This window comes from Suillus subalutaceus, assembly GCF_016647625.1.
Source record: "Suillus subalutaceus strain FC151 chromosome Unknown DFJ58scaffold_155, whole genome shotgun sequence".
NCBI lineage: Eukaryota > Fungi > Basidiomycota > Agaricomycetes > Boletales > Suillaceae > Suillus > Suillus subalutaceus.
In genome coordinates this window covers 1-122,986 of record NW_024540404.1, presented here as the reverse complement: position 1 = coordinate 122,986, position 122,986 = coordinate 1, and the positions used below count along the sequence as shown (strand labels likewise).

The following is a 122,986-nucleotide window of genomic DNA, read 5'->3' as shown; positions in this document are numbered from 1 at the left end:
GCCCATCTGGACACATGAATAACAAAATTTCAAATTTCAACTGAGTCATGTCACATGGTCTGGGAGATCCCGGATCACACAGATTCTTTCACACAGGGCACCTTGCTTCCCTGCCATAACCGCCATGTCATCTAATGTATCAAGCCACAGTGATGGATCTAATCGCTCCCTTCGTTCTCGTGGTACTGTTGATCCATAGAATTGAAGAAGAACCAAAGCAAAAGCCTGCTGCCTCCTGGACGCTAGAAGGAAACTGTTTTCGTTGACTTCCTGTTATCTCAGTTCTCTGCAAGTGGCGATGGAAATCCCAAGGGTACAACACTCACCAGCGCTGCAAATCTACTGAAGGAGAGATTCCCAAACGCATCTGGTGCTGAGAAGACAGCTGGTGTTTGTAAGAACAAGTGGCAATCTGTATGTTATCAGTCCGATGATCGTGTTGCCGGTGATCAGGGAAAACTCAAATGTATGTCTTGCAGCTCAAAACATCATATGGTGCTGTCGCAGATATCAAGAACACATCGGGATTTACATGGAGTGATGAGTATGGAGCTGGAATAGTGATGAAGAATGATGATGTCTGGGATCGGTACGTCAAGGTATGTATTGTTGCCACTGCTGCAGCCGCACTACTAATAACGCAATCACTCTCAGCGACGCCCTGCAGCGAAGGCCTTCAAAATAAGGGCTTCAAACATACCTCTGCTATGGAGCAGATGACGCCAAAGATTGCAAAAGGATCGCATGTCTATCGACCACCTCCAGTGCCCACCGGCAATGACATCCCTCAGGCTACTCCTCCCTCCTTTAATCTCAGCCAGCTTACCTCTGCAACCGAAGAAGTCATGCAAGTGGGTGGCAGTGGGCTTCTCCCACTCCTGGGCCATCGGCCACTTTCAGTGATCCCTCATCAACATCGCCCTCTACTCCATCTTGTTTCCTTACCTCTTCCGGTGGTGGCTCAGCCCCCTCGTCTGTGTTGACAAGTGTTAGCCGCAGTGCAAAGCGCAGAATCAGTTCCACACCCTCAATTATTGAATCAGAAGCAAGCGCTCGAAAACGTACACGCCGGCCACTATCTGTAACTGCCCAGGCACAAAAGGATGGGTCTGAGACGATGAAGGAGCTCGCTACTTACATCAAAGACTACCTCCAAACTCCCCCCCAGGTTACTTCATCTGACCCCCTCGCTCGTGCTGTTGTCTTGTTATCAGAACATAAGACTCTTACAGCTGATGATCAGCTCGAGATCGCAGACTACTTCGCTAGGGACAAGACACAGGCTGTAATTTTTTCTAATTTTCCAGAGACAACTCGAGCTGCCTGGTTGGAGAAAACTCTCCGCAAACTCAAGTCCAACCAAGACGACGATGTAGTAATGGTATAGAGCTTGAAGCGGCGGTTCCGCGGAGTGTAGTACGACAATACAAACTACTACTTATTTGTATTCAAGCTGTACCTGGCAATGGAAGTCCTCGTTCCCTATGCTCATTGAGATAGTCAGCCCACATTTCCTCTGCAATTCTCTCCCGCCGCTGATCCGCTCTGCTCCGTTCCGCTGTGTCAGCTGGTCCATCGCCGAGTTCACCCAACGCAACATCAAGGTTCATTCCGTCAGATTCGACGTCAAAGTCGTCAGGATGATACCTTTGATTGAAGTTGTGCAGTGCGCACAGCGCTACAGGGATCCGAGCCTGAATATCCATGTTATATTCAGGGACATGTCGCAAGATGCCCCATTGACGCTTCATAACACCAAAAATGCGTTCAATCACATTGCGAAGTCCAGCATGACGAAGGTTGAATAGTTCCTTGGCATTCTGTGGCCTGTGTAGAATCCCAGTCAGACGCTAACTTAAAATAATAAAGGATTAGTACTACTTGATATTGGCCTGTCGCCACTCTTTCAAATGATAACGGACACTCCGGTATGGAACAAGGAGGACATCGAGGTACCAAAACCAGCATCCGCAAGAAAGTATCGACCTTCAGGGATGCGTAGGTCGTTTGAATGGGCGTCCGTCCACAGAGCAGCATCAGACATAGATCCGTCCCACCCACAGAGTGAATACAAGAAATGGAGGTCAAAATCGCAGATGAACAGACAATTTTGCGATAAAAAACCTTTGCGGTTACGCATGTGAAAGTGTTCCTCTGGCGGTACAAAAGCCTGGATATGCGTGCCGTCTACGGCACCGATACACTGATCAAAGAACCGATATCGAGGATCATCGAGAATTTTATGGGAAATTGGGGTTGTGTGAGTCGGAAATGTGATCTGGGAGCTGTAAAATGGATTCGACGAGAAGAAGAAAAGCATGCGTTTGAAATATCTTGGAAAATAGATTAAGTCGCTTGAAAAATAATATCGAGACCACTATACCTTGTGACCGTGTCAGGGGAGCGCTGGAATCTCTCCCCAACAAGGCGGGATGATAATCCAGTGACACATGTATATAAAAAATGCCAAGCTGCTCCTCCACTGATACGCCATTGCGGGATAGGACAAATCTATTGTGGTGAAGAACCTGCAGCAGTGCATTGAAAACATTGCCATCAATACCAAAGTTGTGCCGGATCCTGTCAGGATGTCCATAAATGAGCTCGTACACCCATGCTTCACCAGTGAGGATGGATGTATGATATGGGATGCGGACAGTTGAGGATAAGAACAGAAGCTGGTAGGTATTCATAATTTGCACTACCATAGCTATGAGAATCACGGTCCAGCGACGTCGACGTTGGTCGAATTGTTGTTGCGCTTCAAGGTCAATATCATAGTCCATGTATGCGAAGCGTTATCATTGTTAATACGAAGTCTAACCGAGGTGTGTGATCCGGGATCTCCAGACCATGTGACATGACTCAGTTGAAATTTGAAATTTTGTTATTCGTTGTCCAGATGGGCTCTAAGTAATGTGTACACTACAATATCTCTAGCACTGTCCTGATATCTACTGGTTGCATATCATGCTCCTTAATAGACATTGCACAATCCCTAAAGGCTTGTTTAACGGCAGACACAAGTTGATATTGGGCAGACCAGGTATTCTAAAGACTTATTCCAAGGTTCACAGTGTCACTCATACTATTCACTGTATGGAATCGTTCGACTTTTCTATGCGCGCCGTTTTCAGCAGTTTGTATTGTCTTTATTTCCACTACTTTAGGAAACACGCTCGATTCTACGTTTTGCTTTCGAAGTGTGCTAAATGAGTGATGCGACTCCATGATACAAGTCTAGGCGCAGCAACTATCACCAGACGCTCTGAGACTCGCATACCCCCTTCAACCTGTGCGGGCCACTTTTGCTGAAAACTGATCAATGTCATTGTCTATTCTTTAGCACAGATTCTTCCGCTAATCCTAATGATCTCCATTTTCAGCGCTTAGTGCAATCGTACCAGCGTCTATCGTGCCGAACTGGAAATACACGTGTAGCAGAGCCTGAACCCTCAGCCTCTTCTCCTCGGATCCCTGAGCCGAATTTCATATATCCACAGTCCCTACCCCGTCGTTTCCTCTCACTCATTCCGCTCACCATTCAGTCCATCCTCGATCCTCGTTATTTTACTTCATCACACCATCATGCCTGGTAGCTTGGAAAGCCGATATGTCAGACTTGAAGGCGGGTCGCTCCATATCACCTTGTATCCGTTTCGTGATCCTCACACTCTTTTATAGTCATCAGCGGAAAAAATCTTCAAGTCCCCTCCGAGCGCATTCCCGCAGGGATCTACATATCCGTCAATGTCGATTCCCAGAGACGCTGGAAATCGGCCATCAGTGTCTTATCATCCGACAGATCTGTAGTGTGGAGCGACACTGTGACTCTGTAAAGTCCACGGAGACTTTCTGACGCGATCCGAGAACTGATCTTCAGTTTCTAGATCATCCCATGCCTCACCTGCGTTATCAGTGGAAATATGGGCATCTTATGAGGCCGGTCGAATGCTAGGCAGCGGAGAGGTCATTGGGAAACTTCAAACGTCGTGGGATGACCTACTCGATCACGGAGATGAACCTTTCGGTGAGAGTGAATTTCTCCTCGTTCATGCACATATACCAACATCTCGTAGTTTTGTCCTTCCCACCCATTCGTGGTGTCCACTCTTCCCTCACGCTGAAGGCCGCCATTGTACATACTTGCGACGATCAGGAGGGCGTGCTGTCTGATGTAAGTAACGCTGGTCTCTATTGTTAGCTTTTGCTGACGGAACACCAATCGCAGTCCCTCGTAGACTGCGAAATCGCTCGAGACACAGATGCGGGCCATGCACAATTTGCTGCATACGTGACGAGCAAAGCGGTCTCTCACCTGAACGATGCAGTGCAGCATTTTCAGTTGTTCTAGACCAGTGTCCAGTCAGCCATCCTGACCACGCAACTGCCTCTCCCAACCTTGCGTACGCGCGCCTTCAGGCATATATTCGCGACGATCTTGAAGGACATTGAGACCACCACTTCCCTGTTCCGCGAAGCCTTGCATTGCGTCCGCAGCGCCATCCCGATCATCACTATCTCTATATTGTCTCACCGAGCGCTGAACTGGTGCCACAACGAGAGAAGTACTGTTGCCGACATCCGCGAAGCCGCCAAACTTTGTCATGAGATATTGCCCTCTCTGTCCAGAGGGCACCTACCTTCGTAGCATCACGCGACAGGGGAAAATGGGGTCGATTATGTGATCTGTGGATGCAACAATCTTCCGATAGACACATCGATGAAGGCATCCACCTTCGACAAGTCATCCTCGAGCTTTGTCCTCTGGGCCATCAACGCCGTCCAAGAGCACTCTACGCGCTTTTACAATCACTCACTCGCGCTTTACACAATGTGGCAGCATCGATGATCTAGATGAGAGGCATAAGGACTCGGTCGTGAAGCCGTTTCCTCTGCTTTCTGAGGGAAATCCTGGACCGTGATAGCTGCTTGAAATGACTTGGCCCCTCTCACTCGTAGATCGCTTCAATCACCAATGCAAAACCTGATGACCTCGATGAGCCATCCCTTGTACCAAGAAGCGCTGCGCCTGTGCTCTGTTGGGCGTGATACCTTATTAGACAACCTAGGGGGCGCCCTCATCGCCGTTTCCAACAAACGCAGCGACATTGATGACATCAACCCGAACTATCAGCCTCTTTCGTGAGGCACTGACATTGCGCCCACCTGGGCATCCATGTCGTGACACCACGCTCAACAACCTTGCCCTCGCGCTCGACACCAGATACAACGAATTATATGTCATCGAGGATCTTAATGAGGCCATTGATCTGTACCGCGAATGCCTTCGGTCACTGCGACATGACCATTCAGAGCGCCATGCATATCTTCAAAATCTGGGCTTCGCGCTGTGCTTGCGTTTTATGCAAACTCAGGAGAATGACGATGTCGAAGAGGCCATTCAGCTCTGCCAAGAATCTTTGGCCGCTCTGTCTTTACTGCACCCGAGCAGGTATTCTGGCTATGTGTGCCTGCGGGAGGCTTATTTGTCTCGTTACCGGATTCTACACGACTCTGCTGATTTATCGCTCGCAGTGGAGAACTTCAGGCTCGCATCGGGGCACCCTACTAAGGGCTTCCAGGTCGCATTGTGACATCATGCAACTGGGTCATCGTAGCAGAGCAACACGGTCATATATCTTACTGGATGCCTACAACCATTTTCGACCTTCTTGACCTCATTTGGCAACGCGATCATCAACAATTTCACGGCGTGAAGCTGCAGCTGCCTTCAGTAGTGCCAGATCGCTGCCTGTAGATGCAGCATGCACATCCGCCACGACAATCTACGACACGCAGTGGAACTCGTGGAGCAGGGCCGTGGCCAGCAATGGTCGCTCCGCGCTCGACTCAAGACTCCAGTTGAAGACCTCGAGTCAGCAAATCCAAAATTGGCGCACGATTATTTGACCTGAGCACGCGCGTTTCCGATGCCGCCCAGAGTTCTGCAACCATCACCGACAGAGCTGCTGCTGATCGGCAGCAACCGAGTATAGGGGACTACAAGGCAATGGAAGCTGCAGTAACTGAGATACGCAAACTCCAAGGTTTCCAGCGGTTCCTTCTCTCCCCTCGCCGTCATATGCAGACTTGCAAGCGGCACACGCCAAGGCCCCGTTATCGTCCTTATTGCCAGCGAATACTCGTGCAGCGCCATCATTATCCCAACGTCAGGAGAACCCCATCATGTTCCCTTCCTGTCTCTGTCTGACAGATCTAAACAATCTCAAGGATCGCTTCGCCAGGGCGATACGACACGCATCTACCATGGGCCAAAGGTGCCTCGATGATCTGATAGTCCTCTTGCGGGCAGTTTGGGACGAGATCATGCTACCCATCATCAACGTCCTCGAGCATGTCCTTAAGCTACAGCACGGCTCTCGAATTTGGCTGTGTCCAACCGCAGCTTTCACGTCCATTCCTCTCCATGCAGCTCACCCCTTTCAAACAAGGGCAGATCGCTCTAAAGAGCCATGCCTAGAAGATCTCTACATCTGCTCTTACACCCCACACTTTCGGCTCTGGTCAGATCTAGACAGATGATGAAGAAGCGTGTCACTCCGTCCTTCGTGACATCGACAGGGTCAACCGGGTACAGGGAAAGGCAAGGCGCTCTTGGCTGTCGACAGCGAGCTCGAACTTGTCCATAAGCTCGTCCCTGCAACGGTCAACCGTAACACTATTTCTGGTGACGCAGCCACACAGCAGGTGCACTCAAAGCTTTGGAAAAGGACACCTGGGTGCACCTCGCTTGTCATGGCAAGCAGACCCTACACAGCCTTACAATTCCCACTTCGTCATGAGAGATGAACACCTGACGCTGCTTGATATCATGGAGAAACATATTCCGCATGCTGAGTTCGCATTCTTGTCCGCTTGTCATACCGCCGTTGGCGACAAGGAGACGCCCGACGAGGTTATTCACCTCGCAGCTGGTCTCCAGTTTTCGGGATTCAAGAGCGTCATTGGCACGCTGTGGGAGGTCGACGATGCTGTCGCAAAACACGTTGTTAAAGCGTTCTACGAGAATTTGTTCGCCGATTTGGAGGATGGTGGTGTCATGGACTGCACAAAGGCGGCCTGGGCACTCAACCGTGCTACGCACTTCCGTGAAGACGAAGTGCCGCTCGAGCAGAGGATGTTTTCAATTCTATTGTGTGTAGTTCTATGTCGTATGCTGTCGTCTAGTACATATTCACAAGTTTTTGATCTGCGATCCTCTTTCATCCTGTTGTTTGTAGAAATGACCCTCGTCTCTTACGCTCCAGCTGTCTCGTTTTTGTACTATACTATCGTGGGTTTTGTCGACTAGAATGTTCACCAAAGATTTTGCGTACTCGAACTCGTCTGGCTTAGATAGTACGCCAGGCGGCCCAGGCCAGTCCCGACCGACTTGCGCCTTCCAGTCATACCATTCTTCAAGCTTCAAGTATTCAAGTCCTTCTGCACCGTGGAACTTCGACTAACCGTCGCTGATGTAATAATTTACGTTAAGTTCAGTGCTAGGCACCAACAGAAGCCATGGACGAGCCACAACTAACCCCAACAATCAAATCCCTGTGTCTCTCGCATCTGTCGATGTATCGCACATCATGCCTCCCATTGTCAAACGACGAAAGCTTTCAGACCTAACTGTAGGAGATACAACCGAATTGCTTTATAAGCTCGAGGAATTTCGTTCCAACCTTGATGAAGGAGACGAGGATTTGCCTGCTAGTTTGATCGATACACTCCAAGAACTGCATGACAAATTGGAAGACGTTAAGGTGATGAAGGCTGAATGATGCTGAATTGTCCACAGCACTTATCAGCCTCTCCTTAGCACACTTCCTTCTCTAAGGTGGATCCAATGACGCTCCTTTCATTGAAGATATCGTCTGGTCCACTTTTCCTGATCAGCGACAAGAGGCGAGAAGTCGAAAACCTTGGATTGGCCGAAACACCAGGGTGTCTTCCGATTGACACTACGCGATTTCTGATAAGTTTAGTGCGCGGCCACGTCGCAACGGTGGGTATGTTACGGTGGCTGATTTCCGTGATCGATTGTATATTCATTTAAACTCCAAAGACGGAAGCTGGATGTCGCATCTTGATCAACATGCTCTTGTTGAGAGTTGTATCAGTCATGTGTCCGGGTGACACGACGGTGAATATAATTCCAGAATTTCCTCTCCCTAGAACGACCTTCAACCGAGACTCTGGCAAATGTTCGTTTATTGGCGTCGTCGACTTCCTGGTGACTAAACTCCCCGCTCGGTATACCGGCTAGTTATTTTCCGTCGCGTGCTAGAGTGGCTTTGAACCGTTCTTTAGAATACCTCCTGGGTGATCCGACTACTGCACTGGCGAATCCTGGATACATCGAGGGACCAATGACGTCCAACATATTCGAAGCCAAGCGCGATAATGTTCGGGCCACTCTGCCTCGGGCTGCAATTGCTGCGGCTTCGTATTGCCAATTGCAGGGGTCAGCTCTCTATCGTTCTATGTTCCGTGAGGTAGTCTAACTTGACGATAGCTTATCTGCCGTCAGGGGTGTTGTCACCAGCGGAGAACAGTGGGTATTCTTCGTGTACGAAGGGCACACAGATAGTACTGGGCTAGTCCGATCTTCTCCCGAATACACTCTGGGACGGAATCTCGAAGGTCTAGCCTTGGTTCTTGGCCTCTTGCGGGATTCGGTGCGATTGAATTCTCGCATCTCATTTTTGCATCCTCACCGTTTCGAATAGATTGATAACGCAAATAACTCCGACTATACATTCTTCACTACTACGTGACGAATACGTACAGCACGTTCTGGTCTCAGGATAGCGTCCTATTAGGGCTGCTATTCTTCTTCTCCGATAATTTTTCTCGATGTCGCTTGCATGACTTGGTAGATGCTGCGGACGACCGGCCGAGGATGTACGCGGGGAGGAGGAGGAACATGGGCAGGTGGCTCCTGATGTATGCGGGGTCCAAGCGACTTTCATTTAAGAGTCACAATCAACGATCCAGTGTTTTAAGCGGTTGCAATTCCTCGTATTCAAAGAGTTCAGATTGTTTGGGGGTTACTACTGGACAAAAATAAATTGCAACTTGAGTTGTCCTAATTGTGCCTAAGATATGACGGCTCATGATGAATCATGGTGAATAATGATGTATGATGACCTAGGCATGGCACCTGTGACTCCCAATTAACGACGGTCTTTATAGGGTGATAACCCATGAGTACCGCATCAGACATCTATAAGGCGAGGGCATTACAGAGTGCTAGGACCTCCTTCGATATTATTTGAATAAAGAGGGACAGGTGCATTGTATAATTGTGGGTGCATACACGTAACACAAGGCCAGGTATCCTTCATCCACAATGTGTACACTACAATATCTCTAGTGTCCTGACATCTATAATATCGCGAATAGATGCAATGTCTTTGACCTGTGCAACGATAACATGATCTGACCCAATTCTCTTGTATTCTCCGCCGCGTTGCAGTGCTAGCAAAAATGCGCTAAACGGCTGTCCAAGGCGAACAATCAATCGCAATGCTTGTGACTGAGACTCCGAATCAACCGTCCATTTTTCTCCGGAAGACACATCGTCTAACAAAGACCCAGGTAAGGTCCAATATTCTTCCATGCTTTCCGAGGCTTCGGGAGAAGGAGGAGGCTCTGCGTGACCGGGCAGCTCCAGGAGATCACGATTCCATGGACGAACAAGATAGAATGCTTGCGGAGCGGGTTTCCCCGGCCAAACCTGGATCAGCCTGTCTTCCGTGGTGATCAATAAATCATGAAGCCCTCTGGCCTTGACTTGATACGTGAAATTGGCCCCCTGGTTTTGACCAGGCTTTCCGCTGACTTCGGTGACGAGGAATGCGATGCAAGGCAGATGCAGCCGGTGGTGCGCGAAACGAGCAGCCCTCAGGGAGTCAAGCTCACGGTACAATCCTGAAGCCATCTCTACAACCGCAGCATCTTGCAGCGATGAAACCGATGTCTGAGTATCATCTTCGGAAAGAGATGGCAACCATGGCGAGGCTTGATACGAAGTGATGTCCGCCGGCAAACAGCTATTGAATTCGGATGATTTCCCAACCCAGTCAAGCACACTGACGTCGCCTGAACGAGCAACAATCTCCTGCAAGAGCCGTCCGAGCGCGTTTCGTTTGTTCTCGCCATACATTACGGGTAGGTGAACGCCGAAGATGCCAAATAATGAGTACGCAATGTCTTCCTGCAACGTGGTGATACGTGTCGATGCCCATTGGAGTTTCTCTCGCGGGTGTCTCATCCCTGGACGGAAGGTGGCGACGGACCGTAAATCTATGCCTGTAGCATCTCCCAACTCCTCCATGATCGCCGTACACTCCTTGTGGTTGGTAGAGTGGTAGTCGAGGTATAGGGTCCAGTCCTGACGATAAAAAAGAATGACTTTAGGAGCCAAGAATTCTTGGACCGTCCATCCTCTCTTATTCCAAGTACTCCTGGCCAGCGTGCAAGACTTGGACGAAGGCAGAACGTCAGACAGATAGACGATTGTGAGCGCTGAGTTGTGATACCAAACAAACATGGAGTTGACCGATTTTTGGAGCTCGACATTGTTTTTCTGGTCAATGCAGCACGTGTCCATCCATGCCCACAGGAACCCCGCATCACGAGTAACTTCGCAGAATGACTGCAACTTCGTGATGCTGTCGACTGATTCTAACTCATACACGACCTTGTCTTGGATGTCGTGCAGCAGTGGCTCTTTTTCTCCCCACCTATGTGATAGCATGACCCAACGGAAGTACTTGGCCACCACGTCTTGGATGCGCTCCAATTGGAGGTCTGCATTATTGATTACAGATGCCAGAAGCTCCTTGTATTCTGCACTCGTCTTGAAAGCATGTGTCTGGGCCTCTCGATCATATATACGCCCATTGGATGTGTTGATTAGACGAAGTGGGGCATTGTCGAGGTGAGCATGAAGGACTTGTCGAATAGTGCTTTCTGCTTGAAATGGACTGATACAGTGCTGGTACAGCTCTGGACAAAGAGTCAATTATTTTGACACGTGTATTATTCGGAGCTTACTTTGTATTTGCGGGTCGGGAGCCTCATCCAGTTTTAACAACATCATTTGGAAAGCCTCGATGGCTTCGTCATAACATTGCGCGCCATGAAGCGCCTCGTGCTTCAGCCGGTATCCAAGATAATCCGAAGGGTTGAGTTCGATGACCTGTGCATATCTGAAATGAGCACGGCCTATTGTGAAACAAATGCCATCGCACCTTTTCCGCATCAAGAAGTGCATCCTCCCATAGCATTTTCAACAACCTCGCCTTACTTCGGCTTGCAAAGATGGTATCGGTTGCAGAGTCCAGCTCGATCGCCGCTGAGTACAGTTCAATAGCCCAGTCGTAGTCCTTCTCAGCCAAGGCAGCGTCTCCGCTCGCAGCAAGCTCGACAACTCCATTGGCAGCATAAAGCGCGCTGCATTTTCGCGTGAAAGCTAAGTTATATGCGCGTGAGGATTGTAGCCCGGACGACAATAATGAAGACTTGCCAGTAGACCATTCAAGGCAGCTCGCTTTCATAGTTTCGTCGCTCAAATTCATCATGTATCGGTGAGATTCGACTGCTTCTCCAAGCCTACCTGCACGAAGGAGTGCATCGCACTTTTTCTGGTTTGCATTTTTCCACAAGGACTCGAGGTCCCACCCGAAGATCTAGACAAAGCACACTGTTAGGCATGAACAGAAACTCGCGGTTGCATCGCGTTCACATACCACCACAAAGACTTGGTATTTAGAATGAATGGCCAACTGCGATGTGACAGCGCTGTCCTTGACAGCTGCAGCGAAGTGGTCAGCAGCTTCGCTGTGACGTCCGCCGTCTAAGGCAGTGGTGCCCAGCTGGAAGCATAGATATGCCTGGTGTGCAGAGTTAAGAAAAATTGGTGTCACGCACGAACCTGGGTTCGGCGGAAGTCACAGAACACATAAAACTCACTTCCACGACACGACACGCAAGAGTGTCGACGTCAGGACAAACAGCAGCCAACTCTTGCACCCGCAGCATTGCATCCTCATGCTGATTTGCATTGAACAGCGCAACGGCCTGAGGACTGTGTTGAAGCAAGGAATACGCGAGAAGAAATTGGCATCCTTGCCTTAATCAAGAGAAGAAGAGTGGTCTCTGAATCACTTTTCGTGAACAGGGATGCGACGTCAAATGCCCTTATCGCATCCTGGAGATGATTTTTTCCGCAGAGGGCAATGCCCTTGGAGATATAACCTGTCAACGAAGGGTAAAAACTGACAGACTGCGTCATTACGAAAGTTAGCAGAGGGTTCGTGATAGATCAACAAATCGCACCTTAAGTGCGTCTTGAAGCGCGTGGTCCCAGTCATGTTTCCGCGCCATAACAAATGACCGATTTGTGTGGGAATGGTGGTCGTTGACACCGCTGCTTTGAATCTCTTGCGTTAACAGCTCTTCAGCGGTTGACAAGTCCCCAGTCATGCACGCGTTACGGGGTTCCGTGTTAATAGCGAGGATATGCGGCAAGTCTCCAGTTACGGATGAACCACGGAATGCCACGTCCATAGCGAGAATCTCGCCAGAAGTGCTCGCTCGTATTTCAGACAGCAAGGGGCCCGCTCCTGCTTGCTGAAAAGCTTCACGGATATGGGTTTGCGAATTACTCGTGAGCAGGATGTGGATTACGGGTAAATGAGGTTCGCGAAGCACCTGGACAAGCAGGCTGATGAGCTCAGCAAGCTCAGCTTTGGATATACATTCATGAAGGGCATCGACAACGAACACCAAAGGCGGATATCTGACAAGTCTCTGAAGAGGCAAGATAAAGAGCTTCTCCATCTGGTCGCGAAGAGACTTATCGGGGTCAAGAAGGGCTGGATTGTCCAGGACGGATTCTGTCGCAACCTCCTTGAAATCAGGAAACAGGCTTCCTACCTGGTAGGCGAGTGTCGCAAAAAAATATCCAGTCGTAGAGCGTTTCGCGTGTTTGCGCGAGAAAACGAAAGATCCTCCGAGCCGCTTGAAGTTGTCCATTTCCGTAGCAAATTTTACCTTTATCCTTTCAGCTATATTGAACGCAACAGCAGACTTTCCGACACCCGCCGCTCCATGAAGCCAAATCAGTTGGCTCTTCTCTCGGCGGCGCAATAATGTGTGAACGCAGTTGGTAAGATCTGCCCAGGACCCTTCCAACTGTCTCGGATGAGGCTGGCATTCACGAGAGTCATACTCAGCGCCCTTTACAAATACGTGGGACAGCTTCTCCCAACTTGATCTTAGAGCCTGAGCGTCCCGGACCGGCATGGCTTGTTGATGACTGATTGACAACGATTGACGATAAATTGCGACACCAATTGTAAGATGCAATAGAACAACGTACTACTTTGGATGTCGATGATCTCGACGGGTGAGGTACGTGGATATTAATCCAGTCGGATTCAAGTGTTCAAGTCGTGAAACGATATATTAACGCCAGACGGCAGTGTGATCAGTCGTCGGTAGGTTGTTGTTCGAGTCCTGCACGTGGATTTTTGCGAGGATATAGCCTGAGTGCATTAATGTAGTCGGAGGACAAGCGGTGGGTCTTTATGGGTGCTCGCTTGGTTGCAGGAAGACACCAAGTTACAGCAAATTCCCCACGAGATTGTTGAACATTTGCCTCAACGTGATGGTTGCGTGATGTGCTATCAAGACTGGCGGCCGGCAGTGATCTCATCCCCACGCGCGCCAGCGGCCCTTGATGGATCCTAGACTATGATGTTATCATGATTGGCGCAGGTATGGACCGGGTGTCAGGATTGTATATCCTTTACGCCCCCTCCAACAGAAAACCTCCACGTGACTCTTTGCGCAACTCTTCGCACGCGATCTTACCCCCTGTGCTCAGACAGCCAGATTCCACGATCCCCTTGCCTTGACACCTTCACCATATGCTCCTCATGCTCACTCTGGCCTAGTCAACTGTTCGAAAACGTATATATACAGACCATGTACACTCATACCTAGCAGCAGAACCGCATACAGTGATTTCCCCGCTCCAAAGCATGGCCCAACGCCACAACGAAAGTCTCTAAACGCTCTTCCTCGCTCGTCTTCGCGATTATCTTTACAACGCGTCTTGTAACAACGTCGATCTGTTCCCTTTTCCCTTCGAACTCACTAACAGCCTCACAATGGCATGTGCGCAGTATTCAGCTCGCGACATGCACATCTGGGGAGAGCTCAAACGACGAGTTCGTATCGCACCCAATATGCCAGTCTTCATCTTTTCCTACAAATTCCTCACTCGCTAGTTACTCGGCGCCTTTGCTAGTGATTTATAAGGTAGGAGTACCTCGGGGATGAGAAATTGCAACGAACTCGATCACGGTATACTCTATCTATTGCATGTCTTATAATCTATGGTATATGTTACCAAAGAAACAGTAACCTGGCCTCCTTCTATTTCACAGGGATGAGAGAGTCACCAACGCTTCTTGTATCTTCGCCTCATCCTGCGCCCATGATGGACGGGCGATCCTGTATGCATCTCCAACGCGGGCATATGAGATATCGCCCAAACGCGCGACAGGCTTGAACTTTGTGAGGTCGATGACACCTTTCTCTGTGAGCACGTCTTTGCGCACGTGAATGTACTTGACGTGCGCGAGGATCAGCGTACTGTTGTGCTCGCCTGTGACTGGGTGGGTGATATCTATGGATTTGTAGAGCTGTTGGGAGGCGGCGTGGTTAGTGAGCGAGCGGACTCGGCATGGAATGAAATTACCTCGCACTCCATGCTAAAAGCGCTTTCCTTGACGCGAGAGGCTTTTATTTGCACCTGAACATCTGGCTATTAGCGCATATATCGCACCACAAAGGTGCACGCATACGCATTTTGCCTTTGTCAGACCGCTGAGACTCCACTCGTCGAAACTGGAAGGAGCGTCTATGGCAGTTGCATTTGCATTCTCGACGAATGGCTCGCTAATGATGTTCACGGTAAATCCTTGGCTGTTCTTCAAATTCGTGGTCGTGTCTTTGAGGCGGCCCGGAGCGCCGTGGTTGCATGCGAATGAGATGATAGGCGGGTAGTTCGTGACCTATCGGAAGAAGTTATCGAATCGATGAAGAGACATGTTTTTGTACATTGCTCACTGTGTTAAACCAACTAGTAGATGCAAGCCAGGTAAGCGTGCAGAGCGCGTTAGGTAACGGGAGTGTATCTTACCTGAACGGTGCCAGGTTCTCTATGCCATCTTCACTAATCGTTGACACGAATGCGATGGGACGTGGTACGATACCCGAGATCAAGAGCTTGTAGATATCGCTGTCGATCGCGGTCACAATTGCGGCTGAACAACAGATCGAGGAGTACGTACCCCTTGTCTGTTTCCGCTGTGTTATAGACTTTCCACCCTGCGGATTCGCCTGCGACCCAATCTTTTCCGGCAGGAGTGGTGTCGACCCTCTGACCATACGTCCATGATGGATTTGGTGGTTGGGTGTAGGTGGAGTAGGTGGCGGAATCGAATGGAGGGATGGACATGGTGGACTGGCTGGATGAAGATCTGAGCGAGACTGGCCCTGTATTTATAGATAGTTACATGGCAGACTAGTTTTCACAGATACAAGGCTGATAACGGAACCCAAATGGTGATGTTGAAACGATTGCTTACTACTTGGCTTACTATGCAATTCGATAAGCACGCAAGTTGCCATGAGCATGGTGGCAGATTACTAATTATTTAAGTTATCCCTTGAATTCTCGATAACCTTGATATCTACTATGACAAGCCCTCTTAGAATGATTCAGTCGTTGTATATCACGAAAGAAAGCGCTTCTTTCCTTGAAGAAGTGTCTTTCAAGATGGCAGGCGTTGCCACGGGCAGTGCACGGTTCCTTCGTCAGACCACTAACAATCTATCTTTCGACGTCGGGAAAATATCCCTCAAACGTGACTGCGGCGTCAAGAAGGGAGATGCAACTTTAACGTTAGCGTCGTGAGTGAAAGGACATGTTTTACACCATTGACACCAATCTTCACACTGACCAGACCATTCCCATCCTGACTACTGCCGCAGAGACTCCAAAACAGCTTTGTCGAAGGGTTTAAGTAGCTGAGATATATTTTTTGTCGTAAGTTACAGCGCCACTGTAACCAGCTACTGATCGATGTTAATTACAACAGGCCACTGCAGTGCATTGGACAGTGGGCAGTGGACAACGGATCGCAGAAATGGTTCCTGGTCCCATGAGGATCTTTCTCCTAACAGCCCGTGTTAATGTTCTTACCCACAAATAATTTGATGTCCATCGTAGGCGACCGTGCAACGCAGTCCTGATCAAGCCCACTTCAGCCTATCATGTCTCGACTCTCTGTTTCGTTTTACTCCCTGTGGTGTACAATCCTAACCGAACTGTACTTGGCCTTGTTGTGTGTGAGCAGACAACACGGAACAAGAATATATATGTTTGACAGATATTCGGCAATAGAGCGTCGAATGCTGTCTGAGACAAGTCACAACGTACAATCAGTCTCCAACCTCACATATTTACTCACCACCGTAAGCAACGTTGTTATGGACGATCTACCAGCATGGTGGCCGATCTTGCAGGCTGTTTAGCTTTTCAATGTCTGGAGCAGTAAGTGCTACTTCTTCTCCTTCAAGGTAGGCTTATCATCCATTAGTTGCCGCCGTGGCCGTCGTGTGGTACAACTATTGTGAGCGTATTGATGTTGGACCATATCCGAGTCGTAGGGCTTGAATGACGCACAATTAAATTCCCGAAACAAAGCACTCTTATTCACGCGCGAGGTAGGATTCCTCTCAACGAAAGTGAATACTATCATAACTTGATATTCCAGGTCAACCACATCTGTGCAGGCTGCATGACCCCAATATAGGAAGCAGCGGGTTTGCTCGCTGCAGATAGAGGACACAATAGCCCGTCATGCCGAGCCTATACGTAGTGGTATGTAAGTTCGACGCTCGCACTGTCGCCACTTGACAAGTTCTCTGCACAGGTTCGCTACCTGGGCACGATACTTGCGATGTGCGCGCAAAATATGTGATCAAAGTATTCTGTTCAGCGTGTTTTTCATCCAGTTGTTTGTTAGTCTTCCCACCCTATCGTCTTTGCCAGGTGGCCAATACTCATTCTTTCATGTCCAGTCAATGTGAACATATACATGGCACCTTCAGTGAGACACCAGAAATTCGCTAGAGATTGCACTCATTCGCCATACCACAGGTGTATGTTCTGAAGTACAGTTGTACTAACTTGAAAACGCACGTGAATCACTGACTATCACAGATGTAAGTCCATCTTCACTCAGCTTCTTTATTTTAATACACCCGCTTCAATGGATTCACAGGTGTTGTCATTGACCGGTTTGAAAACTGGGGAAGTTTTGTTTTTCAGATAACGTCTCAAGGCACGAAGACTGCATAGTTAATAATCAACTCGGTGGCTCATGACACAGTCTAGCCATCATGTCGATGCGCATTTATACCATGTACATGCGGTCCAGATTCCAGAATAGCACCCCGTCTCCCACTGTCATACGATATCTTGGAGCTCTGCACCTCTGTCCCGCAATTCGTTCTTGCCGTTGGACGATTCGTTCAGCATGCGCTGGAAATGCGACAAATGCTGCGTTGGTTGCAAGTTAACGAATTCATGAAAATTCTCATGCAAAATAGTATCTCTCCTTCTTACCGTGAGGCATTCCATTGATGATCGTTGATATTATCTTTTAACAGTATCTCCGCATAGAAACACAATCACTACAGTCATATTCATGATCAGTGTATGAGGCAGGCCGCAAGATGTGCGTCCGCTCTGGCATACACCTAAAACAAAAGCTTTGCACGTGTCCCTCGGCTTGTAATGAGTCTTCAGGAACATAATTCACAAGGAGATGATCTGGACACAGCGAGTCGGATGAGCAAAACTTCAGAAGGAACAGGAGACTGTGCGTTTTCACTGTCAGGACATAGTCGGGTCTTGAAGTGAGAAATGAGTTTACGAGCTGTCGTCTTGATACATCTGAAGGGACGGTTGTGATACCCCCTAGCGTTCAAGTTGGTCTGGTGGCTTGACCTTCGTGCCAACCAAGGAAGTCTTGTAATCATGATCACTGGACGAATAGAGATAGCCCAACATCGAGTCAGCATACCGGTGAACAGGAAATCGTCACGGTAGAAATGAAACCTCAGAGATCTCTGTTCTTCAGAAAGGTCCCGCACAACTACAATATCTCTAGCGTCCTGACCTCCATCATACTGTGAACAGAAGCCACGTCTTTAACTAGTGCGATGATCTCGTGTTCTGACGCGATTCTCCTAAATTCTCCGCCGCGTTGCTGCGCTAGCAAAAAACCGCTAAATGGCTCTCCGAGGCGAACAATCAATCGCAACGCTCGCGATTGAGATTCTGAATCAAACAACCCATTTTCTCCAGAAGATGCGGGAGGAAAACCGTACAACGGAGACGCAGGTGAAGCTGACTGATCTCCCATGGCCTGCGAGTCCATAGGAGAACGGGGGTCTGGCAGTTCCGTAAAGTCGGGCAGCTCGAGGAGGTCACGATTCCACGGACGAACAATTAAGAATGTCTGCGGAGTGGGCCTCCCTGGCCAGAACTGGATCAGTCTGTCTTCCGTGGTGATCAACAAATCATGAAGCCCATTTGCCTTTACTTGATATGTGAAGTGTGTCTTCTGACCCTGACCATGCCTCGACCTGACTTCGGTAACGGGGAATGCGAGGCAGGGCAGATGCAATCGGTGGTGCGCAAAGCGGGCAACGCTCAGGGAGTCAAGCCCGTTGTACAATCGAGTGGCCGACTCTATAACCACAGCATCTTGCAGGGATGAGACCGACTTCTGAATGTCATCTTCGGACAGAGATGGCAACATGCATGGTGGGGCTTGGTAAGAGGTGATTTCTGCTGGCAAACAGCTATTGAATTCGGATGATTTCCCAACCCAGTCCAGGGCGCTAACATCACCCGACTGAGCAACAATCTCTTGCACGAGCCGCCCGAGCGCGTTCTGCTTTTTCTCCCCATAAATTGGAGCCAAGTGGACGCTGAAAATGCTGAACAAGGAGTATGCGATATCTTCCTGCAGCGTGGTGGTACGTGCCGAAGCCCATTGGAGTTTCTCTCGCGCATCTCTCGTCCCCGGACGGAAGGCAACTAGGGCCTGTGCATCTATGTCCGTCGCATCTCCCATCTCCTGCATAATTGCAATGGAATCCTTGTGGTTGGGAGAGCGATCGCCGAGATATAGGGTCCAATCTTTTTGATAAAAGAGGACGATTTTCGGGGCAAGGAATTCTTGAACTGTCCATCCTCGCGTGTTCCAAGCGCTCTTTGCCAGTGCCCCGGACTTGGACGAAGGTGGGACATCAGACAGGTAGATGATAGTAAGCGCTGAGTGGCGGTACCAGACAAACATGGAGTTGACCGATTCTTGGAGCTCGACATTGTTATTTTTGTCAATGCAGCATGTATCACTCCATGCCCAGTGATAACCCGCATCACGAGCTGTTTTGCAGAACGACTGCAACTTCATGTTGCCGCCAACTGCATCCAAATCGTACACAATCTTATCTTGAATGTCGTACAGCAGAGGCTCCTTCCCTTCCCACCTGTGCGATAGCATGACATATCGGAAGTACGTCTCAACCATGCCCTGGACGTGCTCCATTTGTATATCTCCACGCATCATTATTGATAACACAAGTTCATTGTACTCTGTGGTCGTCTTGAAGGCGTTTATCTGTGCCGCGCGATCGCACAAGCGCCCAGTGGAGGTGTTCAGCAGACGAGGTGGGGCGTTTTCCATTTGAGCATCAATGACTCTTCGAAAAGCCATTTCTACTTCAAACGGCGAGACATACTGCCTGCGTAGCTCTGAAGACAGATTCAAGCATGTAATGAGTATACGCATGATGAGTATATTGTTTGGGGCTTACTGCGCATTTCGATATTGGGAGCATGGTCCAGCTTCAAGAGCATCATTTTGAAGGCCTCGATGGCTTCATTGTAACGTTGTGCGCCGTGAAGCGCCGCATGCTTCAACTGGTATCCAACGTAAGACGACGGGTCGAGTTCAATGACCTAATGTAATTACGAGTATCAGCGATGACGTCGACACAATAGATGTCATCACACCTTCTGTGCATCTAGCAGTGCATCGTCCCATAGCATTTTTCCGCACCTCACCTTACTGCGGTTTGCAAATGTGGTGCATGTTGCAGAATCCAGGTTGATCGCCGCTGAGTATAGCTCAATTGCCCTGTCATAATCCTTCGCAACGAAGGCAGTATCTCCACTCGCAACGAGACTAGCAACTCCATTAGCAGCGTAGAGCGCGTTGCATTTTTGCACGAAAGCTAAGTGAAATTCGGATGACCATTGTAGCCCAAGTGACAATACTAAATACTGACCAGTGGACCAATCGAGGCAGGTGGCCTTCGCAGCTTCATCACTCATATCCATAATATATCGATATAATTCGTGGGCTTCTCGAAGTCTACCTGCACGAAGGAATGCATCGCACCGTTTCTGGTTTGCAGTTCGCCACAAGAACTCGAGGTCCCATCCGAAGAGCTGGAGAAAGCGCGCAGTTGGGCATGTCAAGTATGTTTGGATACATCACATGAACATACCAGGATGAAATCATCATATTCGGAACAAATAGTGGATTTAGATGCGACAGCGATGGTGTTGAAAACGGCAGTGAAGTTATCAGCAGTTTCGTTGTCATGTGCATCATCCAAGGCATTAATCTGGAGACGAAGATATCCCTGATGTGCGCAGGACAGAAAATCAGTGTGAGCGCACAAACTTGGGAATTGAAAGCATGATACTCACTTCCACGATACTGCAAGCAAGAGTATCAACATTTGGACGAGCGGCAGTTAGCTGCTGGACACGCAGGATTGCCTCGTCACGTCGATTTGCGTTGAACAGTGTAATGGCCTGAAAACCGCCATGAAGCAGAAACAGGGGAGAAATATCGACATGACGTGCCTTAATCAAGTGAAGCAGCTGAACAGTCTTTGGATCTTCGTTTGTGAATTTGGATGCGAAATCTAATGCTCTCATCGCGTCCTGGAACTGCATTTTCCCACAGAAAGCAATGCCCTGGGAGATATATCCTGCCGAGGAAGGTAGAATGTTGACAGACTATGTCGTCATCAGCGTCAGACGGGGTCGCAACGGGCCAACATATCTCACCTCGAGAGCATCGCGGAGGGCATGGCCCCAATCAAGCTTTCGCGCCATGACAAATGAGCGAATGGCATAGGTGTTGCAGTTATTAGGATGAGCGTAAATATCTTTTGCGAGCAGCTCTTCAGCGGTGTCCAAGTCCCCGACCAAGCACGCATTGCGTATTGCCATGTTTATGTTAACAATCTGGGTGAAGCATGCTCGAATTACGTTATAACAGTTGGGGTTGAAAACTTACCTTGAAATTTGGCAAGGCGTCCTCGGGTATCGCCCATTCTGAGATTTTCTTATCTCTACCAGCACTGAGGATTTTCTTGCCATCCACGGAGAAGGTCACAGAGTACGGTGCGTTAGAGTGTTTGAATAAGGCAATGGTTCGTCGATCGGGGAACCGCCAGAGGCGAACATGGTTGTCAGAAGACGTGGATGCGACCAGAGTGCCAGTTGGGTGCATGGCAATGGAGTGGATCTCGTCGGAATGGCCTTTCCATGAAATACCAATCTGCCTCCAAGTTAATGCATCCCACTCTCGTATGGTGGGATCAAAAGTCGAGCCCCCTGAGAGAAGCCGTGTGCCATCGGGTGTCCATGTGAGTGACAAGTTGAGTGCTCCACTGTGAGCCCAGAAGTTTGCGATGAATTGTTTCGTGACTGTATCAAAGATTTGAATATCTTGTTCTGTTGCGATGGCAAGAGTTCTGCCAGATGGCGAATATCGAACACAAAATATTCTTGTACGACAATTGAGCGGATTTTCCTGTAAATGCCATGTTTTGGTGTTCCACAACTTCGTCGTTTTGTCTCGTGAACCTGTCGCTAGGACCGTGCCATCCGGAGACAAGTCCAGCGAGCAGATCTTGTCGGAGTGTGCTTTGATGGGTTGGGCGAGAGAAGCTCCAGTGTCTCCGTCCCAGACGATGAGTTCTCCGATTTTATCACCGCTTGCTATCAAACGTCCATCTTTTGACACTGCTATTGCATACACCTCGCTGCGATGCCCCTCCATTTTCTTCAACACAACACCATCTTCTAAGTCCCATAGATGAAGCATCCTGTCTGCCGAGCCCGTCACCATACGCCGTCTATTATCAGGGAAGACTACAATTGCAAATACGGTGTTTGCATGACCTTTGAATGCTCGACCGGGTGTGATGTTGAGAATTACGGGCTGCGTGGATTCAGCCATTTTACTAGAGGCCGCTGATGGTGTCCAGCACAATCGAAGGGGACTTCCTGCGTGGAATGCTGTGGAAACGAGAGAAAGAATAAAACCAGGAAGGTCTGGGAGCAGGATGGAGCCATCTGAAGACTGCCTAAAAATGAGTGCCTATGCCGCTGGGAAGATGAGTACTCAACAATTGGTTGGTACCCCGAAGTGGGGTACACGGTTAGAATTATGACTTTGTGGCAGTGGCAGTACTTGTATTAAGGGCCAGGTGAAATTGACGCGGTCCTGCCGTGCCTGTTGCGGTCGTGATGCACCTGTGACGCGGCACTGAAGCGGCATATATGTGTGACGTGGCTCCGTCACAAATACTAGGGTACAGATTATGTTCAAACACTATCTTATGTCGCTCGAAATGAATTCCAAACACTTTGTATCCTCGCTAATGATCAACATATGAATGTTCAGCCTAAAAAATAGTCATTAGTTGAGGACTGGCTAGTAGTATATGTGCCTATGATCATGAACCCATACAACTTGATGTGAAAGTCGAATATAGGGCATAGAAATGAGTTGCACTAGCGCGTCAGTAGCCGTGTCAAGACTTGTCAGTGCCGCGTCACTTGCGCGTCACGACCGCGGCAGGCACGGCAGGACCGCGTCAAAATAGCTACGCCCTTGTATTAATAACGCGTGCTCTTGTCTCTCAGGCTGCACCATGCAGTGCTCGCGTCATGCTCCAACAGGCTCAAACCTGCATGCTTTTCTTTTCTCTGCCTTTTGTCTTCTCTTCGAGATTTTCGTGACCCTGGCTCCCAAAATTTTCATTTTCCTGATTTCTATTTTCTAGGCTATCTTCGGCTACTTGGCAGCCTGTTGAGCTCTGAGGGCCTAGATCCTTACACGCACACAATGAGGATAAGCCCGGTTGGGAAGCTGGCCATGGGTAGAGGGCATCCAAAAATGCTTCTGCGCCTCCCTCGTTTACACATGCAGGAGAGTTTGCCGTTGCAAACTCTCAGATAAGGGGAGGGAACTATCTGCTTACTCACCTTGACGTGGAGTAGGCTGCTCAGCATATCGGTTTTTACCTTATCCCTCCCATGGCTCTTGCCCACATTTTGCTCACGCGGAAACCCGCACTTTTGCTCATGTGGATGCCCACACCTTGTTCCACGCGGATACCTGTACTTTTGCTCACGCGAATGCCCGCAATATTGCTCACGCAGATGCCTCCAGGTCGCTACCTTTTCTTTCCAACCCCGCTTTCCTCACCTCAAAGCATCGCCCTGCGGCTCCTACAATTTGGGATCCGAGGTTCACTTCGCTGCGTCGCTCTCACTCCTACTACCTTGAGAATCGCAGCTTACCTCGGCTCTCTCTCACAGAGGTTGGGGCCGCTGTCGGGGCCGGGTCGCCCCTTCGGGGCTCGCACCCGAAAACTATCTGCTTCAACACAGCAAATATTTCCTTTCGTTCTCACTACTGCTACTAAGACCGCTGCAGACCAGCAAACACAAAGTGGAGCTTCCTGGACCTGAACAACCACCATCAAGTAAGGTGGCACCTAATTCTGTGTGACCTGGCGTGAATGTTCACTACAATGTCAAACACGTTATCCTCATACTGAGGACGATATATAGAGATCAAATCCAAGTAAAAAGCTCATCGCCCCCGCCACCGTCGTCGTCGCCGATACATTTATTATATCACCCATGAAATATAAATACCGCAAAGTAATCGATCAGTTCCGCCATCAGCAAGTCGAATAATTACCAGCCTTAATAGATGCAACAGACCAAACCTAGAATGGGTCGTACACCTCTGCCCCTGCGTTAGAAAATGCCTCCCACATAGCCCTCGATGTCAATGTCAACTACGAAATTTCAAGTTCACACCACTTGAATACCACATTGAACAATATCAGTAGCACTTCCGGTACCACAAAGGAAATAGCTCTTGTTCGAATCTCAACGAACTCGGTCGAATGTGCTACTTGCCTCACAAAGGAGAACGAGCGTCTCGAGGACAGTGGGGGGCTCATGGAGTAGTATGTGCTATTGGGACATGTTGCAACTATAAATGAACTACGATGAGCTAAATGCGTGCTATAAGAGAACAATGCGAGTAGAGGACGGTCCGGGTAACTACCGATGACGATTCGTGCATAAATGTAGAAAATACGGTGTAGTTGAAGTTGCTCCACTGGTTTGTAAATGGTTGGCAACTAGCCAGGGATATTTAACCGTTTCTATCGACGGTTAAATTTGCCTCATAGACGGACTGGTCACGAGTCTAGTGGGAGTCAGGCGTCTAATGACAGATGCCAAGTGGGGCTGCGCCAATGGAAGTAAAACGACCAGGGTCCAATGCACATTAAGCCTCTGATATCCATTGCAGCAAGGTATCAAGTCATCCACAATCTCTATCTTGACTCATAACTGCTAAACACCATCACCATCCGACAGCAGAATGGGGGAAGTAACGGAGTCCATCGTCCAAATGACAATACCCGTTCGAGAGTTTGAAGCTCGTACAGATACCGTACGTGCAGTCGCAGCTTTCCCCGATGGACGACGTATAGTCACGGGCTCGGTAGACAAGACACTCCGTCTGTGGGACTTGAAAGAAGGTGTTGTGTTGAAAAAAATGGAGGGGTATCGCAATGCAGTACGAGCAATCGCGGTATCAAGGGACGGGGAGTTCATAGCAAGCGGGGATTATAACGGAGAGCTCGTCGCTTGGGACAGAGACACGCGCAATTCTCTCACCGAAACCATAAAAGCTCACTTCGGGTCGATCTACTCGCTGGATTTTTCTGTAGATGGTGCACTGCTAACAACCGGTTCATTGGACGGCACTGTGAAGTTCTCATAATATATTGGGTGATTGGGTGTAAGTGGAGTAGTTGGTGGGATCGAATGAAGGGATGGACATGGTGGTGGCCGCCACTAGCTGGATGTGACGGTGTTGTAAATACCAGTGTTGTTACTAACTGGTTAAAACAGTTATAACTTAACCCGGTTATAACCGGTTAAGAGGTTAGTTAAATGGATCTGTGATTTTGGGAGGGTTAGTAGGGTTAGTGTACTAGGAGTTAATTGGGTTAATTGGGGGTCACCGAACTTTTAATTGTTATCATCAATCTCGTCCGATTCTCTCTGTGCCAGTTTCCTGGGACTGTATTACCTCTCCAAGCCGCTCCGATGGGTAGGGAGAAGTCCTGGCTGTGGGATCATTTTCATCAGGGGACTGCGAAGGTTGATAAAGTGCACTGGCAAGCACGCTGTAAATATTGTGTCAATGTGAAGGCTAAAGATCTCGCGAATGCTGATCAGCAGGCTGTTGCACACGGAATACTGCAGGCTGTCAGAACTCTCACAATTTTGACGCAAGATTCGGAAGGTGAGTTTTCGCCAATTGATGCCATGTTACATAAATGATTAATGTATACCATATAACGGACTCAAACAGCATGCGATAATGTCCCTCATATTGCCGGAAAGGTCGAAATCATGGCGAACCATCTGTTGTATTGTCAATATGTCCCTGACAATGTCACGACCAATGCTGAAACATTTAAACGTGGAAAAAAGCGGCAGGCTGACGACAACGATGAGGGACCTTCCACCAAACCACAACTTGCATCTGCCATAAGCAATGTTACAGTGACGGAGGAGAGAGCTATTGTTCCGAAAACTCGGAAGCAAAACAATTACTTCGTGCATGTATCTCTGCGGGCTGGTCTTTCAATTCCATCACTGATCCCGCTGATGACGACGACAACGAGGAATACATATCGGGGTTAGGACAAGTAGTTGAGGTTGAGGATGACATCTCAGGCATTTCGGAAAGTAGCAGGCGGCGACAAATTGCGACAAATTCGTTGCTTTTTCGGTCAGAAGAGAATGTTTCGCATCCGCGACATGTTCAATTGGTCTGTTGAGGTTGGATGGGACGAGTTTTGGTTCCAGGGTGTGAAAAACATGGAGTGTGAGGCTTTATTCTACGAGCTAATGTCACGCCTGCCCGAGGATGAAGAAAGTACTAGTAGGAATGTCCCAGGGGAGTCATCAGGCATGGGAAATGGTCCATCGAGCTCAATCGTTATTAATTATTGACGACTCAGAGTAGCTAGCACTTTGAAGTAATTAACTGTTTTTAACCTCATTAACCCCAGTTATTTCGCAGTTAATTCAAATCAGGACGCACCAGTTATAACCTATTCAGTTATAACCCGGGTTAATAACAACACTGGTAAATACTTCAAATTGCCTACTACTGGGCTTACTACACATGATTTGATAAGCATGCAAGTTGCAATCATCATGGCAGATTACTAAGTTATTATTCCTTGTCGATAACCTGGTAGCAACATATAACAACTTGACATGCCTTGAGTATCTGGTATCCAATCATTGTTCTTACCCTGATATATTACGAAAGGAAGCACTTCTTTCCTTGAAGAAGTGTCTTTCAAGATGGCAGGTGCTGCCACAGGCAGTGCTGCAAGTACACGGTTCCTTCCTCAGACCACTAACATTCCATATTTCGACGTCGCGAAAATACCCCTCAAGTGTGACTGCAACGTCAAGAAGGGAGTTTAATGTCAGCGAAAGGACATGTTTCGCATCATTGACACTAATCTTGACACTGGCCAGACCATCCCCATCCTGATTACTACCGCAGAGACTCCACAACAGCTTTGTTGAAGGGTTTTAAATGGTCGAAATATCTTGTTGTCGTAAGTTAAATGCTGCGATTGTGCCCACGGTGATGACTGCGACACAGACGTTTTCTGTTATCGATGGCTTGAGCAATCTGTGTCGTTTCCTCCTCAAGATTATGCACTAGCGATGGTTAATTTTGTCTGCGAGGCTAACAAGATGGACACAGCCTGGGCTTAACATCTACCAATCCTGCTCCCTGTTTCAACATGTACCCACGCAGATTCTCGGCCATCACTAGCCGCGCCTGTGTCTCTACACGCACCTAGTGCATCAGCTACAACAACACTGTCCATGCAGAGCTCATTGTCGAGTCCGCTACAGGTAGTATACCGAAATCTTACCATTCGTCCCCATCTTCATACATGATACATCCTCAATTTTAACATGCCGTCAAGCTCACTCCCCCTCCAGCTCGTAATCTAACCAGGCTCAGCGATGCACACGCCAATCGATTCGAGACTGCAGCTCAGTTCATGCGTCCATCCAGCACACTTGCCGCTCACCCACTCCCAGCAACCCAGTCAGTCGGTAATGGGCAAGAAGTTCTGGCCACCTCTGCCAAGCTCCATGCTCCTCAAAATACAAACACGGTCCCTCTCAGAGTAGCTGCATCGGCTGCTGGTGTCCTGCAACAGCAAAAAAAGCGCCTCTAAGAGGGACATCAACAACAAACCAAGGTAGCTACCCCCACAAGACTTTCAAATTGGTCCTAGTTGACAATCACCTTAGCGCGGGCCAGATTTCAATGACAGCGACAATGTCGAGCAAGACACGTTAGGACCTTGGAAGCGAAGAAAGGAGTCCCTGACCACATCTTGAGATAATGCCCGCGACTGCGCAGTCACTCGTTCAGAAGAAAGAAAAAATTGTATGCGGAGGAATCAGACTACAATGTAATATGAAAGATTGTTTAACGATAAATACAATCGTTGAAACTATACAGAAGACCTGACTTGCAGACCGGGGGTACTTGTGTGAATCTTGATGACACTGCCCATCAGTGACTTTGTGAATGTCGATATAAATACATTTTCAAGATGCCCACATTATTAATGCCAACAACCACACAGCAAGTCGACCTTGACCGTTCTCAATACCACCAACGTCCGCAAGAATGGATGATGCAGCGCAGCCCATCATTCCAAGCACCACACGGGCTGCTCGAGAGTTTAGAGGCCATGAAGATAATATATGCGCCCTCGCACTCTTCCCCGATAAGCGACGCATGGTGACAGGCTCTGAAGACAATACACTTCGTTTGTGGGACTTGGAAAACGGTGATTCGATGAAGAAGTTGGAGGGGCATCGCAACTGGGTGCAGGGAGTGGCTGTATCACGAGACGGGCAATTGATAGCGAGTGGTGATTTAAACGGAGAGATCATCGCCTGGGACGGAGACACAAGCAAACCTCTCATTCAACCCATCAGAGCCCACCACAAATGGATCAACTGGCTGGACTTATCTCCTGATGGCACAGTCCTGGCAAGTGGTTCATGGGATAGAACGACGAAACTATGGAATACACAAACGTGGCAGTTGCAAGGGGATCCGATCGATTGTGGTAGTGAAGTTACCTGCGTTCGGTTTTCGCCGTTTGGCGAACTTCTTGCCATCACGACACACAATGACGTTCAGATATTCAATACACGTACGGGGAAATGTACCGCGAAATTCAAGGCTCATGCTGTGACCGATTCGCACAACATCTCGCTGGCGTGGATGCCCGGTAGCACACGCCTTCTCTCAGGGGGAGATGATATCGATCCAACCATACGGGAGTGGGATACATCGACTTGGGAGCAGGTTGGTGACGCCTGGACAGGCCATACTGATATTGTCCGTGCCATTTCCGTGAACTGCAATGGCAGCCTGGTTGCCTCCGCCTCCAATGACTACCATGTCCGCCTTTGGCGGTTCTCTGATCGACGAACTATCGCCATATTCAAACACTCAGACCAGGTTCACCGTGTCACCTTCTCAATGGATGACAAGCACATCCTCAGTGGAGGTAGAGATAAAAAAATTTCAAAGTGGGCAGTACCCGAAGACATGTGGCCTTATTCTAAGGCATGTTCCCACCTTTGACTGTTGCAAAAACATCAATTTTTCGAGCATGTTTCATGCAGATCGTTATCTTAAACCCAACAATCCACAATGCATGCATATCTGGGCATTTGACTATCGCAGAAAAGCTGCTCACAGAAGAGATCCACGCCTATGACAACAGCTATAATTCTTATGCCAATCGCTCATTTGTTATGGCAAGAAAACGCCAGTGGGATGATGCGCTTCATGATGCAGTCAAGGTGAGATACACTGGTAATCCAAGTTACATGAGCTGACTTTTATGCTCACATAGTCCATCGCCATTAAGCCCTCATTGATAGGCTGTATCTCGAAAGGCATTGCCCTCTGCGGAAAAATGCAAATCCAGGACGCAGCGAAAGCTTTTGATCTTGGTTCCACGTTCACTAACAGAGATTCGGGGACCATATATCCTCTTCTGTTGATCAAGGCACGCCAATTTTTGCTTCGGTGTTCCCTGCTTCATTACGGTTTTAAGGCCATCGCACTATTCAATGCAAATCAACATGGCGAGGTTATTATCCATATCCAAGAGCTTGCTGCCCTTTGTCCCGGTGCCAACACTTTTGCCTGTCAAATTGTGGAAGTGAGTATCATTCAAATCAAAGCCTGGATTTTTGTTGAAACTGTGTTTTGTGAAATTCGCACATCAGGCATATTTGTGTGTTCAATTGGGAATAAATGCCTTGGATGGCGCGCATTACAATGAAGCCGCCGACCACTTCACTGCCGCTGTCAAGGTTGATGCCTGGTCATCGAAATCGGCCATTCGTTCCATTCATTCTGTTTACGAAGACTTTGTGGTGGTGCGTTGATATAATGCATACCAAGAATGCCTTGCATACCTACTGAGCGCTTTGTCCAGCTATTCGGGTGGGACCTCGAGTCCCTGTGGCAAACTGCAAACCAAAAACGGTGCGATACACTCCTTCGCGCGGGCAGGCCTAGAGAAGCCCTCGAATCATATCGATACATGATGGATATGAGTGACGAAGTAACAAAGGCCAACTGCCTCGTTTCGAGTTGGTCCAGAGGCAAGTCTTCACAATGTCACTCTGGCAACAATCTTCACTAACATTTCAAATAGCCTTCAAATATAATTGCAGCGTGCTCTATGCTGCCGCAGGAGTGACTGACCTCGCTACGAGCGGAGATGCTGCCCTCGCTGCGGGCGATTGCGACAGGGCTATTGAGCTTTATTCTGCGGCAATCGACGTTTATTTTGCAACCGATACCATCTTTGCGAACCGCAGTAAGGCGAACTCGGGAAAACTGCTATGGGACGATGCCCTCCAGGACGCGGAAAAGGTGCGATGACCGTTACCGTTTCGTATTCGACGCTCATTTTGGTGATACGCAGGCCATCGAGCTCAACCCCTCGTCTTACTTTGGATATCAATCAAAGCATGCGGCACTCTATGGCGCACACCGATATGATGAAGCCACTGAGACCTTCAAAGTTATGCTCTCCAAGTTGGAAAATGCTCCTGACACGCAAACACAAAGTACGCCCCCAAATAGCATATCCTTCTTCAACATTATTGACTCTTTAGCCAGACTTGCGCCAACAGTATGTTAGTCCATCCGAAGTAGAAGGCGCTATTGAAGAGTGCATTAAGGCTCAACTCGGCGACGCTCCGCATCGTCTAATCAACACCTCCACTGGGCGCTTATGCAATCGCCAGGTACAGATCAATACCTTCAGAATGAGTGCAGAGTACAAAGAACTTCTGTCATCTACAACGAAGCCTGCAGACCTTCAGATGGAGCGCATCCAAGACGTGGTGGCGATGTACTTCCGTTATGTCATGCTATCGCATAGGTGGGAAGGGACGGAGCCATTGCTGCATGACATTCAGGGCAAGGTGGTATACGACTTAGATGTTGTTGGCGGCATCGCGAAGTTGCAGTCATTCTGTAAAACCGCTCGTGATAAGGGGTATCGCTGGGCATGGATTGATACGTGTTGCATTGACCAGACTAACAACGTCGAACTCCAACAATCGGTCAACTCCATGTTTATATGGTATCGCCACTCGGCACTTACCATCATCTACCTGTCGGATGTTCCACCCTCGTCGCAGCCTGGCGCACTCGCAGGTAGCGCTTGGAACACGCGAGGATGGACAGTTCAAGAATTCCTCGCCCCAAAATTTGTCCTATTTTTTCGGAAGGATTGGTCCCTCTATCTCGACTATCGCTCTCCCAACCACAAGGATTCCCTTGAAATCATGCAGGAGATGGGAGATGCGACAGGCATAGACACACGGGCCCTTGTCGCCTTCCGTCCAGGGATGAGAGGCGCGCGGGAGAAAACTCCAATGGGTGTCGGCGCGTGTCACCACGTGGCCGGAAGATATCGCATACTCATTGTTTGGTATCTTTGGCGTCAACCTGGCTGTCATTTATGGCGAGAAGAAGCAAAAGGCGCTCGGGAGGCTCTTGCAGGAGATCATAGCTCAGTCGGGTGATATCAGTGCCCTAGACTGGGTGGGGCAATCATCCGAATTCAATAGCTGTCTGCCGGCTGACATTGCTTCATACAAAGCTCCGTCATACACCCTGCCATCTCTGTCCGAAGATGACATTCAGACGTCAATCTCCTCGCTCCGACATGTCGTGGCTCTAGAGTTGGTTCTGAAACTTTACGCCCTGCTTGACAACATGAACGCTCCTCGTTTCGCGAACTGCAGACTGCATCTGCCTTGCATCGCATTTCGTGTCACAGCAGTCAAACGGAGTCGCGCTCAAGACCAGGAGATATATGAAGTCAAGGCTGACGGGCTTCATGACCTTCTTATCACCACTCAGGACAAGCTAATACAGTTCTCGTCACCACGACCCACTATGCAGACATTCTTGCTTGTTCGTCCGTGGAATCGTTATCTCCTCGAACTTCCTGACTTCGCGGAGCCGTCTGGCTTGGCAGAGCTGTCTGACGTTGCTGACGACACAGAAAGCGAGGAAGGTTATTGGTCTGCGCCCGAGTCTCCATTACACAATTTGCCTGGCGAGTTCCCTCCAGCACAGGAGTTGGTTGATTCGGAATTGAGCGATCGAGCCTTGCGATTGGCTGCTCGTCTTGCGCAGCCTTTTGGCGCATTTTTGCTAGCGCAGCAGCGCGGCGGAGAATACAAGAGAATCGCATCAGATCATGATATTATTGCACAAGTCAAAGACCTTTCTTCTATTCCTGACATGGTCAGGACGCTAGAGATATTGTAGCGGTATGCATTTTTTGGAAGCAGAGATCTCTCATCTGCACCGTGACAGTTGCCACTTTGTCTTCGGAGTATGGTTGGATTACTATTATTCTTGCACACGTGTAGTTCTATATTGGTCAATAGGTGACCACGATTGGGATTCGGGTGATCCATACTTAGATACTTAATCCTTCCATCTGACTCGTTACAGCCGTTCGCAGAACGCTACATATATAATGTATGGACGAGAACCTGTATTCATGTTTGAAGGATATAAATGCTGGAAGGTATAATGTGGTCGTTATGTATACTGCCTTGTCCTAAGGTTCGAACAAAGGACACTGGTTGGTGGTACACAACCATGTGCGTAGTACTACAACTTAAGGCGACGTCTGCTTTGCTGTAAGTAGTACGAGTAGCTACCCGTCCCATACATTTGAATACCCAAGGGGTATGTATATGCGTGTATAAGTAATTTGAAATGTCAATGTACAAGGAAAGGACATCTGAAATTCTTGTTCTTCAAAGCTACACCACCTCTACTATCCTGACGCAGTCCATCATGTTGCGAACAGAAGTCGTGTCTTTGACTTGTGCAGTGATATCATGATCTGACATTACTCTCGTGTATGTTTCGCCGTATGTCTGCGCCAGCAAAAATGCCCTGAATGGCTGTTTGAGGCGAGCAACCAGTCGTAACGCTCGCTCGCTTAATTCCGAATCAAGCCACTCCTGCTCTCCAGGGAACCCGCCATGTGAATCTGACGGGGACGGGGGACGGGATGAATAGCCCATGCTCTCCATATTATCCGAAAAGTCAGGCAGCTCGAAGAGACGACTGTCCCAGGGATGGACGAGCAGGAATTTCCGTGTAGTGTGTTTTGCTCGCGAGAACTGGATAGACTTTTTTTCCGTGGTGAAGAAGTCACAAAGCCCCTTTACCTCCACATCATACGTGAAATACATCTCTTGATCTTGATCGCCCATCCGCTTGCCTTTGGTGACACGGAACGCGATGCAAGGCAGATGTAATCGCCGGTTCGAGAAATCGGGGGGGGTCTGTATCATTAAGCTTGTTGTACAATTCTAGAGCCATCCCATCATCCCCAGCGACTCGCAGCGACGAAATCGATGCCTGAATCTCATCTTCGGACAAGCGTGGCAACGTGGATGACGATCCGTACGACGTGATATCGGCTGGCAGACAGCTATTGAATTCGGATGATTTGCCAACCCAGTCCAGGACACTGATGTCACGCGACTGAGCAACAATCTCCTCCAAGAGCCGCCCAAGCGCCCTCTGTTTGTTCTCGCCATATATTACGGGTAGGTGGACGCCGAAGATGCCAAATAATGAATATGCAATGTCTTCTGGCTTCTCGGTGAAGCGCTGCGATGCCCATTTGAGTTTCTCGCGGGGATCTCTCATCCCAGGACAGAAGGTGACGTGAAACCGTGAATCTATGCCTGTAACATCCTTCAACTCTTGCATGATAAACTCCTTGTGGTTGCCAGATTGATGATCAAGATATGGTGCCCAGTTATTTCGGTAGAAGAGAATGATATTAGGAGCCAGGAATTCTTGGAGTGTCCATCCTCGGGTGATCCAAACGCTGCTAGCGAGTGCGCCGGAAGGCGAAAACATCAGACAGGTAGACAATTGTGAGGGCTGAGTGCTGGTACCAGCGAAACATGGAGGTGATGGATTCTGGGACCTCCACCGTGTCTGTCTTGTTGATGCAGCATGTATCGCTCCACGCCCAGCGGTGGCCAGTATCACGAGCGGTTTCGCAGAACCGCTGCAACTTCCCGACGCTGTCGACTGAATTCAACTCGTACACGCTCTTGCCCTGGATGTCGTCCAGCAGCGGCTCCTTCCCTTCCCACTTATGTGATAGCATGACATAACCAAAGTACTTCACCACCACCTCTCGTATGCGCTCCATTTGAAGGTCTGCGCGCTCCGTTATTGATGACAAAAGTTTCTTGTACTCCGTGCTCGTCTTGAAGGCCTCTATTTGTGCCTTTCGATCGCATAAGCGACCGGTGGAAGTGTCAATTAGACGAGTCGGGGTGTTTTCCATGCGAACCCGAATGGCTGTTTGGATAACCGTTTCTATGTCGGATCGAGAGACATACCGCTGGCGCAGCTCTGAAGAAAGGGTCAAGTATCTCAAGGATGTGTTATTCAGGGCTTACCTTGTTGTTGTGTGTCGGGAGAATCGTCCAACTTGGAGAGCATCACTTGGAATGCTTCGATAGCTTCATCGTAGTGTTGTGCGGCATGAAGTACTGCGTGCTTCACTTCGTATCCGATATAATTGGAAGGGCTAAGTTTGATTACCTATCACCAAAATGGGTGTTGACTACTAGATGATGGATGCCATCGTACCTCTTGTGCATCGAGAAGTGCATCCTCCCATAGCCTTTGTCTCGATTTTGCCTTACTGCGGTTTGTGAGGATGGTGTCGCTGGCCGAATCCAAGTTGATTGCAGCCGAGTATAGCTCGATAGCCTCGTCGTAATCGCTTGCATCGAATGCGGCATCTCCACTTGCAGCAATGTCAGAAGATCCTTTGGCAGCATAATGCTCCCTGCAGGCTTGCTCGAATGCTGAGTGAAAATGCAGGTGAGAACTGGACCCGATAACATTGATGAAGACTTGCTAGTGGACCAAGCAAGGCAGTTAGCCTTCGTAGCTTCATCACTCATGTCCATCATACGTCGGTAGGATTCGAGGGCTTCTCTAATTCCACCTGCCTGCAGGAGGGAATCGCACCGTCTCTGGTTTGCATTTTGCCACACTAACTTGAGGTCGCATCCGAAGAGCTGGATAGATCACAGAGTTGGGCAATGATAGCATTTTCACTTGCATCCTATCCACGCACCACAGTAAAGTCCTCATATTCAGAACAAATGGTGGAACAAATGGCGGATTCAGATGAGCCAGCGATGGTGTCGACAGCGGCAGTGAAATCCCCCGCGCCTCCGTTACGACGCGCGCCACCCAAGTTATCTAGATAAACCTTGTGTAAAGTTCTAATAAGTATCAACCGAGAACTGGACTGGATTGAGACGGTGATACTTACTTCCACGATACTGCAAGCAAGACTATCGGCATTAGGAGAAGCGTCCGGAGGCTGTCGAATGCATGGTATTGCCTCGCAATACCGCCCTGCGTTGAACAGTGCAATGGCCTGAAAACTGTGATGAATCAGGAATATGGGAGAAAGATTTGGCCTGCCTTTATTAAGAGAAGAATGGTCTTCAAATGTCCGTCCGTGAACATGGTCGCGAGGTTAAATTCTTTCATTGCATCGTGTACCTGCCCATTTCCGCAAAGTGCGATGTCGCTGGAAAGATACCCTGTCAAGGAGGGCATCGCAACGGACTAGATTACCATAGTTAGTCTATGTTTAGTAGGTGTCCAATAGTGTATCTCACTTTGAGTGCATCATGAAGCGCACCGTTCCGGTCATCTTTTCGCGCCCTAACAAATGAGCGATTGGCATACGCGTTGTAGTCGTTATTGTCAGCGTCAATCCGTTGTGTTAGCAGCGCTTCAGCAGTATCCAAGTCCCCAGTTATGCATGCAGTGCGGATTGTCGAGTCCATGTCGAGTATCTGCAGGAAATATGGTTTTTACATAGCCAAGAGTGAAGGATAAAACATGCCTTGGAATCAAGCAAGGGTACCGCCCAGAGTGAGATCTTTTTATCAAGACCTCCGCTGAGAATGTGCTTGCCATCGGTGGAGAAGGTGACACAGCACACCGTGTGGGAGTGCTTAAATGAGGCGATGATCTGTCGATCCGACAGCCGCCAGAGGAGGACATGGTGATCATGAGACGTGGAGGCGACAAGGGTGCCAGTGGAGTTCATAGTAAGGGTATTGATGCCCTTAGTATTGCCTCTGCAAGGATGCCCGACCTGTTCCCACGTTGATGTATTCCACTCCCGTATGGTGGGATCTAGATAAGAGCCTGCTGTGAGCAGCCGTCTGCCATCAGGTGCCCATGAAAGTGAATAATTCCATGCTAGATTGAATGCAGCGTGAGCCTTCAAGGTTTTAATCTGTTCCCTGCTGCCTGGATTCCATATTTGGATATCTCCAGATGTCGCGATGGCAAGATGTTCTCCAGACGGCGAATACCGAATGCAGTGAACATAATCGCCACAATCGATTGAATTTCCTTGTTGCTTCCACGATTTTGTGCTCCACAATTTCGTAGCTTTGTCCACTGAACCGGTTGCCAGTACTGCTCCATCTTGAGTAAAGTCCACCGAGTAGATTGCTGCGGAATGGGCTTTAATGATTTGGGGGAGCGATTCACCAGTGTCGACGTTCCAGATGATGAGCTCTCCGTTATGATCACCGCTTGCTATGAATCTCTCGTCTCGTGATACCCCAACTGCCCACACCCAGCTGCGATGACCTTCCATTTTCTTCACACCATCGTCTTTCAAGTCCCACAGACAAAGTGTATTATCTCCCAAGGCCGTCACTACACGTCGTCCATCGGGAAAGACTGCAACTGCATGTATGACGTGTTCGTAAGCTGCAGGCACTCGAACTGGCGTGGTCGTTTGGATGATGGGCTGAGTCACATTTACCATTCAGTTCGAAGTTGACGGTGAGAACGGTTAACCGTCGGTGGACTTGTTGAAGGGACTTTTTGATGCCTTGTGGAGCTTTATGCCGTACAGCTCCCGTTTTTACTACTATTTCACAGCGCTAATTTGTCCTGTGTCTTATCAGACGCCCAAGTCATTAAGAGGCTACGCCTTTGGCACAAACTTGCAACTTTTCAGATTAGGCCAACACACTGCGCTAAACTCCATCATCCTGCTTATAGTATTGGGGTGCATCTGGAGTGCGTTATTCCTCCCTGCTCATCTTGCTCAGGAAACTGACACGCATTCACGATCCTTTGCATATTAGGTTGGCGAAAATGGTGCAACTGCTTGCAAGTGTGATGAGTGTCCTGTTACCCTTCCGAAATACTTCGGTTCCCCAAAGCTCCCAAAAACAAGGTACGTAGGGTACAGCATAATGTAAGGACGTAATGACAAGACCTCGTCAGCTGCAAATTTGGCTCTGACTTACCCGAGTAGTAGGAACAGTGGCGGCAAAAACCTCTTGACCACAAACAGGACAACTATCTGGCGCTCGCCGATGGCGATTCGTCTACACGAAAGGCGCCACCTAAACGTCAATCAACTCAACCTACAACTCGGGTTGTTCATTACCCATCTCTTTGCTTGCCCAAAATACTTACCATTTGTGCTTATCTAGCTTCCAAGTCAATTTTCATCAGTGCATGCGGCGGCGTGCGCCCTCCACTGTACCAAACTCCACTCGTCCGTCACCTTCGCTGCCGTCGTCCTTCTTCTTCGGTAATTGAAGGAGCGCTTTCCCCCTCGTATAGCCACTGTCGTCGTTCTTCGCCAAAGCCTGCCTTCCCTCCGCTAAATTCATCCAACATTATCCCGCCAACAACGCCGGACACGCCATTACCGAGTTGTTCAGCATCGATGTCTCCGGCCTCAACCGCATCTCCCCCAGGTATGGAGGATTGTGCTGCTCGTATCTGATCGGCATCATCATCGCCAGGTATTCCAAACCGCGAGCCTGCGCCGATACCACCCCTATCAGCCATCATCATCCTCCCACTCGCGAACAGCAACGATGACTTAGACATGTTGTCCGTTTCGGGATCCTTCATTGAAGTTGGACGATGTTCAAAAAAAAATTGAAGACATGTCTCCTTATCTTGTGTGTTGTCTTCCTGAGTGAGAAAGATATCAAATTTACTTATATTCCCTAAATCATGCTCCGTCATGCTGCTCTGGTGCGGGAGTCGGAGTCAGCGTGAGGTTTCGAAGCCTGGAGGCGGCAGCGCCAGGCTTCGTGAGGTTGTAGTTGGCCTAGCACGGGACGCGGGATCCAGGGTGCAGGTTGGAGGTTAGGTGTGGTAGACGGTGAGAGACTCAGGTCGGACATGGTGGGCAATAGTAGACGCGCGATGGCAAGGTGCTTAACCTCATACTACACGAGCAGAAAATACGTTACTGAGAGATGCTGGAGGTCTTGACCTCTAGTGCTATGAGGTAACATGCGTATCTTGTTTTCGGGGGAGTCGAAGTGCTTCGGAAGAGTAACAGCTTGAGGTACCTACGACTTTCTTGCAATTTCTCCTTCATACTCCGAGTCATACTGTCGATTTTCGGTGTGTAACACTGATGCAGCCGAAGAACCTCGTTTCCCACGTCAACGCGCAACTTGCTGCTCGTTCATTGCCAATTGTATCGCAGACAGATTGTTCAAACTTCAGTAACACGATTCCGATCTAAATCATTCCCGTTGCACTCATGAACGGGAGGACTGGCCTTTTTTAAAAAAAGGAAATCCATTTAGGGTAGTCTACCATATGCGCAATACGCATATGACAATACTAACTATCTAGTCTAAACTCTAAAGGGCACCCATGCCCTACGTCGCATCACTAATTAATCGCAAATGTCCCAGTGTAGGGCGTACCCCCAATGGTCCGCCGTTGCCGCCGGCCATTTTAGATGGGCATTTTTGTTGATGATGGACGGACATGAATCTGCTATCAGCTGCCAGAAGTTGGACTGTGCACGAATGAACTGCAAGGACTGACCTTGAAGATACAGAACCTAGGGTGTGATTGATTGCAATGTAGGATTTCATTTGGCCTATGTGCACACAGACTTCTGCCATAGTAATGCCGCACGCCGTAGAAAGGTAACCGTGCAAATAAAAATCCCCGTTGTTTTAAAAAACTTTGGGTTCCGAATATGCGTAGTTACGTGCTCTGAATATATTCTGCAGATAATTACAGTGTGTTGCATATCAAACTGCAGTGCGAATTTTTGAAAAATTCGGCCTCGCTGCCTTTACCGGGACTTTTTTGTCTAAATGTGGTCAAGCGTGCGGAAAGTATGACACTACTTTGCCTAATTTGGATGCAAAAGCCCCGGTAAAGGCAGGGAGGCCGAATTTTTCAAAAATTCGCACTGCAGTTTGATATGCAACACACTGTATCGTAAACTCCTCACATGCCCGTACAGTTACAATATCTCCAATGTCCTAACGTCCATCATATGGTGAACGGAACCAATGTCTTTGACTTGTGCAATGATATTGTGATCTGACGCGATTCTCTTGTATTCTCCGCCGCGCTGTTGCGCTAGCAAAAACGCGCTAAAAGGTTGTCCAAGGCGAACGATCAATCGCAACGCTAGATCGATCGATTCCGAATCAACCGACTCCTGTTCTCCAAATGACTCGCCAAATGAATCCTGTGATGGGGACCCGGGTGTGAACCAATCATCCTCGCTCTGCATATCGTCTCCAAAGTCAGGCAGCTCGAGGAGATGACGATCCCAGGGACGGACGAGTAAGAATGACTGTCGAGTGGGCCGTGTGTGCGAGAACTGAAGCAACCTGTCATGCGTCGAAATTAGCAAGTCGTGAAGTCCGTCGGCCTTGACTTGATACATGAAATATGTCTCCTGGTCTTGACTAGACCTCCGTCTAATCTCTGTGGCACGGAATGCGATGCAGGGCAGGTGCAGACGGCGGCGTGCGAAATGGGGGGCGTACAGATTGTCAAATATGCTGTACAATTCCGCAGCCAACTCCAAATCCCCGGAGTCTCGCAGCGCGGAGACTGATATCTGCATCTCGTCCTCGGATATAGATGGCAGCGTACATGGTGGAGCTGCGTATGAAGTGATGTCTGCAGGCAAACAGCTATTGAACTCGGAAGATCTTCCGACCCAGTCGAGGGCGGGTAATGTCCCCTGACTGAGCTATGATCTCTTGCAAGAGCCGCCCGAGCGCATGTTGCTTCGTCTCGCCATATATTACAGGTAGGATGACGCCGAAGATACCAAACAACGAGTATGCGACGTCTTCTTGCACGGTGGTGACGCGCGTCGATGCCCATTGTAATTTCTCTCGGACGGCTCTCATACCGGGGCAGAAGGCGACGAGGGCCTGTGCATCTATCCCCGTCGCCTCCTCCAACTCCTGCATGATCGCGACAGACTGCTTGTGGTTGGGAGAGCGGTCGTCGAGATATAGGGTCCAGTCATTTTGGTAGAAACGGATGACTTTCGGAGCGAGGAATTCCGGTACGGTCCATCCTCGCGTGTTCCATGCGCTCCTTGCCAGCGCGCCCGGCTTAGCCGAAGGCGGAACGTCCGAGAGATAGACAATTGTAAACGCTGAATGGCGATACCAGACAAACATGGAGTTGACTGATTCTTGGATCTCGGTATTGCTACGTTTGTCGATGCAGCATGTATCAATCCACCCCCATCTGTACCCCGCATTACGAGCAGTTGTGCAAAATGACTGTAACTTCACGATGCCGCCAACGGGATCTAAGCCGTATACCGACTTGCCCTGGATGTCATACAGTAACAGCTCCCTCCCTTCCCACCTATGCGATAGCATGACATAACGGAAGTACGTCGCCACCACGTCTTGGATGCGCTTCACCCGAAGATCTCCATGCGTCATTGTGGATGACAGAAGCTTCTTGTACTCCACGCTCGTCTTGAAGATATTGATCTGTGCCACTCGATCGCATAAAAGACCGGTGGTTAGGTCAAGTAGACGAAGTGGGGCACATTCAAGTTCGGGATAAATGGCCTTTCTAATCATATCCTCTATTTCGAGTGGACTGGCATATTGTTGGCGCAGCTCTGGGAAAAGGTTCAACCATCTGGAGGAAAACATGTGTTTTTCGAGGCCTACCTTGTAACTCAGTGTCGGGAGAATTGTCCAACTTGGATAGCATGACTTGGAAAGCCTCGATGGCTCCATCGTATCGTTGTGCGCCATACATCGCCGCATGCTTCAACTTGTATCCGAGATAAGAGGAAGGGTCGAGTTCGATGACCTAGGTATTACCAAAATGAGCATAGGTTATGGAAAAATAGATGACTTCGTACCTTTACCGCATCGAGGAGTGCATCCTCCCATAGCCTTTTTGCCAACATGGCCTTACTGCGCTTTGCAAAGGTAGCCGAGGTTGCAAAATCCAAGTCGATTGCCGCCGAATATAGAAGAATAGCTTTGTCATAATTGCTCGCATCGAATGCAGTATCTCCACTCGCGGCAAGGGCAGCATCTCCGCCGACAGCATAGAGCGCACTGCATTCTTGCTTGAAAGCTATGTCAAATGCGAGTGAGAACTGCAGTCTGGTGATGTGACTGAAGACTTACCAGTGGACCAATCAAGGCAGCTAGCCTTCGTAGCTTCGTCGCTCATATCCATCATATATCGATACGATTCGTGGGCTTCTCGAAGCATACCTGCGTGGAGGAGTGCATCGCACCGTTTTCTGGTTTGCAATTTGCCACAGTTGCTTGAGGTCCCATCCGAAGAGCTGCACAGATCACGGAGTTGGACATAAAAAGTGTTTTCGCTTGCATTATATCAACATACCATGACAAAGTCCTCATATTTAGACTGAATGGCTGACTGAGAGGTGAAAGCGATGGAGTTGACAACGACAGTGAGGTGGTCAGCAGCTTCCTTGTAACAGGCGTCATCAAAGGCGTTTATTCCCAGTTGGACACGTAGGTACGCCTGATGTTCAAGGTTCAGAAAGTTCAGTGTCAAATGACCGTGAGTTGGAGAGTGCACGACACTCACTTCCACGATATGACAGACAGGAGTATCTGCCTCAGGACAAACATCAGCCAACTTTTGGATGCGGCGGATTGCGTGATCGTGTTGATTTGCATTGAAGTAGGCGATGGCCTGAACTTAATGAAGCTAGGTGAGACACAAGGAAATATTGACGTGCCTTAATCAAGAGGAGAAGATGAGTAGTCTTTGAATACTCGTTCGTGAACATGAACGCGAGGTCAAATGCTTCCATCGCGTCCTGGACCCGCATTATTCCGCAGAGGGCAATCCCCTTGGAGATCCAGCCTGTCAAGGAATGCTGAATACTGAGGGACTATATCACCATCAAAGTGAGTTGGCCTTTGTGGGTCACGATGGGTCAGTGTATCTCACCTGGTGTGCATCTTGAAGCGCGCTGTCCCAGTCAGCTTTTCGCGTCCTAACGAATGAGCGATTGGCATAGGCGTTGTGATCGTTTCGGTCAGCGTCAATCTGTCGTGTTAGCAGCGCTTCAGCGGTGTCCAAGTCCCCAGTTATGCATGCATTGCGGGTTGCCGTGTTCATAGCGAGGATCTGCGTGAAGCACGTTCACATTCCGCTATAAGAGCTGATGGCCAAAACGTGCCTTGGAATCGTCCAAAGAGTCCTCCAGCACTGGCCAATCCAAGAACTTCCTATCTTCACCTGCAGTAGGGATGTGTTTGCCATACGTGGAGAAAGTGTCAGAGTACACACCATCAGAGCGCTTAAAAATGGCGATGGTTCGTCGATCCGACAACCGCCGGAGTCGGGGGTGGTCCGTGGATGTGGAGGCTACGAAACTACCAGTGGGTTCCTCGATAATAGCGTTGGCCACAGGATAGCCCTTCCAGGGATCACCGACCTGCTTCCACGTTGCTGTATCCCACTCCTGTATGATTGGATCTGGATTGGAGCCTGAAAGCAATCGTTTACCATCAGGCGTCCACGCAACTGAATAATTCCAAGCAGGATCGAGCACAGCGTGACCCTGGAAGCGTGCGATGCATTCCTTCTTGACTGTAGTCCATATTTGAACATCCTTGGACGTTGCGATGGCGAGATATTCGCCAGACGGTGAATGCCGAACACAATGGACATAACCACTACAATTGATTGTATTCCCTTGCATCTGCCATGAGCTTGTGCTCCAGAGCTTTGTCGTGGTGTCCCACGAACCACTTGCCAGCACTGCGCCAGCTGGAGAAAAGTCCAACGACACAATTCGTGTGGAGTGGATTTTGATGGGTTGAGTGAGAGATTCACCGGTGTTGCCGTCCCACGCAATGAGCTCTCCGGTAGCATCACCGCTTGCTATCAACTGCCCATCTCGTGATACCGCCACTGCCCCCACCCAGGTGCGATGACCCTTCATTTTCTTCAACATAACACCAGTCTTCAAGTCCCACAGGCAAAGCGTATGATCTCCAAAGCCAGTCACCATATGTCGTCTATCGGGGAAGACTGCGACTGCAGATACAGAACATTCACGAGCATTAGGGACTGCGGTTGCGGATACGGCGCATTCACGGGTTTCGGAAACTTCCACAGGCGTGGTGATCAGAACGAAGGGCTGCGCTGCTTCTGCCATTCAGTCAGATGTTGATGGTGTTGAGCGCGGTCGAGGTGTTGTGAGTGTCTTGCTCCACGTCCGTGAACGCGTGAACAACCATTTTCGTGCGTAGTAATTCCCAGCTCATGTCTTATCAGGCGCCCAAGGCAGGCTCATGTACGTCATAATCTAAATACAATGTAATGATGGACTCAACGATTTCTTCCGCTACATTTGCATAACACACACGACTAGTGTCCTGTAAATTTGGTGTATGCTAATTTACGGGTGCTAATCAGCAGTGCTAATTAGCGCTAATTTACTGTGTTAATCTGGGAGGCCCAAAATGCCCTGTTAATTAGGGTTAATCTGCTTGATATGTTGTATCGGCCGATCTGCTTGAAGCGTTCACCTGCCGGAATAAGAATGTTGCAATATTGTTCGATTTTTGAGGCAAGCCAACATCAAACACCAGCCGAGGGCCATCAATGGTTGACTGGGAGATACACAACAAACTTAGCTTACTTGCACTTTACCTCGAAAATTTCCCAGACACGATACCCTTGGTGCATGCTTCGGCTACACAGTATGGCTTTGACTTTTATGCTGCCGATGATGAAGATATCTTGGACATGGGCGAGATTGGCGCTCTGAATCGGGCATTCGAAATTCGACTGGGTCAACGCAATAATGGGCCAATTATCTTCAAGGAGCGAGGTGTTGGTCTCGAAGGTGTTGTTGACGTGCTGAAGTCATACTTCGAGAAGCACGAGCATTCGAACGAGGTCGCATTACTTCACAAATGGCTGGATGATCTCATCGTTACAAACCTGAGGTATGTGTTTCTGGCTAGCACCTCAACCTCAAATCAGTGAATCACACTCGTACTATGCAGAATGCAAATCCCGCCAAAAAATTGCTTGTTCGATGGCGAGACATGGACGAAACTATTTTCCACAAGCGTACAGCTTCAGACATGGATATGTCTGAAGACCTTCCACTCCCTGGACGCCGTCCACCTCAACCAAGACCCTTCAACTCCAATCCACCCAACGACGCTGGTGATCCCAAATTTCCCGATGATGGTGCTGAATGGCTGAACGACGAGCGAGGACTGGCGAGCGAGTTTGAAAAAGTTGACAGCTCATATTTCTTGCTTGCAGGGGCAAATGTACATATCGAGTTGCGCTCTCCCTATCTCCGCGACTTCCTGGACGAAACACCCCGAAACATGAATCCCCATGCCAAGGTGTTAACAACATCGTCCATTGTCGCGTCATCGTCGTCGTCGTTAGAGGCAATTCCTGATGCAAAAGCCTGGGATGTATGGCCGTAGAACCACATTTACCCTAATTAACCGTTAAACTCGTCAAATCTACAAGTAAATTAGCGCTAATTAGCAGACTTGCAAATTTACGCTAATTTACATAGGTTAATTTGACCTCCCAGACAGCCTTTGCTAATTAGCCCTGTTAATCTGGCCTCAGACCAGATTTACAGGACACTAATAATGATCGATCGCTGGCGTCGTTGTCTCAGAAGCAATAACCCTTGACCCAGAAAATCTCGTGACCGTCAGCCTAATAAGGTAATACCTGTTTTCTGGACTTTTGGTTATGGCGGGGCCTTGTGAGTCGGACGTCTAATGACAGATGCTCATTATGAAGCAAAACGACCAGAGTCAAGTTGAGCCTCTGATATCCACTGCAGTAAGGTATCATGTCATCCACAATCTTTATCTCCACAACTGCTAAACACCATCACCATCCGACAGCAGAATGGGGGAAGCACCGGAGTCCATCGCCCAAATAACAATGCCCGTTCGAGAGTTTGGAGCTCATACAGATACCGTACGTGCGGTCGCAGCTTTCCCCGATGGACGACATATAGTCACGGGCTCGGTAGACAAGACACTCCGTCTGTGGGACTTGAAAGAAGGTATCGTGTTGAAGAAAATGGAGGGGCATCGCAACGCAGTACGAGCAATCGCGGTATCAAGGGACGGGGAGTTCATAGCAAGTGGGGATTATAATGGAGAGCTCATCGCTTGGGACAGAGACACGGGCAGTTCTCTCACCCAAATCATAAAAGCTCACTTCGGGTCGATCTACTCGCTGGACTTTTCTGCAGATCGTACACTCCTAGCAACCGGTTCATTGGACGGCACCGTGAAACTCTGGAGCACCGCAAACTGGCACCTGCAAGGAAATCCAATTGACTGCCATGCAGCAGTCTACTGCATTCGGTATGCACCATCTGGAGAACACCTTGCTATCGCGACATTCAAGGATGTCCAAATTTTGATTGCGGACACGAAGGAATGCATCGCAAACTTCACCGCTCACGCCGTGTTCAACTTATCACTCGCATGGATGCCCGATGGTTCACGACTTTTCTCAGCGAGCACCATTCTTGATCCCACCATACGAGTCTGGGATCCATCAACCTGGAAGCAGGTCGGCGATGCCTGGACAGGCCATACTTATCAGGTGAATGCCATTGCAGTGAACTCTACTGGCACACTTGTCGCCTCTGCATCCGATGACAAGCGCGTCCGCCTCTGGCGACTCTCAGATGGACGAACCATTGCCATATTCAAGCACTCTGATAATGTGTATTCTGTCACATTCTCCATGGACGGCAAGCACATCATCAGCGGGTGTGCCAATAAGAAGGTTTCACAATGGGCAGTTCCCGAGGCTGCTTTGCTGGAGGACTCTCCCCAGGAACAGGCTGTAGAAGTACGTTCCTATTCATTCACTGTCCCATCGTTATCTCATCTCTCCTCAAGGACGTGTTGTTGTTGGAGGCTCCAGGCTCACAGTTGACAAACAACGTAAGTCCGTGTTTGCATTTCCCGCCACTTCATCTGCTTCCACATTGACCCTCAATGTTGATGCCAGGCTCACGATGCTGATTCCACGGCATGTTTCCATCTTTGACTTTTATTACGCAATGTTGATCATATTTCATGTAGATCTTCGCTTTATACCCAACGATTCGTGATGTATGCATAAGTGGCGACTTGGCGACTGCTGAAGAGCTGCTAACTCAAGAGATTGAAACCGACGGCAATAACTACAACTCATATGCTAATCGGTCATTTGTCATGGCACGAAAACTCAGCTGGGACAGCGCAATTCAGGATGCACTCAAGGTGGGATATACTGCCCCATCGTGATCCCCCTTAGAATAGCCTAACTTCGATGACATAGTCTATCAGCATTCAGCCCTCCATGACAGGCTATATATCCAAAGGCATTGCCCTCTGTGGCACAATGAATTTCGAGGATGCGATGAAAGCATTCGACCTCGCATCCATATCCATCAGAGGTTCGAAGACAGTTGATCTTCTCTTGATCAAGGTACGTCCATGCTTTTTCGCAGAGTTCCTTCCCTTATTGTCATTGTCAGGCTATCGCACTTTTTAATGCAAATCAGCACGAGGACGCAATGCAACGTGTTCAAGAGCTCGCTGCCGCTTGTCCTAATGCTGATACTCTTGTTTGTCGTACCGTGGAGGTCAGTATCATACAATATATCTAGTCCATATATGTTGACGGTTTTTTATGAATTTCACATATCAGGCATATCTGCATGTTCAAATTGGAGTCGACATCTTGGATGACGCGCGTTACGATGAAGCTGTTGACCACTTCACTACCGCTATCGACATGGGCGCGGCCTTACCTGAATCGGTCATTCATTCCAGATATGGAGACTTTACCGTGGTACGTTGATATGATACAACCAAACGTGCTTCTCATACCCAACGCCTAGCTCTTCGGGTGGGACCTCAGGTCCTTGTGGCAAAATGCAAACAAGAAACGATGTCATGCACTTCTTCATGCAGGTAGACCTGGAGAAGCCCTCAAATCGTATCGATACATGATAGATATGAGCGATGACGCTACGAAAGCAAGCTGCCTTGATTGGTGTACTGGTAAGCCTTTTGGAATGTCTACGGGTTACAATGCTCACCTGTGTTTCACGCCGTGGTGCAGCTTTCAAGCAAGAATGCAGTACGCTCTATGCTGCCAACGGAGTTGCAGACCTTGCTGTGAGCGGAGATGCTGCCCTCGCTGCGGGCGAGTACGACAGGGCTATCGAGATCTACTCGGCAGCGATCGACCTGGATTCTGCAACCTACACCATCTTTGCCAATCGCAGTAAGGCGAGGTCGGAGAAAATGCTATGGGAGGATGCGCTTCGTGATGCACAAAAGGTGCGGTAGCATCTGTTGTTTTGTAACCGATGTTCATTTTGGTGACACGCAGGTCATCGAACTGAACCCTTCATCCTATCTTGGATATGAGGTGAAGCATGCAGCGCTTCATGGTGCACAACTCTACGATGAATCTATCAAAGCTTTCCAAATCATGCTCTCCAAGTTGGACGATGCTCCCGAGACAAGTAAGATTTATCTACTACGCGTGTCAACGTACATGAAGTAATATTACTCGACTCTATCAACAGCGCTGCGCCAGCAGTTTATCAGTCCATCCGAAGCAGATGGTGCTATTCGCAAGGTCACATATACCCACCTCGACGACGCCCCGCCGCGTCTGCTCGACACTCACACAGGGCGCTTATGTGATCGAGAGGCGCAGATAAATGCCTTCAAATCGAGCACAGAGTACAAGGAGCTCTTATCATCAACATTGAAGCGGGCAGAGCTACGAATGGATGACATCCAAGACGTGGTGGTGACATACTTCCGTTGTGTCATGTTATCACATAGGTGGGAGGTTAGGGAACTGCAATTGCACGACATCCAGGACAAGGTCGTGTACGAGTTGAATCCCGCTGGCGGCATCATGAAATTACAGCTATTCTGCAGAACGACTCGTGATACAGGGCACCGCTGGGGGTGGGTGGATACATGTTGCATCGACCAAACTAACAATGTCGAACTCCAAAAATCACTCAATTCCATGTTTGTGTGGTATCGCCACTCAGTCCTCACGATCGTATACCTGTCGGATGTCGCTCCTTCGTCAAAGCCTGGCGCGCTGGCAAAAAGCACTTGGAACACACGAGGATGGACTGTTCCTGAATTTCTGGCTCCCAAGGTCGTTCTATTCTACCAAAATGATTGGACTTTATATCTTGATGACCACTCTCCCAACCACAAGGAGTCTCCCAAGATTATGCAGGAGTTGGAAGATGCAACGGGCATAGATACACAGATTCTCATCGACTTCCGTCCTGGGATGAGACACGCACGGGAAAAAACTGCAATGGGCATCAAGGCGTGTCACCACGTTGCAGGAAGACATCGCATACTCTTTGTTTGGACTCTTCGGTGTCCAGCTACCCATCATGTACGGTGAGAAGAAACAAAACGCGCTCGGGCGGCTTTTGCAGGAGATCATAGCCCAGTCAGGGGACATTACTGCCCTCGACTGGGTCGGAAGTTCTTCCGAGTTTAACAGCTGTTTGCCTGCAGACAATCACTTCATACGAAGCTCCGCCACACACGCTACCATCTATATCTGAAGATGAAATGCAGATATCAGTCTCCGCGCTGCGAGACTCCGTGGATACGAAGTTGGCTGTGAAATTGTACAACATACTTGACTATATGAGCGCTCCCCGTTTCGCAAACCGCCGTCTGCACCTGCCCTGCATCGTATTCCCTATCACGGAGGTCAGACGGAGGTCTTATCAAGACCAGGAGACATATTTTACGTATCAAGTCAAGGTCGACAGACTTCACGACTTGCTAATCTCGACGAAAGACAAGTTGGTTCAGTTCTCGCACGCACGGCCCACTCGACAGTCATTCTTACTCGTCCACCCCTGGGATCGTTATCCCCTCGGGCTGCCTGACTTTGAAGACGATACGCAGAGCGAGGATGATTGGACCCAACCCGGGTCTCCATTACAAGATTCCTTTGGCGAATCCTTTGGAGAACAGGAGTCGATTGATTCGGAATCGATCGATCGAGCGTTGCGATTGATCGTTCGCCTTGGACAACCTTTTAGTGCGTTTTTGCTAGCGCAACAGCGCGGCGGAGAATACAAGAGAATCGCGTCAGATCACAATATCATTGCACAAGTCAAAGATATTGGTTCCGTTTACGACATGATGGACGTTAGGACATTGGAGATATTGTAACTGTATGTGTTTACGCATTTTCTCGAATACCAGACCTAGATTTTATATTGACAGCACATGTACACATGAATACCCATATTTACCCCGCATTGTATGCTTACCTACCTAGGGACTCTCGACATAAATTGCATCTGCGCCATACCTATGGCGCCATTGAATTCCGCTCGTTCGGCGCCTTCGCGTCAGCGCCTAGGTCTCACCATGGATTCCTCTAACGAATTCTTGTACACAAGACTCAAGCTTCAGCTTCAAGTCAAGGCTGACAGCAAATACGCGGTCACGTGATTGCAGAGGTTCGGTATACACATAGGTTTGTTCGGTGCATGAATATAGAATTGAGCTCCTTGGCCAGCTGGGAGCTACAGGAAAACATAAATATAATAAAACGACAACAACAATCATAGAACAACAACAGAATACACCTCTAGAGGTACATACAGTCCAAGAAAATGAATAATACCTCAAGTCCTCCAGACCAACTTTCCCCTCGTCTGTTCTTCCAGTCCATCGGCTCGTCTCTTCTTAAATTCATAGAACCGCGCCGTGGCCGCTGCAGAGCCTACATACGTGACGCATGAATTGATAGGCTGTTAGCCATGTTGCACAGCGAGTAAGAGACCAAAAACACGCACCTTTCTTTGGTGCTCCCCTTCCTATACCCATGAACCAAAGAAGAGCTCGCACAGGCAACCATACGATCATCAACATCCATCCAAAAATCACCCGGAGCGGGCCAAACGCGAGGATGTTGAGTAGCAAGACGACCAAGCGCAATGGCCCGCTGCCAGGTGTTCTGTCAGAGACGTAGAGAATGCACCTCGTGCATTCAATAGTCAAGAAGACCGGAAAGAGGAAAGAAGCGTAGACTAAGTACGTGCGTTGTGAATCGCAGTTGAGCGGAGTAAAGATTAAGAATCACGTACGAACATCGTTCATGCTCATGTTGTCACAAATATTTGGTATGTGGATTTTCCCGTGTCCGGTCGTGCAGGAACTTCGAATTACAGACTATAGACAAGGCGATCTCGACCGGAGATGCCCCAAGATTGAGATGGATGTTGGTGGTACAGTTGTGAGTCACACTTGGTGGATTTCAACAAATCAACAGAAGTTCGAAACCGCCCACAGTTGTCACACTTACATACGGCGCTTCCATCAACCAAGATAGTACGTGAAACTCTTCATATGTTCACGATTCGCGACCTTTCAGCTGCAGATATATCTAGACATCCCAAGCACGTCTATGGACCACTGCTCAACGTAAATTATACCAACTTAGGTTGCTTTCGGGCGTCATAATTTTTCACTGTCAGGCCATTTGCAGAAGTACAGGACTGGTAATATATCTTCAAACCTTATTTCTAAGCTATACATGCATTTACAGGCGCTTTCTCTACAGGCGGTCTATGGACGATGTTCAAGTCAATAACTGATAAATGATCAAGCTCAACTTGACACTCACTAGTGTTGCCGAGGTCACTGCAAGCCTCCTTGACCCGCGCCGTGAGCGTTTTCTCACCCTCACGAACCCAGACACGGGGGTCATAAAACTGCAGTCCAACATGAGTGTCGGAAATCTTATGGAAGATACCTTAGTGACGTACCTTCTTGTTGGGTTTGTCTGCGCCTTCAGGGTTACCAACTTGAGTGAGTAGGTAATCTTTTTTCTTGAAAACGAAGTCCTGGGAGATAGTGGTCAGCCATTGCTCGATCTCGATGACTGGTAGTCAATCGTACCCTGATACCAGCGAGGTAAGCAAACTGGGTGTCTGAGTCACCGTTGCGCGTCAGCGACTGAATTTCCTGCTAAACATGACAGACTCACCAGTATCAACGTTCATTTTGACGACGCCATTCCCGACTGCAGTCCTGATCTCTTCCTTGGTTGACCCAGAACCACCGTGGAACACGAGGTAGAGAGGCTTCTCGGACTTGCCGCCGAGCTTTTGGCTGCTGTAAGCTTGGTGCTTTCCAAGCAATTCAGGCTGGAGTTTGACGTTTCCAGGCTTGTAGACGCCGTGCACGTTACCGAACGCAGCGGCAATGCTGAAGTTGGGGCTAATAGCACTCAAAGCAGCGTGGACATCGTATATGTCCTCGGGTTGGGTGTAGAGGGACGCGTTGTCGACACCAGTGTTGTCAACACCGTCCTCTTCACCACCGGTAATACCAATTTCCATCTCTAACCAGATACCGATAGGTGCCATGCGCTTGAAGTACTTCACGCAAGTTGCAATGTTCTCCTCTTTTGACTCCTCAGACAGGTCAAGCATGTGTGAAGAGAAAAGGGGCTCTTGGTGCTCCTTGAAATAGGCCTCATCGGCAGCAAGCATGCCATCGAACCATGGCAGGAGCTTGTGGGCACAGTGGTCGCTGTGAAGAACGACGGGCCTAATGTCCACAGTGGTTTAAAATAACATGAATCCCGGGTAAAGATCAGACTCACACGCCGTAGGCCTTCGCAACTGTGCGAATATGGTGGGCAGCAGCAACAGCTCCCAGAATAGAAGCTTGCTGGTCGCCATTTGCAAGACCTTTGCCGGCGTAGTAGGCACTTCCACCCTGAGAGACTTGCAGGATGATCGGAGCCTTGATGTCTCTGCAGAGCTAGAGGTGAGCATTTCGTGAATGACCCGGACTCTTTGGCTGACCTTGCGGCTTCCAAGACGGCGTTAGCGGTGGATGAGGAAGTGACATTCTGACGCAGTCAAGTCAAAACTCAAGGAGACCATGATTTATTTCGTCACTCACTATAGCCTGGTGAAGATATCATCGCTTCAGCGGGATCTTTACATCCAATAGGAAAGGCACTCACGGGGATGGCAAACTATTGAAGTTGAATTGCAAGGCGCTTCATTAAGGCAATAAGAGATGAGTTGAGAGCAATGTACCTTGTGTTCCTTTGCATAGTCAAACAATTTGCGAACGTTATCTCCAGTTAGGACACCAGCCTGCTAGGACGTCAGTGGATCAGCTTCCCCGATGATTGATTTGTACTAACGGGAACGATATCGAGGACACCCATGATGAATCGACGAGAGAGTGCGGTAATGGTGGATCTGGAACAAGATGGAGAGAGCGTCAGAACAGCCTTTAAATGGGAGCGAAGAGGTACCTTATAAGCTACCGATAGCTGTGAAGACTAGTGAAACGACTTAGAAATCGATGGTCTTGCTCGTCCGATATCGCCCATTTTTGGCACGTGGCTAAGATCGCATCATATCTGCAGTGCCCATTTACTAAATCTGGTCATGGATTTCATAATCCTTGGAAAAACGTTCGATACAACCAACATACGATACATCCAAGTTTTGGAAGTACGTTCACTTCGGGATCAACAAGTACGTGATTCCCAGAGACCGTGGTCGACGGCTCGGGTTCTGCTGTCTCCCAGGCAGCACCACTGCCTCCCTCGTTCCCTAGGCAGAATCCCAAAGTCCTGCCGACTTCACACCAAACCATCCCAGGCTAGTCCCACACCTGCTCTTAGCCGATCTTGAGCCACTCAGGCTTCAGCACAGGAGACGTCGAGCTCGAGAGGTCTGTCCCTTGACAGAAGTAAGCTACGTAGAAGCTAGGTGTCGAACTCAAATCATAATCAGTCGTATCGTACCAGGCTACGGCCCCGGCGGTATCTATTTCAGAATGTGAACACAGTTACTCTTGATCCGGAGAGTCACTACTCTATCCTCGCCTTCTCATCAGTTGCTTTGATCTGATTGGACCACTGGCAGTTGTCCAGCAGTATGGCACCCACGACACGGTCCACCGCCCAACACGCACTGGTTCCTCCTGTCAAACGTTCCCAGCTGTCACAGGTGAGAACGACTGACAGGAGGAACCGTCTGAATCGCGTAGATTTCGTATGGGTGATCTTCAGCCAGCAATTGACATACAGCACGTGATAAGAAGGAACGACTATCTTTGGACGTCGACCTAGGGGATACTAATACAGCACGCTTCCAGCAGAACGGTTTGCGGTTAGTGGGTGGGCACCAACATGCATTCGGTATAGGTCCGTGTTACGGTGGCTCGCCCATCACAACATCGAGCGTAGTCTGCGAGCAAGCTCGCATAAATTACAGAGCATTTACATGTGATGGCTTGTGATAATATTATTAATGATGCTACTATGTGTATCTATTATGAGAGTCCTGCTAGTGCCATTCCTTCCAACTGTATAATAGTGAACACTATGTGTTAGGAAACAGCAGTGTGGAGATATTCTGTGCTTCCTGATACGAATTTTGCGCTCCAATCTGGGCTGGGGTTAACGAGTTGAATGTTGGGCAAAGTTCGTCCCATGCATCTGTGTACATCATCAGCTGAAGCAAAGCCTAACATGGACATCGAATAGTTACTGGGTATGTAGCCTAGATGCGCCTGAGTGTCCAAAGGACTTTCGGCCATGACTATAGCAAAACCACTGGTAACACATGTCAGATTACGGCAGTGTCGGAGCGCTCGAGACACGTACGCGTCGAGATGCCAATCAATGTGACTAGGTAAATGATGTCATCAGTGCTAGTGCGAGATATATCAATGTCGTGGTGCTCACCAGTGCAGGAACCATGGGCCAGAGTTATCTGTAACCCATCTAATCACCATCTGTTGGCTCAGGATCCCACTGGATACTACATCCCTGCGTACGGGATTGACGTAGTTAAAAGAACTGTTTCCGGCGCTCTGCACGACATCAAAGCTATGCTATCACTACAGTGAGCAATCGAGCGTCAACAGGTGACCAGAAATACTTACACCGTGAATATGAATCGGATGCTAGGGAGATGTCATTAGATGTGTGTAACGTGGTAATGAACGTACGGGAAACTTACAGGACCACCAGCATTAACAGCTGGCATCGTCAATTCGACGACCTTGTTAGCCCCTAGAACATATACACTTCCTGCCGGAAGGAGATCGGTTGCCTGTTGTGCGCCACTGAGGATCTGAAGTAGTACGGGCACCGTGGGAGGCTTGTATGGTACGCCGTTGACCGAATATATCCCACCCGAGTTGTTGACCACCAACTTCAAGTTGATGTCTGCCTTTCCGTACTCTGGAATCCCAGGTGCACCAGGATTGATTAAAGCATGCAAATTGTTCTCAACGAGCGGCATGGTACTTTCGGTCTGGTTTGTAGTAGGTTCTGCAATGGGTGCACCGTTGTATCGCAAGATGGCAGAGTTCTGGTTGTTGATAAAGTTGTTCAAGCCTAGAGTGTTTGGGAGTGCCCGTATCCAGTAGTTGTCGACCGGTTGGTTCGCAACGAGCACAACAGAGTATCGTTGTCCAGCAAGTATCTGGAGCGAGTCCACGAGGAGGGGCTGCGTCAGTTCACCGTCCGCTTCGATTACCGTCATGTTATGGTTGTCAATGGAGAACACGAAGTTGGGATCGCAAGACATTGCTATAAGGCGCAGGCGGTATCTTTTCCCGTACTCGACACTGACCACCGCAAGTTCACTCTGGGGTCCCTGTTGATATCTACCGAGACCGTTAATGAGTGTTGAGTTGGCATTGGTGCCAATTATATGGCTTAAAACGGGGGCGACTATATGGTACCTATGATCAATTGGTGAACTGAATGCAAGTCACACATAGTTCTGAGATGTACCAGTCAGCAAGAGTGATGACGGTGGTCTCTGTGAATGTCTTAAGTGAGCGAATTCATCATTATGATAGTAGTCACTGTACCGTCGTCAACGTCGTATAAATAGGATAGAGGGTCTTCAGGGTCATAGATAATCAGAGCCCCGCGGAGTCCATCACTGAACGGTTTCAGATCATTGATTGCGGAGTTAAACATTTCATATCAACACACCACTGTTGGACCGAGTAGTGGCTATGATACCAGAAGGTTCCGGCCTGATTCCGAGCCTCGAAGGAGTGCAGAAAGGAGTGATTTTGCGCAATGGGACATTGAGTAACGAACGAGACTCCATCTACATAGTTACTCCCATTCTGCCTGATTCCATGCCAGTGCTAAACAGAGTCGGGTAAGCCTGATGTATGAGTACTGAACAGATGTATACCCACCACACTGGTGCTCTTGAGCATTTCATCGTCAGTAAGTCTGTTCACGACATTTATCGCAAAGTGCTCTCCCTTCAACTGTAGTCAGTGTCTGAAGGTTCGATCGAATTGGGAGAAAATGCACCTTTCTGGCTGCAATGATTGGACCCGGAAACGTTCCTCCAGCGAGCGTTGCACTGTACCAATGATTAACATGTAAAGAATGCAGCAAAGGCAAACTCACGAGCGCACAAAACCGTCTGGAGATATGACTTTATTGGAAATGATCAAATTGGTTTTAGGGCCTAGCGTGTTCAAACGAGAGTTGAGTGGATATGAATTGGATCGTGAGATGATGGATGCTGCATGTGCTAGATGAAGCCATAGCATGAAAATGACATTAAGGAAGGGCATTATATTGAGTACAGAGGAAAGGAATATGTGCTACAAAGCACTCGATGAGAAGAACTCACTTCAACGCGGTTTGATCTTATAGAAATCTGGTAACTTCTCTTGATCCCAACTTCCCCAACAAGTGATAGACCTGACCGTAAGAAGGTTGAAGTCAACGTCAAATGCCAAGCCCCGACTAGTTACTTGTAGCTTATGCCAACGCACAAGCCCACAGCCTGCCACGTCAAGCTTGACTACAACACCCATAGGGGAATAACGAAAGCCGGGATAGCAAGTTCGGACCAAGTAACGCCAAGTCCATGTTCAAGTTGGAAGGTTCTGGAAGTACGGAATTCACTCATGGTCGTCATTCAACAGCTTGAGTGATGGCCCTGGATTAGGCAGTTTCGATGTCCGTAGGGATTCTATGATATACATCAATTCAAACCAGCGGTAGAATTATGGGAATCAGGCTCAATTGTTCGACCTGACTGCTCGAAGCTAACCGTGCGCACCGCGTGTCCGACGGACTCTGAAAAGCATTTCCCCTGACAAGTGTCCCCGGATCCGTTCCTGGCCTTGCGCTAGTGTGAAACGCACCGGAATTTGGAAATTCGTCTTGTTTGGTCAAGCCCAGATGATTTGAGGCGTAATTTGATTGATCTTGCTCGTTTAATCAACCAACCAACCAACCAGCAACGCGGGGTAAACACAATGACGCGTTGAGCAGGTTCTATCCGATTTCAAAAATACGAGGCCGCACAATTCCAAAGAGCGCTTCTTTTTTTTTATTGTCATGGCCCACTGACTCGGATGCATGAGGATCAAATTATTATCATTAAGCACTAGTAGTGGCGAGCACCTGTGAGCAACAACTGTCAAATTCGGACACCAGGAACTGTAATGTAGTGGGTGGGGCTGTACCGTGACTGGGCCTGGTAGCAGTATTTCCACTAACTGCTTGCCAAGGCAATTTTAGTTGGTTGTTGCATTCTGCATGTATAGGTGCGCATGGGTTTAGGTTTGAGGTTTGCCGCACCTGTGCATGGTAGTATGGAAGTCAAGACCACCGTGACCGCGCTCCGTTAACTTGAAGCTTTTACTTAAGACCGACTACTTACAACTCCTGGGAACCTGTGATGCTGACTAACCAGCGCGGTCCCAAACCAGATTACTAATAGAGGAAATCGGAATGAGCCGCCGGTGGCAGTGCTGTCGGAGAGTCTGGACTGGCTGCCGCCAGATCGAAACAGTGTCTCAAAAAGCCTTAGGTCGGTGCACCGGTGAGTACTGGCATGCTCGAACGTATCGACGTCGAAGGCACACTAGAGAGCAATATGGAGAGTTTAAACTTATGGCGTTATATCAGCACTTTTATTATTTGCGCGTTGCGCACCCCTGCGCGCTGTCCCCCGCACTGCGCATCTTGTCCAGAGCCTCCGCGTTTGAATTTAACACTGTCGCATGACCAGGAAAACGTGCACATGACGAGCATTCTGAGTCTTGCGTCTGATTTGCTATACTTATGTTCTCAAGCTCGCCACATGTTTGAAGTAAAGTCAAGGTACTAAATATGACTGAAACTATGGCTCAAAAACCAACTTTTCAACCAGAAGGTGACAAGCTTCAGAAATAAAATGTTCAGCATGATGAAAGGCGGCTCCCTGATCCAGGAGCTTGAACATCAGCTCCTTGCAACCCTCACTAACCCGTCCAAACTTCAGTTCCTTGAAGCGCTTGACAGCGTCACTATATGGCTGTGGATTCCTGGCATCGAGGAGGAACCGGCCCATTCCATTCCACCAAATAGCATGCCAATCCTCGTTGCAACCTGTTGGGTCTTGACAGTCGCTTGAATGCATCAAGATTTTCGGCTCCTCTGCAGCTACCATCCGACGATGATGATCGAGTGCCGCTTGAACATAAACAATGTTCAAAAATACCTCATGTCCCATTAGCTCCCGGTGTGCGTGTGTGATTTCAGAGATCGGTGTTTCTGCCAGTTGTTGGAAAGCAAAAGGAAAGATGGTCCGGACATGGTATTTGATGGCGAGGTTGATCAACTGAGCCGGGTGAAAGCGGAAACGTGCAGTGAATATACGGTGCACAACAAATTCTTGTGTATGGCGGCATTGATACATGTCGCAAAAGTGAAGGAATCTTGAGAGCTCGTCAGTAGTATAAGAGCCAGTGCGAACTCTGCAAATAGTTCAACAGGTTAACAGTAAGAAGAATAGATGATGTATAGTTGACATACCTTCCAAAGGTATGTTCAAGAAACAGTTTGAACGTCTCCCGGGACAATCCGTCAAGGCGAATGGGCCGATCGTCACTCATTCCATCTAGTTCGATTTGTCCACTCTGTGTGGCAGTAAACATATCGCGAAAAACATTTGAAGATGTCGACAAAATTGATTTGCAGAGTTTGTACAGCATATTCTCAACCTTGGGCCAGCATAACATTCAAATTTCAAACAAGGAACAATTTGATAAATAGAAGAACCCCACCTGGAAAATATGACTTGAAGCATGGAAATAATATATTGGGTGTCGGGTTGGTGCATTAGACATGGTAAAATTGGCGAGAGTCAGACGTTTAGAGAGTTCAAGCTAATCGTATGTCATGAGGGAATTGGGTAGTCATTGGTATGACTAGGCGGAGTTTAGAACCCTTAGTCAGTCAGCGGAGTGTCGGTTGGACATGAAGTATGGTGCAGTGAGGTATAGTGCAATGAGGTATAGTGCATGGGGGTAGTATGATATATGAAAACAGGTGAACGCAATGACACATCTACTAGAAGTCCTCTTCCAACAAGCTGGATGAAACATTGTTAAACACAAAGTCTACCAGAAAGATAGTATACTCACAAAGTTTTGCTCGATACCTGGTCGGTCTTGGCATTCGTGTGGTTGACGTTCGCCTTTGAGTAGTCTGACACGCGCTTCTCGAAGAAGTTGGTCTTCCCCTATAGTGAGACATGTCCATGAAGTCAAATGGGTTGGTGGCGTTGTACACTTTGTCGTTGCCCAGCGACACCAACAAGTGGTCTGTGACGAACTCAATGTACTGGCACATGAGCTTGGCGTTCATGCCAATGAGGCCAACAGGGAGAGCATACAGAGAGACAGTCAGCGTGAGATGAGCAAAAAGAAGGTAATGACGAACCAGTGAGAAATTCCTGCTCGATGACAACAGCCTGAATAATGATACACTTAACAATATCAGGGTGCGGGCGACGCTTGAGGTGGTTAAAGAGCAAGCAAGCAAAATCGATGTGCATACCTTCATCACGGCTGATGAGCTCGTTGGAGAACATAAGTCCAGGCATCAGACCACGCTTCTTCAGCCAGAAGATGGACGCAAAAGAACCAGAGAAGAAGATGCCTTCGATGGCAGCGAAGGCGACCAAGTGCTCACTGAAGGTGGAACGCTGATCAGATATCCACTTGAGGGCCCAGTCAGCTTTGCGCTTGACGCAAAAATAGTTTCCGTGGCGTCAAAGAGGTATTCGCGCTGGGCGGAATCCTTGATGTAAGTGTCGATGAGAAGTAAGTAGGTCCCGGAGTGAATGTTCTCCATCATAATTTGGAAGCCGTAGAAGCACTGGGCTTCAGCAGCCTGGACCTCATTGGAGAAACGTTCAAGGAGGTTTTCATTGACAATGCCATCGGATGCAGTGAAGAAGGCGAGGACGTGTGAAACAAAATGACGTTCGTTGTCATTAAGACGGTTCGTCCAGTCAGGTGAGCAGCCTCTTCTTCACGTAGTTTCTTCTCTTCATCAGTCTCCTCGAGCTCAAGACCCTCTTTCGAGACACAAACAAGTTTCTTGCCCTCGAACTCTTTCAGCTGCGTGACGGCATACTCATAAATGGGGTCAACGAGAAGGAGGACTTCAAAGCCCTTCTTCTTGAGCGCTTCAAGGAAGAGTGAGTCGCAAACAGCGCCAAGAGATTCACCGGTGAGGTGATAGATCGATTTCTGGACCTCGGGCATACGCGTGATGTAATCTGAAAACATTGTGAGGGAGCTGTCCTGACGGAACACACAAGATACACTTACCCTTGAGCGAAGTCTGTTCCTCAAGCGCCTTGGTGGAGAAGAAGCGGAGGAACTCAGCGAGCTTGCTGCGGTTCTGGGCATCCTCGTGGATACCGAGCTTCAAGTTCTTGCCGAAAGCTTCGTAGAACTTGTTGAAGTTGTCCGGATGTCTTTTGAGAGATCCATCTCCTCAGCAGTCCAGAATGATGCTTCGGCTTTCTCGTACATTTGCCATATATGATGATTTGTTAGAACGAAGTCAACAGGAGGACAGACAGTAACAAACCTCATGGTATTGAATGGGGAAAAGAATGAAACAGCGCTTGGATTCTTTGAGCAAAGGCTCTTCGCCTGAAATGAAAAGCTAAGTTGAAGATTAATTCATACATGAAACTAAGCCACTGACTTTCAGTAGGTCGATTTCACCGACCAAACGGAGCAGCAGGAGGGGGTCAGTGAGGATAGCAGACGCGTGCACGTCAGACACGCCCATCGAAGCTGCCTAAGCAAGGACGATTGTTACGGGTGGATGGAGGAGGGAGTGCAGCTATAATTTACATACCAATATCATTTCGATCTATCGTCCCAGGACGACAAATGACGAAATAATCATGTGACCGTGTTGTCCTAACATTGAACTCATCGACAACGAATGTCATTGCCATCATGCCTATAGTACTACCAGATGTTTTTCCTCAATTCCCATTTCGTGCAGCGACTCAGGTTCCGTTGTCAGCAAACTTCCTCACTGCACACGATATACTTTCAGATATCTACCGGCATGCCTTACAGATTCTTAATCAAGAAGACGCTGATCCAATTCAGCTTATGTTTCATATAGAAACACTATCTGGAGATGCCATACCTCTCCTGGCAGCGCTTGCACAGAATCCCCAAGGAAATGAGATGTGTGATTGGCTTTCTCGTGCGGCAGGCGTGCTAGGGGAGCTCTCAGCGCAGTTATCATTGTTTCAATGCAATATTCAAAACCGGTGATTCGCACTCTTGACTTGCTTTATTTCAGTAGTCATTGATTAAGCAATGCAGTATGGACAAGGACATAGTGTTCCTTGAACCAGTAACCTTACTGCGCACAAATCGTGCAGGTCGCCCGAAAAAAATCATCGATACTGAATTCCTCGCTGAAGCGCTTTCAAATTCACGACTTATTAACCTGACGGAATTGGCCAAGACACTAGGACTCCACAGAAATACTCTGCGACTTTATATGAAAGCCCATGGAATCATACAAAGGTACTCTGAACTCACCAATGCCGACCTCGATATCCTTGTTGGCGAGTTCAAAAAAAAGCGACCGGACTCCGGCATCAGATATATAATTGGTTTTCTTCGCAGATATGGACTCCGAGTACAACATCGACGAGTTGTAGAATCCCTTCGGAGAGTGGATGGCTTGGGTCAAGTGTTACGAGACCGTCGAGTCAAACGCAGGCGAAAATACTATGTAAAGCGGCCAAATGCTCTATGGCATGTGGATGGGCACCATAAACTGATTCGATGGGGAATCGTGATTCATGGATTTATCGACGGGTTTTGCAGAACGGTCCGAGTCTAATGTGTCTCATCTGTATTTGATTCTGACGTCTAGCCTTGCCAGATAACTGGACTCAAAGCAAGTAACAACAACCGCTCTACTACTGTCTTAGATCTTTTCAAACATTCAATACAAGAATACGGCACACCCTCTCGTGTACGAGGAGATCGCGGTGGAGAGAATATTGATGTTGCGACTTATATGATAATGAAACATGGACCACGCCGAGCATCATTCATGTGGGGATCGTAAGTTATTCTACTTATTTACTGTATTATATGCTAATTACAAGTACCAGTTCTACCCGGAATTCACGGATCGAACGTTTGTGGGTTGAGGTGGGCACGCAGTTTGCTCGGAGATGGAGGGCGTTTTTTACTCGCCTTGAGAATTACCACGGACTTCGCCCCGACATCCCTAGTCACATTTGGCTACTTCAAACACTCTTTCTTAGCGAAATCAATCGGGACTGCTACGACTTTCAAGCGGAATGGAATTGTCATCCAATAAGCGGTCCGGATACAAATGATAAGAGTCCAAAGGTAAGTTCACAGATGCATTATTGACACAACTATGATATTGACACATTATAAAAAAGGATTTACGTTTTTTGGGACAGGTACAATTCGGAGTATATCAAGATGACTGTGAAGGGATACATCCCGACGTAATTGAAGAGTATTACGGCGTCTATGGCCGTGTTGCAACTCGACGCCAACACCAGACCGGAGCAGGTCATCCCATGGATGAAGAAGACAGTGATGATGGTGAGGAACCTCAAGATATAGCACAAGTGGTCAATAATCAGCAAAGGGATCATGTCCACCATGAAGCCATTGGTGTTCCGTCGCAAAGGAACCCTTTCGTCAATGAAGGAACATACCAGCAATTTTCTGCCACTCTCACCGAAGTTGTAGCCGAAGACATAACACCACGCCATTGCAGGCTGGCCGCAGATGAGTGGGAAGGTAATGGATACCCTGTTTTTGAGACCATTTCCGTTGGTCGCCGGGGATCCAAAGAGCTTCATGTGTCGCTTGGAGAATTGATATGGTTTAGTCGAGCAAAGCTGTGGTGTCAAGCATTAGTAGTGTTGTCATATTTTTTAGCTGCTGGTAGAGAGTGACGAGACTTACTGGTTTAATACGTGAATGAGAGCATTGCATAGCCCAACTGGTAGTGATCTCGTATTAGCTTAAATAGACACAATAACCAGACTCGATAACTCACTTCAGGTCATTTTCGCTTCCTCTTGAAGTCACGTTCACTCTGCACCCTTCCACTTGCGGTGACGCTGTAATTGCATGGATTCCATCAGCGAGAGCAACAACAAAGTCATCTTCTGTAGAGGCGTCAAGGCTGACAGTGAACCATGTGACTGCGAGGAGTTTTTTGCTCAGTCACAGGACAAGGGTCATTGTGTGGAGTGTGGCCACGGCCGTAGCAAGCACCCTCGTAAAGTCTTGGACTACAGACCAGAAGATACTATTCAAGACGAACCTCAACCAAGTTCATCGGCCACCATCAAGGAGATATTTGATCGAGTCGCTGGTGGCAGGAGCATCAATGACAAGCCATCTGCCACAAGGCGAGGGAGCCTCTCACTCACTGCTGCCCGGGATGAAGCCATCTCAACATTGTCTTCTACTCGACTCGCTGGCTACAATAAATTGGCCAAGGGTCCGGTGCCATCAGCTGGCTTGCGGAAGGTATGAGCCTGATATACATGGACAGCTAGTACAAAATTTCATTGATAACTTCTAGGATCGCAAAGAAACCAACCCATACCCACCAAGTCAAGTGCGCCGGAACACTGCCTCTAATAGTGCCACAGCAGCGACTGCCACTGTGTTTCGAGTTGCGTCAATCGCCATGCTAATTTGCGGCACCGATGTCAGTCAAGTAGTACCCTCAATGAATCAAGCTAATACCGTATCGTTTCACAGAAGAGTGGTCTCATCAGAGAAGCCAAAGCCCCAGGCAAGGGTGGCCAGAATGAAATACAAGCCATGAGGAACCGCGGGTGCTACCTCGACCAGCAGTTTAGAATCGACAGCGGATGGTCATATGCAAAGATCACCAATAACCTACGTACCTGGTTCCCAAAGGTCTTCAGATACCTGGATACGCAAGTTGAGAAGCGAACGTCCCAACCACGGTCCAGCCATGAGGAAAAACCTGTTTGGCGCCTCCTAAACAAGTCTGGACAGGTGTTGACAGTTGTCGATGTTGCATTTCCAACTGGAAGTGACCTCTCAAAACACAAGGGACGAGACAAAGCCAGCGCCAGCGAATGCCATCTCTGGTTTGGTAGGTTCATGTTTATTTGCTTTGACCTTTATGTGCTAACAAATCCAATTCAATTTTCAGTAACGAGGAACCGGATCCCGGACGATATTTACGAATCTTGGAACACGCAGCCTGTTATTGCAGGTTCAGATTCCGAACGTGATGAGAGTGACCAACTTTTCTCTGATACGGACGGTTCAGTTGCCGATAAGTCTGACAACGAGCTCGCAAGTTCCTTGATGGAATTGGATCTGACTGATGTCAAAGTCAAGGACTCAAACCCCAAAGGTAAAATGAAGGCAAGAACACCAAAACGTACCAATCACAGTGAGTGTTATGGAACTTCTACTAATTGTTCACGTCTTACTTGTCTGTTTTGCAGTGAAACGAGTCCTTTCTCCTGACGAGTCATCATCCGATACGAAGCGCCGAGTGGTTCAAAAGAAACATAAGAAAGGTTCGTCATCCTGCTTGTTTTCTCAGATACTACTTAATGATATGTATTTGATGTTCAGAATCAGCGAGTGACGTTCCGCTATTCTTTTCAGACTCAGGAAGTTCAAGTTGTCAAGCCCCTCCACCAACCCAGCCTCAATTCAGTAGCCTCCGTCACGGTGACCTGCGACTCAAAGTGTCATCTCCACCCGAATTTGTGTCCGTCAGTGAGGACGATGTCCTCTGGCGCAACAGAACGGACGGCGATGACCCCTTCGCTCCGGAACGCATCAATCCTTGGGACTCTCGTTATATCATGATGCAGAATGCTGCTAACTTTCTTATTTGAATCGCTGATCACCCTTTGAGCTACAGATAGTACTAATTTCATTTCATGTTCTTCCTCGTGCTTTGCGGTACATACTGTCAACCTCATCCCGCCTCATCACATCACCCATCCTATACTTCCTACCTTGCATCCTCGCGGTGCACTAGCTAATGATATATCACGGTCACATACATATCTCATTCATTACTTCACACTCTTTTCCAAATAGACAAAGATTTCGATGTGTGAAGTGTGTAGTGCGGGGAAGGTTAAATTCAAACGCGGAGGCTCTGGACAAGATGCGCAAGTGCGGGGGACAGCGCGCAGGGGTGCGCAACGCGCAAATAATAAAAGTGCTGATATAACGCCATATAAACTTGGTGTCTATCTTCCTGTCCTCACGCATTGTTTTTCACTTCAGAGAGAAAAATATATGAATTTTCACCGGCCTCCGAAGTTTGCTCCATAGAACGAGCAGTCCCTTGTATCAGGTACCCGTAGTCATGCATTCATGACGTACTAAAGTATATTTAAGGCTGGAGCCAGTAAGCTCTAGTCTGCTCTACTAAGGCTAGTACATAGTAAGGTATAAATAGTACCGGGAAGTTATTTATAGCGGTACCTATAATAGGGAAAAACCTGCAAGAGATTGGCCCGCATTACATCAATTTGTCTTGCCCCCGAGATTAGGACGTTTACTACTGTATCTAATTATAAGGGAGTCGTTCTGGCGGGAAAAGGATTGTGGTAATATTAGCTGCTTCTTCATAGGACTTGCGACCTCCACCCCCCAACTGTGAGGGTGATAGAGAGTCAAAGATCGGACATAACTCATGCCATTCTTCTGTAAAGCGGTTCAGCCATGGAAGTACAGATTTTTCACATATGACCTACGTGGCACGGTGTTCAAGTGTGCGGCGGTATCTGAGGGACTTTCCGCCATTACCACGGCAAAACCGCTAGATTTGAGGATTAGCTATGTCTTTGATGAAGACGTACAAAAACTTACGCATCGAGGTGCCAGTCAATGTGACTTTTAGTTTTGAGTTAGTACTACTTTGACAACTCAATAAAATGATGCATACCAATGCAAGTACCAGGGACCAGAATTGTCGGTCGTCCATCGGATCACCATTTGTTCCCCTCTGCTGCCAGCGCTCACCACATCGCGGCGAACGGGATTCACATAATTGAAGTCTTTGCTGCCTGCGCTCTGTACGACATCGAAGGCATGCTAATGATCATCAGTACCAGCCTGCGACCATGCCGTAGCAAACTTACCCCATGAATATGTATGGGATGCTGGTATAATGTATATCAAGCAAATGAGCGTTAAAGGAAGGGAACATACGTACGGGTCCACCTGCACCGCTAGTTGACAATGTCAACTCCACCACTTTATTAGCCTCTAGAACTATGACACTCCCATTTGGAAGCAGCTGAGATGGCTCGCTAGCTCCGCTGAGAATTTGGAGCAGAACTGGAACGGTGGGTGGATTGTATTGGACATCATTGACGTAGAATAATCCGCCTTTGCTGGTCACCGAGAGGTTGAGGTTGATGTCTGCCTTCCCATACTCTGGAATGCCAGGAGCACCGGGATTGATCAGCGCATGCAAGTCTGTTTCTTTCAATGGGGTCGCAGATGTAGTATTGACCGTAGTCGGATCGACATTCGGGGCGCCTTGGTACCGCAGGATTGCAGAGTTCGTTCCTCCCGCGTAGGACGCATTTACCAGATTAGGAAGACTGCGTACCCAGTAGTTATCCACCAGCTTATCAGCTACCAGAACCACGGAGTAGCGCTGACCCGCGAAAATACGGAGCTCATCTACTACCAGGGGTGCGGTCAGCTGTCCATCCGCTTCGATGACGGTTAAGTTGTGGCCATCAATGGAAAAATGATAGTTGGGGTCGCACGACGTTGAAACAAGGCGCATGCGATAACGCTTTCCTTGCTCGACACTGATCACAGCGAGTTCAGACATGGGTCCGCCAGCATATCGGCCCAGTCCATTGATGAGCGTGGAGTTGGCGGTTGTACCTATGATGTTGCGCAAAACCGGGGCCACAACGTGATACCTAGTGACACTACATTGAGCAGGCAGATTATCGACATACATAACACTCACCAGTCGGACAGTGTGATTACGGTACTCGCTAGCAACAACATGATGGTCAGAGGATAAATATAAACCAGCTGTTTGCTCACCATTGTCAACATCGTACATATATGCCAAAGGGTCCTGGGGATCATAGATTACCAGGGGTCCTCTCAGACCATCACACTGTTACACAAGTCAGTCCTCTACTGCATGCGCAAAGTTCGAGCGATACTTTCATATTGGACGGAATAATGACTATGATACCAGAAGGTGCCTGCCTGGTTCGGAGCGGAGAAAGAGTGTAAAAAAGAGTGGTTTTGCGCAATGGGGCATTGTGTGACGAAGGATGTTCCATCGGCATAATTCGTCCCATTCTCAAAGAGACCGTGCCAGTGCTGCAGAAAACAAAGGTTGATCAATGACAACATGGATAATGAATGATGCTTACGACACTGGTACTCAGGAACATCGATTCGTCCTTGAGCTCGTTGACCACCTCGATGGCAAAGTCATCTCCCTAATGTGAGGTGAGCACTGATACACGAAAGGAGGTCGACGGATGTTCACCTTCTGAGCTGCAATCAAAGGTCCAGGGAATATGCCGTTAACTAAAGTTGCTCTATCTAAAATCAGCAGTGAGCTTTGAGTGCCGTTGCAATAGACTCACGAGCGTTCGAAGCCATCAGGAGCGATGAACTTATTACCTATGGTCATTCTAGTTTTTGGACCAAGCACTGCTGGCTGAGATAATGGGTAGGACTGCGAGCGAGATACAATCGATGCAGCGTTAATCGATGAAACAAGAGAAACGAGTAAGAGAAGAATAAACATCGTGAATATTTAAAATAGGTAGTACTCTCTTCACCCAGGAGAGTACTAGCGGGATGCAGGATGCAGGATAAGATTATGATGAGGGAACACATACCTCTCGCAGCTTTTATCTCGCAGTGGTAAATAGCCTTGCGTGTTTTCCGATTCAAAGCTGTTGTTATCTCTATCGATTTTCCTGGCTTGTGATTATGCCGAAAACAGTTATCGATCACCTCCAGTGCCTTGGACATCTGAACGCCAATAGTGTAGTGCCCATGTAGTTAGCAACTACTATCTGCCGACGTGTTGGGGAATGGTAACGTAACACAAACAATCAGACATGAACCAACTCAGACAGCCAGAACAGCCAACTGAGCTCGCTTGTCACATAGCAGTGCTATTAGTGCTAGGTTGCCACAACAGTTCGAGGCAACTCTTCAAGTACAGCCTGAGGAAGAGAATGCAGATGACTAGTGACCCCTTGACAGGCATGCCATGCGAGGGAATCGGACTAGAATTTGTGTGAAAGGAATGGTCATGGATTGTAAGGAAGCCGAGCGCTGACCTGTCCATGTTTCTTGCCACTGATCAAAGTATACTATATCGATGTTAGTCGCTCTGTGTTAGGCAACGTGTATAATTATAATGATCATCTTGACAAGATCGGTGACATAGCGGGGGGCACCACGCCGGCCGCCAACCGATACTGTCACTGAGAAGGAAAAGCGTGAAGGATGTACTGGCTCCTCAAAGCGCGGATGAGGCAGTGATCAGGCGGGATCCAGGAACGGAGTGTGAATATGCTACACCTACTTGGTGGCCGTGCATTACATAACGATCAAGAGGTTGCGGTCCTACTAATACGGATCAGCATCGGCTGAAGTCACAAGTACTTGTTTATTGTCCGTCGGGGCGATACCCTACGTCTACTGTATCAGTACTCTATTTGATGTTTCAGAATGGTGGGTCTTGTACAACGGTCCTGGTCGACGTTAACAGTGATAGGGTAATGGTTACAGTGATGATGGATTGCGCTGCCTTCGCTAACCCTCGTGCCTTTCTCTTTTCTTTGGGCGGCGATACCGCGTCTCTGATTCAGATTCTAGACCAACTTCAATCTCCTTGTGGTGCTGATGGCTAAATATGACTGAGATGCAGATACACACTGTATCAGCTATCTGCGACAGAAGTCGTCATGCGCATCGCCAATAAGGAGACGTGGCTTAATAGGATGGCCGCCGCATTGAGGGATGAACTAGTGGCTGAAGTACTGTGCACTAAACGCTCAGGTGTCAGGCTCGGCACATAATTTTGAAAGGAGACAGCTGGCAAAGTTTAATGACGGGGCGGTTGCGGCAATCATTGAGGGTTGTGCGGCCACTATTGAATTGTGGAACTCGGTCGGGTTGAAGTGACCATAAATGATTCATAGCGATGGAGTCTGAAAGTGTGCTCACGGCTGCAGCGGCGTAGCGAGCTATGGCAGTGACTCAAACTGTGATGATGGTATCATGGGTGGAACTGCTCACAGGCAGGCGGTCGAGTTATTATTATCTCTGAAAGTCGGGCTGAAACGACCATAACTGGCTAGTAAAAGCTAGAAAAATGGAGCCTCGGCGGCCGTAAAGTGTCTGGCTGAGCCAAAGCGACTCTTCAACTCCCATCATCCTTCTTCAAGCTTTGCACTCACCGCTCTTTAATACTCCGTGACCAGCCTGGCTTATAATACACCACGGACAAGTCGAGTGGCGAAGCCAGGCTGGTTGACTTCGGAGAAATCTGGCAGAGGAGTTTGAATTTTAGCAGGTGCCGGTGCCGGGTGGCACTCAATCGAGTCTTAGCAGTACTATTATGGTACGCGCAATCGGCAGCCCCCAGAAGTCGGCACTTTCACAAAACTCGTGTTTCCAGCTACCTAAACACAAAATTCTTTACATAGACATCATTCTCTCTCTAACACAACTCAATACGAGGTCAAACGAATACATTTGAAGCAGAATTGAATGAGATAGCTGAAAGTGCCGAAGTCACGCAGAAATGTCACCTGCCGATATATGCCGTGACGGAGTTTCAATACTGCACACACCAGTGCCTTGCCAGTGCCGACTGGTGCTGTGCTGCTGGTCATGGGGCTAGAGCAGCGTGAAAAGGATAAGGCCGACGCGGAGAAGCAGGCCAAAAAGAAGACAGAAGATGAAGCGCGCCACACTCAGATCGAACGCGATATCGAGTCGAAGACGTTTGATGCACTCTCAACACTCCGGCGCAAGGATGATCATTTTATCGCACTTGCTGGCGCTCTCAAGATTTCAAGAGACGGAACGGTTGAGGAACTCAGGACTAGACTCAAAGAGTTTCTTGCTGATGCCGCAAATCAGCACTTTGCCTACAATCCACGTTTTGCTGCGCTCTTCCAGACGGGAAAAACGCGTTCGAAGAATAAGAATTTAGCCACTGCGTCATCGACAGGACAGGCTAGTAGTGGCGCCTCGCAAGACAATGACGCTACCTCATCCAACACTTCCGGTACTCATTTTTTCACCCCACCTGCCAGTGCACATTCTTTTAATCCATATTATCCTCCACACTTTACTAACCAGCCATATTTTCATCAATTCTATGCTAATCCAGCTCTCCGCGCACCATCTTACTCTACAACGCAACATAATAATTCATCCGGCGGTCCCATTGCGTCATCATCAAACTTGGACAGACAACCTCAGCATCCTTACAACACACACAGTCTCCCTACACATCCCCCTCAATTATACAACTACGGTACTAATCATGGTCACCCTCGTACTTAGATTCTACTAGTATATACTGTACTTGCTTGCTCACGCCGAATACTAACTCACTTCCTTGCGCTCCTGCTTGACTGCCGAGCTGACTTTGAAACTGGCTCAGTAACATGTCGTGCAGGCTGTATGCTATGTTAACCTCAAACCATGAGTTTTATCATCAATTCTGTCCCACCTTTGTCGTGTGTTTCTCTAGAAGCTGTCCACAATCTACCAGTGGACTTTACGAGCGGCCTTTCGACGAAACAAAGCCAGCAAACTCTCGAAGCTTTCGCACAACTTGACTTTATTTCGCGAGGAACACAACATCCTACATTATTTCAATTCAAATGCATGATATCATTACTTGCCGCAAGAAATGTGATGCTCCGAGCTGCGACAGGCTAGTAGTTCGGGTGTGACGTCTTTTGACGACATGCGAAAAATGACCTTAGAGGTCTCCATCTCGGCATCAACCTCATCGGTAAGTCGTACTAGTCAGTAACTATTGCGATCGTAAAATGATGCGAAGTTGCTCGCTCGCTTGCTTGTCAGCATCCAACAGATTGAGAAATTGCACAAAGGCCTTGCTTCAAGAAATGCTTCTCTTCAAGGTACCATGGAGGCTTTGTGTGGGATAGAGTATAACATGAGTCCGTGGCCGTCATCCAAAGTCCACGATGGATTTTTAGAACGGCCAGGATTTGTCTTGGTCCAGGCTCGAAGGATTGACGATCCAAATCAAAGGCTCGACAGGTTGCTGGTATTGGGGCATGGGTGGCTGGAATACATTAAATGGTATCATTTTATTATGCTATTCGATGTTCAGTACTGCTACTGGATGCGCTATGCTATTTGAGAGGCATACAGTACTTTGTACGATGTGAAGTTTTCTTTGAACGAAGGGCTTGTTCAAGTTGTTGATCAACACACTGTACAAAAACGGGGATTACATAGAGGCTGAGCCGACGTGAGTAGTGAGACTGGTTACGAGTCTAACTAGGTCTAACTCCGTTGCGCAATCAATAGTTGAATCAATTTTACGCTAAGGTCTTGCGGTGATTAGGCAAGCGGAGTTCCCCAGCTCCATGACTCGGACAAGCTTTATTGCGAACCGAGAGACATAAATACATGACACGGCAGTAAACCGAAATAGACGTGAGGCTCGAATGAGCAATGAAACTAGTCTAGCAGGCAGAAAGAGAAAGACACGAGTGACAGAGGCACGATGGACATGCTAAAGGGCTAATCTTTTTTTACGGTTTTGTACCTCGTTTTGTACCTTGTTTTGTGGTCTTGGCGCCAGTAGTATGCAGAGTCGTGAACAGGATTGTGAACGGGAAAGATGCCGAGCTAGAGTTGTCGAGAAATCATGTGAGCTGAGAGGGTCGTATATGCGACGTGTCCGAGTTTGATGGCGCGCGAACTGAGCCATGTAGTAGAGCATTTAGTAAGAACGCAATGACGCATGTTGGCGTATATTAATACTTATTAGATTCATCTGAAGAACACCGACCTGCTGCCTGGATAAGATCTGGGGCCATTCCCGCAATAGCCAGAGCTGTTGCACCCACAGCTCTCATTGAGTGACCTGACATTGCAGATCCGCAATGTTCCCGTAATCGCCGCAGGAACCAACTACACCTTGTTGGTATCGGACCCGCGCTTGTCAACCACAGCGCAGGCCGAAATGGAAATGCAGTATCGCGGCACGCAAAATAGCATCGCAATAATGGTAGTGGGTCAAGTCCAGTTATAGAATCCGACAAAATGAGGATGGTTGTACCAGTCCCAAAACTATCGTGTTTCTGGTAAGGCAGGGTGTATGAACAGATGGTGCTCAGGGGACAAGTGTGGGACGTGCAGAAAACGGATCACGTCAGTTAGACACTTTATATATTATACTTGGTTACAGTTAACCCCGATTTATCAACATATCATAGCGAAATTAATTATTCAAGCAATATTATTGGTTGCTACACTGCGCGGAAGGGATCGGCCCGGTGTAGGGATGAAAATACCTTCGGGAGTGCCATCAGTAGTATTTTTAACGCTCATCATGTAGGACTATGCTCAGGCTAAAAGTGATCAGTGATTTATCACCCTTGCTGAGCTACAAACTCTGGATTCGTAGACGACGTTCAATCTTGAAGTTCATCGGAGGCTGACCTGGGCTGAAACCGACCCATGGTCTGTATTTAACTCTCAATGATGAACAGTCCACCTCCCTTATACCATTCCCAGTCGATCATAGTGTCATGTCCACAACGGACATTGCATACCGTCTTATCCTTACAGTAATCAGTCTTATTACATTTAGAATCCTCCGTTACACCGCCGAGTACCAGTGGAAGCGGGGTGTCAGCCCTGACAGACCCGTCGGGGCCAAGTCCTTGACAGTTTGTAGAGAAACACAGTACAAGGTCAGCGATATTGATGAACTACACTTCTACTAATCCTTGACCATTACTCGAACAGTTCCCTGATCTCATCAGCCAAGGGGAAATTTACGAGAGTATCATACTTTACTACTCATCGAGATGGCATGTGTACCAGAAGGGGCGCTATCCAGGATCGCTGACGGTCTTCACGGTATGTTGTTTGACCTTTTGTCTCTCATTGTTCGTTTTTGAGGCCTTCTTCCTTGTCTACTTTTAGTCGAGTGAATCTCGTTGCGTTGGCAATTTATACGTGTCGAAGAGCCTGAAATTTTTCAAGGGAATTCTTCGTGTTCCCGGCTTGGTATGCTCAAGTCATTATGTTCCTTGGCGTATTATCACGATCTATGAGTAGCCGCGTTATCCAACAACAGCACACGGAATGAGTCTCATCAAATATGCACCTTTGTTTCCACGTTTGGCCTCCCAGCTACCCTGGAGCTCTCGTCATCCTGAAAATGTTTCGAGCGTATGCAAAGCTACCCTAAGGAGAAGAGAGTATGTCAATATACTTGCAAAAAGTGCAATCAGGCGCAAAGTGAAAGAATCGCAAGTACGCCACGGCAGTATCGGCCCGATATGCCGTCCGGTCTCAAGTCCGAACAGCCAAAAGACACACGACCTTCGCAAAGCTCTCGTGAAGACACTAGGAGCTAGCGCATTGAAGAGGCAGTCACTCGTGATCAAGGAGAAAGAAGCATCCCACACCTCGAAGAAAGTCCGTATGGAGTGCCGCACGCGTTTGGCCCTCGGAGAGAATCTGTCGATCAAGAACCTCGCTTCTGCTGCCGCTGCGAGAAAGGCGCCTGCAGCATCTTTTCTGCCTGATCGAAGTTCGCCATCCCGAATCCATTCTGTACAGCCGAAGACGCGTTATCAGAGCCAGAAGCTGAGTCGTCGCAGTTTATTTCACCTCGGACCGGAAGACGCTGTTCCAAGTTCCTGCCCCGCTATAGTCTTTATGTAAATATCCATGCTTTTAAACTTTGCATGCTTATGCACATGAGTCAGCTTCTGCCAATTAATGTCATCGTGACCACGCAAGTTGTTTCAGTCAGCCAATTAAGATGTACGTACAAATTTGTAATCGGACACTCAGGCTAGTCATGATAATTTGTGAGAAGTGATGGGACCTATTGCGGGTCCGGGAGTGTATTATATATATTCCGCTCAGATTTCGCCATTGATTGTTATCGTCGCACCTTATGGCGTCTTGTCGGGACGTTGAAGGATGGCACATCATATCACAGCTTCGTGAACTTGATTTCACTCTTTGCTTCGAAGAAGGCGTCATTTTGACATCTCTTCTTGCTCTACTACTACTGTCAGCGACATGCAGAATTTGGGCCTTGAGATATCTTCCGTCTCGTGACATCTCACGGAAAAGTCGCTGGAGACTGTGGGCGAAGCTGGTGCATTCCAATGGTTTTCTGTGTCTACCTGGTACTAACTTGGCGGGCAGACTTTGTTGGGACTGGCCATTGTCGCGTCTTGCTTCAACCTCTTCGTCGTCTTGTCACTCAAGCAAACAGCATCGGTCGTATGGCCTCACGTACTCGAACCGCTCGCGCTGCTTGCGTCTTGGATACTCACTCGACTGAACCACCGTCGGACACGGTCATCATCAACCATTCTCCTATTATTTTGGCCTTGTTACACCGTCGGCCTCGCAATATGGACTAGATCGTTCACGCAGGACGAAATTTCAAAAGGACTCTTCGTGGTTCTTTCGAAGTGGGCCGTCGAACTTTTTTCTTTCCCGGCATACGTGCTGGAGTGCGTCTCCCCTGACGATTCGGTCAACGATAATACGGAGAGCCCAGTGGTCACGGCCAATGTGTATAGTATCTGGTCATTTGCGTGGTTGACGCCATTGATGCAGAAAGGTTCAAAGGAGTTCATTACGGAAAATGATTTACCTGCTTTGCTTCCCCGTGACGAGTCAGAGAATCTTGGAAATGATCTGCAGAGCGCTCTGGATAAACAGTGAGTGCAATGTTTATAAAAAGGTTTTTCTCTGTCCGACCGACTTGCAGCTCGTCCGTATGGCTCGCATTGTTCCTATCATATGGTGGGCCGTATATGGGTGCTGCATTCTTGAAACTCTTACAGGACAGTCTCGCATTCCTGCAACCTCAACTTCTTCGATGGCTCCTGGCATATATCTCGAACTATCAGAGCACCAAAGGTGCAGCTAACATCCTTGTTGGTCCGAGCCCTCTCGAGGGCTATATCGTTGCTATCATTATGTTTGTGACATCCATGGCGCAAAGTGTTGTTCTCCACCAGGTAATTCGGCCAATGTGATCGTGTCCACGGTACTAACCAAAACATAACAGTACTTCCAAATCTGTTTCGAGACAGGCATGCGTGTCCGCGCTGGTTTGGTGACTGCTATCTACAAAAAATCTCTCGTGCTTTCTAGCGATGAGCGAGGGAGTCGAGCATCTGGAGATATTGTCAACTTGATGTCCGTCGATGCGACCAGGCTACAGGACCTATGCACCTATGGTCTGATCGCGATTTCTGGACCATTCCAGGTAGGGCAGATTATACTCCATAATAACCAGGCTCACGCTGTCGTCAGGTTACACTGGCTTTTGTATCGTTGTACAACCTTCTCGGATGGTCGGCTTTTGTCGGAGTTGCGATCATGATATTCTCTGTTCCGCTAAATACGACGATCGCAAGGATGCTGAAGAAGATGCAGGAACAACAAATGAAGAACCGCGATAAGCGAACCAGGCTAATGAGCGAGCTTTTGGCCAATATTAAAAGGTACGTCAGCCTCATGCACGCAAAGAATTTCATTAACGATCGTCGTTCGTGCAGTATCAAACTTTATGCATGGGAATATGCATTCATCCGCCGCGTTCTGCACGTGCGCAATGATTTGGAACTGAAGATGCTGAAGAAAATTGGCATTGCAACGGTGCGCATCGATTTTCAGACAGAGTAACTCGTGTTCATCCTTGCACATTCATTAGGCTCTCAATACGACGCTTTTCGGAGGCATTCCTCGTGTGTACCCTGCCTTTGACTAGTTGCTCACAACTAACGAGCATATCACTCAGTAATTGTGGCATTTAGTTCTTTTGCCACTGCATCTGTGTTCTCGTCGCGACCACTCACAGCCGACGTCATCTTCCCTGCGATCTCGCTGTTCATGCTCCTCCAGTTCCCACTTGCGATGGTGAGTAAGAGTTGCATTGCAACCTCAGCAATCATTGACCATGTCACAGTTCAGTCAAGTCACGTCAAACATCATTGAGGCACTTGTGTCCGTCAAACGTCTATCAGGTTTCCTGCACGCTGAGGAGCTGCAACAAAATGCCCTTGTGAAGGCGCAGAAAGAGAGTCTGAATGTTGGTGATGAGGTTAGCAATTCTCTAGCTACTTGATGATCATTCTCACATTTGTGATAGGTACTTTCAATCAAAGGCGGCGAATTCCAATGGAACAAACAAGATATTTCAGCTGCTCTGGAAGATGTCAACTTGACGGTGCATAAGGGGGAGCTAGTGGGTGTGCTCGGTCGTGTGGGCAGCGGGAAGAGTAGCTTGCTGTCAGCGATTATCGGAGACATGCGAAAGACAGAGGGTGAGGTGGCTTTGTTCGGCAATGTAGCATATGCTGCTCAGAATCCTTGGTACGTTGTATATGCGGCACTTTCTAGCATGTTCGCTTACAGGCGAACAGGATTCTTTCTGCGACGGTTCGAGATAACATCCTTTTTTCGCACGAGTACGATGAGGTGTTCTATGATCTTGTTATTGAAGGTATGTACATGATCAGTTGTGTGAGATTGGGACTGACCTTCTCTACAGCTTGTGCTTTGAAGCCCGACCTAGAGCTTCTCTCGCAAGGTGATCTGACGGAGGTCGGCGAAAAGGGTATGTTTTTTCCCATCCGTTTGGCGACCCAATAATGTTCATGGTGTCCGTTTTATAGGCATTACTGTAAGTACTTCGGCATAATAAAGTATCTGTCAAAGGCAAATGGTCTCTCAGCTCAGCGGTGGCCAACGTGCTCGTGTCGGGCTTGCTCGTGCGATTTATGCTCGTGCAGATCTGTAAGTGTCTTCTTTTCGTACACGATGTGCTGCTGACGCATGCGTCCTGCAGGGTTCTTCTTGATGATGTTTTAGCTGCTGTTGATTCCCATGTTGCCCGGCATGTGTTTGGTGAGTGAAAGCATCTGGTCTCACAGACTGACTCCTTTAAATAACAATACTATGTAAACAGATCATGTCATTGGTCCTCAAGGCTTGCTCGCAACTAAAGCGCGCATTCTTGTCACTAACAGCATCTCGTATCTCAAGTATTTCGATCAACTTGTTTACCTGCGCCGCGGTATTATCTTGGAGAGTGGCTCGTACAATGAGTTGATGTCGAATTCGGATAGTGAAGTACGCAAGCTTGTGTGGGTATATTTCGATCTATGATGTTTGGCGCAATCTAATTGAATCGATGATAGTCACGGTCACGCCGCGAGCGGTTCTAGCTCTGGAATGGCCACACCTGGACGGTCCAGTGGCATGGCCACTCCCACCACAAGCGATGGGGACGGGGAGATGCAAGCCACCCTTGTTGGAGAGCTTGAAAGCGTATCAGAGAAGGTATCACGTAAAGGAAGTTTCAAAAAAAGCCGTCCTCGCTGCACCGCCCAAGCTGCGCGACGTCTCTTCCGATGGTATCACGAAGGAGCACAGTGAACAGGGCCGCGTCAAGATGGAAGTGTACTCGCAGTACCTCCATGCAGCATCGAGAAAGGGGTTCCTGTTCTTTGTACTTGCTACGGTCCTGCAGCAGGCGGTATCTGTCATGTCGACCGTAATGCTCAAGCTCTGGGGCGAGCACAACCGTGAGACGGGTGCCAACGCGGGATTGACTGACAAGTATTTCCTTGGATATGGATTCTTTATTTTGGTGGCCATTTCCTTGAACGCATGTGCTGCGCTTCTGATTTGGGTTTTCTGCTCGCTTCGGAGCTCAAAGTACCTTCATGATTCGGTTGGTGTTACTTCCAAATATCGATGAAATGTTTTTCATTGATTTTTCAGATGCTGCATTCGGTCATGCGTGCGCCTCTCAGCTTTTTTGAGACAACGCCATCGGGACGGTACGTCATATCTGTAAGTGTGGAATGGTTTCTTTGAGATCGAACAATCTCTTGTTGCAGTATTTTGAACTTGTTTTCTCGCGACACATATGTTGTCGATCAAATCCTGGCGCGAGTGATTCAAAATCTGATACGCACGAGCACGGGCTGCGCTTCCATTATATTGGTCATCGGGTTCAGCTTCCCGCCCTTCTTGATCGCTGTCGTTCCTCTGGCGTGGTTCTACTCCAGGATCACTACGTATGAATGACCTTGTTCTTCTCACACTATCATCCTGACAATATTGATAGGTACTATCTTGCGACGTCGCGTGAACTCAAGCGCCTAGATGCGGTGTCCCGCTCACCCATCTTTGCGTGGTTCTCGGAATCCTTGGCTGGACTTTCCACTATCCGGGCCTATGACCAACAATCCGTTTTCATTGCGAACAACGCGCGCCGCATTGATCGCAACCAGGTGTGCTACCTCCCTAGTATTGCCGTAAACCGTTGGCTTGCAATAAGATTGGAGTTTGTTGGAGGAGTAATTCTCTTCGTCGCAGCTGTTTTGGCTGTCTCTGCCGTTGTGACCAGCGACGTTGATGCGGGTTTGGTCGGTCTAGTTTTGTCGTATGCTTTGAACACGACAGGTTCACTGGTGTGTGGCTTTTCCTCCGTCCCGAGGTATTGGTAACTAAGCGGCCGCAGAACTGGTTCGTCCGTTCCGCAAGTGAAGTAGAACAGAACGTGGTTAGCGTCGAACGTATCGTGCACTATGCGAAAGACCTTGAGCATGAAGCTCCTTATGAGATCCCCGAGGATAAACCTGCCTCTGAGTGGCCTACAGCTGGGGAAGTCGAATTCCGGTGAGTTCGTGTCGCTGTGTGCACGAAATTGTGTTGAACTTGTTTGATTAGGGAGTACTCGGCACGGTATCGGCCTGGGCTTGATCTAGTCCTCAAGGATATTTCCATGACCATAGTCAGTCATTCCGCTAGCTTTCCCATAATGTATGCTGACTTCAGATGCTCCAGAAACCCAGAGAGAAAATTGGAATATGTGGCCGAACTGGAGCAGGGAAATCATCGGTAAGATATTTGCTGTTTTTGTTTTTGGACTGTATCGATACTTTTGCAGCTTCTTCTCGCACTATTCCGGATCATCGAGCCTGCGTCTGGAACTATCTTCATTGACAAAGTAGACATTACCAAACTTGGCCTCCATGACTGTACGTCTTCTCTAAATTTTCCGTATAGGCACCCTTTGATCAACCCACAATCAGTGCGTTCCGCAATATCCATTGTTCCTCAAAGCCCAGATTTGTTCGAGGGCACATTGCGAGAGAACATCGACCCTGCTGGCGAGCATCAGGACGTTGACATATGGACTGCTCTGGAACATGTACGTCTTTGAAATGTGCTTGCGCTTCTGATGCTTACTAACGACGCTTGTGCAGGCCCATCTCAAGGCATATATTGAATCACTTCCTGGGGGACTAGATGCTCCGGTTCAGGAGGCTGGATCATCGCTTTCAGCAGGTCAGAGACAGCTCTTGTGTTTCGCGAGGGCGCTCTTGCGCAAGGTACGCGCGTTTGTTTTAGTCGATTGTAATGTTTCGTCGCTAACACTCCCTAGACTAAAGTACTCGTCCTCGACGAAGGTGTGTATGAGCAATGTCTTATTCTTCTGCAAGGCTAATGTGCATGATGCTGTAGCAACATCTGCAGTTGATCTAGATACCGACCGAGCGATTCAAGAAATCATCCGGGGTCCAATCTTCCGTGATGTGACCATTCTAACCATTGCGTATGTCATGTCCATCATCGATGACTAGTGCCAATAATGATGAACCTATAGGCACCGCTTAAACACGATTATGGAGTCTGATAGGGTTCTGGTTCTAGATGCTGGAAAGGTAAGAAAACTCCAATACCGTTCATTCATAATGTGTTGTTGATTGGGAAATTTAGATTGCAGAATTTGATACGCCAAAGGAGTTACTGGAGAACAAGGGTTCTATGTTCCGCTCTATGGCGATGGAGGCTGGTCTAGTTCAAGTCCAGCTTGATGATGCAGAAGAGAACCCACAGGTGTGAATATATACAATCATGAACGACATTTCTTGTGCCCCGAGATGTCTGTTTAGAAGAAATATGACGTTATAACTATGTATATCACTAGATATCCATGTTCCTGCTCTAGATCTTGTCTTTCTCTGTCAACTATTTAATTGTGGGACTCGACGATGAAGTTGGGGTGACCCGATACTCGCCTCGCAATGTACCACAGAAGCAGCAGATGAAAGCAGGGTGGCTTTGCTACTACCGGTACCTGATGCCCCCCAGAAGAGTAGAATCGAAAGAGGTTGAAAGTGAAATAATTATTTTCGTTTCTCAATTGAAATTAGGACTCCTAGTGACAAAAGGTGTTTGACTTGGTACCTGCCAGCGTGACAAACTACTGAGCAAATTTACTTACACCACTGCTGATAGTGAATTCGACATGTGTTATTAGAGAGAGTAGAAGTTGGAGGCACGTGGTACAATCTTCTGTTAATAATTTACAATCCTTCGATGATAATGCAGCACATGCACGTATACGTACTGCGGAATCAACATCTTCCGAACAGCAGCGTAGATCTTCACCATCATCGCTTCACCTCGTACTTCTCCCAGCCAACTTCTTCCAGTTTCTCAACCTTTGCTATAACCTCGCCCTCTAATCCTCTCAGGTACGCATCAATATCTGCAAACAGATGAGGCATACCAGCCCCGAGAATCCGCACAGCTAGCAATCCAGCATTCATACCGCCGTTAATTGCAACTGTCGCCACAGGTATACCTCGCTGTGGTAACACTCAGACACCAACGAATCACATAAAGACACAAAGACCCCAACTCACCGGCATTTGCACGATACTATGCAACGAATCAACACCATCGAGCGAGCTACCTTTTACAGGAACCCCAATGACAGGAAGCGCGGTCATAGCAGCAACCATGCCAGGAAGATGTGCTGCACCACCTGCTCCAGCAATGATCGTCCTCAAACCCCTTGAGCTCGCTGACCTTGCGTATTCGACAAGGCGATCTGGTGTGCGATGTGCAGAGACAATGGTGAGTTCATAGGGAATCTTGAACCGATCCAGAATACGAGCAGCTGGCAACATTACGGGAAGGTCGGAATCGGAGCCCATGATCACACCAACGAGCGGGTGTTTGTGGGAAAAGCCGCTGCCTTGTGCGGGGGTCTCTGGGGCGTATAGAGCGAGCTCTTCTTCGGTACTCCCTGATGGCAATGCCGTTAACAGTGGTCGCAGGCGAGAGCGGACCTCTGAATCTGACTTGCCCACGATGGTGACGTGTCCCATTTTGCGTCCTTTGCGACACTCCGATTTGCCATACAGATGGACTACACAGCCGTCTGTCTTGATACACTCAGATGCGAAATTAGTGACTTCTGCCATGTTGGATGAAGCGCCAACGATATTCAGCATCGCAGCTGAAGACACCTTCAGTGACGTGGAACCAAGCGGGAGTGAGAGTATGGCGCGCAGATGATTTTCGTACTGGGAGGTTTCGCAAGCTTCTATGGTATAATGTCCAGAATTATGTGGCCGAGGGGCAATTTCGTTGATATAGATAGAGCCTGACAGAATCCGTGTGTTAGGCTGGTTCACACAATCCAGGAGAAACTATCTTCTACCGTCTTCCATGAGGAACATTTCGACTCCAAAGACACCAGCGCCCTGGAAGGTTTTAACTGCGGCTTCGGCTACGGTCTGTGCGCGAATAGCGACATGTGGATCGCGACTCCGCAGGGGGGCAAAAACCAAGTGGCAAATGTTGTCTTTATGAACGGTCTCCACAGCAGGATATGAGCGAACCTCCCCTGTTGTGGAGCGTACTACCATGACAGCGATTTCCTTCACGAATGGCACCCACTTCTCGGCATACAAGGGACGATTCCCGAGGGCGGAAATGGCCTCTTCAACTTGAGCAATATCGCGAACAACAAAATTACCCCGTCCGTCATACGCCAAAGTGCGACTTTTGAGCATAAACGGCAAACCAAGTTTTTCCGCGGTTTGGTGTATTGATGTTACATTGGATTCGATACAGAGAAACTCTGACACGGGACATTGGTGACTCTGGAGGTGCTGTTTCTGTATGAATTTGTCTTGAATAGTCTTCACCGTAGACGGACTGGGATGGATAACAGCTCCGAGGGCTGACTGGATCTCTTCAAGTACGCTCGTATCGACATGCTCGATCTCAACAGTTAGGATGTCGACCTTGCTGGCCAGCGCCTTGATTTTTTCTGGGTCTACGAAAGATCCATCGATGTGAGTGAGAGAGGGAGATCGCGGGGAGACGATTTGCTTCGCTGGGCTATTTTCTCCGACGTCGAGGAATACTATATTGACGTTGAGCAGAGCCGCCGAAGCGGCCAGCATTCGCCCGAGCTGACCTCCACCTGGAACAAGCAAATTAGAAGAAACGATAAAAAGGTCGAGACATAGTCTGGCAGATGTCATGAGCGCTTTAATCGAGAAATTCAACGCTGTGAGCTCACGCGCACCAAGAACCCCGACGACCTTGTCACTCATTGATTTTAAAGTCGATTCGCGTAGATCGTGCGCGTGAAGAGTGAATTGAAGATCTGCAAAGATAATGATCAATATTATGTAATCTCAATTTTGTAAGTAGTCCATATGCGGCATGCTGAAATTTATTGATCCTTCAAGCTTCAAGCTCAAGTTCGACAGATGGGCCCGCCAGCACCAAAGCCTGCTGCTCGCAGGAGGAATAGGAAACGCAAAAGACGCGCCGTATCCTCAGGCTCTTCGTCTTCGTCTGATGATTCATCTTCGGATGAATCCACGCAATCCATACCTCAAAAGCTAGCACCTCCCCCAACCAAACAACCTGAATCCGACACGAGCTCGTCGTCTGAATCTACATCCTCGGATAGTGACTCAGAATCAGATGATGACAACGCTGGTGCAATAGTAAAGGAACAAATGCAGACCGATGGTCTCAAAGTTCCTAATGAAAAAGACGCTCCTCGGCCAAGGTCACCTTCACCTTCCCTGCCCAGTGCAGAAATACCATCTTTCCTACCGCCAAATCTGTCTGCGGACGACGAGGCACGTGAACAAGCAATGAAAGACAAATTTAGGAAATTCTGGATGTCATCCCTTGCGGAAGGATTCAAGGAAGACCTTGAGGAAATACGAAAGGTCAGCAGGTGTTTGTTTCAGACATAAGTGGATCCTCATGAATGACTCTTGCAGGAGCCCAATTTGGGACCCTCCAAGCTAGCATTGCTCATTGACTCGCTCGCAGCTGGGGCAGATATTTTTACGTTATCTGGGTCCGCCAGCGGGACAGACATGAATGAAGTGGATGTTGTCATGGGCGAATAATACAAAGTTCGTGGTCATCTAATCCTCTTTTTCTGTATGTAACCATGACCTGCAGAGTCCATTAGTGGTGTAAGGCCACTGACGCGTGCTCAGATCATTCGGGGCTCTATCGCAGCAAACATATTGAATGATCTTGACGCGCTCCAGTCGGTCGTGCATGTTAGAGCCTCCCGGTAAATTTGCAACACCGTCAATGCGATATTGCAAGGATCCCCTCTGTATCTCGAACAGAGATACCAAATGCAGTCCGTTATACATAGACGAGGAACTTGGCAGTTAGTAATATCTTAGGGAGTGGGGCACCCTGACTTTGCTATGACTCTATACGAGTAGGTCAATGCACGTACAATGTGCGGCACCTGATGATAAAGACGAGTCTGAAATATTAGAGCAGCGACCATCTTTCTGTACAAGTTGATTTTTTGGTTGATGTCCCGCTTATATTCCGTCATTCGACTTGCTGGAAGACTCAGGAAACCTAACGCAAGCGGAGATGAAAGAGTCAATACATGCAGGGAAAGCGAATAAATCATAAATATTGCATCGCAAATATATACATCAACAGCCAAAGAATATTAATCATCAACGAGCGTTAATGACGTATTGAAGGTATTCATCTAATGTCTATCAAAGTGTATCAGCACGAAACATTCTGCTCGATCAGCGACGAATCTCTTACCTTATCCATCTCGTCCAGTTGTTGGAAAGCACCAGCGTATATCTCTTGAATGTCTGGGTGTAGAGTCGTCACATCTATTGGTTTTCCAAACAGCGACTCATCCACTGGATGTACAGAGGGTTGAGGAACCTTGGGTGCTGAACCAGCAATTTCAATGATCGCCATCATATGCGAAAGACCGAAGTCATCTTTGCTAATGTACGGTCGCTTGGGGATTTGCGGTTTGATGGCGTTGTCGGTACGTGGCGTTTCAGGGGGGCTGATGAGCTGTCCAGTGGGGGTGGCGTACATCGATGCTTCTGACATGACAGAAGCGATCGACGATTGACGAAGAGGGCGAGAGGCATTTGTTCCTTGTTTTGATGATGGGGTGGTGGATCGGGCTCGGCTGTGTCGGCCATCTGTTGCAGTAGGTGTCGGTGTCCGAGATATGTCGGACACTGGTGACGCAACGCGTCGAGCCCCAGTGACACTACTCGCAAGCGGTGTGGGAGTCCTACCGTCAGAACCAGAACGGGCAGTTGCAGCGTCATCGACGGAATACTCTGAGGGTGCAGAGCCGGCGGAGGGAAGATCGTCAGATTGACTTGGGGTCGCAACCACGTATTGAGCGTGAAGTCGTCCATCTTTGATTTTGTTCAGTACGCGATCGATCTTCTCATTCATGCCTTCCTTATTGCGCCCGAGGATGCCTTCTAGCAAGTCGTTCTTTTGCGCCGAGTTGCCTTCGCAAAGCTCTTGCTCGACAATGTCACTGATATCATACGACTCGCCGTCTTGGACATATGAATAGCGCATTTTGTCTCCAGAGTTATACCTGGAGCTGCGGATCATGGCGTTTCCGGGAAGAAGAACATCTACACCGCGAAGGGAGTTCATCTGGGCCGAAAGAATGGCCTTTTGATTCGCTCGCGATGCGGCGCGCTGTGCTGCAATGATCTCTTGTCTTGACAGCTGCCTCGGTTTAACTTCCTCGGTACCCGAAGTTTGATTGTCAGAGCTGTGACTAGAGCCAGAAACAGAATCACGGAAATGTTGAAGAGCGATTTCATCAAGGGGTGCGGACATGCGGTGACGAGACGATGATGTTCGATAAGATATTGCTCGGCGAAGAATGAAAACGGGATCGGCGATATGAACGTCATCTATACTTCCAAGCAGCTGAGCAGAATCGATGGATCTGCGCTTGCCTTCCTGGACTCGGCGGAAACTGGGAGGGCGAGTGTATGCATCGGTAACTCTACTTGAAGGCGATAGTTCTCGTTCTGGACCAACGAAGTCAGCACTCAAATCCATTTGTGCTAAGTGTATCCTTTACCTTGCCCTCCAACGTCAGCTGTGAGACCATATCGGACTTTGCTGTTACTTCGCCTCTTCGTCATCTTATCTTCAACTTCGTCACCACCATCAACGACACCTTCCAAGATGCCAAAGCGCTCAAGACCCAGCTCAATCACTTCAGCAACAGTGACATTCTTCGGGAAGGTGAAGACTTTGCGGCGCTGACCCTGTGATATACCAGAAGAAATTGATGATGTAGAATGGGTTCTATCACGCAGCGTGTTCTTGAATACGATGGCTTCGGTGACTGGGTCGAAGACCATATCATCGGGCAGGTCCTCGGGGTGGATAACAAGCTGCAATGTGAAGCGGTACGAAGGAGAGCTGAAACGATCAGGAGTGACGTTGACACCGCTCGCCGAGGCGTTTAGACCCTCGGCTACGTCGTGAGACGTATCAGCCTGCACTGTCTCGTCGCCTTCTTCTGTCGTGGCGCTGTCATCTGCATCATCACGACGTCTATTGAGGTAGAATTTGACAACGGAGTCGTCGCTGAAGTCGTTCATGGATAACTTCTTGATAGCGGGATGCATGGAGAGGTTACTTGAGATGGAACTGATACTGCCCACACTGCTCCGCTTGACTTTTGGTAATTCCATAGCAGCCTCCACGAGCGACTCGAAGACTCCAAGAGGCTTTTCTTCCGGGAGCAGAACCGCAGATGAACCCTCAACCTCTTTGATAGTGAGGTAGTAGTCTGCTCCGTCCTCGCCAGCGGGGAGACGGAAGCGTTGAATAGCTTGACGAACGAGGTCGGCTGAAGTAGTAGATGTATTGAGAAGAACAGTCTTGAAAGTCGCCTCGGTCTGCAAGTATTTGCCTGCAAACACACGGATGACGCTGAGCTCAGGTACGCCAACGCCTTGTCCGTCAGCAGTGGGCGAAAGAACGATGGAGCCTGGTCGTGGTCTAGAGGAGGGCAAGCCCAGCCCAAGCCCAGCGGGAGAGCTAGTAGAAGTACTATACGAACTCGAGTTTGACAACACAGCGGAAGCCGATTGTAACCCGTATGAAGGGGCTTCCGGTGGCGATGACGGCGAACGATTGAGATATTGCTGATACAGTGCCTGTTGTTGCTGATCGCGCTGGCGTAGCTGTGACGCATGCTGCGATACCTGAGCCTGTACTTGTTGTGGCGGTGTCTGAGGCGTCTGCTGTGACTGAAGTCTCGTTGGCGTCCTCGATTCGTTTGACGTGCGAAGAACTTGCTGTTGTTGTTGCATGGCTGATGCAGTGACAGGAGACATTGGAGCTTCAGGTGCGGGTCCGTGAAGGTTGCTGGAGGACCGCCCTGATTCTTGAGACTCGCGGGTTTCATTGGAAGCGGTCTCGACGGAATTTTTATCTTTCCCTTTATCCTTCTTGCGGCCAAAGAGCCCGAACACGCCTCCTTTCTTTTTCTCCTTTTTCTCCTTTGCTTCATCATCTGTGGTGTCGCGTTGCTCTTTGCGAAGTTTACCAGATGTCTGCACAGGCTTCTGGACTGGGGTGTTCGAGACGGGCTGTAGAGGTTTGTCTTTATTCTTGAGCTTCTTTTTCGAGGCTTCTTCAAGAACTTCAATTTCTTCGCGGGTGCGTTGCCGCTCGATCTCCTGCTTCTGCATGATTGCGCTCGGAAGAAGGGGGCCGCTCGATGCTGGAGCTTGTTTGACTGGCTCATCACGAGCAATTGAAGGCGTCACGGAGAGTTTTCTTGTCTCGGTTACTTCCGCGGGATCAATGCTCTTACTAGATGAGGACGGTGAAGACGAACGGACATCAACAGTGATACGATCGCGTGAAGATTGATGGCGTAAAGCTTGTTGAGCAAGTGCCTGTTGCTCCTCCTGCTGCTGCCTCTGTTCAGTGATTATTATCTCTGGCTGCTGTTGCACCTGGATCTGTGACTGTTGTCTCTCGGGTGTGCCACTAGGTCGCAAAGCATCAGGCGTCACAAGCATCTGTTGCTCTATCCTCTTCTGCGCGTTTTGTGCTTGCATGTCTTCTGCAACGCTATCATCCCAGCTCATACCATCGTCCGGCTCCATCTGCATGCCCATAGAATCCTGCTGCTCGTCACGGTCCGTCTGGCCTTGTCGCTGTCGAACAAGCATTTCTTCTGCAAGGTCTGGGTCTTCTTCTTCATATGCGCCATCATCCCACTCTATGTCCTCTTCTTCTTCCTCTTCCTCATGCCAGACAGCAGGGGGATATCGGTGCACGGACCGTGCAGTTGTAAACGTGACACCTTTGCCCTGCCCAGCACCTGTGGGTGGGAAACCAGGGGTAGGAGAAGGGGAGTGGTGCGAGCCAGCGCGAGAAGAAAGGTTATTCCGCACGTGCTCGACGCCTTCTTGGAGTTCTTGTGGGGTCGCATGTGCAAGCTGAGAATGAAAGTCACGAGTTTGAAATTGTTGGATGATGCGGGACTCACGTCCACATTCCTGTGCTTGTTCAACCTGGCCAGACGCTCAAAGGGCGTCTCGATATTCTCTGCGGGAATATATCCGACGTCCTGTGTCTTGAGCACGCGGACAAGCCACCAATAACTGTTACTGTCGTCCATAAGGAACAAGCTATCGCCTTTTACGACACTGGCTTGACCTTCGACGGTCGCAGCGAAGCTATGCAGCGAGTAGACCAAATCGAAGTCGATAGATTCATTTGGAATAGAAAGTGAAGACGAACGGTCGTCGTCTTCGTCCATATACTCTATATCGCGCTCTTCACCATCAGAATCATCCTCCAGAACGGAATGCTCCTCGTCAGAAGCGCCCGCATAAGCATTGGTTGCATCTGCATGAGCATGCATATGTGCAGATGCTGTGTGGTCGTCGGCCATAATTTGGTCACGAAGGTCGAAAGTGTCCTGACGCTTTGGTGAACGTCGCTGGTGGTCTTGTGTTTGCATGTTGTACGTGATTATTTAACGAAATATTGGCCTGAGAGGATGGTCTATAAGAGTACAATCAAAGAAAGCTGTAAAAACATTGACATGAGAAATGAAAGACGGTCTGTGCGCAGGTAAAAACAAGTTTTGCAGGCGACGAAGGAATGTCAATAACGATGGTGTTCAACGTCAATGGTGTTCAGCGTTGTCCTGGCAAACGTTGATGGCGTTGAACTGCTTTAGTGGCTGTGCAAGTTTTCTATTCCCAGCTGCTCTATATTATTAGTCCGACCAAGGTAAGTTATTGAATAACCGGTACCATCATACTACTAGTACTAGTCACTACGCAGCCTAGTGTACTCAACGTCTCGCTGGTCAGCCAGTACAGTAGTGCTGATCACCAGCAGCTATTTTTACCAAGTATTCCTATATACTAGTAGCTGTTGAAAGCTGATCGTGACTGTTGTTACAAGCCTAGCTCATCACGGTGGTAAGCCCACTGATACTTCAAGTTGTCATCGGCTGCGGGATTTACGAGACGAACTTGAAGCTCATGCCAATTCCAGCTCTCCAAGGTTCAAACGTTCATGATGGGTCGTAGAATCACTGAAATACAAGAAGTCGCTGAGAGCACAGGGTGTATCATAAGGCATGTGTTAGTTCCTATCAGATTGAGATGATCACATCAATTTCTTTCAGCCTTAACTCAGCTGTTTTGTGGTTCCATCTAGCAACCAGCAACGGTGTTGAGTCGCGGTCGGCATCCAGATGCTGAGTCCGTGTGTGCAATCACGTCATACCGCACATGCATGTAACAATTACTTGTTCCTTGAGAAATAAGGGATGCGGCCGCAACGTCCTTATCGTATAAGTTGCTCCACAGGCGTTTTTTGACTTGATTTGCGCTACACTCACACTCTTGGACCCTTCCCATACTCTCAGCCCTTCAAGTGATGCAGAGTTACAAGTCGCATCCTCCACACCAATGTCGACTTTCTCCACGGTTTCTGAGGGACGCAGTTTCCCCCGAAAGCGAGCTAGACAAGTTTCATGAATTGCATCCCCAGTTGTCTTGAGTCCGACTTGAACACCATCGTTTGCTCACCCGGGATCACCCCATTTGGCGCCGAGTCAAGTCCATCTTGAAGGCACTTATTCTGCTCTTCCGCTCCACTGGTTACTTGGCTTTCTGCTATATGGTTAACCGTCATACTACATCGCTCAAATCTCTGGGACAGCACTCAATTACGCCGAATCACTTTGGTTGGTCCTGCTCTACTGTTTGCTCACGAAGTACAAAGGGCTGGTGTTCGGCTGTAAATAAACGGTCAAGAGTGCAATTACGACGCTCAATATTGCTCTCGTCACTCTTGTTCTTTACCCCATTTCCGATATCTTATTAGAGCTGAAGGTGAAGTATTCTATACCATTCCCCGAGTCCTTATGGCCGCGCTGGTGCCCACAAGAACGAAGAATTCTTCCATATACTTCCTGGCAGCAGGAGGGATGGGGTGCCTCTCTCAACAATCAATACCATTTCTAGCCCAGTGTTTGGAATCATAGGCTCGATCCACGCAATAATAACTGGGCGATGTTCATGATTGTTCGTGACTGCTACTGTCAAGTTGGATCGCTCATCGTGCTCGTAACTTCGATTATTGCACCAACTGAATGTATGTTCCTTGTTTCGTCGCGGATGACTTCGGTAATATCAACGATTGCAGTAGGAATGCAAAGCTTCCTTGCAGACAGTGACATTGTAGCCCTTCCGGTCGGTGCGGTGGTAAATAACAGTGTCTATAAGTAAGTTGGTCAGTGTCAACCTTATCATTGTCATCATTCTTGGTCAAGTGCAACACTATTTCTCTCTCGTCAAGCTATGCAGACCAGAGTTGTGCTAGTCATAACGCAGACTTCGCTGCTTCTGTTCCCTGGGCGGAGATATGTCTAGTAGTACAGTACTAGATCATAAAAGCTGAGCTTCGCCGACAGCAACCATGTCCCGCAAGTACTGATGTCGAGTACTATCATTTGGAGAATGTATCAAAGGTATACTAGTTGTACATCATTAGCGGTATCCTTTGGAAAGTAGCGATTCGGGGCAACAATCGATAAAGGTCGCGGAAAATTCACTGTCAGACAATATGCTACATGTGTGATGAGAATATGGATATAACTTTCAGAAAGCATGATTGAGAGGATTGGACTTACAGTAGTCGGAAGATGCTTGAGCACCGTGACAATCCTTTCCTTTGAGAGGATGAACGGCCACCGCCAATTTTACTGAACCGGAAAGCTTAGGCAATGCATGTTTAACTGTGGTCGTAACAATCAACTTCTCAAACACCCATAAGCTATGGATAACTGGAAAACTTTCCAAGGACAAGCTGAAGCCATCGCGGGGCGTGAAAGTAAAAATTCTTTTCATGGACAGACTATCACATAAAAAAGAGGTTTCGGTGCAATGTCTAGGTCTAGTTAAGGTGGACCTCCGAAGATCTTGATACACCGCAAAAAATGTGGTTAGCAGGTTTCGAGCCAACTCCAAGAGAAACAGATTTCGACTCTGTTGCGGTAACCACTTGGCTAAGAACAGTTAGATGGACCTCGGAGGAAACCATTCATGAGTCAATGTCAAGGTGTATTCTGATAGAAAAAGACCTATGATTCAGCAGGTTTCGAACCTGCACAGTGAAAGAGAAACAGATTTTGATTCTGTTGCGGTGACCACTTGGCTAAGACCAGTTAAGGTGAACAACCGACGAAACCATCCATGGGTGAATGTCAAAGTGTGTTCTGACAAGGAAAAAATACCTTGTCGTCGGTAGTTTCAACAGATTTGGATTCTGTTGTGGAAACCATTCATGAGCGAATTTTCAAGGCAGGTTTCGAACCTGCTGGCAAGTCCAAGAGACAGATTTAGATTCTGTTGTGATAAACACTTTGGCCAGGACGAAGTTGAGGTGAAGCTATGAGGAAACCATCCATGAGCTAATCTTCAAGACATGTTCCGGTAGACAAAAAACCTGTCCATCGGCAAGTTTCGAACCTGCACAATCCAAGAGGAACAGATTTCGATTCTGTCCTGGTAACCACTTAGCTAAGACCAGTCAGATGAACTTCTGACGACATGAGTGAATTGTGAGTGAATACCAAGGTGTGTTCCAAGAGAGATAAAAAAACCTTGTCGGCAGGTTTCGAACCTGCGCAGTCCAAGAGAAACAGATTGTGGTAATTTGCCTTGTATGAAAACCTTGTAACATATGGTATTTCACAACCTACCAATAAGCACCGCATCGCCATTCCAAAGACAATTGCTCTTCTGCAACCAAAGCCCTTCGTCAACACGCTCTCGATGTTCGCCTCTTCAAGAGTGATATTGACTATGTCACTGCCGGGCTGGTCTCCCATCACATCGCCCACATAGCACATCACTTAACTAAATACTACGACGAAAACTTTACACAGGCCTATGTCTCCTTGAAATCTACTCCGGAACATGAAATAATTTAATTAATACCATCACAAAAGTAGGAATAAATAAAAGTAAATCCCCCTGCTCCTTGCAGAGCACTAGACAACTTCACCGAGCATTACACACTACTGCCAGTCGATATATGCACACGCTCTTGGAAAGCGATTGAGGTCATGCCGGTTGCTGCGTCGGAACCGGCCACGAGCTTAGCGTGATATTCTCGAATACTAAGGATCAGGCGGGGTCCTAGCACATACATCTGCACGACCTCCAAAATCTGAAGCAAGCCATCGAAAACCTGAGCTTCTAGGGAAAATTGATTCTATAGAAATGATGAACCGTAGTCGCATGCAGAGGTAAGCAAAAGATCGACATACCATTGAGAATGTTGGAGAGAACATAAAAATGAACACGAAGCAAGAAACAGCAACAAAGCTACCATGTCCGACCCTTCAGTGGAAAAAAGGGAACAATAATCACAATATGAGCTCACCTCGCAAAGTAAAGCATGTGAGTTTTGATTAACACCATGAAACAGTCCCCGATAATCCCTCCTGCCGAATGTTGTCGCAGTTCACGGAAGTGTTTTACCGCAATCTAGACTGCTAGACACAGTGTGAGGACCTCCCACACAACGGAGAGTATCCAAGTAATGGAAACCAGAAGTTTGGTATCTTCTGCATTGTCAAACGAGCATTGATAGGTACCGGAGAGAATGAGTTCCTCTAGTATTCATCAATGAGAGGCATATTTTGTGTCATCCACAGTCGAACATACCCCTTGAAGTGTGCATCGTCATCATTACGGTGACCACTCCGTCCAAAATGCTGACAGCCAGGAAGGTGACAATGAGAAATATCAGGATCTTTCTGGATCGTTGATACATGGCATGCAATCGAGTGATGATGATGACTTGCAGCATGTTTCAGTCAAGTCAATATCACTGAGTTCTCGTAATTGCCAAGCTCACCCCACAGCATTGCAAATACCACAATATTCGTCCAATTGAATACAACGTACATGATCAAGCCTGAGGAATTCAATGAGTGAGAGTCGGGTAGCACACACTCCAAACAAACTCACATCTATGGCAGTATAGCGTAGCAGTCATTAGTGAACCAAAAAGTTAATAAAGAAGCGTACTCACTCCTACAGGGCACCACGGTTAATTAGAGAGGAATAGCAGTCATGTGTGCGGAAGACTCACTGTATCTGTCTGCGAGATGGTCGGAACACTGTCTGCGGTATGCCATCGGTCAGAAGAAGTGAAGATAGTGAATTATGTACTAAGGAGACATACCCACTATGTTCAGGCTGATTATAAGAGATAGACGATTAGCACAACACCGATTATTTAGTCCTCCGAACATACGCAGCCAATAAGATCCCAAAATAGCGCACCTAGGATACTTTCAAGTCAGCACGAGATGACAACCATGACAAACAAGGTACGTACACCGAGATACAGAACTGTCATTAGGGACCAGCGTTGCCTCTAGAATTAAATGTATTTTCATGGCTGTCCCTCTGCCATGAGACTCCACTCACCCAGACCAATTCGACCTATAAAACTATTCTTAGCGAGATGGCCACTCTAGTCATAGTATTGACATACCTCTTGAGCAAACGTAAGTGCTGAAAATACTTGTAAGATATCAGCAGTACTCTATATTATCATGCTCACCCCAATCATACGTCAGTGCAACAAAGGCGGCAACTGCGAAAACCGCAGCCAAGGTTAGATTAAGACACCAGCTTCAACATCCGACTGCTCTCTACGAACCTGAAAAATAGCTGGAAAAACGATATGCATTGATGGCCGACCACCAAGTGGGTTCATTTGAGACTATGATCATAGTATTGGTAGAGAATGGGGTGTGGGTGAGAGGCAAATTTGTAGACGCATGGCGAAGGCATATATACCGGGTAAAGTGTGGAATCCGATACAAGACACATCGCACTCAATTTGCAGCATGTGCCAGTTGATGGGATACAGCCTGGTTCATAATACATGATTGATGTGCGGTGAGTCCCTCAAAATGAGAAACGAAGACCCGGGCCGGCGGCGGGCGTTATCCTTACAGGAAGCCTTCAAATTATGTGATGAAAGATTGAAGTGCGCTAAGTGTTTTGAGCTAAAATAAGCTTTTCAAGCGATTTATAAAACAACTTTCAGAACGTTTCAGAACCGTTTTAGAGCGTTTCAGAACTTGCTTTAAATACAATTTTTAAAATAATTGATGATCTTGTTCTCGATGAGGGAGAAGCATGCACGAGAAAAATTGAGCGCGGTTGTCTGGCTTTCCATAGGTCCAGGAATTCTAGGTCGACATGTACGAAACGGGAACTTCCGCTTCCTGAGATTGCGCGACATGCCATCAGGTCGAAACGTTGCTCAAGGAACTATCAGACCCTCAGATACCATTCGACTGCCAAGCTGTGGCAAAAAACTAGGTATCACGTAGGAACGTAATAGAAAGATCTACCTTGTCGGCTCTATAATTGGTGAGTAGCGCTAGAGTCAGTAGAAATTCCCCAACACCAGCGCCCCAAATCATTAATGCATTACCCTTCTACACATCGATCGATCTATAATGTTTAGAATTGCAATGCTGAGTTCGAAACAAACACGAGCACCAACCTAACATTAGGTCAAGCAAGGCGCTTCTGCCGACGCAGGCGGAAAATTCTTTGGAATGTTAACAGGGCGCCACACACTCAAGGCGCCTTCAAGATCCAAATATTCAGCGGTGATTGTACAACACCGTGATCACATTAATAGGTTAGTGATGGTTGCTGTCGAAGACTTAGTACTTATCATCATCAAGGCCTGGGATGCAAATTCAAGAAACATTGCGGATGCATTCTAAAGAGAAACCTGGACGGTTGGAGTAGTTGGGGAGTAGTTCCAGCTATGCAGCGAAGTGGAATCTGTATATACATCTGGCTTGTGAGGTGCGTTAGTTGGCTCAGGTTGCCAGATACATTTGTCGGGAAAAAGTGATAGTAGTGCTGGTTCAGTGCTAGCAGACGTGGTGGCATGATGTTCCGTAGTGGACGAAGCACCACACTTAGACCCGTTAGTCAAGACCCTATGTACGTCCGTATCATTCTTCTAACCCCTAACTCACGGTATTCCTGTTGTAGATGTCTACAACTTGAACCAATTTCGCTGTCTGCGCTCTATTCCGCACTGATCAATTTAATCTCGACACGCAGCTCACCTAATCTGTGTTCGCCATTGCAAATGTCCCTAATGAGAGCACTAGTGACGAACGAGAGACATTAAATTTAAGCTAAAACCTCTTGTCTTTTCAAAAGGCAGTCACTGGGATTCTAACGGGTGAGCCAGTGCCTAGTGAATGCCCAAGGCGTGATAAATTGAAAAAGATTGTTTGAGCAGGTTTTTGACAAACCTGCAACAGATTTTCGCCCTGTCACGCTTACCACTTGGCTAAGACTAGTCAAGTACGTCTGTAGTATGAGCCGAAGAACATCATGCATTGGCGGTAGAATCACATAGGATTAGCAGTCATTTGCCAACGCAAAATGAAATAAAAGAGTCAAGACTAGTTCGATGGACACAAAGCATGCCAGGGGGTTGGGGCTGGGATGTTGTTAATAGCTATTAATTCTCACGGGGTGAAAAAGTAGCAAATTGGCAATTGGCGCTTGGCCGGATTAGGACATGGTTGTTGGCGCAGAGTTTTTGTTGGAAGATGTAGATACTAGAAACAATGCTCAGTGCAATCGCAGTGCGAAGGGCAGCACAAGCTGCCTTGGAGTCATCTCAGCCTTCCAGCTCTAAGCAGCCCTCACCACTACCGACACCTTCAACATCATCCCCGGACCCCAATCCCGAGCCAAAGCGTCCAAATCCTCCCTCGAAACGCAAATCTAGTTCTGTCAATGGAAAGCCATCACGGAATAGCAAGAAAGCAAAAATACGTCCAGGGCGAGTGTCAGCCACCGCTCGGTATTTCGAGTCGAAGAACATGGTTGAAGGAGGAGGGGATGTAATCATGTTGGAGTCAAGCTCAGATTCAGAGCCAGATGTTCAAGCGAAGCTGGCCTTGGATTCATCTGACGACTCAGAAGCTGAGGAAACACAAAATCCACTTGTTTCCATTGAATTATCATTATACCCTCAGCCTTCGAGATCTGAGCCTTCCCAACTGTCCACGTTCAGACCCACTCGTGATCTTAACGTTTACGAGCTCTCTGCCGATGAAGCCAATGCCACGGGCTTGCAAAGCGAGACTTCAGTGCTTTCCATCGACCGGGAGGAGACACTCGCGCTTCTAGGGACATACGCTCTTACTGTTTTGAAGGGGTCTGTTTCCATACTCGGTGTAACGCTGTCTGCCTCGAAAGTAGCTCACCATGTGTTCGTTCCTCGTTCTGCTCCGATTCCCATCTTACGATGCGCCTCATCGGACGTACATGCCGACTTGAACATATATTCCCTTCCTCCTCGCATCAGACATAATCACGGTGGAGCTGTAGTAGCGATTCAATCGCTCGATACAGGCGTGGAAGGTCTCGGACGTATATGTCGCGTCTTTGATGGAGTTTTTGAACCTTCACGGTGGCAGCGGAGCTCGGCAGAGCTTATACGGCCTGGCGTAAGCTTGGTACGTGTGCTGTTCTTGAATGCATCCAAAGTCTCATTTGTCCTGTCATACAGGTGACGCACAGCACCAGGGACGTGCTACCGTTCGTACTGCCAGAATCATGGAGTATTGCCTTGAGCGCTGCAGAGACTCCACCATCTTCAGCGGATCCCATACCTCTCTCGGTGTATGTTGTCAAGGGTCCGAAAAAGTCCGGAAAGAGCACATTTGCTCGGACGCTCTTGAACAGGCTTCTGGCGAGGTATGTTTGGAGTTCAATATATATAAATACTGCTGACGGTGCTTTATAGATTTCAGCGCGTTGCATATCTCGAATGCGACGTGGGGCAATCCGAATTTACACCTGGAGGTTTGGTCGCCTTAAACGTCATCGACAACCCGGTATTTGGTGAGTAATCACTACATCAACCTGGTGGAGCCCTTGAAATATCGTTGCATCTTAGGTCCGCCGTTTACACACCCTAGTCTTCCATACCGAGCGCACTACGTTGGAGCAACTTCACCACGGTGCAGTCCGGCACACTATCTTGCGGCCGTTCAAGCGCTCCTCGAAACGTACAAGCTCGAGGTGCAAACTTCCATGCCCGATGACGAGTCGATTGACACGCGGGTAACTGACATTACACCCCTGGTGATCAATACAATGGGGTGGACGAAGGGTCTTGGTGCTGACCTGAATGCCAAGATCGAGGAACTTGCCGAGCCTACACATGTATTTGAGATTATCGGTCCAGAAGAGAAAGGTTGGCCAACTGCTCCGCCAACCTATGACACTCTTTACAACCAGTCTGCGCCGAGCAAGGCGTTCCAATATACCCTCGAAGCAATATCACCACATTTAACAAATACACATTTTAACGCCGTCGACCAGCGCAACTTGAACATCTTGTCTTATTTCCATGCTATCTTTCCATCTATTACATCGGCGTCATTTCCGTCTCCATCCGCTCCACTTCGTCAAATGACAGCAACCAAATGGGAGACTTCTCATCCTCTCTGTGCCCGGTATCCGTATGAGGTGGACTGGAGCCAGGCATTTGACCAGGTCATCCTGATCGGTGCAGGATACGAGGACGTGATTCCCTCGGAGATCTCCAACGTCTTAAACGGCGCGATCGTTGGCCTTGTGGAATGCGAGCCTGGAACCGAAGATCCAGTGTATCTGGACCCCTCTGGTGCCCGGGAATTGCCATACGCCCAAGCCAGGCATCCGCCTGCACCCTCAACCTCCACTTGCCATGGCCTTGCCCTTATTCGCGCCATCTCGCCTAGTTCATCGCACATGCATATCCTCACCCCGGTTCCGCCCGCTATCCTTGCGCGCTGTCGGGTAATCGTCAAGGGCGAGCTGGAGCTGCCTATCTGGGGAATGCTCGATTTTACAGATGCAAATGAAGGGGTTGCGGGTGTAGAGAAGGGTCGTGTGCCATATTTGCAATGGGGTAAGAGTGAAGGCTTGGGTGGCGAGCGTAGGAGGGTGAGGAGAAATCTCATGCGAAAAGCCCAAATGTGAGGTATACAAACAAAAGTACACTACATCTATCAGATGCAGCCAGCATTACAGCAATTGCCGTCGCATCAAAAGTACATCACTCAAACACGATAACTACATCCGGACCCTTGTTGTCCAGCCATCGCTTCCAAAGTTTGCTGTATTTTGGCGACCACGGCCGGCGTAATACTTGTTCGTTTGGCAGAAGTCGCGCAATCCGCTGCATTTCTCTCAGGTCTCTGTGAGAGTGATACTTCATGCGTATAGCTGCTTGGGCATGAGTCGGGTGATGCTTCAATCCCAAACACCAAGCAGGCGTCACTTCTTCTGAGCAGCAGTGTCAGATGAAGGACTTACCGGTCCCGAAATACCATCCTATGCCACTTGCAAAACGTTTTGGCTGATATGCAAAATTCACCGCTTCCATCGTCGGGGTGTCGTACATCGCGGTATTGAGGCAGAAGACGTGGGGTATAATACGTCACGAGAGGTATCTCAGACGTCTCATGCGGCGGCCGACGGGCACTAGACTGTGCAAGGTGACGTCGGTAACGAGCCGCAATGCACCAATATTTCGCTTCCGCTTCTAGCGTGGGGAATGTTCCGCATCGTGAACGTGCGGGGAATGGAAATAAGAGGCGGACACGAAGACAAGTAGAGGAGAATGCGTGATAGAGTCTTTGGAAAAGACTATCCACGAAGGTCCTGCTAGAGCCCCCTCGGAGTAGGCGCCTCCCAAGCTGAGTTGCGCAGAGAGACCGTACCACCCAGGTGGGATCGACGAGTGGGAGGCTCGTTAGTAGCAAGAAAGTAACGATGGCCGGTGACTTGGGGTAGATGATGCTCTGGGCCTCGGTCAAGCCTGAATTCGTGACGAGTAGATCTGGACGTGGAACTCACCTGCAACTGCATTTTGCGAGTCTCCTCAACGATGATTGGGTTACAGTTCAATTGCTGCTCAATTAGCCTTCTGAGAGCCTATGACTCGGAAGAGTATGAAGCTGCCTTGCAAACGTTATACGTCAGTTTTGATGGTAATAACCAACACTTACGAGACCGTCCGGATTCCCTGAGCCCATCCGCTTTGGCCATCCAACCTCGTGGTGGGCCGCGAGGCATACTAGTGGCTGGGCAGCACTATTTGTAGGACGATCACCAGGCCATATTCATACAAAAGCAGGCCTGTTTCACAACAAGAATATGGCATTTTGTACCGTTGCCATTTACAGGCTAAGGGTCAGGACGTTCGGTGTTTGACCAGCTAGCAAGTGTGTAGAGCTAGTGTTATCAGAGGGTGAGGCTGAGGTGATCGTGAGTTTCTAGGTGAAACGAAATTTACATAATTATCATGATGACATGAACGAAAGAACGCTTTTCTTCCACTATCGTGGGAGTCGGGGACCTCAAGCACAATGTCCTTTGCGTAAATAGACGACCGACGACAACATGCAGACACGATTGATGCCATGACAGCCAACTCGAAAGCGAATTTTTCCTCAGTTTCGGACATCATTGGTGCCCTGCAAAACACGGTAAGCACCCAGTTTCAAGTTCACAGGCACTCGTCTGCATATGATAATAAACAATTTACTTCAGCTCGCTCATTCACAAGTAATCGTATGTCAATTGAGTTTAATACATGTATTGATGACATTGATTCACAATGACCAGATACCAGACCTCGAAACCCAGTATCCTGTTAGCAATACGAACTACTCTGCCTTCAAGCTCGATTACCAGAACATCAGTGCCATCATTACCAAACGCCAGCAGCAATTGGATGCAGTATCCCACGAAATCTCACGTTTTGAAACAGTCATAGATGGTATCTACCATATTCACCAGCAACTAGTCGCGAAGAAGGACAAGATCACTCAGTCCATGAATTCGCACAAGCGACTTGTATCAGCTCTCTGGCGCTTGCCAGCCGAAATCCTATCCCAGATTTTTGTTCACTGTCTCCCGATTGGGTACCGCTTGTCGCCCGCGTTAGAGGCAGGTCCTACGCTACTGACAAAAATATGTCGACGATGGAGGGAGGTTGCTGTGGATATGCCTAGTTTGTGGCAAGAACTATATGTGGGCACGGACTGGCAGCGGGCAGCTTTCTGTTATGAGACATGGCTCAAGCGATCACGAGGGCGTCCGCTCTCGTTGGAACTCCAGTGTCACAAAAATGACTGGACCGAGCTACGAAGTCTTCTTCAGCCCCACATAAATCAAGTCTCATCTCTGTCTCTTCATTTTTACACGAACGGCTTCCAACCTGAATTTATGGTATCAGACTTCCTCGCACTTGAGGAGTTGACCGTATATTTGTGTTCTTCTAATTCTGAGGCTCGCTTTGTCCAATCTATCTCGCAACCACCATGCACTTTACGCAGTTTCACGGTAATAGGGCCGTTCTTCAACATGGAGTACGCCTCTACCTTCAATCCCACCTGGGCCCGCCTCACAGATATCCAGATCGAGCTAGATGAACCAAATGCATTCCCCCAATTGCTCCGTTTATGCCCCAGTCTCCTCTCCTTGACAATATTAACATCTTTTATCGCCACGGAGGCCTTAGCGCCATTCACGCACACCCGACTCCAATTCTTACGGATCGATTCCGACAATGTTTATGACGGTGACACAGAGCATCTTCACCTATTCGATACTCCCTCACTTCCCAATTTGCGCGTTCTCGAAACTCGCGGTATATACCCATGGCCTCATGAGGAATTCAAGGCGTTTTTGACGCGGTCAAAGTGTCCCCTGGAGAGCCTGACGTTTGGCTTCGAAGAGTCGATAAAAGATCACCAGCGAGCGGAATACGTTGCCCTTATTCCTTCTCTCAAAGAAGTACTAGTAGTGAGATGAGTCATTCCTTGCATTAGAGGTTGCTTTGAGTAAACAGACTTAGGGGTTGTGGATGAAGATGTCAGGTTCAGACGGAATTTGACCTACACCGTTGTGATCTATATATTCTACGCAACTGAATTAAACTCAAATTCTATGATGACTTATAGGTGCTTTCCATGTGATCAAGATGAGTCGCTGACCTCGGGGAAGGACGATGATGTAGCTTCGGATACAGATACAACGCAAGGTATGCATACACCCAGCCTGTTCTCCCTCATCCTCGTCAAGACTCGGCGTGGCACTGTACACAGACGCAATGAGCCATTCAAAATCGTGACAACCAAACAGACTATATCCACTGACTCATCAAACATGGAGTGACGTCATAAAGCTGATATAATAGCGACAAGGTCATCGCCGCAGAATGCAAAAAAAAGTGACCTTGACTAAATAGTCACAAATTAAGTACTGATCATGACGCTGGCAGATGCTTAGCTAGAGAGACAACATCTTCGATAACAAGCGGTGAACTGGGTGTTATCTGGCGTCCTACTGGTGCTCCTGCCAGTCTTGCGTAGCAAACACTGTTTGATTCATTTCCGACGTTTTGATGGGCTATTAGAGGTGTCCGATTCGAGTGTACTGTTGCTATTGACCGGAAACTCATCCAAAGTTCGCTTTCTGGATGTGAAGGGTGGCCGAAGCTTCCGTTGTTGACTGCTGGGAATTGGGACCGATGGCTGACAATCATTCATTAGGCTTTGCGTTGAAGGTTCAAACTAAGGATGAGAGAGAATTAGAAAGGTTTCACAAAATGAAAAAAAAAAATTCAAACCTGAAGCGAGGCAATAACCTCTGCAAGTTTCTGTCCCTCGGATAAAATATCAAGACAAGAACGCAGTCCCTTCAAACACCACTGCCGTTCGAGCCAGGAAAGGAGGGTGACGATTCCAGAAAGCCTGGAATATATGGTTCAGAGTGTCATCCCATGGATTTGGAGCACGCGACAGGTGAACAACCCAGTTTTGACATGCATACTTGAGAGCGTCGGAAGATGATTGACTTCGTTTCTGTGCCTCGTTTGCAAAAGCTGTAAAGAGATTCATAGCACGGATGATCTCCCTGTCAGGAACTTCTGGCGATGCAGAGGTAAGATGATCTTGGGGTATCAATGCCAAGAACATCGGAAACATCAAGAAATCCGGTAAGCTTTTGAGGTGCTGGACTACTTTGAAGGTTGGCAGTAAAGCCAAATTTGGGACAATAATATAGTCGCTGATTGCTTCCAACGTATCGGAGAATTCTTCCATAGTCGCCCATACGGACCCCGCAGGAGTGGATTGCCACGCTTGGCCATGGGGCGTCTGGAGCCAGTTTTGCCCGCCCAGGGTCTGAAGCCAGTTTCGCCCGCCCAGGGTCTGAAGCCAGTCTCGTCCTCCCTCAGTCCAGAGCCAGTCTCGTCCCCCCTCAGTCTGCAACCAGTTTTGTCCTCCCTCGGTCTGGAGCCACTCTCGTGCACCCTGGGTCTGGAGCCAGTCTCGTCCTCCCCCGGTCTGCAGCCATTCTCGTCCTCCCTCATCCTGCAACCAGTTTTGTCCTCCCTTGGTCTGCAGCCAGTTTCGTCCTCCGTGGGTCTGCAGCCAGTCTGGCCCTCCCCCAATATACAGCCACTTTTTTCCTCCCTCGGTCTGCAACCAGGTTTGTCCTCCCTGGGTCTGCAACCAGTTTTGTCCTCCCTCTGTCTGCAACCAGTCTTCTCCTCCCCAGGTCTCTAACCAATCTTGTCCTCCCTGGGACTGCAACCAGTGTCGTCCTCCCTCGGCCTCCAGCCACTCTTGTGCTCCCTCAGTCTCCAGCCAATCTCGCTCTCTCCAGGTCTGGAGCCAGTCTCGTCCTCCCTTGGTCTGGAGCCAGTGTCGTCCTTCCTCGGTCTGGAGCCGGTCTTGTCCTTCCTCGGTCTGCCACCACTCTCGTCCTTCCTCGGTCTGGAGCCAGTCTCGTCCTCGTCCTCCCTGGGACTGCAGCCAGTCTCGCCCTCCCTGGGACTGCAGCCAGTCTCTTCCCTCAGTCTGCAGCCACTCTTGTCCTCCCTCGGTCCGCAGCCAATCTCGTCCTCCCTCGATCTCCTGCCAGAGTTGCCCTTCCTTAGTCTGCAACCACTCTTGTCCTTCCTCGGTCTGCAGCCAGTCTCGTCCTCCTTGGGTCTGCAGCCAGTCTCTTCCTCCCTCGGTCTGCAGCCAGTCTCGTCCCCCCTCGGTCTCCCGCCAGAGTCGTCCCCCCTCGGTCTGCAGCCAATCTTGTCCTCCCTGGAACTCCAACCACCATCGTCCTTCCCAGGTCTGCAGCCAATATTGTCCTCCCTGGGACTGCAACCAGTGTCGTCCTCCCTCGGCCTCCAGCCACTCTTGTCCTTCCTCGGTCAGCGGCCAATCTCGCCCTTCCCAGGTCTGCAGCCAGTCTCGTCCTCCCTGGGTCTGCAGCCAGAGTCGTCCTTCCTTGGTCTGCAGCCGGTCTCGCCCTCCCTCTGTCTGCGGCCGGTGTCGTCCTCCCTCTGTCTGCAGCCAGTGTCGTCCTCCTTGGGTCTGCAGCCAGTGTCGTCCTCCTTGGGTCTGCAGCCAGTATCGCCCTCCCCGGGTCTGCAGCCAATCTTGTCCTCCCTCGGTCTGCAGCCAGTGTCGTCCTCCCTTGGTCTGCAGCCAGTGTCGTCCTCCCTTGATCTGCAGCCAGTGTCGACCTCCCCGGGTCTCCAGCCAATCTTGTCCTCCCTCGGTCTGCATCCAGTCTCGTCCACCCTCGGTCTGCAGCCAGTCTCGTCCTCCCTGCGTATGTAGCCAGTCTCGTGCTCCCTTGGTCTGCAACCAGTCTTGTCCTCCCTCGGTCTGCAACCAGTCCCGTCCTCCCTTGGTCTGCAGCCAATCTCGCCCATTCGTGGTCTGCACCCAGGCACACCCGTCCACAGTCCCCAGCCAATATTGTAAATCTGAGGCACGAACACCCCGAAGCCATAGCATACAGATGAGAACTGACAGTGGCTCTGGTGGCCGAACAAGAAAGGATAGCGAAAATTTTAATCGATGGGGGTCCTCAGGTTGCATAGCTTGGCTCTGTTTCTCCAGTTCTGAGAGCGCATCCAAGAGAGCCGTGCTTTCCGTAATTTCCGTCATCAAGCGGAGAGACGAATGTGCGAGTAGGGAGTGGGGTGATACGATATCATATACTTGAAGGAGGCCGCAGTTTGAGGGGTCGGAAACGTAGTCACGAATGGATGAGTGATAGATATTCACGGGAAGAGTACTGTCTGTAGGGATGTCCATGACAGACCGTAATTGTATCAGCGTTGTCTGCACATCCCTGCCCAAACCAGGCCCAAGAAGTGACGAGATTTGCGAGATGGGAAGAGGGTCTGCGAGCGCGGCGACAATGGACAAGTGCAGGTATGCTCGCGTGGGGTCGGCACATGTGGAGAGGATACGGTCGTATAACTTGTATACCTCCGTTCCCGCTAGCAGTTCGCTCGTCAGCTTGAGCATCAGCTGTAACCGATCGCTGGGATGCTCGTCTTCATCGTCGATAATAAACTTCACCATTGTAGACGCCACGATGAAACGTCTGCCAGCGCGGCTCGCCAGCTGCGCGAGTTCATCCCTCGTTGGCTGGGGGAAATCGGGATGGCGTTTTGTCAGCTTTGCGAATGAATGCTGCAAGAAAACATAGATATCTGCATCGAGATCGGCGCCGTCGAGCGAGATGATGGCAGCAATGCCCTCCCCAGAAGTTTTCACTGGGATTTCGCACAACAACGTGCCCACCTCTTCGTTCTTGAAGGCTTCAGAGATATGGGTTTCCGAGCGACTTGTGAGCAAAATGTGGGTCACGGGAAGATCAGGGTCACGAAGAGCCTGCGCAAGGGAAAGGATGAGATCGGTAAGCTCAGGTTCGGATGTGCATTCATCAAGGGCATCGACAACAAACGTCAGAGGCTGACACCCGCGCAACCTAGGTTGAAGCTTTCGGAGAGGTTGGAGAAAGAGAGCCTTCATCTGGTCGCAGAGAGGCACGCCTGGGTTTAGTAGAGCAGGATTGTTGCGGATCGCTCTGTTCACATCCTGCCGGATGCTTGGAAAATTATTGGCAAGCTGGTAGGCAAGCGTTGCAAAGAAATATCCAGTTGTGCAACGTTTAGTGTGCTTGCGCGAGAAAAGAATGTTCCCGCTAGCCGCATTTCGACATCCGTCTCCTCTGTCACTTTTAGACCTTTCATCCTCTCAGCTACGGTGAACGCGACGGCAGACTTTCCGACACCTGCAGTGCCATGCAGCCAGATAAGTTGATTCTTCTTTTGGTCATCCAGGAATCCGTGAATGTATTTGAGGAGATCCACCCGGGTCCCTTGCAAACATTTTGGGTGGGGATGACGTTCAGGGGAGTTATATTGAGCACCCTTGACAGCAACCTGGGACAGCCTCGCCCAAGTTCCTTCAAACGATGGAAGAACTATCAAAAAGGTCAGAAAGCGAGAGAGGAACAAGAATGAGAAAAACCAACACTGTTCCTCACTCATCCACGAAGGTTGTGATATGCGTGATGAGAGTACTAGCTGGGTGCAGTTAGAAATCATCTGGGCAATATTTATCTTCAGGGACGACGTACACCAAAATGTGGATTTGTTGGAGTTGAAGTAAGTTGTCAATTGTCCCGAAGAAAGGGATGGAAAGCTTGCTGGATGGTGGTGGGTGAAACAGTTCAAGGATGCATCGATGAGTGCTGGGCAGTGGGCACTGCCAGTGGGCGTTCGTCCGAGTACAGGAGGCCACGAGGTTGCTGTGCATGACTGAAGTTAACTCCCAGTGTAAACCCACAAAGGCAGGTCGACGGAGATAGAGCTGGACTTGTGAAATCGAGAGTTGTAGACAGTTAGATCACTCATGCTTTCCCCGTGTTTTACTACGAACTACGCGTTCATGCTTACTCACATCTGCCTCGCACCAATGGACTTATGCCCACCACCAGCAAACACGATCCCGCTCTCCTCCAGGCTATAGTGTCATTCCATTGCATTAAAACAGGTTAAGTACCATTAAGGAGTGATGCATATGCATAGTGTTGGAGTTTGTGCTTGACGAGCTTCGACTCGGAAAGAGCCGAAACGGCGCTACAGTTTTGTGGCTGAACCTTACATAAGGGCAAGGCCGGTTGACCGTTCGGGCTCTCGGCGAGTCAGCGTTGATTGCACAAGTTGATCAAATTCAACTTTAACAAGTCGACCATATCAATATAATGGAGCCCAACAGCGCTGCTGAGCTCAGACGATAGTTCAACGTTCAACGTTCAAACGTTCACCTCCTATGGCGGTTTTATTCACCCGCTAATCTCTTTGTCCAAGGTGCTCGTCGCTCGATCTACACGTAGACACTTTATGTGCCTTCCACCGTTTATTTTCACCGTCAGCCAAATTCGGACTCTCTGTCATTGCGCAAGACACTATCGATGCTGACACTACGATTGTATCTTGTCAATTTTCACTGGCCATCGACGTGGAGTGTGCTCTGTATGCTCTGACAGTACTATTTGGCGAATCATCTCTTGTTGACCTGCAGTCGTGGTCAAAAAGGCAGCTAATTTGCACTTACATATGCTTACACTGGGTCTTCCCCAATTCAAGGCGCTTTGTCTCTCTGCGTGCGTATTTGATGATTATACATTACAGCCCAATTCCCGATGTCCTTCGACATCCTCCTTGCTTGGAAAGTCTTCCACCTGCGGACGCACTGCTAACGTCCCTTCGATTCACACCATCTGAACTCGAGACTTTCCGAGGAACTAACATCTACTGCGCTACCCATGATCGTCAGGAAAGCTGGAGCACTGAGTGGAATAAATGTCGAACCTTTATCCACCCCATTAATGCGGATTGGGCTGAAAGATACATTTGGTAAGCATCTCCCGTGCTTGTTTTCTCCCCGTACGCCCCTCAAACTAGATCAGGAACAGATATACAAGAGCATCGACGTATCTTTCAACCCACGCATTTCCATACGCGCTTCTATCCTGATCTCCTGTACTGCAGACCTCCTTGAGTTATCCATTCAGTGCACGTCGTATCTGGAAGGAAGTACGGAAGCAAGGGATGACTCAGCCACTATTTCCATCATTTCGCATACCACGACACCTCTTGGCGAAGAAGTCTTCAACAACTATGGGCTCAAAGCGAACGACGAGCTGATCCTCGGATATGGGTTCTTGCTCCCACAAAACCCGGATGACAAAATTACGCCACAGCTAGGTGGGTCCTCTAACGATCGGTCGTCTTGCAAGCGGTGCGGAAGGACTCTAGAATGAAGTGAGGGGATTGGTGGCTGAAACCCCGGACGAGATAGGGTATGAAGACAATTTAGAAGCAGTACAGCTGTTGTTGGAAATGGTTCAGAAGAAGTGCGATTTACTTCCAGATCTCCCGGACGAGAATGACGCTGGCATACGCCCGGCGGTGGAACTGATGATCAAACATTACCTAGAAGGTGGGTCGTCGGCAAATTCATTGCGATGTTTCCTGACGTCGTTTGCTAGGGCAACGTGACATTCTTACTTCACTGAAGTTGCGCTTTAAGGAGAGACAAGAGGCCACGGTAGAGGCCACAAGAGACGAAGGCATTAGATTAGTATTTGATGATGACTCAATATAGAGAACTTGAAATCGCCTTTATTAAGGTGTACACCTAAGATGCCTACGACATATGCAGGAAGATATGTAAGAGCCAGGTCTAGAAGAGATAGTCCCTAGTGCTGTGAGCATTCAGACCTCGAGTTTGTAAGGTTTCTCGTCAAATTCCGAGTCTGAAAGATCCGACAAATCAGCATCTTCATGGGGCTTAAATGTAATGTTAGCTTGGTTATGAGTACCAAATGAAATACCTACCAATGAGGTATATGCAAACAAGTCCAGATTATTCTCGCTGGGGACGAGATCATGAAATGCCTGTTCCAGCGTGCCCAAGAGCAGATACCAAACTGTCATGATCGGATGCTTCCACTTCAAATTCCCCCAGAAACACAACGTGACCATAAACTCCAGCGCCAACGCCAATGTAGAACCCAAGACTAAGGCAATTTGTTTTAAAATATCTATGATATGCCGCACGATATTAGTCGGGATTCATGAAGTTGCTGCTGCGAATTTACCTACTGGTGACCATGTCTCCACGGTCAAATTGTCATAACACCGTTGGGCTATCCACAATCCACAGAAGACCCAGCATAGTATTGAAAGGACACGTGCATCCTTTATGCAACTTCTGCGGGTAATTGGAATTCGCACTAGGACAATAGCTAAGAGCCAAGTTGCTACCATACTGGCGGGAATGATCACTTCAATCCAAGTCTGGATAGGGAATAATTCCTTGAAGATGTAATTGATGCCAATGAGAAGGCAGGTCCAGATGAAGACGATTTTTAATCCCAAGGATGTTTTCATTGCAATTGCGATCATCGGGTGGGGACATATTGAAGATTTGGATAGGGGTAAAATTCAGCAAACGATGTGCGGATGACATAATGGTGTTCAGGCTAAGGTGTGCACGCGTGGGAACTTACAGGCGTACCATCAATTGGCCCAGTGATTGGAAATTAGTTCAGTGTGCATTTGATCCACGTACCTGCACATCTACGACATCTCTACGTAGTGCCTGAGGCCTGAGTTGCCAATCACTGGTAGCGTGGTCAATGAAAATAGTTCATCTACTTCCACAGTTTGCGAGAGCTACTATCCCCAATCCTCGTCATGCAATTGAGCTCAAAGGCCAAAGTCTCAACACCGTCATCGAACACCAGCAGCAGTTGCACGAGATCTCAGACCTGCAAACAGTTATTCAAAACTTTTACTACAGCAACTCGTCGAAAAGAAGGACAAAATCATCGAGTCCATCAATTTGTAGGCGCTGTAGTGATTACGACAGAGGGACAACGAGCGGAATACGAAGGTCTTGCTGAGAGGTCAGTAGTCAGCAAATTATTGCCACCAAACAGATTATGCTTTCACTAAACGTTAGGTGACGTTACTGAGACTTAGGGTTCGTGCTAGCTAATCAGGTGGAATACAAAACGTACATACGTACGCAACGTATCGAATAATACAATTAATCACCCAGCAGCCTGAGTCCGCTCTAACATCTTATTCACCGCAACAGCCCTCCCAGAAGACGCGTGCGCCATATCCGACAACCTGTTCTCCCTCATCCTTGTCAAGACTTGCAGCAAGAAGGTCGGCGTGGCACCATGCGGCCTCTGTGCATCGTCCAGGTTCTCCACAGGCGTAGATACCCCGCTATGGCTCATTCCCGGTTGTGCCTGAGTATGTCCGTAGAATGCACTCTTTGCAGAATCGACGAGATCGGAATCTTCAAGGTACCGCTCCCAGAGTGTGTACATTGAAATGATTTCTTGTGCAATAGTGGCGATTAATGGCATTGAAATGTTAAGTTCAGCAAAGAAGGCAATAAAGTCCTGTGAGGGTTTCTTTGCGTGACCCAATGATGTACTAGAACTTTGCCGCGACGATCTTCTCGGGGAGCTGTGGATTGGTGTCGCTTCAACTGAATGAGACTGCTGTTGCAGGAGCTCTCTAGTTGGACCGTGTAAAACCACAGCGAGATAGAGTGCCGTAATGGCGAGCAGATGAGGAGGATAAAGCAAGCAAAGATCCGAGCGATATGTGTCGTTGATGATAGACCTACAATTAAACTCAGTTATGAGACACTCCTCCTGCAAATTCGCTCACCAAGCTAGCTGGAACGCATCATCTGGCAACTCGAGTTGCCCGTCTCCACTTCCCCAATACCGTGGCCCGTCGTCCACTCCAACACCCACTTCACCAGCTTCTGTCTGCAAGTCGTTCGAGCTCTCCTTCTTGCAAATGGACAGCAACGTGCGATATGGATGGAAAACAGTGAGATCACATTCGAGGTCCGCAACGAGGTAGAACTCCATCTCGGCGAGTTTAGAATTATCAGAAGGAAAATATTTCACACCGTACGGCTGTTCTGTGCAACTTGACATCAGAATTCAAGCAATTAGTTTGGTGGTGAAACGTACGGCTGAAGAAAAGGCGAGCCTCTGCTACCATATTCTTGATGTGCACGGGCGACTCCTCCGCCTTCCCAGCCACGTAACAGCATGCTGCGATAACAATAAATGGATCGGTTTCGCAGTACGAGTTTTTGATGTAAAATCTTCGAAAAAATACAATGGCTGTTGCGATGACGCGCTGCCTGAAGTTGAGCTTTTTTCCTAGTTTCGTTATAACTAGAAGGGTTGAATGCCTTTCCACATTCTGCAGGTGTGTTGAACTTACCGTTGGCAAAGAAAATCGCAAAGAAATCGAGGTACTCTGGATCGTCCACGTATTGTAGGTCATCTGAACGAGACTCCTTCAAGGTAGCCCGATCTACTATCCATCGTTTGCTATGATACCCACCATAAGCCTCTTATGCCTCTTGTGACTTTGATCCTCCTCACTAGTGCGAACTGGCCCAGAAATCGGTGGCCATATGATATCAACAGAGTGCGTTTCAATCAGGGTTGAACGTCGAACAAGGAATGCAGGACTGCTTTGCAGGTTGCGGGACCCTGCAAGACTAAGTTACAGAGGTTGCAGTGCCAACTCGGAACAACCTCTTCAAACGGTCAATTACAGCCCATTACGTGATGCTACAACATCCGGGGTGCCTGTTTCCTTCTCCTGTTCATCACGCACTGACATCAAACTAGCATTATATTTAGCTCGTTGTAATACCCGGTAAAATCAGTGGATAGCTCTTGACCGATCACGCAGCCGCTGCAGGCGCTACTAGCATCAATACTTCTGAAATTCGAGAACGGATTATGGTCTCGCCATATCCTGCCGGATTCACCCTACTTCTCCGTCCGCAGGCGAGCGGATTTCTTACAGACCCATGCCAGAATTTGCTTATCTGTTCCTGGCCATTTTCCGGCGCAAAGGGCCAATCCGAATAACCTGCCGGTGTGAGATTACCAGGCATGTACCATGTTGCTTGGTCACCCCGCTCAAGCGCGATGGCCTTCAGCAGACGGAATGGCAGATCGGGCTTAGAAAGGGTGGCAAGTCAGCCACTAAAAAGTCGGGACAAATGGCTCACGTTTGGCACAAACAGCCTCCCGAATCCAACAAGGCTGCCTTTATTGTCTACCGTCTCGATTGCGCTATTCCAGGTATACCCGTTTGTACTGATGAAAATGCCTTCAACCCCTTGCCAGGTATCACGGAGGAAATCGCTATTTTTTTCAGCAGTGATTTCGGCAGGCATCAGCTCCACGATGTGGATGTATGCAAGTTTGTGTTTACGCAGCTGTTCAAACACGTGGGAGAACTGGGGTTTGTGGTCTGTCATGGCCATACCTGCACTACAAATCAGCTAAATACAAATCGGTAGTATTTCATGATACACGTACCGCTGTATACGCCCCACGGGCCACGGGTTCATTCAGAACCCCGTCCTCTCAGCACCAACAACCTTCACAACGGTATCTATTACTTCGAGTGCAAACCTTGCGCGATTCTGGATGCTTACGCCCTGTGCGTTGGTTGGTAACGTCTTATATGAACTGATCGATCAAGCAGCCGTTCGCGCCGTGAACTTTTTTAACGCCATCGAAGCCAGCTCGAATGTCATTTTTTGCGGCAACGATATGCGTGGCAACGTACTCTTTAATTTTATCCGTCGCGAGTGCACGTGGCACTTCTGTTCTTCCCGGGAGGGGGACTCGGATGGGCGAGGAACTGACGTAGGGACTATTGTTCTCTTTGGCAAGAATGGCTGCTTCTGCGGCACGACCGAGCGCCCAGAGTTGTAGGAAAATGAAAGAGCCCTTGTCGTGTACTGCTTCTGTTACCTACACTCCGGGGTGTGAGCCAGCTCTCATCCAGTGAAATGCATCTGCAACTTGAAGTTAATGTTGCCTACGCGGATGGGGAGAAGAGTGCGGAGGTTGAAGAAGACGTACTAGCAGTGATTTATTACATACTAGGTATGAAATGCTTGGAATGGTACTTAGGACTACGATTCATGACGTGTCACGGTATTTCATAGCCAGGCTGAACAATTTTTAAGATCGATAGATTTGTCAGGTTGGGTAGAGACATCTAGCCATTCAGGCATCATTAACGCATCGCCAGGTGCATAGCTGCAGAATCGGAATATGCTCAGTTGGGCTGACTGATTCTGAGCAACGATGGTGGACTCGGAAGAACTGATGCGGTTAGCGGGACGGTACTCTTGCTCAGCCCGACGATGCAGAGTTACAAATCGCGTCCTCCACACCAATGTCGACTTTCTCCACGGTTTCTGAGAAACGCAGTTGCCCCCCGAAAATGAGCTAGACAAGTTTCATGAACTGCATTCCCAGCCTGTTGTCTTGAGTCCGACTTGAACACTATCGTTTGCTCACCTGGAATCACCCCATTTGGCGCTGAGTCAAGTCCATCTTGAAGGCACTCATTCTGCTCTTCCGCTCCACCGGTTACTTGGCTTTCTGCTATATGGTTAATTAACCGTCATACTACACCACTCAAATCTCTGTGACTCTTACACCGAATCACTTTGGTTGGTCCTGCTCTACTGTTTGCTCACGAAGTACAAGGGCTGGTGTTCAGCTGTAAAGAAACGGTGAGGAATGCAATTACGACACTCAATATTGCTCTCGTCACTCTTACTCTTTACCCCATTTCAGACATCTTATTAGAGCTGAAGGTAAAGTATCTTATACCATTCCCCGAGTCCTTATGGCCGCATTGATGCGCACGAAAGCGAAGAATTCTTCCATATACTTGCTGGCAGCAGCAGGAGGGGTAGGGTGCATCTCTCAACAATCAATACCATTTCTAGCACAGTATTTGGAATCATAGACTCGATCCACGCAATAATAACTGGGCTGTGTTCATGATTGTTTGTGACTGCTACTGTTGGATCGTTCATCGTGTTCGTAACTTCGATCCTTGCACCAACTGCGTGTATGTTCCTTGTTTCATCGCGGATGACTTCGGCGATATCAATGATTACGGTAAGCATGCAAGGTGTCCTTGCAGATGGCAACATCGTGGCCCTTCCGATAGGGGCGTTGGTAAATAACAGTAAGTTAATTGTCAACCTTGTCATTGTCATCATTCTTAGTCAAGTGTAACAGTACCTCTTTCTCGTCAGGTTATGCAGACCTCGCTACATCTGTTCCCTGGGCGAAGATATATCTAGGAGTACAGTACTAGATAAAGGCTGAGCTTCGCCGGCAGCAACCTGGTCCCGCAAGTACTGATCAGTCGTGTACTATCATTTGGAGAATGCATCAAAGATATACCAATTGTACATCAATATCAGTGGTATCCTTTGGAAAGTAGCGATTTGGGGCAACAATCGAGAAAGGCCGCGGAAAATTCACTGTCGGACAATATGTTACATGTTTGATGAGAATGAGTGCGTTTCAATAGAGACGTTCTGACAACTGATCAAGATGGATATAACTTTCAGAAAGCACAACTTAGAGGATTGGACTTACCAGTAGTCGGAAGATGCTTGAGCACCATGACAATCCTTTCCTTTGAGAGGATGAACGGCCACCGCCAATTTTAGTAAACCGGAAAGCTTAGGCAATGCATGTTTAACTGTGGTCGCAAAACAATCAACTCGCGAATGTTGGTTTCACTTGGTCAGATAAGATTGTGAGTGCATTGAGAAATTGAGAGTGATGAACGTAGTGCTGCCGAAGTTCAGTTCCGTCTGGTTTTTTCAAGATAACTGAGGACCAAGAACTGAACCTCGGTCAAGTTCACAAAGGTAGGGTGGACTCTGGGCCGGACCACTTCGAACGGGTTCACAATGGTCGGGTTCGAGTTCGAACCAGTTCGAACCGCCGAACGCAACATGAAATTAGCAAAATTTTCCAAGTACGAACAATTGTAGGCTAGACTATTCAACAATAAAAATTTGAGGAGCAACAAGCTCAGCCTGCACCATTGCTGATACATGGCCTTGACGGTACGCCCTTTTTAACAGTTGAAGTGCCTCGAATGTCTCTGGAAGCAAGCAGTTGTGACGTGTGGTGCCGGTGATGCCGCCACTTGAGAATGCCCGTTCAGATGCTACCGCAGACCCCTGAATAGCGAGGTAATCTTTTGCGATGCGAGCAACAGTGGGATACTGAACCGAGTGATGCTTTAAAAAAATAATTGTCAGCTTCAAGTTACACGGAATATTAAGGATATGAGCTTACACCCCACCACGCGACTACATTCTCAACATCCTCCAGTGGTGCAGCTAAGTAGTCCTCCAATTCCCAACGAGGCCTTTGACGAGCTGCGTCATGTGAGACACGAGCTTTGATTGCATCGCGCATCCAGCTCTGGCCGTAGGAACCTTGGCGTGAGAGGGATGGTGTAGCAGAATGTGTCGTCGCAGCAGATGAAGGAGGGGCACGATAATACTGATCAAACTAGATACTAAGTTAGTGCGCAGACAATTTATTGAGATACCCATGGACTTACCACATCTTCGAGCCGTTTCACTCCATCAGCAAAGTCTTGAGACGCCCAGAGCCTGAAAACACACTTACATCTCGGTCGGCATCTCCAAATGCTTTTATTTGCTGGTAAGCTTCTTCAGCTTCCTTGGCCTCTTCGTCGCCTGAATCTGCAACAAATGACTTGTCCTTGTTTGTAGATATGACATCGTCGTCGTCGTCGTCACCGCCGCCATCATTGTTGCCAATTGTAGAAGAGCTGGTTGCAGAGACAAGCGGGCGCTTGGTGGCAGGGGGCATGGTGGTAGTACCTGAACGTTTGGCAGGAATGGCACTGCTCACTGCTTCTCGCACCTTTGCGGAAGGCTTGATAGGCCGGCCAGAGCGACGAGAACCAGCAACAACTGTTGTGGGCATTCAATGAGAGCCTACGAAAGAGTCCAGGGTACAATGAGAGGGTGCTGGGGGCAAAGCCTTAGATGAGGATTCAGGATGGGGCGAGATGGGCATGTCATCGTCAGGATCATGATACCATTCGATTTCAGACGCATCCTTCAAAACACCATTAGCATTAACTGCAGAGTTCGACATGTTTTGATGAATGAGCTAACCTTGGACGCACCCCACCCTTTTATCCTTTGCTGATGTTCTGCGTAAGACCAGAATGAGATATGAATATCCACTCTGATCAATTGCATCGGTGATGATAGTGCTGTTACAGTCAAGTATGCCCCTATTCATTTTCTTCCCTTTACATCTTGTATTACATCACGATCGCTCTTGCCGTCGCTAGATGATCTATTTTCATTATCTCTGACTCGTCTTATCTCTGACTCGTCTTATCTCTGACTCATTATCTCATCGTACTGGCCCTAAACTTGTTTCCATGTACTATATAAACTCGTCTTGTACCATGTAGTTCTTTACTTTAATCTTACTAGGTTTTACCTGGAACTTCCTTCGCTTAAGACCTCCAATCTTAAGTCGTATTGAACTTGATTCAAGTCAAGGACACTCTCCTTGCCTTGTCTTAGAACATCGAACTTCGGTATACGCCGAAGCCTTGAACAGACCTTGGCCGATTACTCTTATTGAGTAGCCATATGTCTGAATCATCCTAGTTCGTAACAAGTGCCGGTGATGATTGCGCCAGTGATGATTGCACCGGTGACGATTGCACCGGTGACGATTTCACCGGTAAACTTACTGATATGTCAACAGTGAGCATCTTTCGACGAACCTGAGGAGTCGCAGAACAGAAGCAACAAACCTGCAACTCTAATGATGGGTTTGGACCGGTTCAGACTCGTCCGAACGGGTCCGACGTCCATCCGAGACCACCCGAACGAAGAACCTATGTAAGGTTCGGTCCTGTATCATATGTCGAACTACTGACCGAACGGTGGTTCCGTTCGCAAAAGTTCAGGTTCGAACCTAGGTTCGGGACTGAACTGCGGCAGCACTAGATGAACGAGAATAACTTACAGTGAATAAACAGTGAACAAGCTTGATAGAATTAACACCTAAAGGCTGACAGCGTACTATGAATGGTGTTTATGTTCTCGGCACCGCATTCTTGTTGAATCAACTTCTCAAACACCCATAAGCTATGGATAACTGGAAAACTTTCCAAGGACAAGCTGAAGCCATCGCGGGGCATGAAAGTAACTTTTCATAGACAGACTCGCATGAAAAAGAGGTTTCGGTGTAATGACTGGGTTTAGTTAAGGTGGAAATCCGAAGAACTAGTATACACCATAAAAATATTGTCAGCAGGTTTCGAGCCAACTCCAAGAGAAACAGATTTCGACTCTATTGTGGTAACCACTTGGCTAAGAACAGTTAGATGGACCTCGGAGGAAACCATTCATGAGTCAATGTCAAGGTGTATTCTGATAGAAAAAGACCTGTCATGCAGCAGGTTTCGAACCTGCACTGGCAAATCCAAGAGACAGATTTAGATTCTGTTGTGATAACTACTTTGGCCAGGATGAAGTTGAGATGAACCCTGAGGAAACCATTCATGAGCGAATCTTCAAGACATGTTCCGATAGAAACAAAAACCTGTCGATCGGCAAGTTTCGAACCTGCGCAGTCCAAAAGAAACAGATTTCGTGGTAACACATCGGCGGTTTTGGAGTTTTGCGTCAGGCAAGACTTCAATTGAAATGTGAATGATGAATTAGTCATTCGTACTTTGAATTTTATTACCGGAACAATAGTAAATTTAGACTGACGGCAAAATGACAAAGCACAACAACACATTTCGACACCCATTTGATGTCTATGTAAATGTATAAAATACTCAAAGTTTTCCTTTGCGCGAAATGTTGGCAAATGTTAACTTTCACAATCCTATTTTATCCAATGATAAATCCAAAAATTTGGAGTTGCGGAAACATTTTTTGCCAAATATTATATAATAACGGGAGTTTTCCCACTCCACAACATTTTGAATTTGCCTTAGTTGTAAATGATATCAACAAAATGTAAAGTTTTGGCAACCGGGGATTTATAGTGGGCATTCATTGGGTGCTCAGTGAGCGAGTACACATTCTCACAGCCGAGCCCCAAGGAAAATAGAACATAAATATTCTGTAGATATGAGAACATTGGCGCTACCCCTATGGAGACTATTGATGTGGAACCGTCCAACTCATCCTCATCAGATTATCTGAGACAGCCCATTTTGAATACTTTTAAAATCATTGATGAGGTCTTATTAGCGATGATGTTCTATTTGCAGCTGCATTCTGCCAATGCAAGCTCGTGCTTTTTGGAATGTGTTGAAGCAGGTTGCGGGGAGACATGAAGCAGCATGAACTAAAGCAGGGTAGGTGATCAAGGAGTTCCTTGAATTCACGCAGCTTGAGCGTGGTACCGTACTTGACCCATGGCTCCTTCATGAGTTGTTCATACTCCTACAAATAGAGCAATTAGTGTACTGGTGATATGTAATGCTAGGTAGAACGTACCTCATCCAAATGGATGACGTCCAACTTTTCGCCCATGATGCTGTGAAACATACCATCCTTCTCATTCAGAAAGACGATCTTTGTGACTTCGTCATGTCCATCAATGAGCGCGTATAAGAGGGCACTGTTTTCAGCAACGGTCTCCTATCAGTAGGACTAATCAGTGTCTTTATAGCTTAGCTATGCCACAGCAGCCACACATTTGTGTCATTTTCGATTTGTTCCTAAAATTGTATGTGCTAGAGGTCAGGGTATGCTGTATCCTGGGGCCAGATGTAGTGTAAAAATGGATGAGCTCAGGAGGGACTTGACAAAAGTGACAAAATGGGTGTGATGATGCATAACACCAAGGGCGTTGTGAAAGAGAAATAACGACTAGGCTGTTAGAAACTAGCGCTACTTATCCAAATAGGCGCAAGTGTAGTATTCGACCCAAGAGGACTGCTATTGAAGCAACTCCCTTCTAATATGCAAGGGAAGCGATAGCGCGAAGGACTAATAACCTATAGCGACCTAAGACCAAAAACCGATGAGTAGCGCTATAGCGATCAGCAACTAGCGACAAGTGAGTTCCGACAGAGAAACGTGCGTATAAGTGAGAAGCGCTATGCAAGTTGTTCTATGCGATGTCTGACTAGCGACAGCGAGAAGAAATCAAAGGGAGCAAAGGCGAGGAGTAAGGTAAGACAGTGCAAGTGAAATGCCCGATAGCGACTAGATTATAGCTCGACTACCAATAGCGATCCTGACATTGTGAAAGTCAAACTTAAGAGGGGACTTTAGCGATGCGCACTTAAAGCAAGTCAAGCGACACACGATCAAAGAGATTGGCAAGAGCGGAATCGATTGCACCAAGACTAGGATATAGTGACTAAAGTGACTCCAACACCAGCAAAGGTCCAGGGAAGGGAAGTACTGTACTGTATGTGCGACGGGTCATTTTATCATACTGCGTAAGAGTTTGGAATTGCGTAGGCAAGTATAGTAGCGACACTGGCGAGGGCACAATGTAGTGACAGGTAATAAAACATGCAGCACTGCGGAACACAAGGATACATGTAATAAGACCTGCGACTGATGAGTAGCGACATTTAAGGAAAAATAACGCATCAGTGGAGGTAGGTGGAGGTAGGCAGGACATGGGAGGACGGAATACCTAGGCGTTGGACCGGGTAGCGCGCTATGGGAGAAAAGTGGTTCCAAAGTGGATAGCTTGGGGGTTGAATAGCGCTGGTAACTAGCACCTTACTCTTTTCCTCTAGACAAGGCAAAATATGCCTATGACACTCATACACGCCCAGCACTGGTATGATTGTCACAGCGTGAAGTAAGTTTCCTCTCTGAACACGAACTCCCTGAGAAAGCACGGATGATTGAATCAGGAGTGGACAATCCCAGCTTTCATGTAGAGCTCTGGGATCAAGACTCTGATCCCAGAAACCTCTTGGTCCTTCATTCACATTCGGGCGAGACACTATGAGGATGAGGAGAAGTGTCATATACCATATATCCGGTTACAGATCCGATGATCTGGATCTCAGATCCGATCCAGATCCGATGAACATATCCATCGTCCGGTCCACAGATCCGCTTTGATTCTTATTTCATTTCCTGTTCATATAACTCTAACTATCGTTCATCTCCTTTTGGTATTCCTGTACACCGGTATACCGGTTATCCCTTACTTCCGCTTTGCTTACTGATCCGCTATGCTTACTGATCCGCTACACTTATGAATCCGCTTTTACTTGTACTTCATTCCCGGTTCATGATTCGTGATCCATCCAACTTACCAATACGCTCCACTTAGACTTTGCTTATACTTTCGTACATAGCCTCGCACCTTTGCTTATGGATCATTCCGTTAGCTATCCGTAGTATATAAACCTTTGTATATGCGCTGTAGTAGATCAGTTCGAATATCATCTTAGATTGCACTCATTCCGTCTGGACTCTGAGTCCCTCCGTTATCCATCCGGACTTGAGTACGCTACTCTTGTCTACTCCGAGACTTAGGATAGATTCCTATAGTCTACATATCCGCCTCTGTCTTTGGACAGTCCTCACCCGTTAGTTTCTAGTCCGGATCCGATCCGGATTGGCCGTTACTCTATATACGCGATACTTTAGCTCTCTGAAATAAGGGGCAAGACTCGGGAAAGGGGCACAGCGCACGAGCTGAGGCCGAAGCCCTTCGGATCCGATACTACTTGAGTACGGTCTTAACAAGAAGTATGGAATGATGGAGGCTCGCGTTTGGATCCGATACAAGGTAGGAGAGGGAGGAAGCCTTGCGCCCTAATGCGTTCGTCAATGTGTGTCTCTGACAGCGGTAGTGTTGGCAGTCCAGGAGGAAGTGAGGGGCTGATTCTTCTGGGCAATGTGTGCAGTATGGGGACAGTTCTTTGCCTATCCGATGAAGGTGGAGGGGGGTGGCCTGTCCACAGTGCCACATATAAACCTGTGAGACGTTTAGGGAAGTTAGCGGTGAGCTTGACGAAGGAGCGGTTTAGGATCTTAGGGTCTAGTCTATTGATGTGATTGAATCTGGGTGATGGTCATGTGTCGATTGGTGGTGTGCAGCCTTGAGGGTAGAGGTGCTGAGGGGAGCCTACAAATATTTGAGCCACGCATTGGACTGGTATGTACAGAGGGTGTGATTTCGGGTGAGTGGCGAGTCATCCAGATGTCGTTGATATGAAGATGATAGTGGCGAGCATGGCGGTGATGACAGTTGAGGTTTCTTCTCAGCCCCGGATGGGGAAGATGCAGGTGATCTGGATATAATGGAGCATGAGGTCATTTGTCCAGCCTCATCCGCAGCAGCAATATTATGGGAGGGGCTTCCAGTTGTCTCTCTCTCTAGTGTGCTGGGACTGGACACATTGCGAAGTTCAGCTGATGATGACCCACTTGCTTCAAGTTGGCCAGGCGAACTTGATACAGTGGCATTGAAGTTGGGCGGCGGTGCCATATTTGACCTTGATGCTGAGAATGCTACAGCGTCTGGACCGTATGGAACACCAAATCATTCCAGCGTGTTCCTCGAGGTGATGAGTTTGATTTGCTCAGGCGTTATGCCACCTTTCGGTGCTCGGAACTCCGAGCATATAACAGTATGTTGAGAGGTGTTGATATTGAGTTCAAAGAGATGGTCGAAGGGGATGTCATGTGCGTGGAATGGTCGTGGGATCGGAGAGTTTTCAAAAGTGTTGAATGAGTGATTGCACCCATGTACACTGAGTGTTGATGCCACGGAGAGGGATGAAACGTTACGAGTGTGGTCAGGAGTGGCATCCCTGTTATAGATCAAAATGGGGGGATGTTGTGATGAACCCTCGAAGGGGTTGAAAAGGAAGCTGAATCTAGAGTGCCGGTCAGGTGCAGCATCATTGATAGAGGTTTCCAATGCAGGAGGCTTGTAATGAGGAGTGTCCTGACCTACAACCTCAAAGTATGCAGGCGCTTCTCCTCGTGGGTTTTCAGATGTTTGGGTAGAATGGCTTTATTGCAAGTGATGTGATGTGCCCATGCTAACAATGTCCACACTTCGTCTCATTGGCATATCACCAGAAACATTATATATGAGATTTGTGGCAGAGTCATCCACGAAGATATGGTGTTCCTTTCGATATTGAGGACATTCAAAAATAAAGTGACTGTGCAGTGGGTGAGATTGGGGGAGGGTGGCTAGACGAACAGTGGCTTGAGGTCTGGAGTTAATGGTGAGTGGCCTGCGAAGTTTGAATGAGAATAGGAGACATACCATAAGATTCTTTAGTACGGGTGTGTAGGCAGTGATCTCATGGAACCGGCCCGATTGGGGGAAAGGGAGTGCGCTGAGAGTTGTAAATGGGCTGGGTCTAGGTCTGAACATCAGAAGCTTCTCGGATTATGTAAAGCATGACTTAACTTAACAGAAAGATTGTAGTGTACATCATTACTGATTACTCGCCATGGCTGGGGTGAACGCAAACACAAGTCGCTGGCGATGGATCATTCATGAGGGGACTGACGAAGAATCTAATAGATGCAATACATCAACCACAATGCGAACAATGCAAGTGCGTACCATCTCATCTACATGTGGCCTAATAAGGCATCATATTTTAAGCTTGCTGGAGGGAACATTGTCAGTTAGCAGTTTCACAAAAAAGTCCGGCACTCACAATCCCATTCATCAGGCTCAAATGCAGGCACAGGAGCAGGTGCAGGCATAGGTGCAGGTGCAGGTGCAAGCACAGGAAGTTGTCGAGGAGGAACAAGTGTTTGTGGTTACGCCGACTGCGATGGTAAGCCTCTCTCATCATATCTGGTGTGCTAATCGTGACTTGCACCAGGCTCTATGGGATTACACGCATGAGATCATACAAGATAATGCAGCATGGGTGCGAAATCATCTGCAGGCACCGCAGCCCCCCCATCCCCCCATCCCAATGTCGTGTCGCGACAACTGCATCCTCACCCTGATGGCAGAGGAGAAATGTGATGAGATTTTCCGGTTGTTGAATGAGGTAATTGAAGTGGAGCATCTCTTAGGGTTGGAGGACATGTAAGAGCATCGAGTCAGTTTCAAGGAATCTGTGTAAGAGCATGTGGACTTGTAGGTTGGAGAAGGATAGGGGCCGGATCTGAAACTCGGGAACATAAGTCTATGGAAATAAAATTAAACATAGTTAGCACAGAGAAGTGATATCAATGACCATGTGCTTTTTGCAGTATTCCTGCACTAGTAAGAGAAGCTGTTACGAGTGTGATGAAACTTACTTTGACCGTGGTGTTCTCAAACTTTTAGTTGCCAGCATTGGCAATGAATGCATGCTCTCTACTTTTTCTAATGTGTCAAGCAGTGTCTGGCAGACCGCATTTAGTTCACACTTTTTACAATGTATAGAACACATATATTGTAAGCATAACATGAATACAGGCTTGCAAAGTGTATCATTGGCCGGAGAACACAAGGTCATCAAGGTCAGTCAGAGAGAGGTCATGGTCACAGTCATCGTCAGCATCCAACCTACGTTTCTTGCCAGATGGAGTGACTTGTACCTGTATGGGCATTGGATCCTGCGAGGTGCATAGTGACTTTGTGTATAAACGACGTGCGCTCAGCCTGTCGGTCAGATGCAGTTTTTGCAGTGCGGCCGCATCTTCATTAGGCCAGTTGGGCAACCCAAGGTGCTTGTTGTAGATATTGATGACGGAGTCATGTAGTTGCAGGATCTGCATACCCATCTCCTTGTAAGCAGGAGACGCACACATGATGTTGTGTGCAGTATCAATCATCTTCTGTTGTGCAGCCATGTGCACAGGCCCAACTTCATCCAAAACTTCCTTCAATGAGAGCCGCATTTGTAAAAGTTCCTCCTGGTCCTCAAGGGGGATCATGGAGTACTGATGTGAGAAGAACTGGGCTAGTTCAATGATGATATTGTCAAGCCATTTGCAGCCAACAAATATGTCTTGCAGAAAGTACGTTCTCGCGACAAGCCAATTTGCTTTCATGGATCCTCCGAACCCCACCAGTGGATCAGCATCAAAGACCTGCATGATAAATTGGGTCCAATCAATGATGTCAATGTGGCTCTCCTTGTACATTAATGCTGTCCTCACTTTCTCACACTCGTGCTTACCTTAGTGCGCTCTTTTAG

General features: G+C 48.3%; 33 protein-coding genes and 1 pseudogene across 34 annotated transcripts; 16 read left to right on the top strand and 18 right to left on the bottom strand.

Annotated features, from left to right (window-relative positions):
• Positions 1 to 3,613: 3,613 nt before the first annotated feature.
• Positions 3,614 to 4,354, top strand: DFJ58DRAFT_733728 (uncharacterized protein; the record flags this gene model as incomplete). The annotated part of the gene is made up of 5 exons (XM_041386334.1): positions 3,614 to 3,632; positions 3,685 to 3,835; positions 3,891 to 4,030; positions 4,080 to 4,177; positions 4,232 to 4,354. The coding sequence occupies 5 exons, from the start codon at positions 3,614 to 3,616 to the stop codon at positions 4,352 to 4,354; spliced, it is 531 nt and encodes a 176-aa protein (XP_041238263.1).
• Positions 4,355 to 5,114: 760 nt separating this feature from the next.
• DFJ58DRAFT_733727 (CHAT domain-containing protein) lies at positions 5,115 to 7,315 on the top strand (the record flags this gene model as incomplete). The annotated part of the gene is made up of 5 exons (XM_041386333.1): positions 5,115 to 5,593; positions 5,884 to 5,993; positions 6,059 to 6,527; positions 6,586 to 7,175; positions 7,245 to 7,315. The coding sequence occupies 5 exons, from the start codon at positions 5,115 to 5,117 to the stop codon at positions 7,313 to 7,315; spliced, it is 1,719 nt and encodes a 572-aa protein (XP_041238262.1).
• Positions 7,316 to 7,453: 138 nt separating this feature from the next.
• DFJ58DRAFT_813658 (uncharacterized protein) lies at positions 7,454 to 9,088 on the top strand. The gene is made up of 6 exons (XM_041391612.1): positions 7,454 to 7,769; positions 7,826 to 8,013; positions 8,071 to 8,267; positions 8,317 to 8,470; positions 8,522 to 8,684; positions 8,736 to 9,088. The coding sequence occupies exons 1-6, from the start codon at positions 7,596 to 7,598 to the stop codon at positions 8,781 to 8,783; spliced, it is 924 nt and encodes a 307-aa protein (XP_041238261.1). The 5' UTR covers positions 7,454 to 7,595; the 3' UTR covers positions 8,784 to 9,088.
• A 5,209-nt stretch (positions 9,089 to 14,297) lies between these two features.
• Positions 14,298 to 15,672, bottom strand: DFJ58DRAFT_689945 (uncharacterized protein). The gene is made up of 6 exons (XM_041383375.1): positions 15,378 to 15,672; positions 15,227 to 15,325; positions 15,154 to 15,166; positions 14,889 to 15,098; positions 14,783 to 14,836; positions 14,298 to 14,726 (listed from the first exon to the last, which is right to left on the bottom strand). The coding sequence occupies exons 1-6, from the start codon at positions 15,542 to 15,544 to the stop codon at positions 14,463 to 14,465; spliced, it is 807 nt and encodes a 268-aa protein (XP_041238260.1). The 5' UTR covers positions 15,545 to 15,672; the 3' UTR covers positions 14,298 to 14,462.
• A 10,567-nt stretch (positions 15,673 to 26,239) lies between these two features.
• DFJ58DRAFT_668195 (uncharacterized protein) lies at positions 26,240 to 26,530 on the top strand (the record flags this gene model as incomplete). The annotated part of the gene is made up of 1 exon (XM_041382681.1): positions 26,240 to 26,530. One exon carries the CDS (start codon positions 26,240 to 26,242, stop codon positions 26,528 to 26,530), a length of 291 nt encoding a protein of 96 aa, XP_041238259.1.
• A 10,361-nt stretch (positions 26,531 to 36,891) lies between these two features.
• On the top strand, positions 36,892 to 37,734 carry DFJ58DRAFT_813602 (uncharacterized protein). The gene is made up of 3 exons (XM_041391611.1): positions 36,892 to 37,301; positions 37,370 to 37,461; positions 37,512 to 37,734. The coding sequence occupies exons 2-3, from the start codon at positions 37,380 to 37,382 to the stop codon at positions 37,721 to 37,723; spliced, it is 294 nt and encodes a 97-aa protein (XP_041238258.1). The 5' UTR covers positions 36,892 to 37,301; positions 37,370 to 37,379; the 3' UTR covers positions 37,724 to 37,734.
• Positions 37,735 to 44,156: 6,422 nt separating this feature from the next.
• DFJ58DRAFT_749198 (uncharacterized protein) lies at positions 44,157 to 45,180 on the top strand (the record flags this gene model as incomplete). Its single annotated transcript, XM_041387640.1, has 2 exons — positions 44,157 to 44,507; positions 44,564 to 45,180. 2 exons carry the CDS (start codon positions 44,157 to 44,159, stop codon positions 45,002 to 45,004), a joined length of 792 nt encoding a protein of 263 aa, XP_041238257.1. The 3' UTR covers positions 45,005 to 45,180.
• Positions 45,181 to 50,046: 4,866 nt separating this feature from the next.
• DFJ58DRAFT_813586 (uncharacterized protein) lies at positions 50,047 to 50,882 on the bottom strand. Its single transcript, XM_041391610.1, has 3 exons — positions 50,713 to 50,882; positions 50,422 to 50,655; positions 50,047 to 50,348 (listed from the first exon to the last, which is right to left on the bottom strand). The coding sequence occupies exons 1-3, from the start codon at positions 50,729 to 50,731 to the stop codon at positions 50,251 to 50,253; spliced, it is 351 nt and encodes a 116-aa protein (XP_041238256.1). The 5' UTR covers positions 50,732 to 50,882; the 3' UTR covers positions 50,047 to 50,250.
• A 114-nt stretch (positions 50,883 to 50,996) lies between these two features.
• Positions 50,997 to 52,974, bottom strand: DFJ58DRAFT_689941 (uncharacterized protein). The gene is made up of 10 exons (XM_041383374.1): positions 52,791 to 52,974; positions 52,681 to 52,740; positions 52,599 to 52,616; positions 52,441 to 52,487; positions 52,236 to 52,388; positions 51,615 to 52,180; positions 51,527 to 51,558; positions 51,394 to 51,471; positions 51,252 to 51,339; positions 50,997 to 51,193 (listed from the first exon to the last, which is right to left on the bottom strand). The coding sequence occupies exons 1-10, from the start codon at positions 52,812 to 52,814 to the stop codon at positions 51,183 to 51,185; spliced, it is 1,077 nt and encodes a 358-aa protein (XP_041238255.1). The 5' UTR covers positions 52,815 to 52,974; the 3' UTR covers positions 50,997 to 51,182.
• A 1,008-nt stretch (positions 52,975 to 53,982) lies between these two features.
• On the bottom strand, positions 53,983 to 56,194 carry DFJ58DRAFT_668222 (laccase; the record flags this gene model as incomplete). The annotated part of the gene is made up of 12 exons (XM_041382683.1): positions 53,983 to 54,098; positions 54,151 to 54,215; positions 54,267 to 54,290; positions 54,348 to 54,496; positions 54,548 to 54,568; positions 54,625 to 55,354; positions 55,407 to 55,434; positions 55,487 to 55,560; positions 55,614 to 55,774; positions 55,829 to 55,897; positions 55,950 to 56,001; positions 56,049 to 56,194. The coding sequence occupies 12 exons, from the start codon at positions 56,192 to 56,194 to the stop codon at positions 53,983 to 53,985; spliced, it is 1,635 nt and encodes a 544-aa protein (XP_041238254.1).
• A 1,586-nt stretch (positions 56,195 to 57,780) lies between these two features.
• DFJ58DRAFT_733709 (uncharacterized protein) lies at positions 57,781 to 58,576 on the bottom strand (the record flags this gene model as incomplete). The annotated part of the gene is made up of 2 exons (XM_041386332.1): positions 57,781 to 58,396; positions 58,455 to 58,576. 2 exons carry the CDS (start codon positions 58,574 to 58,576, stop codon positions 57,781 to 57,783), a joined length of 738 nt encoding a protein of 245 aa, XP_041238253.1.
• A 415-nt stretch (positions 58,577 to 58,991) lies between these two features.
• On the bottom strand, positions 58,992 to 60,731 carry DFJ58DRAFT_860938 (Hsp90 protein-domain-containing protein; the record flags this gene model as incomplete). Its single annotated transcript, XM_041394033.1, has 8 exons — positions 58,992 to 59,013; positions 59,066 to 59,163; positions 59,317 to 59,614; positions 59,674 to 59,801; positions 59,837 to 60,207; positions 60,260 to 60,408; positions 60,465 to 60,589; positions 60,645 to 60,731. 8 exons carry the CDS (start codon positions 60,729 to 60,731, stop codon positions 58,992 to 58,994), a joined length of 1,278 nt encoding a protein of 425 aa, XP_041238252.1.
• Positions 60,732 to 61,418: 687 nt separating this feature from the next.
• Positions 61,419 to 61,619, top strand: DFJ58DRAFT_618678 (uncharacterized protein; the record flags this gene model as incomplete). Its single annotated transcript, XM_041381003.1, has 1 exon — positions 61,419 to 61,619. A coding segment is annotated over one exon (201 nt), but the record flags the coding sequence as incomplete, so codon positions are not given.
• A 452-nt stretch (positions 61,620 to 62,071) lies between these two features.
• On the top strand, positions 62,072 to 62,919 carry DFJ58DRAFT_668218 (uncharacterized protein; the record flags this gene model as incomplete). Its single annotated transcript, XM_041382682.1, has 2 exons — positions 62,072 to 62,335; positions 62,392 to 62,919. The coding sequence occupies 2 exons, from the start codon at positions 62,072 to 62,074 to the stop codon at positions 62,917 to 62,919; spliced, it is 792 nt and encodes a 263-aa protein (XP_041238250.1).
• A 93-nt stretch (positions 62,920 to 63,012) lies between these two features.
• Positions 63,013 to 65,095, top strand: DFJ58DRAFT_749194 (uncharacterized protein). The gene is made up of 6 exons (XM_041387639.1): positions 63,013 to 63,502; positions 63,558 to 63,686; positions 63,740 to 64,103; positions 64,164 to 64,409; positions 64,465 to 64,539; positions 64,598 to 65,095. Exons 1-6 carry the CDS (start codon positions 63,098 to 63,100, stop codon positions 64,864 to 64,866), a joined length of 1,488 nt encoding a protein of 495 aa, XP_041238249.1. The 5' UTR covers positions 63,013 to 63,097; the 3' UTR covers positions 64,867 to 65,095.
• A 245-nt stretch (positions 65,096 to 65,340) lies between these two features.
• On the bottom strand, positions 65,341 to 68,170 carry DFJ58DRAFT_860902 (laccase). Its single transcript, XM_041394032.1, has 12 exons — positions 67,618 to 68,170; positions 67,518 to 67,569; positions 67,399 to 67,467; positions 67,196 to 67,345; positions 67,058 to 67,133; positions 66,978 to 67,005; positions 66,201 to 66,927; positions 66,127 to 66,147; positions 65,931 to 66,079; positions 65,855 to 65,878; positions 65,740 to 65,804; positions 65,341 to 65,689 (listed from the first exon to the last, which is right to left on the bottom strand). The coding sequence occupies exons 1-12, from the start codon at positions 67,779 to 67,781 to the stop codon at positions 65,553 to 65,555; spliced, it is 1,662 nt and encodes a 553-aa protein (XP_041238248.1). The 5' UTR covers positions 67,782 to 68,170; the 3' UTR covers positions 65,341 to 65,552.
• Positions 68,171 to 69,886: 1,716 nt separating this feature from the next.
• On the top strand, positions 69,887 to 70,567 carry DFJ58DRAFT_860895 (uncharacterized protein; the record flags this gene model as incomplete). Its single annotated transcript, XM_041394031.1, has 1 exon — positions 69,887 to 70,567. The coding sequence occupies one exon, from the start codon at positions 69,887 to 69,889 to the stop codon at positions 70,565 to 70,567; it is 681 nt and encodes a 226-aa protein (XP_041238247.1).
• Positions 70,568 to 72,587: 2,020 nt separating this feature from the next.
• DFJ58DRAFT_122682 (uncharacterized protein) lies at positions 72,588 to 74,078 on the top strand. The gene is made up of 4 exons (XM_041378737.1): positions 72,588 to 72,963; positions 73,019 to 73,132; positions 73,199 to 73,282; positions 73,334 to 74,078. Exons 1-4 carry the CDS (start codon positions 72,799 to 72,801, stop codon positions 73,943 to 73,945), a joined length of 975 nt encoding a protein of 324 aa, XP_041238246.1. The 5' UTR covers positions 72,588 to 72,798; the 3' UTR covers positions 73,946 to 74,078.
• A 105-nt stretch (positions 74,079 to 74,183) lies between these two features.
• On the top strand, positions 74,184 to 80,173 carry DFJ58DRAFT_860892 (P-loop containing nucleoside triphosphate hydrolase protein; the record flags this gene model as incomplete). Its single annotated transcript, XM_041394030.1, is given in 29 exon segments — positions 74,184 to 74,390; positions 74,441 to 74,964; positions 75,015 to 75,267; positions 75,318 to 75,518; positions 75,566 to 75,756; positions 75,811 to 75,910; positions 75,966 to 75,999; positions 76,053 to 76,171; positions 76,221 to 76,355; positions 76,404 to 76,627; positions 76,678 to 76,757; positions 76,806 to 76,875; positions 76,973 to 77,050; positions 77,103 to 77,161; positions 77,223 to 77,400; positions 77,455 to 77,670; positions 77,690 to 77,990; positions 78,041 to 78,099; positions 78,160 to 78,339; positions 78,390 to 78,735; positions 78,786 to 78,943; positions 78,995 to 79,058; positions 79,112 to 79,165; positions 79,215 to 79,305; positions 79,360 to 79,478; positions 79,534 to 79,684; positions 79,793 to 79,883; positions 79,935 to 79,992; positions 80,048 to 80,173. The coding sequence occupies 29 exon segments, from the start codon at positions 74,184 to 74,186 to the stop codon at positions 80,171 to 80,173; spliced, it is 4,467 nt and encodes a 1,488-aa protein (XP_041238245.1).
• A 551-nt stretch (positions 80,174 to 80,724) lies between these two features.
• DFJ58DRAFT_668193 (uncharacterized protein) lies at positions 80,725 to 82,614 on the bottom strand (the record flags this gene model as incomplete). The annotated part of the gene is made up of 3 exons (XM_041382680.1): positions 80,725 to 80,922; positions 80,980 to 81,725; positions 81,783 to 82,614. The coding sequence occupies 3 exons, from the start codon at positions 82,612 to 82,614 to the stop codon at positions 80,725 to 80,727; spliced, it is 1,776 nt and encodes a 591-aa protein (XP_041238244.1).
• A 486-nt stretch (positions 82,615 to 83,100) lies between these two features.
• DFJ58DRAFT_668191 (uncharacterized protein) lies at positions 83,101 to 83,505 on the top strand (the record flags this gene model as incomplete). Its single annotated transcript, XM_041382679.1, has 2 exons — positions 83,101 to 83,319; positions 83,374 to 83,505. 2 exons carry the CDS (start codon positions 83,101 to 83,103, stop codon positions 83,503 to 83,505), a joined length of 351 nt encoding a protein of 116 aa, XP_041238243.1.
• A 420-nt stretch (positions 83,506 to 83,925) lies between these two features.
• Positions 83,926 to 88,634, bottom strand: DFJ58DRAFT_122422 (uncharacterized protein). The gene is made up of 4 exons (XM_041378736.1): positions 87,939 to 88,634; positions 85,503 to 87,888; positions 84,185 to 85,449; positions 83,926 to 84,129 (listed from the first exon to the last, which is right to left on the bottom strand). The coding sequence occupies exons 1-4, from the start codon at positions 88,413 to 88,415 to the stop codon at positions 84,088 to 84,090; spliced, it is 4,170 nt and encodes a 1,389-aa protein (XP_041238242.1). The 5' UTR covers positions 88,416 to 88,634; the 3' UTR covers positions 83,926 to 84,087.
• A 2,424-nt stretch (positions 88,635 to 91,058) lies between these two features.
• Positions 91,059 to 91,137, bottom strand: DFJ58DRAFT_t134 (annotated as a pseudogene). The gene has a single exon. The product of its transcript is annotated as a tRNA-OTHER (tRNA).
• A 4,439-nt stretch (positions 91,138 to 95,576) lies between these two features.
• On the top strand, positions 95,577 to 98,182 carry DFJ58DRAFT_860881 (Pre-mRNA cleavage complex II protein Clp1-domain-containing protein). Its single transcript, XM_041394029.1, has 4 exons — positions 95,577 to 96,503; positions 96,557 to 96,744; positions 96,794 to 96,891; positions 96,947 to 98,182. The coding sequence occupies exons 1-4, from the start codon at positions 95,607 to 95,609 to the stop codon at positions 98,014 to 98,016; spliced, it is 2,253 nt and encodes a 750-aa protein (XP_041238241.1). The 5' UTR covers positions 95,577 to 95,606; the 3' UTR covers positions 98,017 to 98,182.
• Positions 98,183 to 99,036, bottom strand: DFJ58DRAFT_122363 (uncharacterized protein). Its single transcript, XM_041378735.1, has 2 exons — positions 98,896 to 99,036; positions 98,183 to 98,840 (listed from the first exon to the last, which is right to left on the bottom strand). Exons 1-2 carry the CDS (start codon positions 98,905 to 98,907, stop codon positions 98,349 to 98,351), a joined length of 504 nt encoding a protein of 167 aa, XP_041238240.1. The 5' UTR covers positions 98,908 to 99,036; the 3' UTR covers positions 98,183 to 98,348.
• Positions 99,037 to 99,461: 425 nt separating this feature from the next.
• Positions 99,462 to 100,857, top strand: DFJ58DRAFT_733697 (uncharacterized protein; the record flags this gene model as incomplete). The annotated part of the gene is made up of 3 exons (XM_041386331.1): positions 99,462 to 99,527; positions 99,592 to 99,612; positions 99,667 to 100,857. The coding sequence occupies 3 exons, from the start codon at positions 99,462 to 99,464 to the stop codon at positions 100,855 to 100,857; spliced, it is 1,278 nt and encodes a 425-aa protein (XP_041238239.1).
• Positions 100,858 to 105,536: 4,679 nt separating this feature from the next.
• On the bottom strand, positions 105,537 to 105,958 carry DFJ58DRAFT_813469 (uncharacterized protein). The gene is made up of 2 exons (XM_041391609.1): positions 105,813 to 105,958; positions 105,537 to 105,722 (listed from the first exon to the last, which is right to left on the bottom strand). The coding sequence occupies exons 1-2, from the start codon at positions 105,895 to 105,897 to the stop codon at positions 105,583 to 105,585; spliced, it is 225 nt and encodes a 74-aa protein (XP_041238238.1). The 5' UTR covers positions 105,898 to 105,958; the 3' UTR covers positions 105,537 to 105,582.
• A 195-nt stretch (positions 105,959 to 106,153) lies between these two features.
• On the top strand, positions 106,154 to 107,542 carry DFJ58DRAFT_813464 (uncharacterized protein; the record flags this gene model as incomplete). The annotated part of the gene is made up of 5 exons (XM_041391608.1): positions 106,154 to 106,244; positions 106,288 to 106,501; positions 106,547 to 106,771; positions 106,953 to 107,357; positions 107,407 to 107,542. Coding segments are annotated over 4 exons (756 nt in total), but the record flags the coding sequence as incomplete, so codon positions are not given.
• A 51-nt stretch (positions 107,543 to 107,593) lies between these two features.
• On the bottom strand, positions 107,594 to 108,327 carry DFJ58DRAFT_749185 (uncharacterized protein; the record flags this gene model as incomplete). The annotated part of the gene is made up of 3 exons (XM_041387638.1): positions 107,594 to 107,707; positions 107,756 to 107,961; positions 108,019 to 108,327. Coding segments are annotated over 3 exons (590 nt in total), but the record flags the coding sequence as incomplete, so codon positions are not given.
• Positions 108,328 to 108,878: 551 nt separating this feature from the next.
• DFJ58DRAFT_813460 (cyclin-like protein) lies at positions 108,879 to 110,488 on the bottom strand. The gene is made up of 5 exons (XM_041391607.1): positions 110,350 to 110,488; positions 110,186 to 110,295; positions 109,927 to 110,136; positions 109,613 to 109,874; positions 108,879 to 109,564 (listed from the first exon to the last, which is right to left on the bottom strand). Exons 1-5 carry the CDS (start codon positions 110,379 to 110,381, stop codon positions 108,976 to 108,978), a joined length of 1,203 nt encoding a protein of 400 aa, XP_041238235.1. The 5' UTR covers positions 110,382 to 110,488; the 3' UTR covers positions 108,879 to 108,975.
• A 169-nt stretch (positions 110,489 to 110,657) lies between these two features.
• On the bottom strand, positions 110,658 to 110,939 carry DFJ58DRAFT_668186 (uncharacterized protein; the record flags this gene model as incomplete). Its single annotated transcript, XM_041382678.1, has 1 exon — positions 110,658 to 110,939. A coding segment is annotated over one exon (282 nt), but the record flags the coding sequence as incomplete, so codon positions are not given.
• Positions 110,940 to 117,065: 6,126 nt separating this feature from the next.
• Positions 117,066 to 117,371, bottom strand: DFJ58DRAFT_860870 (uncharacterized protein; the record flags this gene model as incomplete). The annotated part of the gene is made up of 2 exons (XM_041394028.1): positions 117,066 to 117,281; positions 117,336 to 117,371. The coding sequence occupies 2 exons, from the start codon at positions 117,369 to 117,371 to the stop codon at positions 117,066 to 117,068; spliced, it is 252 nt and encodes an 83-aa protein (XP_041238233.1).
• A 2,215-nt stretch (positions 117,372 to 119,586) lies between these two features.
• DFJ58DRAFT_641293 (uncharacterized protein) lies at positions 119,587 to 119,760 on the bottom strand (the record flags this gene model as incomplete). The annotated part of the gene is made up of 1 exon (XM_041381352.1): positions 119,587 to 119,760. A coding segment is annotated over one exon (174 nt), but the record flags the coding sequence as incomplete, so codon positions are not given.
• Positions 119,761 to 122,276: 2,516 nt separating this feature from the next.
• Positions 122,277 to 122,885, bottom strand: DFJ58DRAFT_733689 (uncharacterized protein; the record flags this gene model as incomplete). The annotated part of the gene is made up of 1 exon (XM_041386330.1): positions 122,277 to 122,885. The coding sequence occupies one exon, from the start codon at positions 122,883 to 122,885 to the stop codon at positions 122,277 to 122,279; it is 609 nt and encodes a 202-aa protein (XP_041238231.1).
• Positions 122,886 to 122,986: the final 101 nt, after the last annotated feature.

Bases quoted from the DNA above. Each gene is read 5' to 3' on its own strand.
- DFJ58DRAFT_689941 (XM_041383374.1), bottom strand. From the start codon at position 52,814: ATGGGTGTCCTCGATATCGTTCCC. The intron at 52,741-52,790 runs GTTAGTACAAAT...ACGTCCTAGCAG, and splicing joins GTGTCCTCGATATCGTTCCC to GCTGGTGTCCTAACTGGAGA. The intron at 51,559-51,614 runs GTGAGTCTGTCA...ACGGTGACTCAG, and splicing joins CAAAATGAACGTTGATACTG to ACACCCAGTTTGCTTACCTC.
- DFJ58DRAFT_813469 (XM_041391609.1), bottom strand. From the start codon at position 105,897: ATGCAATGGAATGACACTATAGCCTGGAGGAGAGCGGGATCGTGTTTG. The intron at 105,723-105,812 runs GTGAGTAAGCAT...TCACAAGTCCAG, and splicing joins TCCATTGGTGCGAGGCAGAT to CTCTATCTCCGTCGACCTGC.
- DFJ58DRAFT_813460 (XM_041391607.1), bottom strand. From the start codon at position 110,381: ATGGCCACCGATTTCTGGGCCAGTTCGCACTA. The intron at 110,296-110,349 runs GTGAGGAGGATC...TGGGTATCATAG, and splicing joins TTCTGGGCCAGTTCGCACTA to CAAACGATGGATAGTAGATC. The intron at 109,875-109,926 runs GTACGTTTCACC...CAAGTTGCACAG, and splicing joins GGCTCGCCTTTTCTTCAGCC to AACAGCCGTACGGTGTGAAA.
- DFJ58DRAFT_689945 (XM_041383375.1), bottom strand. From the start codon at position 15,544: ATGTCCATCCCTCCATTCGATTCCGCCACCTACTCCACCTACACCCAA. The intron at 15,326-15,377 runs GTACGTACTCCT...CGCGATCGACAG, and splicing joins ACAGCGGAAACAGACAAGGG to CGATATCTACAAGCTCTTGA. The intron at 14,727-14,782 runs GTAATTTCATTC...GCCTCCCAACAG, and splicing joins CTTTTAGCATGGAGTGCGAG to CTCTACAAATCCATAGATAT.
- DFJ58DRAFT_749194 (XM_041387639.1), top strand. From the start codon at position 63,098: ATGGATTCCATCAGCGAGAGCAACAACAAAGTCATCTTCTGTAGAGGC. The intron at 63,503-63,557 runs GTATGAGCCTGA...GATAACTTCTAG, and splicing joins CATCAGCTGGCTTGCGGAAG to GATCGCAAAGAAACCAACCC. The intron at 64,410-64,464 runs GTGAGTGTTATG...TCTGTTTTGCAG, and splicing joins ACCAAAACGTACCAATCACA to TGAAACGAGTCCTTTCTCCT.
- DFJ58DRAFT_122682 (XM_041378737.1), top strand. From the start codon at position 72,799: ATGTCCACAACGGACATTGCATACCGTCTTATCCTTACAGTAATCAGT. The intron at 72,964-73,018 runs GTCAGCGATATT...TTACTCGAACAG, and splicing joins GTAGAGAAACACAGTACAAG to TTCCCTGATCTCATCAGCCA. The intron at 73,133-73,198 runs GTATGTTGTTTG...GTCTACTTTTAG, and splicing joins GATCGCTGACGGTCTTCACG to TCGAGTGAATCTCGTTGCGT.
- DFJ58DRAFT_122422 (XM_041378736.1), bottom strand. From the start codon at position 88,415: ATGCAAACACAAGACCACCAGCGACGTTCACCAAAGCGTCAGGACACT. The intron at 87,889-87,938 runs GTGAGTCCCGCA...TTTCATTCTCAG, and splicing joins ACAAGCACAGGAATGTGGAC to CTTGCACATGCGACCCCACA. The intron at 85,450-85,502 runs GTAAAGGATACA...TCGTTGGTCCAG, and splicing joins AGCTGACGTTGGAGGGCAAG to AACGAGAACTATCGCCTTCA.
- DFJ58DRAFT_860902 (XM_041394032.1), bottom strand. From the start codon at position 67,781: ATGTTTATTCTTCTCTTACTCGTTTCTCTTGTTTCATCGATTAACGCT. The intron at 67,134-67,195 runs GTCCAATATGAA...CTTGTGTAACAG, and splicing joins GGTATCATAGTCATTATTCC to TGTGATGGTCTGAGAGGACC. The intron at 65,690-65,739 runs GTAGGTCATATG...ACCGCTTTACAG, and splicing joins ACACTTGAACACCGTGCCAC to AAGAATGGCATGAGTTATGT.
- DFJ58DRAFT_860881 (XM_041394029.1), top strand. From the start codon at position 95,607: ATGCTCAGTGCAATCGCAGTGCGAAGGGCAGCACAAGCTGCCTTGGAG. The intron at 96,745-96,793 runs GTATGTTTGGAG...GGTGCTTTATAG, and splicing joins TTGAACAGGCTTCTGGCGAG to ATTTCAGCGCGTTGCATATC. The intron at 96,892-96,946 runs GTGAGTAATCAC...GTTGCATCTTAG, and splicing joins CATCGACAACCCGGTATTTG to GTCCGCCGTTTACACACCCT.
- DFJ58DRAFT_813586 (XM_041391610.1), bottom strand. The intron at 50,349-50,421 runs GTGCGTGTTTTT...TCACGTATGTAG, and splicing joins AAGGGGAGCACCAAAGAAAG to GCTCTGCAGCGGCCACGGCG.
- DFJ58DRAFT_813658 (XM_041391612.1), top strand. From the start codon at position 7,596: ATGCCTCCCATTGTCAAACGACGAAAGCTTTCAGACCTAACTGTAGGA. The intron at 7,770-7,825 runs GTGATGAAGGCT...GCCTCTCCTTAG, and splicing joins ACAAATTGGAAGACGTTAAG to CACACTTCCTTCTCTAAGGT. The intron at 8,685-8,735 runs GTGCGATTGAAT...CGTTTCGAATAG, and splicing joins TTGGCCTCTTGCGGGATTCG to ATTGATAACGCAAATAACTC.
- DFJ58DRAFT_813602 (XM_041391611.1), top strand. From the start codon at position 37,380: ATGGTGCAACTGCTTGCAAGTGTGATGAGTGTCCTGTTACCCTTCCGA. The intron at 37,462-37,511 runs GTACGTAGGGTA...AGACCTCGTCAG, and splicing joins CCAAAGCTCCCAAAAACAAG to CTGCAAATTTGGCTCTGACT.